The sequence below is a fragment of the Pleurodeles waltl genome, chromosome 7, assembly GCF_031143425.1.
Source record: "Pleurodeles waltl isolate 20211129_DDA chromosome 7, aPleWal1.hap1.20221129, whole genome shotgun sequence".
Taxonomy (NCBI): domain Eukaryota; kingdom Metazoa; phylum Chordata; class Amphibia; order Caudata; family Salamandridae; genus Pleurodeles; species Pleurodeles waltl.
The window spans coordinates 969506043-969627938 of NC_090446.1; the positions used below are offsets into that span (position 1 = coordinate 969506043).

The 121896-nt window shown below is 46.3% G+C and overlaps 1 long non-coding RNA gene across 1 annotated transcript; it reads right to left on the reverse strand.

Annotated features, from left to right (window-relative positions):
• Positions 1-45688: 45688 nt before the first annotated feature.
• On the reverse strand, positions 45689-119636 carry LOC138247347 (uncharacterized). Its single transcript, XR_011194457.1, has 3 exons — positions 119277-119636; positions 118872-118975; positions 45689-46443 (listed from the first exon to the last, which is right to left on the reverse strand). It is a non-coding gene; the product is annotated as an uncharacterized lncRNA (long non-coding RNA).
• Positions 119637-121896: the final 2260 nt, after the last annotated feature.

Here is a 121896-nt window from a genome sequence, read left to right on the forward strand (position 1 = left end):
GTCCATCCCACCCCCAGAACAGGCCCCCAGCGAGGACAGCAGCTCTGTCGACCTAGAACCTGATGACCAGCCCGGACCATCGGGGACCTCTGGACAGTCGGTTACCCTCAGTCAGCCACAGGCCACAGCAGACCCAACCCCCTCTGGGAACACCAGCACAGCTCCCACCCAGCGGGCCCATGCCTCTGTCTCTAGGACGCGTCAATCAGCGGTGTGTCCGCCACTACAGGGCACCCAGGCTGACCCAACACCCCAACAACAACAGGGACCTGGGGGCAGTGGTAGTGGGCACACAGTCCAGGGGACAGAGGCCCGGGGAAACAGGGCAACTGGGAGGGCTGGTGTGCGACAGGGGGGGAGGACAGGCCCAGGGAACCCACTCTCCAAGAGGCCCTCACCACCATCATGGGAGCATACCATCACTCCCAGGAGACGATGGCGACGGTACTGGCCAGGTTCACCGAGATCCAGGCACAGCAGGAGGAACGCTACATGGGGTTCAGCAATGAACTCAGGACCATCGCTACCGCTATGGGGACCATAGTCCAGGCCCTCAACCGGATAGAAACCACAATGCGGGACCATGTGGCACCACAAAGGGCCCCTGTCACTAGCCAGGAACAGCCTACCACCTCCGCCGGCGCTAGTGGTCAGGAGGCCCCTACACAACGACAGGCCACCAGAACCCCACCTCATGCTGAAGATCAACCACCCCGCAAGAGGAACCTGAGATCTCACAGGAAGACAGAGTAGGATGACAAGACCCCCGCCAGCATAATATACCCCCTGATGTCATCCCACTGTCCCACAGTGTCACCCTGTCCAACCTTGAACTGCCCCTGCTCCATCCTTCCACAGGCATATGGACAATGCACCTGTGAAACTGAGAACTGGACTCTGCCATGGACATAACTCCACCCTCACTCATCACCGTTTTAATATCATGTACCAATATCTAGCACTAAAAATAAATCACTCATTGCACTGAATTCATTCAGGAGTCAGCCTGTATTATTTACAAATGTATAACACATTACTGAGCAAAAATGTTCTGTTATTCTTGTGATGACAACATACCGATGTCAATAAGCCTTAGTCCATGGGCTAACCAAGCAGAAGTCACGCAGTGGGTCATACAGCACTGAAAAGGGAAGGGAAAATCAAACATCAGTTTAAAAGAACTGGGGGGAAATACACAAAGTAAAGATGCAGGGGGCTTTCAGTATATGTTAAATGGCGTGGGTGAATCTTACCTGTGTGCTACTGAAAATACTGTTGGATAACTCTGTCCCTGTTGTCTGTGTCGTCCTCTTCGTCTTCCTCCTCTTCACTCTCCGCAGGCTCCACAGCTGCTTCAACACCACCATCTGGACCATCCTCCTGCAGGAAAGGCACCTGACGTCGCAATGCCAGATTGTGAAGCATACAGCAGGCCACGATGATCTGGCACACCTTCTTTGGTGAGTACATCAGGGATCCCCCTGTCATATGCAGGCACCTAAACCTGGCCTTCAGGAGGCCAAAGGTTCTTTCTATGATCCTCCTAGTTCGCCCATGGGCCTCATTGTACCGTTCCTCTGCCCTGGTCCGGGGATTCCTCACTGGGGTCAATAGCCAAGGCAGGTTGGGGTAACCAGAGTCACCTATTAGCCACACACGTTGTCTCTGTAGCTGTTCCATCACATAAGGGATGCTGCTATTACGCATCACATACGCGTCATGCACTGACCCAGGGAACATGGCATTCACATGGGAGATGTACTGGTCAGCCAAACAGACCACCTGGACGTTCATAGAATGGTAACTTTTCCTGTTTCTGTACACCTGCTCATCGTCTTTTGGGGGTACTAAGGCCACATGGGTCCCATCAATGGCACCAATGATGTTGGGGATATGTCCAAGGGCATAGAAATCACCCTTCACAGTGGCCAAATCAACCTCCTCAGGGAATACAATGTAACTCCGCATGTGTTTCGTCAGGGCAGACAACACTCTAGACAAAACTTTAGAAAACATAGGCTGAGACATTCCAGATGACATGGCCACTGTTGTCTGGAATGAGCCACTTTCCAAAAAATGGAGGACTGACAGAACCTGCACTAGAGGGGGAATTCCTGTGGGTTGGCGGATGGGGGACATCAGGGCTGTCTCCAGCTGGGCACACAGTTCATGGATAGTGGCACGGTCAAGTCGGTATCGTAGTATGATGTGGCGTTCTTCCATTGTCGACAGGTCCACCAGCGGTCGGTACACGCGAGGATTCATCCTACTCCTCGCAAGTCCCAGCGGACGGTGCCTAGGAAGGACAACATGGAGCACAGAGTCAAGCAAATCACTGGTACGTTCACCACAGCTTGCATAGCACACGGTTATCTATGTATTGAAAGGCGTGTATGTGTGGCAATGCAAGGCCTAGGCCTGTGTGACGCAGTACAAATTATGCCATGTGGGCCCTTGAAATGGCGGCTGCCTGACCTGTGAAGTGGGACAATGGGATGTGAGGTCAATGCGCTGGCGGGGCACACCGTGGCGGTAGGCGGTCGAAGACCGCTATACGAAGCCGCATTGGTTAACATTGAAGCCTATGGGTTTCAGGAGCCAATGACGAGGTGCGCCGGCGGTCGCGGTACGCACCGCCGCGGTACGCACCGCCGCGGGCGTGACCGCCATTTTCTATCTGCTTAATCACTCGAGACCTGATCATCCACAGGAGAGGACCTATTCTGCAAGTGCTGCTGTGACCTCGGTCTGGAAGTGACAATGGCTGCTGCGACTGGGGAAAGGGCCCCTGCCTTCAGTTCCGAAGAGTTGGAGAAGCTTGTGGATGGGGTCCTCCCCCAGTATGCGTTACTCTACGGTCCTCCAGACCAACAGGTAAGTACACCGGGTGCACATGGAATGGGCGATGCCTGTGTGGAGTGGGATGAATGTAAGTTGGTGGGGTGGGGGGCGAATGAGGAGTGCAACGCACGACAGATGAGAGCATGTGCCATATGGCAAGGTTGGGGAGGGGGGGCCAATCACATCTAACATGCAGTACATTGATGAATGTTTCCTTCCCACCCTGTACATGTCAAATAGATCAGCGCCCATCAGAAAGTGGACATTTGGCGTGCCATCGCCAAGGAAGTCCGGGCCCTGGGGGTCCACGTCAGACGGGGCACCCACTGCCACAAGAGGTGGGAGGACATCCGCCGCGGGACCAGGAAGACCGCTGAGTCACTGCTGGGGATGGCCTCCCAACCTAGGAGGGGTGCCAGTCGTACCCTTACCCCCCTGATGTCCCGGATCCTGGCGGTGGCCTACCCTGATTTGGATGGGCGCTTGAGGACATCACAGCAGACACAAGGGGGTGAGTATCAGCACATTCTGCTATCTTTATGCGCAGTGGAGGCATCTGGGTGGGGGAGGAGGGTTGTGGGTGACATTAGGCCAGGGCGCTTTCTGTAGTGTAGTCCTCTCCTTTAGGCATGGCCCTGTGCTCCCGGACCCCACCTCTGTAGGGTGACAAGTACAACTATCGATGGTCCAGCATCACACATGTGCGCGTTTGTCGTCTCTAGACCTGTTGTCCTAGTCAGAAGTACTGAGTAGTGTACCCCGAATGCGCGGCTTAGTGCATGAGGCTCCTATGTCTGTCCTCTCCGCCAACGGTGTTGACATTGCATGCACTCAACCTGGTCTTCGTTTTTCTCCCCCCACCCTTCTTCTTCATCTTCTTGTGCATGTGTGCATTAGCATCATCAGGCGGAGGAGATTTGGCATCGGAGCACGAGGGAGCTGCAAGTCACAAGGCCCCGGTGGGCCCAGGAACAGACACCGAGGGCACCAGTGATCCGGAGGGCGAGGGGAGCACCACAACGGGGACCGGTGGTGAGACCAGCGACACCGACACGTCCTCGGATGGGAGCTCCCTAGCGGTGGCGGCAACATCCGGGCCCCCCGCCTCTACAGGTACAGCCGCCACCCAGCGCACCAGCCCCGCCCTCCCAGCAGCCCCTCAGCCTACGCTCCGTGCCCGCTCGCCCAGGAAGGCAGGCGTCTCCTTCGCCCCAGGCACCTCAGCCCCTGCCCCTGTCACCCCTGCTGCCCTCAGTGCGGAGGTCATTGACCTCCTGAGGACGCTCATTGTTGGGCAGACTACCCTTTTGAATGCCATCCAGGGGGTAGAAAGGGAGGTGCATCGGAGCAATGCCTACCTGGAGGGCATTCATTCGGGTCAGGCTGCCCATCAACGATCGTTCAATGCTCTGGCCTCAGCACTGACGGCAGCCATTGTCCCTGTTTCCAGCCTCCCTCTTCTTACTGCCTCCAGCCTGTCTCTGTCTCCTGTTCCTCAGCCTATCCCATCCACACCATCAGACCAGCCTGCACACACCTCAACACCCAAGGGCAGCTCATCCAGACACAAGCACCACAGAACCCACAAGCATTCACCCAAGCAACACCCAGATGCAGACATTCCAACAGTCACTACCACCTCTGTGTCCCCCTCCTCCTCGTCTCCCTCCTCCCTCCCTGTGACGTCTACACTCACACCTGCATGCACACCACCATCAGCCAGTGCTTCCATCACCAGCACACCCTCCAGTCCAGTCCGCACACGTGCAGTCACCACCCCCACTGCCATTTACACGTCCCCTGTGTCTTCTCCCACTGTGTCTGTCACCCCCTCTTCCAAACCACACAAACGCAGGCGGCCACCCACCCAACAGCCATCCACCTCACCACAGCCTACAGCACCAGCACCTGCACCCAAAGACAGCACACCTGACTCTCCTACAACCACATCCTCTTCCTCCACTCCCATCACCACTTCTCCTACCCTTTACCTTGGTCCTAAAAAAGTTTTCCTCGCTAATCTTAACCTCTTTCCCTCCGATGACCCACCCCCTCCATCTGCAAAGAGTCCCAAGAGCACCTCAGCCACCACCAGCCCAGCTTCGAGTGTCACTGTGGTGCATGGGTTCTGGAGTCCACCCTTTGCCAGCAGTGACACTTCATCAGCAGCAAGGACACATCCAGCCCCCCCCCAGGCAAGAGGACCAGGAAAGTAAAGGGCCGCCGTGAGAGGACTGACACGGCTGCCCCCAAGGAGCAAAGTTCGCCCACTTCACCAGCCACAACATCTAGGGGAGGCAAGGGCCCGAGAGCCCCATCTAAGGAGCGAAAGGGCAGCAGGGCGGAGAAGTCAGCCAGCAGGAGCGCGGAGCAGGTGGGCCCCACAAGCCCCATCCCGGGTGTTAGGGAGGAAACCAAAGGGCCCAGGACTCCGTCACCGAAGGGTCCAGCAACATCACGGTCGGAGGGCGACTGAGCAGGGAGTCCAGGCCAGGTCATGGCTCCTTTGACTTACTGGATGAGCACCGCTGAAGAGGGCCCCGCCATGCAGAAGAGCACCGCTGAAGAGGGCCCCGCCGTGCAGAAGAGCACCGCTGAACAGGGCCCCGCCGTGCAGAAGAGCACCGCTGAACAGGGCCCCGCCGTGAAGATAGGCACCGCTGAACAGGACCCCGCCGTGCAGAAGAGCACCGCTGAACAGGGCCCCGCCGTGAAGATAGGCACCGCTGAACAGGGCCCCGCCGTGCAGAAGAGCACCGCTGAACAGGGCCCGCCGTGAAGATAGGCACCGCTGAACAGGGCCCTGCCGTGCAGAAGAGCACCGCTGAACAGGGCCCCGCCGTGAAGATAGGCACCGCTGAACAGGGCCCGCCGTGCAGAAGAGCACCGCTGAACAGGGCCCCGCCGTGCAGAAGAGCACCGCTGAAGAGGGCCCCGCTGTGAGGATAGGCACCGCTGAACAGGGCCCCGCCGTGCAGAAGAGCACCGCTGAACAGTGCCCCGCCGTGCAGAAGAGCACCGCTGAAGAGGGCCCCGCCGTCTCAAGCACCACTCCGCTGGGCCCCGCCGTCTCAAGCACCGCTCCGCTGGGCACCGCCGTCTCAAGCACCGCTCCGCTGGGCCCCGCTGTCTCAAGCACCGCTCCGCTGGGCCCCGCCGTCTCAAGCACCGCTCCGCTGGGCCCTTCCTGTCAAGCACCGCTCCGCTGGGCCCTTCCTGTCAAGCACCGCTCCGCTGGGCACCGCCGCCTCAAGCACCGCTCCGCTGGGCCCTTCCTGTCAAGCACCGCTCCGCTGGGTCCTTCCTGTCAAGCACCGCTCCGCTGGGCACTGCCGTCTCAAGCACCGCTCCGCTGGGCCCTTCCTGTCAAGCACCGCTCCGCTGGGCACCGCCGTCTCAAGCACCGCTCCGCTGGGCCCTTCCTGTCAAGCACCGCTCCGCTGGGCACTGCCGTCTCAAGCACCGCTCCGCTGGGCCCTTCCTGTCAAGCACCACTCCGCTGGGCACCGCCGTCTCAAGCACCGCTCCGCTGGGCCCTTCCTGTCAAGCACTGTTAACGGTTCACTGTGCCCACCATGCCTCCTCCTTGACCTGTGGAGACTGTAATCCACCTGATGGACTGTGGCTTTGCACTCCCCAGGATGGCACAGTGGGCAAGCCACCCACTGTAGAGACTTGAGAGACTGTGGCTTTGCACTCCCCAGGATGGCACGGTGGGCAAGCCACCCACTGTAGAGACTTGAGAGACTGTGGCTTTGCACTCCCCAGGATGTGACAGTGGGCAAGCCACCCACTGTAGAGACTTGAGAGACTGTGGCTTTGCACTCCCCAGGATGTGACAGTGGGCAAGCCACCCACTGTAGAGACTTGAGAGACTGTGGCTTTGCACTCCCCAGGATGTGACAGTGGGCAAGCCACCCACTGTAGAGACTTGAGAGACTGTGGCTTTGCACTCCCCAGGATGTGACAGTGGGCAAGCCACTCACTGTAGAGACTTGAGAGACTGTGGCTTTGCACTCCCCAGGATGGCACAGTAGGCATGGTTGCCCCTTCGTGGATCTGGCGTCGTGGACTCATGTGGCTGTGGTGCCCCCCCCTTTCCCTTCCCCCTGAGGTGCCTGTAGTTTTGTCATCAGATGCCCCTGCAGTGTTCTCTCCAAAGGACTCAGGTCTCCTGTGTGGGCTTTGCCCTTGTGTTGTTACACTTTGGCCCACGGACACTTCGATTTTCTTTTGATGTGCAGGACTCATTGCCTCGGTTATCCATTGCACTGTATATATAATTATTTTGGTATTGTTTTTTGCCTAGTTGACCAATACTTTTCAAAGCCTTTATTGTACATAAATATTTTGGTAATTTTAATGATGTCTTTGCATTTTTCCGGGGGGTTTGGGTGGTATCACTGTGACTTGTTGCTCTGCATTGGTGTGTACATAGTTTGGGGGGGGTGGGGCTCGCATATGTGTGTGCGCGTAACCTTTCCTCCTTCCCCCTCCCGTGTGTCGTAGGTGCAGTACTCACCGTTGTCGTCTGCGCCGGAGTTCGTACTCGTGGTAGATGAGCAGGTAGACGAGAGCAGGTAGGATGTTTAATTCGGGTTCCATGCTGTCCTCCTTCCTCGTGGAGTGCGTAGAGGTGAGTTTTTTCCCGTTCGTGGTCTGTTTCCGCCGTGTTTTTATCGGCGGTGCTCCCGCCCCGGAAAAGGTGGCGGATTGGTGAGTTATGATAGTGTGGGCGGTACATTGTCTGCCGCCTGTCTGTTGGCGGTGACCGCCGCGCTGTTTGTCTGTACCGCCGTGGCGGTCGGAGTGTTAAGTTGGCGGGCTGTGTTGGCGGTTCCCGCCAGGGTCAGAATTCCATTTTTTTGACCGCCAGCCTGTTGGCGGGTTGGCCGCCGCTTTATCACCGACCGCCAGGGTTAGAATCACCCCCATAGTGTGCACAGAGTCCAGGGGTTCCCCAGAGGCTTGACAGAGACAATAATAGATAATACTAATGCTCTATTTGTGGTAGTGTGGTCGAGCAGTTAGGCTTATCAGGGGGTAGTGTTAATCATTTGTTGTACACACACAGACAATAAGAGAAACACACACTCAATTACTTAACTCCAGACCAATATGATTTTTATATAGAAAAATATTCTTTCTTAATTTATTTCTAGAACCACAAGATTCAATTAGCAGGTAAGTACATTAAATGAAAGGTACTTTGCCTTGTTATAATCAGGACTTTGGATGGAATCAACAATGTACACAGATTTTCTTATACTGGCAAAAAGCTAATTTAAAAGTGGACACTGCAATTTTCAACATTTCCTGGGGGAAGAAAGTACAGTACAGGTTTGTAGGGAAGTCATTGATTTACAGGTTCAGTCTCTGGGGCATAGGTAGCCCACCGTTGGGGGTTCAAGATAACCCCAAACACCCAGCAACACAGGGCCAGTTAGGTGCAAAGGTCAAACAGGAGCCAAAATAACGTGGGTCCCGATGGAAAAGGGGGTACTCTGGTTCCGGTCTGCTTGCAGGTAAGTACCCGCGTTGTCGGAGGGCAGACCAGGGGGATTTAGAGGAGCACTGGGGGGGCCTCAAGTAGGCACCAAAAACGCACCCTCAGCGACATGGGGCAGCCGGGTGCAGGGTACAAACAGGGCTTCAGGTTCCCAGTGGAACTCAATGGGTGGACCCCGGGGGTCACTTAGGCGCTGCAGGCCAGGCACAGGGGGCTTCTCGGGCAAGCCTCTAACTGGACAGGGAGGAGGGCCACCTGCTTGTCACTGCTGCACCGGTGGCTGGTTTCTCTGGGGGCTGCGGGTGCAGTGCTTCTCCAGGCATCGTAAATCATCGTCCCGGGCAGTGGCGGTAAGGGGGGGTCCTCGGGATTCCCTTTGCAGGCGTCGTCATGGAGGGGTGGAGAGGTCAGCCCAGGATGGACACTTGGTTGGAATCATCTGGGGATCCTCTTTGGATAGTTGGGCCTCCTGGACACGGGCCGTGGGCGTCAGGTGCAGAGTGGTTTTGGACTCGTGTTTCCTGAGTGAGGTGGAAGTCCCTTGGAAGTAGTTTCCTCCTCTTCTTGTTGGACTGGTCCGCTGTCCATGGGAGTTTCTTGGTCCTTGGTGATGCAGGCAGACCTCTGGAGGCTTTTCAGAGGTCACTGGTCCTGTAGAACGTGTCTCTTTTCTTGTGCAGGGTCTTTGAAGCAGGAGATGGGCCGGTAGGGCTGTGGCTGAGTCAGTTGTGTCTCCCTTTCTTCAATGCAGGGTTTTCAGCTCAGCAGTCCTTCTTTTCTTGAGGTAGTCAGGAATCTGGTGAGCTGGGTTCAGGGGACCCTTAAATTCCAAATTTAGGGGCGTGTTAGGGTCAGGGGGCAGTAGCCAATGGCTGCTGTCCCTGAGGGTGGCTACACCCTCCTTGTGTCCACTCCCTTTGGGTAGGGGGGCACATTCTTATCCCTACTGGTCCTAATCCTCCAAAGCAAGATGGACGATTTCTCAAGGAGGGGTCACTTCAGTCAATCAGTCAGTGCTTATACACCGCAACTACTCACCTGTTAGGATCTCAAGGCATTTGGGGGGTGGAGGGGGAGAGGGTGGGGAGTGTAGCATTCACCAGTGAGGTGGTTCTTAAAAAAGCCATGTCTACAGTTCCTTCGTGAAGCTGTGGATGGAGGTGGTTTGTCTGATGTGGAGAGGAAGGGCATTCCAGGAGGTGGCTGCGAGGTAGGGATAGGACCGTCCTCCTGTTCTGGTTTTCCTGATGCGGGGTACTTCTGCAAGAGAGAGATGGGCTGAGTGTAGGATCCTGTGGGGTACGTGGAGGTTGTCGCTGGTTCAGGTAGGCTGGTCCGAAGTTGTGGAGGGCTCTGTGGGTGAGGATCCTGAAGGTAATTCTTTTCTCTATGGGAAGCCAGTGCAGTGTACGCAGGTGTTGCGAGATGTGGCAGTGTTGAGGTAGGTCGAGGACCAGTCTGGCGGCTGCATTCTGGATGATTTGTAGTCTACGGATGAGTTTCTTGTTGATTCCGACGTAGAGTACATTGCCATAGTCCAGCCTGCTGGTGATGAGGGCGTGTGGTACTGTCTTTCTATGTTCGAAGGGGATCCATTTGAAGGACTTGCGTAGGAGGCGGAGAGTGCGGAAGCAGGTGAGTTGATTTGATGGTTCATGCAGAGATTGGAGTCCAGGATGATCCCGAGGTTGCAAGCTTGGCTGGTGGAGATGGGCGGGTTTCCGAGGGTGCGTGGCCACCAGGAGTCGTTCCACTCGTTGGGTTGAGGGCCCATGATGAGTACTTCTGTCTTGTTTGCTTTGAGTTTAAAGCAGCTGTTTCTCATCCAGTTGGCGACTGCTTCCATGCCTTTGTGGAAGTTGTGTCTGGCTTTGTTGGGTTCGTTGGAGAGGGAGAGGATGAGTTGGGTGTCGTCAGTGTAGGAGACACTTCAGCTCTGGACACCTTAGGGGTGGTCCTGGCTGAGGGGGTGACTTCTCCTTATTTTTCCTAATTTTCCCTCTGAATTCCCGCCAGAAGTGGGGCTGTGTCCGGGGGCGGGCATCTCCACTAGCTGGAGTGCCCTGGGGGCACTGTAATCAGAGGCTTGAGCCTTTGAGGCTCACTGCCAGGTGTTACAGTTCCTGCAGGGGGAGGTGTGAAGCACCTCACCCCAGGCCAGGCTTTGTTTCTGACCACTACACAAAGGCACTCACCCCATGTGGTCAGAAACTCGTCTGAAAGTGGCAGGCTGGCACAGACCAGTCAGTCTTACACAAGCAGTTGGGCTAACATACAGGGGGCATCTCTTAGATGCCCTCGGTGTGCATTTTTCAATAAATCCCACACTGGCATCAGTGTGGGTTTATTGTGCTGAGAAGTTTGATACCAAACTTCCCAGTGTTCAGTGAAGCCATTATGGTGCTGTGGAGTTCATAATGACAAACTCCCAGAGTCAGACCATATACTCAATCTGGCAACACTGCACTTACAGTGTCTAATAATAGACTTAGACACTGTAGGGGCATATTGCTCATGCAGTTATGCCCTCACCTGTGGTGTAGTGCACCCTGTCTTAGGGTTGTAAGGCCTGCTAGTGGGGTGACTTACCTATGCCACAGGTAGTGGTTTGTGGGCATGGCACCCTGAGAGGAGTGTCATGTCTGCTTAGCCTTTTCTCCCCACCAGCCCACACAAGCTACAAGGCAGTGTGCATGTGCTGAGTGAGGGGTCCCCAAGGTGGCATAATACATGCTGCAGGCCTTAGAGACCTTCCCTGGCCACAGGACCCTTGGTACCTTGGGTACCTTTTACAAGGGACTTAACTGTGTGCCAGGGCTGTGCCAAATGTGGGAACAAAGGTACAGTTTTAGGGAAAGAACACTGGTGCTGGGGCCTGGTTAGCAGGGTCCCAGCACACTTTCAGTCAAAGTTGGCATCAACACTAGGCAAAAAAGTGTGGGGGGGTAACCATGCCAACAGTGGCATTTTCCTACAAGAAGGTATCCTCTGAAATTAATAGGACAGGCACATTCATGCCTGCCAAGACAGGCGAGTCATTATCACAATTAGCTAGTTAATCAGTACAGCTGTGTAGAAAAAAGATGAAAAGGATGGGCTTCAAGACACAGCCTTCAAGTACACCCTTTTGACTGTAATCCTTTCAGTCAGCTCTCCATTTGGGCCCCACCTCACATGGACATTTTTATGTGTATGTAGCTGTCTAATTACAGCCACAAGATCAAAGAGAACTTCCATTTCAGCCAAAATCCTTCACAGCTTCTCTTTTGGGACCCTGTCAAAGGCAGCTCAAAGGTCGACAAAAGCAACATAAAAGCTGCCTCTTACAATTTCAACAGCCTTTCACCTTAGCAAAAGAAAATGAAATACCTGGTCAGTAGTACTTGTCTTGGGTCTGAACCCAGCCTGCAACTCATTAAAGATGTTATCAGTCATCCAGTCTGTAAGTTTGTCCAGTACCTGCTTGCAGAATATTTTCTGCAATTACCACACAGATTTATAGGTTGATAGTTACAGAGATCAATACAGCCGCCCTTCTTAAAGACAGTTGCATTAGAAACAGTGTTTATGTAGGGGGTCCAGATGTCCAGGTCAGAAAGAAAAAGATACAAGGGTATTTTATCCAAACCTGAGTCTTTGGCCTTATTCTGTGCTTTAATAGTCTTGGAACTACTAATTCAAGATCACGCCTATCTAGGCAAGATTTTGGTGAAGGGTTAGGGGCCACAGATACTACTGAGTCATTAAAAAGGTTATCAAAATGCTTAAACCATTTGGTTGCCTGGACATGAACCTCCGCTTTCAAAGTGTAGTTCAGGGCACTGTGGGATACTATGTTACAATAACTTTTTGGATCATTATGCCTAGTGCCATCCAGAAGTTCTTCCCACATTCTACAATCCCAGTATAGTTTGTTTAATGGGCTGCCCATATTCCACCCCTAAAATATTTTATTACCCCAATGAAACCCTGATTTTATTGCAACTACAAGCTTTAATTTCTTTGATCCACAGCTCCTATTAAACTATTCAATAGCTTTTTGTAGTTCAAGGCCCAATAAGGAATTTCTAACAAAAATCTCCTTTAGTTGATCTAAAAGTTCTTGATGCGTGTTCAATAGTAACACGGTGTTGAAACTGTTTTGTTATAGACAGACAATAATTTGTGGAGTATTAATAATTTTATCCCAATTCACTTTTTTCCTATTGTTTGTGATGACGAATCTGCTGTTTTTAGAAACAAAGCTATCTATTCTCACCCTTTAATCGGTGATCCTATAAAATCGAAAATCAAAGAATTGTGATCACTTTCATGTCTGGGGGAAACTTCCATATGAATTAGATCACCCCATCAGCAAACATCCATCAATAGATGATCCTGTATACGCCTCTTAAAAGTTGGAGCGGTCCAGGCATCTGATATTGAACGCCCGCAGCACACCTGTATTCTATATGTAAATGAGATAAACTAGTTGTAGGGTATTTCAAGAAGGTTGGAGGCAGGTCTGGGCTACTAAGCCAACGGGGTGCTGCAGGAGGCATCCTCGCCTCTAACTATCGCTTTCAGTAGCCCCAACGTTTCAAAGTGGAATTGACGTTCTCCCAAATAATTATAATAGAATCGTTCCTAATTTCCTTTCCTATTTAAAATGGTATCTAGTTGGCATAACGGTTGATTCAGAGGAATTTATTACACTTCTGTTGCATACATTAAGTAGTAAAAGTGGTCTCTTATTTTTAAATGATATTTTAAACCCAAGATATGAGTTTGTTTCAGTTTGCTTTACAGTACAACATAAAGCTGTTTCCACCCAACTGCATAAGCCACCCATTGGGAGACCATTGTTACACTTTGTAGCCAATATTTGAAAATGTGTATATCCCTTACTATGGTAATCCGTGGTAGCCCAGGTCTCTTGCATCAGACAAAAGTCAAACTTATCCATAAAGGCACCCCAGTCACTAGACCCCAGTTTCACTTTTAAGCCTGCAACATGTCAACTTAACAGAGGAACCTCTCTTGTTAGATCAGAGCCCGATCCCCTTTTTGTAAGATCACCCCCACACTTTTTGCTTCCAGTGCTGTTGGTTAGGACTCAGAAAGTGAACTGGAGCCTGCTCTCGCCCTAATCTCGACATGTATAAATTGGTATGCCCAATTGGCAAGGACTTTAACTCCCTTATAAATTCCTACCATATGATACTATATAGGTATATATACGAGTGGTATCTGGGGCATGGGCGTTAAGAGGGTCACCAGGGTTTGAAGCACGGATTGTGCCACCCTGAGTGACCCAAGTAAACAGGTGTCAGCAGGCCTGCCATTGCAGCCTGCAGGAGCAGTGTAAGCTGATCAAACTCAACATTGGACACACCATGTGTGGCAATTCCAAAGCATTACTTTTAATATATGCCAGTCACCCCTAAGGAAGGCCTCACAAGCTCAGGAGGCAGGGTCCATTATATAAAAAGTGTGGGCATATAGATGCAAGCATATTTGTCCCTAAAGTAGCCTTTTCAAGGAAAGATAAGTAATCAGCCGTCCATAGGATAACGTGGGTTGGCACCCGGGCACCCTCGAGAACGCCAACTCCATTATGGCCCCTCTGAGGTATGTCATGTTTTGTATCAAGCAACTTCTCTCATTAAACCTGACTTGAATTCAAAGTAATTTAATGTGACATGCACCCAGGTGGCTGCCTTAGACGTTACCTACCTGGTTGCCCAAGCATTAGCTGTACCCCGGCTGACTGCCTGCAGCTGCTGCCGCCATGACAGGATTCTGACCCCCTGCAAGGAGTCAGGAACAAAAGTCTGCCTGGGCGGGAGGTTTCACTTCCCTTTCTGGCATGAAGGCTAGTGAAGTGGAACATCAAGGCAGTGAGTTTCAAAGGGCACAGCACCTCTGAGATACAAGTATGCTGTCCCCCAGAGGAAGACAAAGCCACTCCACTGGCCGAGGCCCATTTGCTCCCTGACAGGTGGGAAAATTAGGTAGTCAGGATGCATACACCCTCAGAAAGCTAGCCACACCCCTAGGGTGGGGTACCTGGTCTGTACAGACGAGGATGGGTTTTGCCATCTTTGAATGTAGTAAAATAGATGGTCTGGGTAGGAAAGTTGATACCCCAGGATGTGGTCACCTCAGGGGTGGATTAGTTGCAGGGACCAGTAGCCATTGTCCACTTGTCCCCACACCCGTAAAGCCCCTAAATCTAGGATTTAAGGGGCACTCCTGTCACCAGAACCTCAGATCTGTTCTGAACTGTGACCAAAGCCAAAGAGGAGACCCATGCCTGTAACCGAAAGCTGTCACCTGGCCTCCCTTGGGAAAGAGGTACGAGTCCCCTGCAACTTACAGATAGAAATTGCATTCTTGGAACCAAGAAGTTACTGGCCATCAGGCCCGCCAAGGGATCGCTAAAAGTAAATGGTCTAGTGGCTTCTGGGAAACGTAAGCCTGACCTCCAGCAAGTTTTGGTCGACTGGCACTTTCCCCCAGACTCCTGGATGTGAAAGAAATCAAGGGATGTTTGCCGCTGCCAAGGTTTGTTGGTGGCCAGTTCGGCTACTGACCCCTTTGTTCAAAGCTGCACTAGGAGGGAATCAATCAATTAGGATTTAGAAAGTGCGCCTATACACCCAATAGGGTATCGAGGCGCTTGCAGGTCCCAGAGGCTTATTCGAACAGCCAGGTCTTGAGTGCCATTCGGAATTCTGGAAGTGAGGGGATAGTCCAGAGGTGCTTGGGGAGGCTGTTCCAGGTTTTTGCTGCGATGTGAGAGAAGGAGCATCCTCCACTTCTGCTTCGGTAGATGCTGGAAGTATGGGCAAGTGAAAGGGAGGCACAGCATAGTCTGCTCGACTATATGTGGTAGCTCAGGCGGTGTACGCGGGTCTTTAGTTGTGTAGAGCCTTGTGTGCATGGGTCAGCAGCTTGAATTGGCATCTCTTCTGTACAGGGAACCAGTGGAGTTGCCTGAGGTGGGGTGTGATGTGGGTTCATCTGGGAAGGCCAAGGATGAGTCTGGCTGCAGCATTCTGTATGGTCTGCAGTCTCTGTAGGAGGTGTGTGGCGATTCATACGTAGAGGGTATTGCCATAGTCCAGTCAGCTGATGATGAGGGCCTGTGTCACAGCGCATCTCATGTGTAGGGGTAGCAACTTGAAGATCTTATGTAGTATGCGCAAAGTGAGGAAGCAGGCAGAGGGGACAGCTTTGATCTGTAATTTCATGGTGAGCTTGTTGTCAAGGATGATTCCAAGGTTTCTTGTGTGGTCGGAGTGAGTGGGTGCAGGTCCTAGGTCTGATGGCCACCAGGAGCCGTTCCATGTGTTGCTGCTGTTACCAAAGATCAGTACTTCTCTCTTGTCTGTGTTCAGCTGCAGGCAGTTGTTCTTCATTCTGTCAGTGATGCTTGTTATGCATCTGTGGAAGTTGGTTCTGGTGATGGAGGGGTGGTCAGTGAGTGAGAGGATGAGTTGGGTGTCGTCTGTGTAGGAAATTATGTTGAGACTGTGGGATCTGACGATGTTGGCCAGCGGGGTCACGTATGCGTTGAAGAGAGTGGGGCTAAGCGATGAGCCCTGTGGGACATCGTAGGTGATCTCCTTAGGTTCGGAGGTGAAAGGTGGGCAGTGATTCAGCTGGATTCTTCCGGTGAGGAAGGAAGTGTTCCATCTGAGCGTGTCCCCTCGGATGCTGATCAGCATGTGGCGGTATATGGTGTTGAAGGCCCCCAAGAGTTTGAGGAGAATCAAAGCTGTTGTTTCTCCTTAGTCGAGGAGGGTTCGGATGTCATCAGTGGCTGTGATCAGGGCAGTTTTGGTGCTGTGATTGCTGCCGCAGCTAGATTGGGAGGTGTCAAGTAGCTGGTTCTACTCCAGGTATGTCATGAGTTGCTTGTTGATGATCTTTTCCAGTACTTTCGCTGGGAATATGAGCAGGTAGATTGGCTGGTAGTTTTTGTGTTCACTGGGGTCAGCAGAGGGCTTTTTGAGTAGTGGTCTGACTTCAGCGGGTTTCCAGGCGTCGGGAAATGTTACGATGGTGATAGAGGTGTTAAGCAGGGTGGTGAGTTCCTGGCTGATCCTTTGGTTTCCAAGGTTGAAGGTGTGGTGCAGGCATGGGTGTGTGGGAGCTTCCGAGTGGATGGATTTCATGTTGGAGGTGATGCCTGGGTGATGAGGATGTTCCAGGTGGTCAGTGTATGGTTCCTGTCTGTTACAGTGGTGGCGTATTTGTCGAGGAAGTCCATAGGTGTCAGTTGGGGGTGAAGATTCTAAATATATAGTTGCAATCTTGTTGTGGAAGAAGTGGGCGAGGTTGTTGCACAGCTCCTGTGAGGGTGTGATGTTGTTTTCACTGGCATCTGGGTTAGTGAATTCCTTAATGATGTTGAAAAGTTCCTTGGTGTTGTTGGTGCTGGTTTTGATGAGTGTGGCAAGGGCTATCTTCTTAATTGCCCTCAGCAGGTTGTGGAAGGGGTTGAGGGAGGTCTTGAAAACTGCTCTGTCAGAGGTGTCCTTGGTGATGTGCCATCTCCCCTTCAGCCATTTGCTGTCTCATTTTGCTGTTCTGGGTTCCTAAGTATCTCAGCTGACCTTTTTGAAGGATTTTCTTTGGATGTTGTTGTTGATGGGGATGATGCTGTTGGTGCAATTGGTGATCCAGGTGTTGAAGTTTTTCACTCCCTGTTCGAGGTTGGTGTTAGTAGCGGGGTTGGAGGTGATGAGAGAGTCTGCCCAGCTGGTCTCAGGGATTTTGTTCCACCTCTGGTGGAGTGCGCTGGTCATCTTGGGGATGGAGATGCTGAAATGGAAAATGGAGTGATCGGTCCATGTGAGTTCTGTGACATGGCTCTATTTCACGTGGTTGCTGGAGGTGAAAATGGGGTACAGCTTGTGTCCTGCGGTAGGGTCATGGATGATGTGGATCAATCCTAGGCTGCTCATACCATCGAGGAGGTGTGCTCTGTGATGTGTTTGGGGTGGGACTGGTTGGTGAGCCGATGTGTGCGCTCTGGCAGGTGAAGTGGCAGTGGGTGCAGGTGAAAGGTCCTTACGTGGAGCGTGGGTCAGCATGCTGGCAGGTCCGGGGTCGAGGGTGTAGAGCTTAAGCAATGGTGTATCTTCGGAGGAAGGGAGGGCCAGGGCTTGTGGCGCTGGGCACGGTCCAGTCACGAATGGTACCAGACGGGCTTGCCTTTAGTGCGCCAAATCCAGAACTCAAGATATATATATCTGACTGATTTTGTTTTGATATTTAAATTAATGTAAAAATTTGCTTTTTTTTATTTTTTTTATAAATTGGTGGCTGATTTCTTTTGAGTTGTCATTTACTTATTGTCTATGTTGGTACTCTGAAATGCACATGTTCCTCTATAAAGCCTGAGCTAGGGATTTTTCTTTCTGTGAATCCAAGGACACAGATTGGGTATTGTGAGAGTACTGCATAGTGATACTCACACAGCCTCACTACATAATACTCCACTTTCCTACAAATGGTATATTTACATTGACTCAAACTAGTGTTGTAAATGGTATTGTCTGTCAATTACAATAGCGTCTGCTTACCCATTTAGAGACATATCACTCTCAGTGCTAAGCTATAATAAGTTAGACAGTGTTGATCACAAGTACTACAACGCAGTGGGTATAAAGTCAAGTTATCATTCTTATTAGTATTAATGTCCTTTGCCACTAAGCTATTAGCTCATTGGTTTCCCATCTACCTATGACGTGGGATGTTTTTTGCCTAACTCATATGATTCAATCTCTCTCTGGGGTCTTGATGGCTGGGATTTGTTTCTTGTTGGCTGTGGGAAGGGAATGGTTTAAACTGAATTGTAAGCCTTTAAGGGACCTACCCTTGAGCCCAATATAACAAGAACCTGTGCAAGCTCAGCATTTTTGAGGGTGATACTAACACAGTTCCAATGACCTGTTGGGTCAGTAAAGTGGGGAACCTCCAGCACATCGCTACAGAATACTGAATAACACTGCTGCACTGACCTAATCCAGAGCACAGTCTTATTTTTCAATGAAGTAGTGTACTCATGCTTACCTATTAGTAAATTATAGACCTTTGTCATAAAGACTGTAACTTCTTTAAAAGAATTGTGGCCAACTCTAGGGTGTAAATGTGTACTGTTGGAATGATTACAAAATCCCAGTTAAAGGCACTCCTAGACATAGAATTAACGTTTTCACTATGCCATGGGCTTTTGCTTGTAAAGACCCTGGGTTTAGGTGCTGAGTTCTGCCCTTCCTTTCCCCCGTTATCAAGTTGATTTTTAAATTCAGATTCCGATCTTTAATACCTAAATTATTTCCTTTCAATTTCCTTGTATCCTTTGGGTGATCCCTCTTGTACAACAACTCACCTTGGTTAGTTGGGAGATTGAAAGGGGGGGCGATTGCAAATTAGATGGCAGTTTTGACAGACCTGGGGTTGGAATTGTCACAAAACGATGAGAGCACAGTTTGACCTGCAAGCTTGATCAAACAAATTTACAAGCATCTGTTTTAAATCTAGTATCTCAGATTTCCAGAGGTAACAAGGTCAACAACCTCTTTAAGGCTGGAAGAGTACCAATGGTGACCATTAGCAGCTGGCTTTATTTGTGTTCATACACACGTCCCTCCTGCTCACCCTGTTCCCCAGCATCCCTAGATTGCAGCAAATCATGTCTGTTAGAAGTCATTTTGTGAAAAGTGAAAACCTTCTTTACTTTTAGAGTTTTCTGGTTGTAAAGCAACACTGACCTTCTCAGATGGAGCAGGTGACTGAGTAGTTACAGTTACATGGGCAAAAGATGACAAAACATGCAAAATTCACAATAATAATGGAAGGACCCAACTATAGCCAAATGTATGACCAAATAAGTAATAAATTTGAATAAGCAGAACCTCGCACGGGGGGGGCTGTAGTGAGAAGGTGATTGTAGTAAGTCGTGTACCCGGGAAACAAAGCAAGAGGTTAAGCCCAGCCCAGCCTCCTACCGGCCGACGATCGGCGAAAATGGGGCCCCCTTTAGACCGTCCAATGGGAAATGTTGAAGTTCTGTAATAGTGCAGGGCAGTGACGTCCTTCCTCCTTTGCCGAGTCGTATGGTTCATGGGACTTGCAGTACCTTCCAGTGGTGCTGTAGTCACCTGAAACAGGCTCTTGCAAGAAAGATCATGTTCATGACTGAAGAAATATTAGCATGTCTGGATTTTAGAAAGGGAAGCCGACTTTTTGACACACGCAAAACCAGTCACTCCTTGTTTCTATATGCTTCCTAAAATTCACAAGAAAAAGTCTCTTCCGCCAGGACCCCCTGTTCTCTCTGGTATAGGCTCCTTCTTAGAGCCACTCTATCAATTCTGTGATTTTATTTTCCTGTCCCCATTGTCCAAAGTATACCAAGGTATTTGAAAGATACTAAGGATCTGTTCAACCCCTTGTGAAATTGGGGGTTTAATTCAGAGATGCAACTTTCCGCAGGCTTAGATATTGAATGCTTGTATACCAGCCTCCCCCAAGATACAACACAGGAGTTAATTGAAGAGATCCTATACGAAACAGCTTGAAACTATTCTACCCGAAGACATTTTGCTTAGCCCCTCTAAGGAAACTGGCCGGCAATCAGCACCATGGGAAACCCAGTTGGTTCTCATCCGATCTCCATGAATCGAAGCACACCTGCAGATGACTAGAAAGAAAGTGGAGAAACAGCAAGAGCATGACAGACCCCAAAGCCTACAAAGATGCAGTCACCTCACACCACAAGCGCATTAGATCCTTCAGAAAGTCAGCCATTCGGTAGCGCATCAACACCAGCGCACGCAACAGCAAGGAGCTCTTCACAGTCAGTCAAGTCATTTAACTTTATTTCGGTAAGTAAAAAACAAACCATTAAAGTACAATACACAACAAAAAGAAAGAGGGCTTCTTAAAAGCAGGGGGGTACTAAAAGAATAAGGTAAAAGCACAGTTAAAAAGGACAAGACAAGTTTAAAAAACAAACAAGAAATAAGCAGCCAGATAAACATCACTTAATATAATGAAAGGCTGTACTCAATAATGAGAATAGTTCCATGAATCAGCACTGGTTAAAAATATAATACACCAATATCTATATCCTGTGGAGCAATCACACATCCAATTTGATAAATATACATAAATAAGTCTAAAAATTAATTCCCCACTCTTGCTCCTCAAAATTGCCAATGTCAGAATAATACAAAAATGTTTTCCTTTTTTTTCCCCATTAATAAAACTGTCTGGGTGGATGAATTTTGTTTTAAAATTCTCACGACATAAAATGAGGGATCAGTTCCATAGGTCTATAAATAATCCATAATAAACCAAACCAAGGTCTAACAAAAACTGCAATCATACATCCAAGTTGAGTAAATATACATAGATAAAACTAAACAATAACTACACAGTTTTGTCCCTTAAACTTGCTAATCTCAACCGCCAGATAGACTCGAGAAATCTTGCCACTGGTAGAGCTATCTGGACGGACGGGTCGCATTTTAAAATTCTCTCCGCGTGGAGACAGGATCTAACCCCTAATTGTTTGCAAAGCGGGATGAGCCAAAGTGCTCTTTGTTTGTGATATGCTTGACAGTGGAAGAAAACGTGTGAAACAGTTTCTTCACTTTTACAACCCATCGGGCAACCTTTAGATCTATTAGTTGAACTAGAGCATTTGTACGTAAAGCAGCACAGAGGGAGAGACCCGATCCTAAACCTGATAAAAAGGGCACGAGCAAATGGAGATAACTTTGCATCCAAAAAGGGCTCAAATTCGTAATGACATTTAACAAGTAAAAAATTGTCGGACATAGACAATGGAATAGAACTAGCAAATTGTCCAACCTGAACATTATGCCAATAAGCATCCTTTAACAGCTGTGCAGCATTTTTAGGAATAGAAATAGGATCATGCCAATAGGAACCTAAGCCAAGTCGAGAAAAGGATTGTTCAACAAAAACGCACCATTTAGATTTAATACTAGAATCGCGGCCCACCACATTGAGAAGGCCACACCGAAAAGGGGTTAGGGCATCTGTTGTCCACAACCGAATCCAAAACAGCAGGGGCCTTAGGGCAGCAATCTGTGAGATTGAGAAAGGATTTAGGTCCAGGTGAATGGGCAAGGATGGGGTACTCGATGGAACCTTTAGCATCATTTTTAGAAACTGATTTTCCGCCCTAGCCAGATTCGCCAAATTACAATGGCCCCAAAGTTCAGCTCCATATAAGGCGGAACTAGAGGCAAATCTGACAATTCCACCCGCCCTCTGCTTCAGGCATAATAAAGATTTATGGCGCTGGGCATGCCAAAGATGTGAATCTTCCACTTTAATACCTACATAATCAAAGGTACCCACCCTTTCCAAGGGGACATCATCTAAGTATACAGGCCTCTTCATTTTTTGCCTAATATCTCCAAAAACCATGTATTTTGTTTTTGCTGAATTAATTGATAACCCATGGTCAGTGCAAAACTCCAGGAATCTGGAGAGCAGCCTAGAAAGGCCCATAGCAGTACGTGATAACAATAGGGTATCATCTGCAAACAGAAGACAGGGAATCTTCTGCCCGCCCAGGCTAGGGGCATCACTTTGACAGTCTAAAAAATATGGCAAACAGGCATTAATAAACAAGAGAAATAGGGTGGGCGCCAAGACACAGCCTTGCCTCACGCCCCGTGCAGTTGGAAAAGCAGGAGTCAAATCGCCAATAGCACCCCAGCGGACTTTAGCAGAATTATCAGAATAAAGATCCTTGATAATATTAATCATGGAACCCGGAACACCAGTGGTACTAATCACCTCCCAAAGCTTGGCACGCGGGACCAGGTCAAACGCAGACTTCAAATCAACAAAGGCCACAAATAAGTGGCCTTTGTCTGCATCTACGGTCTTCCACTTGATGGTGGTAAATCGGAAGATCTGATCGATAGTGCTGATCTTGTCCCTAAATCCTGCCTGGAGATGGCTTAAGACCTGATTTTTCGTTATCCACTGTTTTAATCTAGTTAGCAACTGGTACGAAAAAAAATTCTGCAAGTTGTCTAATAGGCCTATAATTCCCGGGGGAGCTCTTGTCTCCTTTTTTATGAACGGGGACAATAATCGCCATCTTCCACGAGAGCGGATAGGATCGAGATGCCATGGCAGTGTTTGATACCCTGTTAATATATCGGGTCCACACAGATAGGTCTGATTTGTACAGATCCGAGGGAATACCATCTTGGCCAGGGGCCCTTCCAGATCTTTGAGCGCAGATTGCCATCTCTGTTTCTTTTAGGGTGAAGGGTGGCATTTCGGGCTGGCACAGTGCATAATCTGTGGAAGTATCATAAAACTCCAGCCGAGAGCCATACAGTTCACGAAAATAAGAGAACCAGGTTCCTGGGTCGATATGACATTCAGTAGTGGATGACAGGCCTGGGTCGCTGCGCGCAACCAAAGTCCAAAAGAGCTTGGCGTCGCGAGAGCTAGCAGCCTCCGCCAGACACTCCCATAAATGCTCCTCATATTTGAGTTTTGATAGAGTGAGAGTAGACACATAGTTCTTTCTCGCATATGTAATGTCATCCCGGTTTTTTACCTTTAAGGCTTCAGATAAAAGATGCTTGGCCACCCGGCACTCTTTGTCAAACCATTTGCACCTGGGAGCAGAAGATTTTGTTTGGGGTTTGGAAGGTTTAGTAAAAAGCTCCTTAAGTTCCGCAAAAAAACCCATATGGGTGGACATCATTTCTGAAGGAGATAACGCGATGGAGTCCTCAAAAAGTTGGTGACGGGACATCATAATGCCAAGCTTATGGTTCAGTAAGTTAGATTTAAAAAATGAAGGCCACTTTACCGCAAGCTTATTAGTGGAAAGTTTCAACAGATCACTTCGACCAACCAAACCAGCGGGTAGATCAAACAGGGCTACGTTATATGCAATTTGCAGGGGGGCATGGTCGCTAGTGCGTGGAAGACCCACCTCTACATTAGTTATGAGATGCCAAACTCGCAAATCCAAGATGACATAATCCAAACAACTACTATAATTACCTCTGAAAAAAGTGGGCCTAGCAGGGTTATCATTTGGAAATTGGCCATTTCCAAAACGGAGGCCATAAGTAAGTGCAAGGTCTATTATCTGAGACACCCTAGGGGGAGGAATGAGTGGCGTAGGATGAAATTGAAGTGGGGGAATGTTCCACACTACGTCCTCATCCTGAGTGGACTCAGCAAAGGCTGAGCCAAGTTCAAGTTGGGCGTTAAGATCACCAGCAATAATGACTCGGTATTTAGAATGGAATTCTGAAAGAACATTATGCAAGCGATGAATGGTATCAGACTGTTGGTTAAGGGAGCCTGGACGGTTATAGATATTAATACACAGCACAGGGGTACTAGACCTAGGCTGTATTACTATGGCTAAAATATCACAAGAATCAACATCAATTTCCTTGACCCTAACCATCTCAGACATCTTGACCCAGATACATAGACCCCCAACCGCCCTTCCCCTGGGGGATTGAATTGCCTTTTTTATAAAAGAACGATAACCTTGCCTATACACACCACCCATTGCCCAAGTTTCCTGGAACATGCAGATAGAGTAAGATTCCACAAAAGCCCCCCACTCCGGATCAGGCAGTTTGCTCTTGATACCTGCCACATTCCAGGACAGCAAATGCCCTTCGAAAGTTGGAGTGTTACAAGTGAGTGTACCAGAATCAGTATCCGTAACTAATTTAGAGTTTACTATAGGGGTACAGAGAGAAGCACTTGAAATGGGACCACCTGGGCTGATTAAAGGTCTTTGAGACAATACAAGTGGACCACAGGATATGCAATGATTAGGGAAGCGTAGTCAGTCCACATCAGATGTATCCCCTATAGTAACGGGGTCTTGAGTACCAATATGTTTAGGATTGTGAACCAAAGCAGCCCCATCAGCAGGGAAAGGCAACAAGCCAGACTTAGGAACAAGAACTGGAGCAATGCAGGGGATTCCCTTGGGCCTAAAAGGATGGGCGGGCAAGATCTTGTGGCCAATAGCAGGCAGGCGTTCTCGGAAATGTATATCAAGGTCAGTTCTTAACATATTGCGGGCTTCCATCTGCAAAAGACCCCTAACTAGTTCGGGGTTAGTGAGGTTAATTTTAATGGTGTCACGGCCACCGGGATAACCACATACCCGAGAAGCAAAGACAATGTCAGAGTGAATAATAGAAGCACAGCCCCTGGTATGACGAATCCAATATGCCACCTTGTTAACAAGAGAGGAGGTATCTTCTCTGATATGAGATGTAAGAGGAGGAACATTGCACAAATAAATACAATTTGAATTAGACACATGAGTAGAAGGGGCCACAACTTGACCAAAGTCAGAAGAGGAAGGTGCCGAACGTACTGTCGAAGTGGCCGGTTGAATCCTATGGCCTGGCTTATTAGTGGGGCCCTTGTTATGGTCCCCACTTGATGAAGAAATAACAGGCAGTGCAACCGGGCCCAGAGGGCAAGAAGATTGTACCGGCACAGGAATCAAAGTACGGTGAGGAGGTGAGTCAATTTTTTTTAGGAGATTGAGAACCTCAAACAGTATGCCCTTTAGCTCCCCGACTTCATGTTTTAAACTAGAGACTATTGTTAGCACGTCTTCTCCTGGAGGGTCACAGGGAGTGATAGCGTGTGAAGATATTGAAGATTGGTTGGCACCACCGAGTCAGCCTGGTCTAAAGTAGAAAACCGATTAGCGCAAGGGATGCCACTGAGGATAGGATCATAAGAAGTAGCATCTAAGTTATCCATTAGACCAGGGGGAGTCAAAGATTTAGGCAAACCCAACTGGCTAGGTGATACAGAAACTTGCACAGGGGATTTCAAAGGCTGGGGATCAATAGAAAGGTTAGGGCCTGCTGTTTGGAACGGAAGTAAAGTCCCAGATTTCAGTCTCTTGCAGGCTTTGCTCTCCTTTTCCTTAAGAATAGATTCCACCTCCTCAATTAAGTTATCAATTTCTCTTGAGACGCAGTTTGAATGGACTTGCGCTACTCTATTGAGTTTTAGGTTTTTAGATTTAGCACCTGCAGCATCAGGACTGGTGCGCGCCTTGCGCTTCCCCATGCTCGGCAAGGGAAATAAGATAGATAAGGAAGGGCAAAAAAAGGCACTCACTACACTCTTGTAAGGTGCACGAACAAAGAATTTAGAAGAGAAAACCAAGGGGGGTGGCCCAGCCCAGCCTCTTCTGGGCACTGACGGGCAAAGGACAGGCCTGCCCTTGGCCCGCGAAGCGGGCGCGCTCAGTTCAAGTTTAAAGGGCTCACAGCCCCACCCCCAGGCTCCAGGGACTCCTCAGCTGACTTCCTTTGGCACAAACGTGCGACTCGCGAAGCGGGCGCGCTCATTTCAAGTTTAAAGGGCTCACAGCCCCGCCCCCAGACTCCAGGGACTCCTCAGCTGACTTCCTTCGGCAAAAACCAACTTCCTTCGGCAAAAACCACTTCCTTCGGCAAAAACCATTTCCTTTGGCAAAAACGACTTCCTTCGGCAAAAACCCCTTCCTTCGGCAAAAACCATAGTTAAGGAATTCACAAATCCCAGAAAGGACACCACAGACATTCCCACACACACACCCCAGGACCCCTGCGAGAACCTTGCCACCTTTTTTCACCATAAATCCAGGACATCTATGAAGGATTCAAGAGCCAAACCCAACCCCCGCCTATCAGCCCCCCATGAACCACTAACCCCCAGCCAAACCTGAGCCACTGGACCCTCATCACCACGTCAGACACCCAAAAAGTCATGAGCTCTATCCACTCAGGAGCACCCTCGGACCCATGCCCACACCACTTTTTTGACCAAGCCAGTACCACTATTGCCCCCAAACTGTGCCGGACAATCAACCGCTCCATCGAGATCGCCAATACCCCAGACGGCTGGAAACACGCTGAGATCAACCCTCTATTGAAGAAGCCCTCCACAGACCCAAGGGATATCGTAAAAACTACAGACCAATCTCATTGCTCCCTATTCCCGGCCAAGGCACTAGAAAAAGCTATCTACACGCAGCTCACGGAATTCCTTGAGACTAACCACATCCCAGACCCCTCCCAATCTGGATTCAGGAGCAACCATTGCACCAAAACCACTCTCCTCACAGCCACAGATGATATTCGCACCCTACTGGACCACGGAGAAACAGCTGCCCTCATCCTCCTCGACCTCTCCTCTGCCTTTGACACCGTTGCCCACACTACCTTATGCACCAGACTACATCACGCAGCCATCCGCTGCAAGGTCTTGGGGTAGATCCGCTCCTTCCTCACCGGAAGTATCTAGTGAGTCGGATTCCCATCATTCATCTCGGAACCTACAGAAACCAGCTGCGGAGTCCCGCAGGACTCCTGCCTGAGCCCCATCCTCTTTAAAATCTACATGGACCTCCTCGCCAAGATTCTCAGACACAATGGCCTCAACATCGTCTCCTACACTGATGACACACAGCTAATTCTACCCCTTACCGACAAACCTTCAACAGCCAAAAGCAGCTTCCACAATGGAATGAGAATAGTCACCGACTTGATGAAAGACAGCTGCCTCAAGCTCAACTCGGACAAGACAGAGATCCTAGTCCTGGGCACCTCTCCCATGGCTTGGGTTGACTTCTGGTGGCCAACAGCCCTTGGAACTGCCGCTGCCCCCACTGACCACGCACGCAACCTTGGCATCATCTTCAACTCTTCGCAGTCCATGGCCCACCAAGTCAACACCATCTCATAGTCGTGCTTCCACACACTTCACCTGCTCCGGAAGATATTAAAGTGGATTCCTATTGAAACAAGGACGGTCACTCACACATTTTTCAGCAGCAAACTTGACTACGGCAACACACACTATGCCACCGTCATGAAGAAACTTCAAACAAGGCTCATCCTGGACATCCCCCACCACAGCCACATCCCGCCCACCTGAGAAACTTGCACTGGCTCCCTATCAACAAACACATCACCTTCAAACTCCTGACATGTGCTTACAAAGGCCCTACACAATCTCAGACCAGCGTACCTCGACTACCACCTATCCTTCTACACCCCCTCCAGTCAACTACGCTCTGCTCAACTGGCCCTCGCCGCCACTCCTAGAATCAGGAAGAACACAGCAGGAGGTAGAGCCTTCTCCCACCTCGCTGCGCAGACCTGGAATACGCTGCTACTCCACCTCAGTCAGTACCCCTCATTGAATCAGTTCAAGAAGGACCTCAAGACCTGGCTCTTCGACTGATCAGTCACCAGCACCTTCCTTAAGACCCCACAGATGAGAAGATGCGCTATACAAATAACTGATTGAGTATGCCGGAATGGATCTAACAAGGTATTTCTTTGAATTCAAAGGTACGCTCTATTTAGAGATTCATGGGACATCCATGGAGAGTACCATCACACCAAGTATAGCTGGTCTGTATTTGTATAATTTGGAGGAAAAGTATGTACTATCTGAGACAAATCCTTTCAAAGATAGGATAAAAATATGGAAACTATACATTGAAGATGTATTGGTAATTTGGATTAGAGATGTAACACTACATATTTTCACACAATTTCAAGAACAAACTCACATTCCTGGATATTAGGATATTTCTAGACAGTGCTTAATTTGTAAATAAAAGCGTGCAGATGCCTAAAGCTCTGCTCTGAAACACGCAGCTGCTACAATTAAATGTGTAAGCAGAGAATACTGAGGCAGTTAATCCTAAAGCCATCTCAAGCCTCTTTAATCTATTTACAGCCACGGCCTGCCCCTTCAGCTCACTCTTGCAGCTTTCTGCTTTCTCCCTTTGCTATGCTTTTTAATTTTTCTCTTCCTCCATCTTTCCCATATGTGTCTTTTGCTAGCAGTAAATGCTTGAGGCATAAAAATAAGTACTGGCCCTCAAAAATAAGTGCCGGTGCCCCGCTCCAGAAACTACTGTCTCAAATTAAGCACTGTTTCCAGAACATGTGGGACTGAGTACAGAAACATATGAAAAACCCATTCCCAAAAAACACCTATTAAATTTTGATAGTTTCTATCTCAGGCCCTTAAGAAAGAATCTACCTTATGACTATTTGTTATGAATAAGGAGAAACTGTGCTAACCTCCAAGATTATAGGAAGCAAGCAGCAACCCTAGCAAAGAAGTTGAGGGACATAAAATACCCTAAAATAATTATACAAAATGCAATGAAAGGTGTAAGAAATAACAATAGAGAAGCACATTTAGACAATTCAAGACATGAAGCCAAGGACGAGCGATGACTACATACAGCATAGCTTCCAATCAGGTATAAAGCAAAATAACAACAATTGGTGAATACTCAAAACAAGCAGTCTTAAGCTTGAGAAACCCGTGTTCTGCTGTAGAAGAGGCTGAAGCCTCAGGGATATTTTGGTTAACACAAGCTCAAAATGAGAGGAATCAAAAACAGCATCCCTAACAAGTATGTGGCATCTCCTACGTGTGGTAGACCACTTTCCCTGTGGCTGTTGTCAGTGAACTGAAAAAGACACTGTATGTGGGTTGAAAAAAAAATGGATTCTGCGGAAATTCCACAATTGTAACTCAGCACAAGTCCATATATGCTCGATGGCATGTGTAGCTGCAGATACATGTGCTTTGCATAAGTCTGGCTCCCAGGGCACTCCAGGACAGATGGAGTGCCCTTACCCAGTGTTAGAAAAGAAGAGTCAGGTCACTTACTTAGTGGACCTGGGCACTAGCAGGACACCAAAGAGCGTGATCCATGTTAACCGCCTTAAACTCTACAATGACACGGCCGACATAACCATGCTGATAGTTACTGATGAGGATCAGGAATCAGAGAGTGAGCCACTCCCTGACCTCCTCTCAACTGGCCCTAAAGATGGCACAGTAGATGGAGTTGTCTACTGAGACACCCTGTCTGGCCAACAGCAAGCTGACTGCAGACAAGTCCTACAGCAGTTTGCTGAGCTCTTTTCTTCAACCCCAGGTAAGTCACACCTGTGTACCCATGATGTGGACACAGGAGACAGTTTACCTGTCAAGAATAAAATATTCAGACAGTCTAACCAAGTAAAGGAAAGCATCAAGGTGGAAGTCCACAAGATGCTAGAATTGTGAGTGATACAGCATTCTGACAGTCCCTGGTCTTGGTCCCCAAACTTCACACCAAGGATGGAAAGAGAGAGCTGAGGTTGTGTGTGGACTACAGAGGGCTCAACTCTGTCACCAAGACAGATGCTCACCCCATACCAAGGGCAGATGAATTAATTGACAAATAAGGTGCAGCCAAATTCTTAAGTACCTTTGACTTGACAGCAGGGTACTGGCAAATCAAAATGGCACCTGGAGCAAAAGAAAAGACCGCATTCGCAACACCTGATGGGCATCATCAGTTTACTGTTATACCCTTTGGCTTAAAGAATGCCCCTGCCACCTTCCAGAGGTTGGTGAATCAAGTCCTTGCTGGCTTGGAGTCCTCTAGTGCAGCATATCTAGATGATATTACTGTCTTTAGCTCCAACTGGCAGGATCACCTGGTCCACCTGAAGAAGGTTTTGCAGGCCCTGCAAGCAGCAGGCCTCTCTATCAAGGCATCTATATGTCAGATAGGGCAGGGCACAGTGTTTTACTTGAGACACCTTGTAGGTGGAGGCCAAGTGCAACCATTACAACCCAATATTCAGACAATTCTGGACTGGGAAGCTCCAAAAACCCAGACTCAAGTCAGGGCATTCCTTGGCTTGACTGGCTACTATAGGAGGTTTGTGACGGGATATGGATCCATAGTGACTCCCCTCACAGAACGTACCGCCAAGAAAATGCCCAAAAAGGTTAACTGGGCCGTGGACACCCTGAAAGAAGCTATGTGCTCAGCACTAGTTCTGAAAGCTCCAGATTATTCTAAGCAATTCATTGTGCAGACTAATGCCTCTGAACATGGGATAGGAGCAGTCCTATCCCAAACCAATGATGATGGCCTTGACCAGCCTGTTGCTTTTATTAGTAGGAGGTTACTCCCCAGGGAGCAGCGTTGGAGTGCCATTGAGATGTAGGCCTTTGCTGTGGTTTGGTCACTGAAGAAGTTGAGACCATACCTGTTTGGTACTCACTTCATAGTTCTAACTGACCACAGACCTATCAGATGCCTTATGCAGATGAAAGGAGAGAACCCTAAACTGTTGAGGTGGTCCATATCCCTTCAGGGAATTGACTTTGTAGTGGAACACAGACCTGGGACTACCCCTGCCAATGCAGATGTCCTTTCCAAGTTCTTCCACTTAGAAAATGAAGACTCTCTTGGGAAAGGTTAGTCTCATCTTCTTTGGTTTGGGTGGGGGGTAGGAAAATGCCACTGTTAGAATGGTTACCCCCTTACTTTTTGCCTTTTGTTGATGCTAGTTATGATTGAAAGTGTGCTGCTAACCAAGCCCCAGCACCAGTGTTCTTTCCCTAAAACTGTACATTTGTCTCCACATTTGGCACAGCCCTAGCATACAGATAAGTCCCTTGTAAATGGTACCCCTGGTACCAAGGGCCCTGATGCCAAGGAAGGTCTCTAAGGGCTGCAGCATGTCTTAAGCCACCCTGGGGACCCCTCACGTAGCACATGCACACTGCTTTACAGCTTGTGTGTGCTGGTGGGGAGAAAAAGACTAAGGCGACATGGCACTCCCCTCAGGGTGCCATGCCCAAAACCACTGCCTGTGGCATAGGTAAGTCACCCCCTAGCAGGCCTTACAGCCCTAAGGCAGGGTGCACTATACCACAGGTGCAGGCATAGCTGCATGAGCCAATTCTTAGACATTGTAAGTGCAGGGTAGCCATAAAGAGTATATGGTCTGGGAGTTTGTCAAACACAAACTCCACAGTTCCATAATGGCTACACTGAATACTGGGAAGTTTGGTATCAAACGTCTCAGCACAATAAATCCACACTGATGCCAGTGTGAGATTTATTGAGAAATGCACTCAGAGGGCATCTTAGAGATGCCCCCTGCATGCCAGCCCAATTGCTAGTGCTAGGCTGACCGGTCTCTGCCAGCCTGCCACTTCCAGACTAGTTTCTGGCCACATGGGGTGAGTGCCTTTGTACACTCTGTGACCAGGAACAAAGCCTGTCCTGGGTGGAGGTGCTTCACACCTCCCCCTGCAGGAACTGTAACACCTGGTGGTGAGCCTCAAAGGCTCAAGCCTGGTGTTACAATGCCCCAGGGCACTCCAGCTAGTGGAGATGCTCGCCCCCCGGACACAGCCCCCACTTTTGGCGGCATGTCCGGAGGAGAGAATGAGAAAAAAAAGGAGGAGTCACCCTCCAGCCAGGAAAGCCCCTAAGGTGTCCTGAGCTGAGGTGACCCCTTCCTTAGAAAATCCTCCATCTTGCTGTGGAGGATTTCCCCCAATAGGGGTAGGGATGTACCCCTCTCCCCAAAGGGAGGAGGCACAAGGAGGGTATAGTCACCCTTAGGGACAGTAGCCATTGGCTACTGCCCTCCAGCCCTAAACACACCCCTAAATTTAGTATTTGGGGGTGACCCTGAACCCAGGAAAACAGATTTACTGACAACCTGAACAAGAAGAAGGACTGCTGACCTGAAAGCCCCGAGAAGACGGAGACAACAACTGACTTGGCCCCAGGCCTACCGGTCAGTCTCCAGACTCAGAGAACCTGCAACAGCAACGCATCCAGCGGGACCAGCGACCTCTGCCGACTCAGAGGACTGACCTGCAACCCAAAGGACCAAGAAACTCCAGTGGACAGCGGCTCTGTCCAAACAAGAAGGAAGAAACCATCTTTAAAGGGACTCCAGCCTCACTCATGAAGCGTGAGTCCCCAACAGTCTGCACCCAATGCCCCCAGCTCGTGTCCAGAGAAACCAACACTGCAGCGAGGACCCCCAGGCGACTCCCACGATGTGGCCACCCTGAGACGACCTCCCTGCACCCCCACAGTGAAGCCTGCAGAGAGAATCCAGAGGCTCCCCCTGACCACGACTGCCCGGTAACAAAGAACCCGACGCCTGGAAGAAGCACTACACCCGCAGCCCTCAGGCCCAAGAGGGACCAGCTACCAGTGAAGAGTGACCAGCAGGCGGCCCTATCTTGGCCCAGTAGGTGGCTGGCCCGAGAAACCCCCCTGTGCCCTGCCTGCATCACCAGAGTGACCCCCGGGTCCCTCCATTGAAACCAACGTAAAACCCGACACCTACTTTGCACACTGCACCCGGCCACCCCTGTGCCACTAAGGGTGTATTTTGTGTGCATGTCTGTGACCCCCCCACTAGTGCTCTACGAACCCCCCCTGCTCTGCTCCCGAGGACGCAGGTACTTAACTGCTAGCAGACTGGAACCAGGGCACCCCTAGTCTCCATAGTCGCCTATGATATTTGGGCCCCTCTTTGACCTCTGCACCTGACCGTCCCTGTGTTGCTGGTGCTGGGTGTTTGGGGTTGACTTGAACCCCCAACGGTGGGCGGCCTATGCCCCGGAGACTGAACTTGTAAGTGCTTTACTTACCTGACAAACTAACCTTCACTTACCTCCCCCAGGAACTGTTGAATTTTGCGGTGTCTACTTTTAAAATAGCTTATTGCCGTTTTATGCAAAACTGTGTACCTTACTGTTTTCATTCAAAGTTCTATACTTACCTATGCCAAGTACCTTACAATTTATGTACTTAATTGAATTCTGAATCTTGTGGTTCTAAAATAAAAAAAGAAAATAATATTTTTCTATATAAATACCTATTGGCCTGGAGTTAAGTCTTTGAGTGTGTGTTCTCATTTATTGCCTGTGTGTGTACAGCAAATGCTAAACACTACCTTCTGATATGCCTACTGCTCGACAACACTACCACAAATAGAACATTAGTATTATCTATTATTGCCACTATCAACCTCTAAGGGGAACCCTTGGACTCTGTGCACAATATCTCTCACTTTGAGATAGTATATACAGAGCCAACTTCCTCCATCCGCCATCTAGTGTTAGGCTCGGAGTGTTACAAGTTGTTTTTCTTCGAAGAAGCTTTTTCGAGTCACAAGATCAAGTGGCTCCTCCTCTCGGTGATATTGCGCATGGGCATCAAGTCCTTTGTTAGATTGTTTTCTTTCCGCCGTCGCGTTCAGATGTGTTTCCTTTCGTTCCGGTAGATCTCGGTTCAGTACTATCTGAACTTCTCTCTTCTCGCTATAAGCGTCTGTATAGTTTTTGATCACATTTTCTCACTTATATTGGATCCGATTGTAATCATCCAGGTCGATTAAACGCCCTTTCAGGTGACCGCGCCCTTCTTGGGCCTACTTAGACTCGTGGTTGTCGAATGTTAGGCTGATGGAACGGACTCCATTTTGTTTTTGCCCTCGGTGTCACGACAAGTTCCCATATACTGATCAACACTCGGCGTGCTACCTCTGTCTTTCTCCGGATCATACAGAAGAAACCTGTGAAATGTGTTGATCCTTCAGCTCAAAGAAAACTCTTAGGGATCGAAGAGTACGTCGGTTGGAGATGGCATCCAAGTCGTCGGAACAAACGCCCGATATCTTCGGAGAAGAACATGCTCAAGCTTCAATTTCTATCGCAGACTCTGATTCGGAACGAGATTCAGATGGGGATAGCTAAATGCTTCCAGTGGCGCAGTACGTGAGTACATCAGCCCCCCCATCCATCACCCAAAGACAACCAAAAAGACTTCAGCACTGGTCTTGGGTCCACCACTGCTTGCCGGTCATGGTCAGACCCGAAAAACACATGCGGATGACCAACCTTCGGGTTTGGCACTGAAAATTAAGACCAAAGTGCATTCAGAGCCGACCGACCAGCATGCCACACCTGTTTCAGGATCGAGTCGAAAAGCAGAGCCTTCCACCTCGGAGCTGAAAAAACTGCCAACGATATCGGGGCCGACATTCTCGACCCGACTAAAACATTCAGTCTCCAGACTTTCAGAGCTGAAACCTGTGGGTGGAAAATATGCTCCAGCTACAGAGGAGTCTTCGCAAATAAGGCCCATTTTAGAAGTAATGGATGCTAAACAGCACGAAATCCAGATACACAAAGTCACTGGAAGGATTATTGCTTCTCCTCCTCCTACAACAAAGATAAAGTTAACTTTCCAAGCGAATCTTAAAGCTAGGCCTCCACCTGCTAAAATATGTAAGCATAAGGAGAAACCAAAGGCACTACAACAGCCTTCACCACCACATTCTCCTTTACTTACTGCTTCTCCACCACCAGATACTCCACCACCTTCACCTACACAATTTTTCTCCACAATCCCCTATCTCTACACATGGGGATGATTTAGGTGATACTCATTATAACGTAGATCCATGGGATTTATATGATTCAGATCTCATACCCTCCAATGATCCTGATTCATATCCAGCTAGGCCATCTCCACCTGAAGACACCACTGCCTACAATATGGTCATAGCTAGGGCAGCTGCATATCAGAACGTGCAGTTGCATACAGATCCCATTGAGGATGATTTTTTATTCAACACATTAACATCCACTCACAAGTAGTATCAATGTCTACCCATGCTCCCAGGCATGCCTAAACATGCAGACGACATCTTCAAGAAGCCAGTGAAGGCTATAGTTATCACTCCAAGTGTAGACAAGTACAAACCTGCACCTTCAGATCCACTTTTCATTACACAACAATTCCCACCTGACTCTTTAATTGTCTGTGCAGCAAGGAGAAGGGCAAATAGCCAATCCACAGGGGATGCTCCCCCTCCAGACAAGGAGAGTCATAAGTTTGATGCAGCAGGGCAAAGAGTAGCAACTCGAGCTGCTAATCACTGGATGATTGCAAATTCTCAAGCTCTGTTAGCCAGATACGATACAGCTCGTTGGGATGAAATGGAGGCGTTCTTACAATAACTTCCACCAGAACACCAGAAAAGGGCATAGCAGATAGTTACTGAGGGCCAGGCTATCTCTAATAACCAAATTAGATCTGCCTTAGATGCAGCAGACATAGCAGCAAGGGGTATCAACACCAGTGTGATTATTAAAAAGCACGCATAATTAAGAACTTCAGGGTTCAAACCTGAAATACAGGCAGTACTCAATATGCCTTTTGATAAGCAGCACTTATTTGGCCCAGAAGTAGATACCACTATAGAGAAATTGAAGAAAGACTCTGATACAGCTAAGGCTATGGGTGCCCTTCACACTACCCCTACTCGGGGAACATTTCGTAGGCCCCAGTTTAGAGGTGGTTTTAAACCATAAACCTCAGAGCTGTCCACATCCCAACAGAAACAAGGACAACAATTTTACAATAGAGGCTCTTTCACAGGCTCTTACAAAGGAAATAACTTTAGAGGTAAATCCACCACCACAAGAGGTTCCTCCACCTCAACCAAACACTGACTTTCTGCACATCTCTACATAGCATACATCTCCTGTGGGAAGAAGACTGGGAAATTTCTACCAACAATGGCACAACATTACAACAGCTCAATGGGTGCTGTCAATTTTCCAGAATGGTTATTGCCTAGAACTAATTTCTACTCCATCAAATATTCCTCCTCGCTCGCACAGGCTTTCTCTGGAGCACCTAAATGTATTAAAACTGGAGGTACAATCACTTCTGCTCAAGGGTGCAATAGAGATAGTACCTATATCCCAACAAGGGGCAAGGAGTATAGTCTCTATACTTCATCATACCGAAAACGGATGGTACTCTCAGACCAATCTTGGATCTCAGACCCCTCAATGAGTACATCCTGTCAGAGCATTTCCACATGGTCACTCTTCAGGACGTCATTCCCCTCCTACAAAAACAAGACTATATGACAGCATTAGATCTAAAAGGTGTTTACTTCCACATTCCCATACACACTGCACATCGCAAATTTCTAAGATTTGTGATAGCAGGCAAGCACTACCAGTTCAAAGTACTACCCTTTGGAGTAACAACAGCACAAAGGGTATTCACCAAATGCCTCACAGTGGATGCAGCATACCTCAGAAGGCAACATATATATGTCTTTCCTTATCTGGACGACTGTAGGAAAGTACCATCTTGCCTGGCATGTTGCCCCCATATTTCATTGTATATATGTTGTTTTAGTGTATGTGTCACTGGGACCCTGCCAGCCAGTGCCCCAGTGCTCATAAGTGTGCCCTGTATGTGTTCCCTGTGTGATGACTAACTGTCTCACTGAGGCTCTGCTAACCAGAACCTCAGTGGTTATGCTCTCTCTGCTTTCCAAATTGTCACTAACAGGCTAGTGACCAATTTCACCAATTAACATTGGCATACTGGAACACCCTTATAATTCCCTAGTATATGGTACTGAGGTACCCAGGGTAATGGGGTTCCAGGAGATCCCTATGGGCTGCAGCATTTCTTTTGCCACCCATAGGGAGCTCTGACAATTCTTACACAGGCCTGCCACTGCAGCCTGAGTGAAATAACGTCCACCTTATTTCACAGCCATTTACCACTGCACTTAAGTAACTTATAAGTCACCTGTATGTCTAAACCTTCACCTGGTGAAGGTTGGGTGCAAAGTTACTTAGTGTGTGGGCACCCTGGCACTAGCCAAGGTGCCCCCACATTGTTCAGGGCAAATTCCCCAGACTTTGTGAGTGCGGGGACACCATTACACGCGTGCAATATACACAGGTCACTACCTATGTATAGCGTCACAATGGTAACTCCGAACATGGCCATGTAACATGTCTAAGATCATGGAATTGTCATCCCAATGCCATTCTGGCATTGGGGAGACAATTCCATGATCCCCCGAGTCTCTAGCACAGACCCGGGTACTGCCAAACTACCTTTCCCGGGGTTTCACTGCAGCTGCTGCTGCTGCCAACCCCTCAGACAGTTTTCTGCCCTCCTGGGGTCCAGCCAGGCCTGGCCCAGGAAGGCAGAACAAAGGTATTCCTCAGAAAGAGAGTGTTACACCTTCTCCCTTTGGAAATAGGCGTCAGGGCTGGGGAGGAGTAGCCTCCCCCAGCCTCTGGAAATGCTTTGATGGGCACAGATGGTGCCCATCTCTGCATAAGCCAGTCTACACCGGTTCAGGGATCCCCCAGCCCTGCTCTGGTGTGAAACTGAACAAAGGAAAGGGGAGTGACCACTCCCCTGATCTGCACCTCCCAGGGGAGGTGCCCAGAGCTCCTCCAGCGTGCCCCAGACCTCTGCCATCTTGGATTCAGAGGTGTGCTGGCACACTGGACTGCTCTGAGTGGCCAGGGCCAGCAGGTGACGTCAGAGACTCCTTCTGATAGGATCTTACCTGTCTTACTAGCCTATCCTCCTTTCTAGGTAGCCAAACCTCCTTTTCTGGCTATTTAGGGTCTCTGCTCTGGGGAATTCTTCAGATACCGAATGCAAGAGCTCACCAGAGTTCCTCTGCATTTCCCTCTTCACCTTCTGCCAAAGGATCGACCGCTGACTGCTCAGGACGCCTGCAAAACCGCAACAAAGTAGCAAAGACGACTACTGCAACCTTGTCTCGCTTCATCCTGCTGGCTTTCTCACCTGTTTCCTGGTGGTGCATGCTCTGGGGGTAGCCTGCCTCCTTCTTGCACCAGGAGCTCTGAAGAAATCTCCTGTGGGTCGACGGAATCTTCCCCCTGCAACCGCAGGCAACAAAAGACTGCATCACCGGTCCTCTGGGTCCCCTCTCAGCACGATGAGCGTGGTCCCTGGAACTCAGCAACTCTGTCCAAGTGACTCCCACAGTCCAGTGACTCTTCAGTCCAAGTTTGGTGGAGGTAAGTCCTTGCCTCCCCACGCTAGACTGCATTGCTGGGTACCGAGTGATTTGCAGCTGCTCCGACTCCTGTGCACTTTTCCAGGATTTCCTTCGTGCACAGCCAAGCCTGGGTCCCGACACTCTAACCTGCAGTGCACAACCTTCTGAGTTGTCCTCCGGCGTCGTGGGACTCCCTTTTCTGACTTCAGGTGGACTCCGGTTCACTCCTCCTCTAAGTGCCTGATCCGGTACTTCTGCGGGTGCTGCCTGCTTCTGTGAGGGCTCCCTGACTTGCTGGGCGGCCCCTCTGTCTCCTCATCCAAGTGACGACATCCTGGTCCCTCCTGGGCCACAGCAGCATCCAAAAACCCTAACCGCGATCCTTGCAGCTAGCAAGGCTTGTTTGCGGTCTTTCTGCGTGGGAACACCTCTGCAAGCTTCTTCACGACGTGGCACATCCATCCTCCAAAGGGGAAGTTCCTAGTCCTCTTCGTTTTTGCAGAACACAAAGCTTCTTCCATCCAGTGGCAGCTTCCTTGCACCCTCAGCTGGCATTTCCTGGGCATCTGCCCACTCTCAACACTGTCGCGACTCTTGGACTTAGTCCCCTTGTCTTACAGGTACTCAGGTCCGGAAATCCACTGTTGTTGCATTGCTGGTGTTGGTCTTCCTTGCAGAATCCCCCTATCACGACTTCTGTGCTCTCTGGGGGTGTAGGTGCACTTTACACCTACCGTACAGGGTCTTGGGGTGGGCTATTTTTCTAACCCTCACTGTTTTCTTACAGTCCCAGCTACCCTCTACAAGCTCACCAAGGTTTGGGGTCCATTTGTGGTTCGCATTCCACTTTTGGAGTATATGGTTTGTGTTGCCCCTATACCTATGTGCTCCTATTGCAATCTATTGTAACTTTACACTGCTTGCATTACTTCCTTTTGCTATTACTGCATATTTTTGGTATTGTGTACATATATCTTGTGTATATTTGGCATCCTCATACTGAGGGTACTCACTGAGATACTTTTGGCATATTGTCATAAAAATAAAGTACCTTTATTTTTAGTATATCTGTGTATTGTGTTTTCTTATGATATTGTGCATATGACACTAGTGGTATAGTAGGAGCTTTGCATGTCTCCTAGTTCAGCCTAAGCTGCTCTGCTATAGCTACCTTCTATCAGCCTAAGCTGCTAGAAACACCTCTTCTACACTAATAAGGGATAACTGGACCTGGCACAGAGTCTAAGTACCCCTTGGTACCCACTACAAGCCAGGCCAGCCTCCTACAACGACTGGCTTATAAAAGCCAGCACCATTCAAATATGTCAACAGCACACACAGTACACAGTGGATACCCTACACAATCTAGGGTTCATAATCAATTACCAGAAATCTCATCTGCAACCAACCAAAATACAACCGTATATGGATGCATTCTGAACACTCAGTCAGCATTAGCGTACCCAAACCCACTGAGAATTCAACCTTTTCACAATCCTATATCTCAACTACAATACAATCACACTTACACAGTAAGGTTTATCATGAAATGTTTGGGAATGATGGCATTGTGCATAGCAATAGTACCCAATGCACTTCTAAACATGAGACCCCTACTGTCTCTCGCAACAGTGGTGTCAGGCACAGGGTCAACTTCACGATCTAGTGCAGTTGGACCGCCAAACTTAAAACTCTCTGCAATGGTGGAATCACACCAACTTATCAAAAGGGTGGCCACTTCAGGATCCTGTGCCACAGACCATAATCACAACCGATGCATCAATGCTAGGTTGGGGATCCCATCTCAACAACCTTACCATGCAAGGGGAACAAGACTTAATTCAACAAACTTATCACATAAACCATTTGGAATTACTAGCAGTATTCCTAGCACTCAAAGCTTTCCAACCACAGATCATGCACAAAACAGTGTTGATAAGAACAGACAGCATGACCACAATGTCTTATTTGCAAAAACAGGTGGGGGGGCACACTCATCTCAATTGTCTGTTCTAGCACAGACAATTTGAAAATGGGCACTTCACAATCACAGTCAACTACTAGCAGAGTGTATCCCAGGGATACACAACCAACTAGCGGACCTCTTAAGCAGGACGCAGCAACAAATACACGAATGTGAGATTCACCCACAAGTGATTCAACAATACTTCCACATGTGGGGCACCCCAGACATAAACCTCTTTGCAACAAGTAAAAACGCAAAATGCCCAAACGTCACATCCAGGTACCCAGACCCTTGATCCAAGGGCAATGCTCGATGGATCAATTGGTCAGGGATATTTGCTTACACTTTTACCCCTCTCCCACTAATTCAATTTCTGGTCAACAAGATCTGTCACACTTCCCTCACTATGATACTCATATCTCCCATGTGAGAATGTCAACACTGGTACACAACACTGTTGGATCTATATGTAGTTCCACATCACAAGCTTCCAAACAGACCGGACATATTGACTCAAAGCAAAGGTCAAATCAGGCATCCCAGTATGCTCAACTTGGCGATTTGGCTCCTGAGGTCATAGAGTTTGAATATCTACAGCTTCCAACAGAATGTATGGACATTCTAAAAGAAGCACGCAAACCCACAACCAGACAGTGCTATGCAGCTAAATGGAAATGTTTTGTATATTACTGTCAACCCAAAAAGATTGATCGACTTAAAGCATCAGTACAGGATATTGTTGTTATTTGCTTCATTTACAAAAAGCAAATCTTGCATACTTATCTATTAAAATACATTTAACAGCAATAGCTGCTTACCTCCAAAACAGACAGCATACTACTCTGTCTGTCATAAAAGCTTTAATGGGAGGCCTTAAAAGAATTATTCCACCTAGAGCTCTACCAGCTCCTGTCTGGAATCTTAACATCGTGCTCACAAGGCTTATGGGTCCACCATTTGAACCCATGCATTTTTGCACTCTTCAATTTCTCTCATGGAAGGTTGCTTTCCTAGTAGTAATTACTCCCTTAAGAAGTGTTAGTGAAATTCAGGCATTCACTTTAGAAGAGCCTTTCTTCCAAATTCACTAAAATAAAATAGTACTTAGGACAAACCCCAAATTCCTACCTAAAGTAGTTTCACCATTTCACATCAATCAATCAGTGGAATTGGCAGTCTTCTTTCCACAGCCAGATTCAGTTGCTGAAAGAGCTCTTAACATTCTTGATGTTAAAAGAGCTTTCATGTATTATGTAGTAAGAACAAAAGATTTCCGAAAATCTAAACAACTTTTTGTGGCTTTTCAACAACCTCATAAGGGTAATCCTATTTCAAAACAAGGATTAGCCAGATGGATATCAAAGTGATTTCAGATTTGCTGTGTTAAAGCTAAAAGACAGCCATTAGTACCTCCTAAAGTACATTCTATTGGAAAGAAAGGAGCTTCCATGACATTCTTAGGAAATATACCAATGACAGAGATATGCAAAGCAGCCACATGGTCCACACCACACACATTTACTAAACACTACTGTGTGGATGTGTTGTCTCGCCAACAAGCAAATGTTGGTCAAGCAGTGCTTGTCACGGTTTCGGGCGGGTCTGATCAGGACTCCCTTGAGGTCACTGAATATCCTAAAGCGGTAGTATACTGGGGAAGAAGAGCAGCTGAAGGCATACACAGAAAGGACAGCTATGAACAGGCACAGGAAAGTAAAAGCTGAGCAACCCTTGTGTGAACAAACAGGAAACCTTACTAATGGACAAACACGCTGGGGTTGTACACAGAGTAAGGCGCAGAACCTCCCACAGTGGCAGGGAATGTCAAGGCCTCTGTGCAGTTTGCTCTTACAGATAGTCACCCTGCCAGCCCCATAGAAAGGAGGCAGCAGAAGTGATTCTGTCTCTGGACCCTAGAGCACAGACAAGGAAAGTACTTACATACACAAGACACGCTCTTGTGGGTCCAGCTGGAAACACAGTGGCGATTCCTGAGAAAACAGCAATAGCACACTGTCACTGTTAGGCACGAAAGACAACATATAACACTGGACAAGGATGGGGGCTGGAATTGCCTTCTGGAAACCAGGAGCCAACCCCAGAACCAAGGAGGACACTTATACACTGGTGAAGACTGATAGAACACTTACCAGACACAAATAACCAAGAAGAAACAGAAACAGAATGGAATAACCTAAGAGGCAGAGGCAAGAACTAGGAACAGGCTCAGGCTGACGCAAAGGCGGGACTAGGAATTGAAAACTGGGCGCAAACATCTGGCTGGGACATACAGAGACAGGACTGGGAAACTGAGAGCAGGCTCTGGCTGGAACAGGCAAGGACAGGGCTGGAATACAGGGAGTAGGAATGAGTAGTAAACAGGACTGGGAAACAGAGCAGGTTCAGGCTGAAAGAAGGCAGGAGCAGGGCAGAGAAACAGGGAGCAGGCTCTGGAAGAAACAAACAGGTACAAGGCTAAGAGATAGGGGGCAGACTCTGGCTGGAACATTCAGGAGCAGGGCAGAGAAACAGGAAACAGGATCAAGCTGGAACAGCACAGGAACAAAACTGGAACACCATTTGACAAGGGGTCTGTAACACAAAGGAATCGAACTCCAATGCACGATGGGGAGCTTGAGGAAAGCAGTTCCAAGCTGGGCTGCACAGGAGAGGTCACAGGTGTGTGTAGTTTCAGACACTTGCAAGTCCTGGAGGAGAGGATCCAGTGAAAAGGAGCAATGGGAAACAGAATCCGGGCTTTCCTGACTACCAGGCTGTGCATTATGGGATTTGCAGTCCCAGGAAGCAAATGTAGTACTACACAAGTGTACCATGGAGAAAAGAGAAACAAACAGGAGTCAGCAAGGGACTCTAGATAAGTGTTTAAGGTGATTCCCAAGCTTCTGACAGTCCCCTTACAGTGCCCCCTAGAAATGGGACGACAGAGTCATAACAGTGCTTAAAACACTATTTCAAACTACTCCAACTCCTACAGGGTAGCCACTGCTTATTTTGGGAGGGGACTGATTTTCAGTCTATGCAAAGCTTGTGTATCTGCAGCTACACATGCCATTGAATGGAAAATGTTACTCACCCAGTGGACATCTCTTTGTGGCATGTAGTGCTGCAGATTCACATGCGCCCTCTCTCCTCACCGGAAGCCTATAGCCGTTGTAGTGCTTTCTTTATGTAAATATGTAAATACACTGCATGGACATCTTCTTTTCTTACTATATATATTTATATAGATAGATATATATAGATATATATATAAATATGTGTGTTTGTGTGTGTGTGTGTACATATAAATTTTTTCACTCTTTGCTTCACCTGCCTGCGGGAAAACAATCTAACAAAGTACTTGATGCCCATGCGCACTATCACCAAGAGGATGAGTCACTCGATCTCGTGACTCGAACAAGCTTCTTCGAAGAAAATCAACTTGTAACACTCCGAGCCCAACACTAGCTGGCTGACTTATGCACAGCATGTTAATCTGCAGCACTACATGCCACGAACAGATGTCCACTGGGTAACATTTTCCATATATATATATATATAGACAAAAAAAGAAAGGTTACAGGGACGTTATAGTTAGGTTCCCATTTTACTCACACCCAACCACCATAAAAATTCAGCTGTTATAATTACAGTTAGCTCAAGTAACTATAACTCGTGCCCTAAGGTAACTATAAAACGCCCCTGCCCTGCACAGTTTTCTTCTCAATAAAGGGTAGACTGAAAGTAAGCCCTCTCAATTTCGCCCCCCCCCCCCAAGTGGTGGACCATTGAGGGGTGGGGATACAGCATGATGCCAGGGAGGGCCACCACAATCCCCTTTTTCTTTTTTTTAAAAGTAATAATACCCTAGCATCTAGTGGGTTTTCTTCCCCTGAGGAGGGCAGATTAGGGGTAAACCCCCAATCTGCACCCATGCAGCCAGAAAGACTGTTTTTAAATGTAATTCCCTGGAGCTAGTGGGCTTTCTAGGGGTTAAATCACCTAACTGCACCCCCACCCCCAGGGGCAGAGAGATTTATTTTCTTTTTTACAGGGGGGGTCACATGCTCATGGCAGATCCTTGTGCCTAGAGGGTGGATCCCTACTTGGGGATCACTGGCAAGCAGGGATCAACTATAGAGAGGTACAGTTGGAAAGAGGACATTTTCCCCTTTCTAGCGCTACCTCTCCCACACTGATGGATGACGGGGAGCAGGGAGTTGAGATATGCTGACAAGTACTGATACAAGTGAAAGTAGTCCCCTCCTAAGGGCACTGACTGCTTCCACTTTCATTTTGTGACATTGGAAGTGAAGCTGCATGTCACTAAACAAAAGACGACGGTGCAGGACCTTTCACAAGTTCCACTGAAGTCGAGGGCAGAGATTCGCTCCCGCTTTTGAGGTCACTATAGAGAAATGTTAACTTTGTGGTCGAAGTTCTCCGATAAGTTTAAGGTCAAATGAGTGTAGCAGTTATATCACAGTTCATTGCATTCAACTGGAGACCGTGATATACCTGAGATCAGTGGTTTGTCTGAACAATACTCCCAGAGTTCTTATTCTAAGGCCTCATCATTAATAGAAACTTTAAAAAAAAAAAAAAAAAAAACATCAAGGAACGAAGCAGTCCTGAAACATCGCAGACCTGCTAAAGAACGGTCTCCAATGCCTGCTGAGAGTTACGAAATGCAATACAATTCCTTCTGAGGTACTCATGTAAACTGTAGTAACCCCCAGGGCATTAGAATTTCAAAGCAAGAGCTGACAAAACAATCTTTCTGCATACTTCCTGATATTCACATAACTTCTTAAAGCCGGAGCAGCGAACATGTGTTCACCGGCTGGCTGGCTGGCTGGCTGGCAAGCACAGGCTGAGCTGCTTTGCATTTACTGTCTTGCAAACACTTTTCTTCAGCATTTATGGTATTTGGAAAAAGTGAATTATGTCCTCACACCATTGTGTATTAAAATACTATGACACACACCCTGCCTTCTTGCTGAGTACAAGTGGGCAGCGGCAGCTGCAGTTGTGAGGTGGCCTTCTGAAAGAGCTGGTCTCCAGCAAGGCTGGTGGGGTCTGGACAGAGGCTGAACCCAGAGGTCGGGGTCAAAATGCAAATAAACAGTGTGCGTGACACCAAAGAGAAAGCTTCGAAGATGTCCGGCAATCAACAGACCTCAAGGGCAGTGGCACGAGGAGATAAGGGCCATATAAATACAAAGGCAAAGATATGAGTTGTGAAAATACATATTATACAAGAAGAGGTGGGAGCGCTGGCTTCGGTCATTCAATTTGAATTAGGAAAAATCCCGCTCGGGTGAGACACGACACCTTATCCCACCCGGATCAGAGGACAATGAACCTTTGGACTCAGTGAGAAGTGCAGTAATCATATTCTTTCAACATAAATCAGTAACATAAAATATTTCAACAATATACACACCATGGCCAAATTGGCCACAGAATCAAGACTACTACTGAATAAAATGTCAAAACTTTATTACAGTCACATAGCCAATGTAATATAAATGGTGCCCAGCACTAAATAATAAACATACATGAAAACCATGAGCTGACCAAAACGTCTAAATAGATTAAGCCTACTAAATATCAATACAATTAAACACTCCAACAAGATAACACAAATTAATGACTCAATGGCTTGTGCAACAGAAACAGATTTCAAAGGAGTTGATGGTGACATAGGTCAATAATAAAATTTCAAACTCAAAGAGTTGTACATCCTCCAACTGCTCAGTGGGCACAACAAGTGCCAGGTGTTGTTTTCTGTCCATCCAGCAATCGTTCCCAAGCTCCTATAGACGTAACACAGTAGCTTTTCACTGTATCAAGCTAACGTTATAAATTCTATGGCAGGACCGGAGGCAAGGATTAAGTTGTTCCACTCGTTCGCTTTATTAACCAGCAGCCTTTGACAAACATGGAAAAGCTCAACATTATAATGAAAACTACAAGGCCCATGAATCCACGGGGAAAACTCCTCAAATCCATGAGCATCGTCCCCTTCAAGAACCCTCTGGATGCTCCTTCCCCCTCTTTCTTCACTGCTCCTGCAGCTGTGAGGATAAGTACCTTGCCTTCTATACTTCGAGTTGTGAATGCGCACGTTTACAGTGAGTGCTTGGCAAAATGGCAGTGAATGGTACACAGAAGTGTTTGAGTACAGTTCTGGTGCGCATACTGACTATCCCTGTTGGCATGTTGCTCCTTCGTGACTGCCTTTTCTTTGATCTGTGGTACTGGGCTTGTGGGTGTGTTAACGCGTCCCTTTATGATAATTTATTACACATCAGGACTCGTTTTAGGCCAATGAATCTTTTGACCCAGTTGAGAGACACCTTAGGACGAGATAGATAATCAATATGTCAGTCAATAATGTAATCAATATTTATCACAACAATACATTTAACTTTAGTCAAAGTCATTAATCAATTCAAAGCACTACCATTACCTTGCAGTCATGAATAACCACACCAGTTTAGTAGAATTTTATGAAGTTTTATTCCCTATTGATTACAATTCTAAGAGCAGATGCGTTAATCTCAAAACCAAGAAACATAATAGCATAGTCACGATATGGCAACTTTGGTAAGATTTCATTAAGGCGAGAATCACAAACAATTAGAAAACATCTAACTATGGTCCCTGTCAAAAGTAAGCAGTTGGTACCTAGAAAAGAAAAGCAAACAGACAAATCACAAATGCATTGTCATAATTACCCTCCAAAGTTTGGGTCAGCGCACAGGTTCAGTCTTCGTCTTCAGGACATCACTCAAATCGCCATCAGTCAGAACTCAGCTTCAGGGCAGATAGGGGCACTTCCCTCATAAGGAGGTAAAGTGTAAAATGGGCAATCTAAGGATGAGGATGGTTCTAAGCGAACCAATAAGTCACCAAACAGAGTGACAACGTTTCTGGATAAAATCAATAGCATTCTCTAACCCACCTAAATGGCTCCCGTGTCATTGGTTTTTATCCCTTTTTTGTCGTACATTCCCCTAAAATGTCATTCGTCGTTGGTTATACCCCACTATCTTTATCCAATTGGAAAATGCATTAGGTCATTAATCTTTCACCCCATATTATTTTACAGACACTTCATTGGTCCACATGATTGACATCTTCAGAGGTAGCACATCCGGTATGATTTCATCCTTCTGTAATTCTTTGCACATCTTTTGGTCAGTAGCTCCATTGTCTTCACCGGTTTGAATGACCTTGTACATTACATTAATCTACACTGTTGCATTTTGTCTAATATCACCCTACAAGCAATGAAGAATTTGTCAGAACCGATCTACTATGGTTACATTTCAGCTTCTAGTTTGAAGAAAACAAGGGGTCATGTCCTTTTGCGAGTCAGCACACTGCAAGATAGGAAAAATACATTTAATATGAGAGCCAGGCAGCTAAGCTTCGGCTCTCGCTAACTTAAGGCCTACAAAGATTTTAGCACAAATTCAATAATACAATCATTAATAATTAGTATAAACCTATTCAGTATAACAATTTTAAAGCATTTTAGTCATTATTATTAGTCCACGTGTACATTGGTGGCCACTCCCCGTGGTCACATTTCAAGTGCACGTTTAAGCAAAATTCACTACATCTGTGTCTATGCAGCATTATCACACATTAATTCATAAACATTTCATGTTAATATAGATTATATAAGCTACGCTCTCTCAGTCCGTCCTATGATGACGTTCGTCATCACACAAACCTTTCCCTTTCGACCTTTCACTTTAATTTTTCACCTTGCGCATAATGCGCATTTCAACATCTTGTCCCTTGTGTGAACTTTCCCAAATTTCATTAAACATTTTCTCCCTTTCGCTTTCCTCATTCCTTTTATTTCTCTTTGTCCAATTTCTCTTAATTTTGTCATTAATTTTGCATGCTCCCCATAAACCTAATAAACAGGCCAGAACAATTAATAGACCCCCTAATATTTTTGCAAGAACCCCATTCCAGATATTGCTAAACCAGCTCCCTACTCTGGCAATTCCTTTTCCCACTTTCTCCCACATTCCTGGTTCCTCCAAATCCTTTAAATCTGCACTATCTTTAGTTAGGTTAGTAAGCATACCTCTAATCTTTTTACTATTATCTGGTATATAGGAGCAACAATGACGCTCGTTGAGCATCTTGCAGACTCCGCCGCTCTTTGCTAAAAGAATTTCTAAAGCAAGCCGATTTTGAAGAGTCATAGCTCTTTCCGCAGCAAGTTCAGTATCCATCAGGAGTATAGCCCCTGTAAAATTTGTCAGCATGTTATCCACAATAGTAGACAACTTTCAAATCTTTATGGAGTTTAAGATAACCCCTACTAAAGGAATTATGGCTCCGAATATGTCACCAACGACAGCAGCGCTCTCTCTCGTTTTTGTCTAGTATGTTGTAATTCAGACGCTTTAGGTATTTGTTTTAAGTCATCAATCTGGTAAATCTTTGGGAAAACTATTCCCAAATAGTATGTCCTATACCATCCCTTAGGGAGACGGTAATAAGCATTAAGTCCACAGATATAATAGATCCCAGGGATCGCTGGATCCTGTCCATTTAACATGAATGTCCATTTACTCTGAAACAAAAACACATGCCTGCATTCACTCGTTCCCACAAATAAAGTGTCATGTTCAAATTTTGGCCCGTATATATGAAGCCTCCCTACATGTAATGCATCTATAGCTAATTTGCCTTGCGTCTTTATTGCAGTATAAGCATAATCATTTGCATATGTGCGTTTTTCTAGCCCTTTTTCTAATCTTTCTTTCAATGCTTTGCACCTATCATCAGTGTGATCTAAGAAGCTTTTCTCTACAGGTGTTAATAAGCAAGTCAGATTGTTGCGGTGTGCATAAGCTGTTCCAAATGTAAGTGTCGGTTCAAAGAAACCTAAATAATTTTATACTATGCTCTTTAGCTAATTTGTTCAGAAACTCAATCACTGGCACAAAAGAAAACACCACATCCAAATTTGAATAAAAATATTGCAGATGCTCCTGATTATAGAATCTTGTTAGTAGCAAACTACAACTTATCCCATATGTTAACGGCAAGCTATGATAAGTGACCCCTCCTTGCACTGATGAAGGAATCTTTGTACACACATAACAGTTTCTCGCATCCATGGTTTCAACATACTCATTCAGCAAGTGGTGGAAAACATTAGTGGAGAGTTCCCCTTTTGAATTAGTTCCCTCATGCAAGTGTTTTGTATCTTGCACAAACCTTTCCCACGGTGTTAGTGTTGTAGTCTCAGGTTTTGAAGCATTGTTAGTCGCTTTCTTATCCAACCATGGCATTCCCACAATCACACCTACAATTATTATTGCACACACAATACCTAATATAAGGCTTAACCAACCTCACACTTTACCCTTCTTGCTACTACCACTATTATAAGCCATGGTCTGTAAAGAATCAGAAAGCAGAAAAACTCAAAGCAAACAATCAGCTTGAGGACAATTTAAAAGCTCTTCTTTTTTTTTTTCTTGATGCAAAGTCTCTTTTTCTCACTGCGTGTATTTACAGCGCTTCACTCACTCCAGGACCCTTTTGTCAATCAGGTTAGCAGTTTGTCATAATCGGGTTTCAAAGTCAGGTTATCAGTGTCACATCCGGTAGTTTATAAGTCTCTTTCTCAGCTTTTCAGCTTTTAATTTCAATTTTCAATCTCAGTTCTAACACAGTCTGTTTCTCTGATTGATTTCAGGTACCGTAGCATTGGCCTGGTACTTCTCGATCAAAACAGAACGCTAGAAATTCTTGTTGCCATTCAGATGTCGTTGCATATGCCCATTCAGGACCTGCGTACCTTCTGTTTGCAGTTCTCTTTCTTTTTAACCTGCGTTCACTTTGCAATTCTCCTTCACTTAGATCCTCTACTCGGGATGTATCAATTTCTTCTGCTATTGTTTCACCTGGCACAACCTTTTCTTTCGCAGCCTGTTTCACTGGCCAGTTATCACCTTTATGCGTCTTCTTCCTGCTTGTCCTTTCAGGACGTTGAACAGCACCCTCCTGTTGTGCTATGGTGTTTTCTCTTGACGGACCTGAAACTGGTTCAGGGGATGCTGGTGTGCTTTGGCCTCTCTCTACTATTTCCCCTTTTTCTTCTTCTGGGTCTGTAACAGGTTCAAGTTCTAACCCGTATCCATCTACTTCTGGGAGAACCTCTCCTTGTCTTACTTCTCCTGCTGCCTCTAATGAGATAGGCTCACTGTCACCTCTCTCGAACTCGTTTACTGTTTGAGGGACTAGGCTGTTCTCAGCGGGCTCTCCTGCAGTCTCAGTTCCTCCTTGGCTACTTTCTGGCCCTGAGACTTCCTTCTCTGGAACTACTGAGTCAGAAACTTCAAGTTCCTCATCAGTCGCACACTTTACCTTCTTTGTGTGACTAGCATGTATCCAGTTTGGAACGCCTGCACATTTCACAGCAGTGGTTGTTGTCAGTATTACTTGATATGGCCCCTTCCAGCGCGGCTCCAAACACGACTTTCTCAGGGCTTCTTGACAACCACCCAGTCACCATTCTGCAGGGTGTGACCTGGATCACTGATCGGTGGCAATGTGTTGGCTTCCACCTGGTGGGAAAAAGAGCGAACCACATCAGCCAAACCTTTGCAGTAGTCCAACACCATATCATCCGTGATATTCAGAAGAGCATTTGCAGGTACTGCGGGCAACCTCATAGCTCTGCCCATAAGGATCTCATGGGGTGATAGTCCTGTCTTCTTATCAGGTGTGTTTCTCATGGACATCAGCTCTAAAGGCAATGCATCTGGCCATTTCATATTGGTGGCTGCGCACATTTTTGCCATTCTCGACTTCAAGGTACCATTCATTTGTTCTACTAGTCCTGATGCTTCACGGCGGTAGCTACAATGCAGCTTCTGTTCAATGTCTAATGCAGCACACAAGAGCTTAATCACCTCATTGTCGAAGTGTCTGCCCCTATCTGATTCTAAAGAGACCGGAAAACCGAACCTTTGTATTAGTTCTCTAAGCAACAACTTTGCAACTGTGAGACTGTCATTTCTACGTGTGGGGTAAGCTTCAATCCAATGGCTGAAAACACACACAGTCACCAAAACGTACCTCAATCCTCCACTAACAGGCATCTCAATGAAATCCATTTGCATTCTGCTAAATGGACCAGCTCTCCCTATGTGACTCAAAGTTACCACAGTTCCTTTTCCGGCATTCATCTGTTGACTAGCCAATTTTGAATGACCTGATCATTGCATCTCTCCCAAGATGTGCCTGTCCATGATAAAGCCCTGCAAATTGTGACAAAAGACTGTTGGGCAAAACCAGTTTCCCTTCCTCTGAGACCCATAAGTCGTCAGCTCTCTGAACACATTGCATTCTCCGCCAGGAGCGTTTCTCTTCCCTGCTAGCACGATCCTGTAGTGATTTTAGCTCATCTAGTGTATCAACCACTCTTAATGCAAAGTTCAAGCATGTTTCATTTTCAGTTTGTGGTAACAATTCCCACTGGTCCTTGAACGATATACAGTTCAATGCGCAAAACCTTGCGACTTGATCTGCATAGCCGTTTCCCATGGACACAAAGTCTTGTGACTTAACATGAGCATTGCATTTCACCACGCCAATTTCAAGAGGTAACTGAATCGCATGTAACAAATCCTTAATCTGTTTGCCATTTTTCACTGGAGAACCAGAAGAGGTCACGAAACCTCTCTGTGACCACAATTGGCCAAAATCATGTACAATGCCGAATCCGTATCTGCTGTCTGTATAGATAGTGACTTTCAGGTTTTCGGTTGCGTGGCATGCCTTAGTAAGGGCAATTAGCTCTGCCACTTGTGCGGAATACACTCTCTCGAGCCAGGAAGCTTCAATAATACCAGCTATTGTACATGCAGCATAACCGGCTCTCAGTATTCCGACTGAGTCTCTCAAACAGGATCCATCAACAAACATAACGCAGTCATTTTCTTTTAACTGTGTATCTTGAATGTGAGGTCGGGGCTTGGTACATAGTTCTGTCACCTCAAGACAATCATGCTCCACTTCCTGTTCATTATTATTCTCGGTACTTTCAACAGGAAGTAGAGTTGCCGGGTTCACTACAGTACATCGCTTCAATGAGACATTAGGCGACCCCAAAATAATTATCTCATATCGGGTAAGTCAGGCATTTGTCATGTGCTGGGTTTTAGTTCAAGTCAACAGAATTTCAACTGAATGTGGAACCATTACTGTTAAGGGATGTCCCATCACTATGCCTTCACACTGTGTAAGGCTTTGACCAACTGCTGCAACTGCGCACAAACAACCCGGTAAGGCTGCTGTGACTGGGTCCAAGGTAGCTGAAAAATATGCTACAGGACGGTTTGCACCTCCATGGACCTGTGTCAAGACAGACAAAGAACAAGCATCACGTTCATGACAAAACAGTAGAAAAGGCTTTGTATAATCAGGCATACCCAAAGCTGGTGCCCTGCACATGCACTCTCTCAATTCCATGAATGACTCAAGCTCTTCCTTGGATAGGATTATGGTATACGGTTCATCCTTAGTTTCTTTGCCTGTCAGCTTTATCAATGGTTTAGAGATAATTGAAAAGTTGGGTATCCACTGGCGACAGTAGCCCACCATTCCCAAAAACATCCTGACATCTCTTTTTGTTGTCGGGGGGTTCATGTGCAAAATAGCTGTCACCCTTTCTTTTAATATTCTTCTGGACCCTTTCTCAATCAAGTGTCCTAAGTATTTCACCTCTTTCTGACAGTACTGCAGCTTCTTTGGCGACACTTTATGTCCGTTCTTTCCCAAATGGTTCAATAAGGCAATTGTGTCATACCTGCAGTCATCTCTTGTTCTGGACGCAATTAGCAAGTCATCAATGTACTGCACTAGAGTCAAACTGAAAGGCAGTACTAAGGACTCCAAATCCTTCTTCAATATCTGATTGAAGATGGAAGGTGACTAAGAAAATCCTTGAGGAATTCTGCACCAACTGTACACCTTGTCCAGGAATTTGAAACTGAATAAAAATTGGCTGTTCTCATGAAGAGGCACCGAAAAGAAGGCTTGGCACAAGTCTACAACGGTCAACCATTCTGCATCACACGGAACCTGGAACATAATCACTGCTGCGTTCGGCACTATAGGGCAACATTTTACCACAATCTTGTTTATTTTCCTCAAGTCCTGCACAATTCAAACCTTCCCACAAGGCTTTTTAAGACCCATTATTGGTGAATTACATGGGCTGCTCAACACTTCTTTCAGAACTTCTTGCTTTACAAAATTCGCAATTATTTGTGACACCTGAATGAAGACATCTTGTGCCATGTGGTACTGCGGCACCTGGGGAAACACTGCATTCGGCTTCACTTGTACTTTAACTGGTTATACTCTTTTATCAGTCCCACTTCCTTTCCTGTTAAGTCCCACACTTTCTCTGTCACTGTTCCCTGTAACTCAGCTGGTAAGTCAGTCACTGTAAGCATTGGGAATAAGGTTATCAAAGGGTAATCTTCAGTTGCGGTCTCTGTCTCTAACTCTGAGAACTGACCATCATTCCCTTCATCATCACTGTTTGTCTGCACCTCAATTCCATTGTTGGACCAGGTAATCGAACATTTCGTCTTGCACAGCAAGTCTCTTCCCAGTAGGGACACGGGACTTGAATCGCAGGCTACAAATTTATGTAGTCCTTGAAAGTTGCCAATCTCAACCTGAACCGAATCAGTAATCGGATTTGTCAAATACTGGTTTGCTACTCCTACCACTCTTATGGTACGCCCTGAAAGTGGCAGTTTTGGAACCGCTGCACTCCCGACTGTAGAGCGTGTAGCTCCGGTGTCAACCAAGAATGAAACCTTGTGACCCATCACCTTTCCTTCTACATAGGGTCCCCTCTGATCTACTTCTAAGGATGCTGCAAGCCTGCACTCTTCACTGTCTGAACTGTCATCCGACCATTCCTCATTCATTCCATCTTCACCATGTAATGGGAATTGCTGTACTGTATTATTATGGCTCACTACTTGACCTGTGACCTGCTGAGGAAGCATCACCTGTTGCTGTCCCATTGGAGCTAATGGTAATTGCATTTGCTGTCTAGGTACCATAGGAACCTGCTGTTGTACTTGGTGCATTTGTACTGGTTGAACACGCGGCATTTGCATTTGCTGCATGGGCTGTAGCCCCTGCATCTGAACCATGTTATTTTGGAAGTTCTGAATTTGACTTCTCATTTTTGGACCTCTCACATTTTGTAATGTACCGACATTTGTGCTTTGTTGAACGACACCATCCTGCACCGCATTCAGACATTCCCGCTTCCAATGCCCCACGCCTCCGCACGCGTGACATGGTGACATCCTTTTCATTCCTTGTACGTCATTTTGAACTAGAACAGTGTTTAAATCTGGACCGCGATTCACAAAACCTCGACCTCAGCCTCTTGGTTGTGCCTGAAACACGCCATTCCCTTGTGGCTGTTGTACCATCTGCTGGATTCCATTCCCTTGCATACCAGCTTGCGCTGCCCTTATCTGCATCACCATCACTTTCTCCTTCAACTTTCTCTGCTACAGCTCAATCTCGTCACTACAGTATTTCGCATACTGTAACACCTCATCAATCGGCTTCGCTTGCCAACAGATCAAAGGATTCTTAATCAGCTGTGTCAGAAACCATTCAGCATTTACATCAAACCCAGAAACTGATTCAACAGCATTTAGAAAAAAGCCAAACAAAAATATGAAAGGCATTATGACAAGAAACATTGTGAGGGACCGCAATATCAACCAGGTGACAAAGTGTGGCTTTCCACAAAACATATAGACTTCAAGAAGAAGCACATGTTTAACCCCAAATTCATAGGTCCTTATACTGTCCTTCAGCAAATCAATCCTGTGACCTATAAACTACAATTGCCCAAATCCTTACGGATTCATCCAGTGTTCCACACTTCCCTCTTGAAAAAGGCAGTCCAAAAGGTCCACCCTCATCCAGCTCCTGCTCTAGTACAAGGGGAAGAAAAATACGAAGTCAAGAAAGTGTTGGATTCTAAACTGAGAGGGCGTAATCTATGGTACTTAATCTCATGGAAAGGTTATGGTCCTGAAAGTAACTCATGGGCAAGTCTCTTCCCAGTAGGGACACAGGACTTTAATCGCAGACTACAAATTTATGTAGTCCTTGAAAGTTGCCAATCTCAACCTGAACCGAATCAGTAATCGGATTTGTCAAATACTAGTTTGCTACTCCTACCACTCTTATGGTACGCCCTGAAAGTCGCAGTTTTGGAACCTCTGCACTCCTGACTGTAGAGTGTGTAGCTCCGGTGTCAACCAAGAATGAAACCTTGTGACCCATCACCTTTCCTTCTACATAGGGTCCCCTCTGATCTACTTCTAAGGATGCTGCAAGCCTGCACTCTTCACTGTCTGAATTGTCATCTGACCATTCTTCATTCATTCCATCTTCACCACGTAATGGGAATTGCTGTACTGTATTATTTTGGCTCACTACTTGACCTGTGACCTGCTGAGGAAGCATCACCTGTTGCTGTCCCATTGGAGCTAATGGTAATTGCATTTGCTGTCTAGGCACCATAGGAACCTGCTGTTGTACTTGCTGCATTTGTACTGGTTGAACACGCGGCATTTGCTGCATGGGCTGTAGCCCCTGCATCTGAACCATGTTATTTTGGAAGTTCTGACTTTGACTTCTCATTTTTGGACCGCTCACATTTTGTAATGTACCGACATTTGTGATTTGTTGAACGACACCATCCTGCACCGCATTCGGACATTCCCACTTCCAATGCCCCACGCCCCGCACGCGTGACATGGTGACATCCTTTTCATTCCTTATACGTCATTTTGAACTACAACAGTGTTCAAATTTGGACCGCGATTCACAAAACCTCGACCTCAGCCTCTTGGTTGTGCCTGAAACACGCCATTCGCTTGTGGCTGCTGCTGTACCATCTGCTGGATTCCATTCCCTTGCATACCAGCCTGCGCTGCCCTTATCTGCATCACCATCACTTTCTCCTTCAACTTTCTCTGCTTCAGCTCAATCTCGTCACTACAGTATTTCGCATACTGTAACACCTCATCAATCAGCTTCGCTTGCCAACAGATCAAATGATTCTTAATCATCTGGCTAACCTCTGGTCTCAGCCCTTCCACAAATCTAAACACGAGATGGTTCATGTCTTTCGGCTCAATAGTCTCAGTACCGCTGTAGTGTTTGAACGCTTTCAAAAACCTCTCATAGTAAGCATGTATCGATTCTTTAACCTCCTGTGAGGTCCGGTCGATTTTCTGCCAATCAGTCACTTTCGGCGACACTTTCTGCTTCAAAAACTCAATCACTTTATGATAGTACTTCATCACCTCCTCAGAGGGTGCTCCGGTCGCCTTATCCCTTGCCGGCTCCTGTGTTGGCCAGTCCACACCTCTCTTGCACTCAAGCCATAAGTTGGGCGGAACAATGATCTCAAACAAAGTATTTAAGTCTTCCCAGAGACACTTTGCAAGCTTCACAAACCTATGTGTCTGCTGATACCACTCTATCGGCTTCTCCCTCAACCGCGGATAATCATTTGTGAATGACAGAATGTCTCCCCTGGACCACGGTACACGGACTAAAACCCCACCAGCTGTTTCTCTCATCGGTATCATCTTTACTGATCCTGTATCTGGTGAAGCTTTAGCCTGACTTGATCCCGGACTGTCACTTTTCTCCTTATCTCCTTTCTTTGCCCATCTGCCTTCCTATTTTTCTAAAGCTCCCCAGATATGAGCACTTTGCAGTATTTCCTTTAGATGTGCTTTCATTCCGGCAGACCTCATGTGCTTGAAGTCCTTTGAGTCAAAGTCTAGTCTGTAGCTTCTTTTCAAATGTTTAGTATTCTCAATATCGATATTGTATTTGTCTGCAAGGCTCGCCAATCTCTGATGTACTTTACCTACTTCTTTAGTGATTTTAGGGCACAGATATCTCAATTCTGCTTCTATATATGACTCTAATCTGTTTACCCCCATTGTTCCCTCCACTAATTCAGCAGCCTCTACTCCCAGTCTCACAAAGTTCAGGTACTCATCTTTCTCAGACCTTTCTAACCTCTCTACAGTTGCTGCGGTTTTCGGAGCGTAAGTTTTTTCTAACCACTCATTCACTTGTTGTACCGTAAAACCTTGCAGTGAAATATTCATTGGCAAATGTGAAGCATTTGTACTTATTGACTGCGGGGTTGGAATACCTAGCCCTGCCTGTCTCATTGCCTCCAACAGGGTTTCAACCGTGCTAAGGTCTAACAAAGACCTTGGTCTTTCGACTGATTGCTCACCCGGGGCCATTAACTGGGGAGTTCCTATGGACCCTCCTCTTATTGCATATTGGGTCATTAATCCCTGATCACACACACCAGGCTTACCTTGCGCATACAATGGCACCGGTGGACCAACAGTAATAGGTAATGACATGGCAGCTGGTGTCTGACCTGGTCCCAAACCCCGTGGAGCAGCAACTCCAAAGGTTTGATTCTCTGAAGTCTGGGCAGGTGCTAATGGAGGTGCTGTTGCTGGATTATACCCTGGTATCAGCTGCTGCTGCGGCTGGGGCAGCAATTGTGGAGTTGGCTCAATCTGTATTAACCTCGATTTTGTATATATCGGGTCTGACGGCACTATCAGATTTGTAGTAGTCTCTAGTACTGGGACGTCTCGATAGATTCTCTGTATCTGCGGTGGAGGTTGCAACTGTATTTGCATGTCTGGTGCAGGGGGTACACTGACACCATTCTGTATCAAACCCGTATCACTAGTCTGTACTGTATCAGTAACTCCCTTCTCCTGCGTCTGGTTCCCAGGACCCGGATTAGTGCTCGGGACACTGTCGCTTACTGCATAAGGTGGTGAGCGATCATGCAATAACTGATTTAGGAATTCTTCATCGTCTGAATCATCTTCTTCTATCCAAGATCTCTTAGTCTCTTTAGGCTTACTAGAGTCTTTGTCTGTTTTACATGTGGCTTTCTTCCCCTGGGACTTGTCTCCCTGTGCTATTGCTGGGAACAATTTGAGTCTGTCAACTATTCCTCGTCTCCACATTTAGCTCTCATTGTCCCATCTAGCCTCAGCTAAAGTCTTTTCTGCTCTTTTTATTCTCCTTTCAAATTTCTGCTGTCTTTGTTTAATAGCCATTAAATCCCAGACTGCTAATGCCTTGTACTGTGCTGGCCTCGAGGCGGCTTTTTTACACTTAACATCCACCTCAAATTCTCTAGAAGTCTCATATTGAATGTTCCGTGCTCCAGGAACGCCAAACATCCCTCTTTTTCTGTCAGTTTGCACCACTGCTTCATCCACAAACAAGGCGCGGCACCCTTTTCCCCCATGACTATATAAGCTGGAGTACCCTCAGGCGGTGTAGGCTCCCCTTCACTCGCCATAATGTATGCGTCTCCCTTCAGAGTGCTCTTAAAAGCTTTGATAAAATTCGTCTTTGCGTCTTTTCTTTTGCTGTATTTAATCAGAAAGTGACTTTAATTCCTAGGACACTCTTCACCCACCTTTCTCAACCTATTGCCTCTCACGGACGGCAGCCAATCCGTGCGCGACCCCTCTCGGCAACTGACCTATCTCAGCGCGGCACCACTGACGTCACACTCACACACACTGCAGCTGACAAAGTCTTGCGGCTCGTCCGCCCCTCACTAGATTCACACCAAACTAATGCAAAATTACTGCGAGCACCTTTAACAACAACAACAACAACTCAAATTTGCCGGTTTACTACAGGAAGGGTACACATTCGCTTCAGAACTTTACAGAGATTTCACTTGAAGCCTCGGCCGCTACTTTGTCCTTCTCAGTTCCCGCACCCGCAAGCAGAATTCGACCCGCAAATCCTACTCTCAACTTGTCAATGGTTCGTTCTAGTGCACTTTAGAACTTGCCAAATCTCCATCGAAGGTTTCACACACACAATTGACTCAAACTCGACTTGTCAACCACGCCCGATTAACCTAATTAAACTGCACAAATTACAACATAAACCCAAGTGTCTCCTACACTTGTCAATATACTCCGGAGTCTTAGACCACGACGGGTCGGTACATTAACAACCAACCACGTGGATAATTTTGAGCACAAAGCTCCACACTCATATGAAGTACGCCGACTTCCCTACTCTCATACTGCAGAGTACGCCCACTCCACCCAAAACAACATTACCTGGCCTAAATATACACAAACTTCACAAATCACCTGCAAAATGCATAAGCTGAGCAAGCGCAAATCCTACACCACACATGCTAAAACGCCACGAACATTCCCAACTCAATTAGGCAGGCTCCGAGATCCCAGGAAAGTCGTGGTGAATTTAGAAACGCATCATATCTCCAATTTGTATTATCTCAGAAAAACAATCTAAACAATAATTTTCCGTCCTAGGGCCCCAAAGGGCCAAACCATCCTCTGCTACCAGAACTGTTAACGCATCACTTTATGATAATTAATTACACATCCGGACTCGTTTTAGGCCAATTAATCTTTTGACCCATTTGAGAGACACCTTAGGACGAGATAGCTAATCAATATGTCAATCAATACGTCAATAATGTCATCAATATTTATCACAACAATACATTTCACTTTAGTCAAAGTCATTAATCAATTCGAAGCACTACCATGACCTTGCAGTCATGAATAACCACACCAGTTTAGCAGAATTTTATGAAGTTTTATTCCCTATTGATTACAATTCTAAGAGCAGATGCGTTAATCTCAAAACCAAGAAACATAATAGCATAGTCACGATATGGCAACTTTGGTAAGATTTCATTAAGGCGAGAATCACAAACATCAGAACATAACACGGCGTGAACATAGATCAATTTAGCAGAGTGTCAATAACGCGTCAGTTCAACAAAGCATTGATTCAGTCGATTTTCTATTTGCGTCAGTTTAGTGAACACCTGCCCTAACCACTGATTAGCTTTGGCATGTTGGGCTTCATGCTAAATAATTTAGAACACCAATTTGGAAAACATCTAACTATGGTCCCTGTCAAAAGTAAGCAGTTGGTACCTAGAAAGGAAAAGCAAACAGACAAATCACAAATGAATTGTCATAATTACCCTCCAAAGTTTGGGTCAGCGCACAGGTTCAGACTTCGTCTTCAGGACATCAGTCAAATCGCCATCAGTCAGAACTCAGCTCCAGGGCAGATAGGGGCACTTCCCTCATAAGGAGGTTAAATGTAAAATGGGCAATCTAAGGATGAGGATGGTTCTAAGCGAACCAATAAGTCACCAAACAGAGTGACAAAGTTTCTGGATAAAATCAATAGCATTCTCTAACCCACCTAAATGGCACCCGTGTCATGGGTTTTTATCCCTTTTTTGTCGTACATTCCCCTAAAATGTCATTGGTCGTTGGTTATATCCCACTATCTTTATCCAATTGGAAAATGCATTAGGTCATTAATCTTTCACCCCATATTATTTTACAGACACTTCATTGGTCCACATGATTGACATCTTCAGAGGTAGCACGTCCGGTATGATTTCATCCTTCTGTAATTCTTTGCACATCTTTTGGTCAGTAGCTCCATTGTCTTCACCGGTTTGAATGACCTTGTACATTACATTAATCTACACTGTTGCATTTTGTCTAATAACACCCTACAAGCAATGAAGAATTTGTGAGAACGGATCTACTATGGTTACATTTCAGCTTCTAGTTTGAAGAAAACAAGGGGTCATGTCCTTTTGCGAGTCAGCACACTGCAAGATAGGAAAAATACATTTAATATGAGAGCCAGGCAGCTAAGCTTCGGCTCATGCTAACTTAAGGCCTACAAAGATTTCAGCACAAATTCAATAATACAATTGTTAATAATTAGTATAAACTTATTCAGTATAACAATTTAAAAGCATTTTAGTCATTATTATTAGTCCACGTATGCATTGGTGGCCACTCCCCGTGGTCACATTTCAAGTGCACGATTAAGCAAAATTCACTACATCTTTTTCTATGCAGCATTATCACACATTAATTTATAAACATTTCATGTTAATATAGATTATATAAGCTACGCTCTCTCAGTGCAACGTAGACAGCCAACCGCTGGAGGGCCGTGCACCAAACTGCTTCGCGCTAAGCACGCTCTACCCACCCCGGCGTCAGTTTCACTTGTCAGTTTCATATTGAAACTCACCTGCCACGCTCCAATTACCGGCGGGGGATGTATTCTTGGTATTATTGTATTTAGATCCCCTCCTGGAAGTCACAACACCTGTTTGTTGACGGGTATGACTCACAAATGATTGGCTTGTTTCTGGGACTCGACCCAGGCAAATATTTACCCTTTCAAACATACGGGGTGCTTGTGGGTACCAAGGGCGTTTAAACCAGAAAGTGTTGATACATATTTAACCTTATAGTTAATACCTGGTCACATACCATCCCACATTGCCCTCTAAATAATTGCTGCCACTTGCCTGTCCAAACTACAATAGAGGATTCTGCTGATTACCTAGGTGAGGAATCCCATGAGTACCTGGAGGAGGAATACATCACCTACCTCTCTATTGATAGTGAGTTCTGCCAATTCATGGATATGTCCACTTTCAAGGCAGTCTCACAAGCTGTGGCACCCTTGCAGAAGAAATTACTGCACCTATCAACTGAATGCCTACAACCCCTCTCTGGAAAGGAAGATTTAGCCTTGCCTTTGGCCCCAACACCTCCAGGGCAGCCCCAGGCACCATCAGAAACGACATGCAAATGCACACTCAAGCCTGGGGTAGACCTGGATGCCTTCTCAAGGCTAAAGAAACTCTTCATGCAGTCCCATCCTCCACCTAGGTCTCCCTCATCCATTCCCAGTATCTCCAAGGGTATCCTACAACCAGGGGACGGATCTGACTCCCAGTCAGCCACTGATGGAGAGGACAATAGGGACAACCTTAGGCCTTGGTGTCCATCAGGCTTCTTCGTCCTCCTTTTAAGAGGAGCATAAGTTGGACCAGGGTCCTCTAACCACACACTCTGACATACCTTGGCATATTCAGGGACCCGGATGAGTTGTTGCACCCATGCTCCACGCAATGGTCCCTGGCTCCAAAAGTCGCATCACATGTAGTGAGCAGTCTCAGGAAGGCCTTGAATAAGGAGGTGCGTAACTGCCTAAGGGCTGAATGCCCCAGGTCCTCACTGGAAAGTAAGGTCGCCAGATATCGATGCTAAGATGGACACCTTTTTGGCAAAAATTGTGAGGGATTCCAAAAAGAGATCGACCGGTCTAGGTGTTTATGCCAAGATAACTTGCTGGACATTGGACATTGCGGAGGATGCAAAGGCATCGGATACCCTTATATCTCTGGAAGCCTTGTCTGGTCTTGTCCAGCTGGGCTCAACGAGCCATAATTATTTAGAGGAACGCGAATTGCGCTATCCCCTCAGAAGGGCACCGTTCCCTCCTAATCAAGATCGACCCCAAATTGGGAAATTGTCAACATCGGAAACCGGACCAATTGCCCAAAGGGGCCTCTTTGGGGAAATTTTTATCTGGGAGTTAGGGAAGTTTGTCAACACAGTCACCCCTCTTGATAAGGCCCAGACATCTGTTAAATGAGTCTTCACGCCTCGTGTTTTTGCCAATGCCGGTCGTGGTAGGGGGCGCGCGACTTGTCAGTGCACTTATCAAGCCTCCAATGGAGCAGGAGCCCGACGGGGACAGTGGCAGGATTTGTCCTGCTTCGGGACCTTTTACCCTATCAGAGGCTATCCACCCCAGAAGGGCTTCAGATGAGGCTTCGGGAATGGTGCCTCCAACACCTCTTCCCAAGGTGACTGTTCAACCCCCTTCGGGGCTCAGCTGGGGGGCAGACTGACTATCTTCACAATTGGGAGGCTCTTACCTCAGATGTATGGGTTCTGCATCCTGTACAAGGGTTCCACATAGAATTCAATGGCTCCAGTGTTCAGACTCTGAGACCAACCTCCCTACAATTTTCTTTCCCACAGATGGCACTGGTGGACACCGAGGTTTCCCAACTTCTGGAGAAATGGGCGATCGGCCCAGCTCAGTTACATCCCTTCAGATTCCTCAGAAATCTCTTTCTAGTAGAAAAGAGGGACAGAGGACAACGACCAGTAATAAACCTCAAGGAATTCAACGAGTGGCTGGTTTTCCACCATTTCAAAATGGAGGGAATTCACCTACTCAGGGATCTCCTGTAAGTGAACAACTGGATGGTGTTCCTGGACTTAAAGGACACCTATTTCACAATCCTCATATTCTGGCCCCACAGGAGTTTCCTCCAATTTCAGTGGAGGGGTTGGAATTTCAAGTTCACCTCTCTCCTTTTCGGTCTATCCTCCGCGCCGTGGTGTTTCACCAAGGTCTTAAAGCCAGTGGTGGAACATCTCCAGGCTTGAGGGATCAGGATGCCCATTTATCTAGACAACATCCTGATATTGGGTCAATGCCAAAAGGGGCTATTGGGATACCTCCAACAGACCATCTCCCTTCTGGAATCCCTTAGGTTTTTGGTCTTCTACAGTTCTAGACAATCCAATTTCTGGTTTTGTGGTGGACTCCATCAAGGCCATGTTGAGTCTCCCCTCTCGCAAGCAAGCCAAAACCAAGCACGAGCTGAAGGGGACTTCGGCCAAACCCAATACGCCCCTGTGGCAGATTGCTCAGATAGTAGGCCTCCTGTCCTCTTCTATCCAGGCCATATTTCCGGGCCTGTTGCATTACCACGCCTTCCAAAGGCTCAAGATTAGCCATCTTCAGAGGGGTCTCACCTACTCTCAACTGGCCCCCCTCTTGGAGGGGGCCAAAGAGGAACTAATACGGGGATATCACACATTGATGCCTGGAACAGATGGGCCATTTTCGGCTCCCAAACGGACTTGATCATTGAGTAGGACGCCAGCGGCTCATGCTGTGGGGCCCACTGCAGCAACTTTTCCACAGGAGGAAACTGGTCATCTGCAGAAAATCTCTCCATATCAACTGCCTAGAGCTCAAGGCAGGGTCTTTTGCAGTGAAATGCTGGATAAAGCCCAGTGCTGTGTTCTCCCAAAGATGGACAATGTAGCGGCAGTCCATTACATAAACCACCTCAGGGGAATGAAATCGAAGACTCTATCAGATCTGGCACGAGATTTTTGGTCGTATTGCCTGGACAACCAGATCTCAGTGACAGTGGAACATCTTCCGGGGAGGTCAAATCAAGTGACGGATTGGAACTCTCACCATTGGCGAGATGTCAGCCTGTGGCAACTACATCTGCAGGTGTTTCAGGGGATACAATCCCATTAGTGCCCTTTCACAATAGACCTGTTGGCCTCACAACTAGGCCATCAGCTGGACAGATTTTGCAGCTGTAAACCGGATCCCCTGGCTACAGATGCATTTCTCTAGGATTGGAACCTGGAGAAGGGGGACGCTTTTCCCCCATTCGCTATGATCATGAGACTGTCCACTCAAGCTCTGAGGAAGATGACGGGCTTCGTGGTAGTAATCCCATTTTGCTTCTTGAATAGTATAAATGTATAGTTTATTTTGATAGTTAAGCTCAACCCGCTTTAGGAACCAAGCACCAGTATTCGGGGGCATGTGCCTCCGTTCATGGTGTAATGTTGGACGGTAAATTTCGACCCCAGAAAGCTCACACAAAGTCCTTAGGCAATTTTACTGCACAGTCAACTGAATTAAAAACTTTGATTTTAACATTAGAAAATACAGATCCTGAATTCCCCACACTGACTGTGTGTGATTCGTATTCGTATTATTGTGTCCACTCCTTTAATAACAATGTGCATTACTGGTGTCAGAATGGTTTCAGAGACTATAAAGGTAACACTATCAAGAACTGGCGGACCTCATAGATAGGTTCCCACAGACTCATGTTGTACATACATTGGGTCATCAATGTGTGGGAACACATGCTGTAGGGAATTCATTGGCTGATGAAGCAGCCAAATCAGTAGTTGCGACTGCTACCGTAGCTGCAATTAAACGTTCACAAAAACGCATTGGCAAAGATATACTGATATAAGATGTAAATGCTACAAACAACTGCATTATCTTACCTAAAGCTTTCCAGCTAACTATACATACCATTTAAGTGAACATAATATAGCTCATACACTGCCTGGAGTTGGTGATCGACTGATTGCCAACTTAGACTGCAGACTGACTTTAGTGACAGTTGCACATGAAGGTGTTACTTCTGCTCATGCTGGTGTGACGGCTACAGCTTCACTGCTACAGCAGAGTTATTGGTGGCATGGCTTGTACACACAGACCAAGAAATATATCCTTAAATGTGACATATGTCAACGAATTAAATGCTCCACAGTAGCACGCCCACTACACACACATCGGTTCATTTCGAACAAACCTTTTGGCTGCATTTATTTGGACCACGCAGGTCTTGTTAATTCGGATGGTGCATTTAAATTTATCCTTCTTGCAGTTGATTCTTGCTCCTGATTCCTGTGGGTGTGGCCACAGCATTTGGCTGACGCTCGTACTGTCATTAAAGATCTGCAAGTCTTTGTCTGGACTTATGCATGCAGTATTTTCCTCTCAGACAAGGGCCCTGCTTTCACTTCCAAAGCATACAGGGACTCCATGTCTTTGTTAGGAGTACAGGGGCATTATTCTTCCCCATACAGGCCTGAGGGCAACTCTGTTGTGGAAAGAATGAACCATGACTTAAAGCAGACCATGACAGCTAGAGTATTAGGCTCAGGATGTAGTTGGATCCACCACCTCGATAGGGTTCAACATGCTCCTAATAATCCCTTGGGGGCAAATTCCATACCAGGTCTTCTCTGGCATAGGTATGTATGTTCCAGCCCTTGATGGTCCAGACAATGTGGCAGCTGTCACGCCTTTTGACGTAAAGGATTGTTGTGCTGTCCTACAGGCATTGCAACACTTCTGTGACTCACGCGCAAGCGACCAGTTGAAGAGGTCTGCCCCTGCTGTAATCAAGGTGAAACCAAAGCCTTACGGCTGGATCCCACAAGTCTGGCAACTCGTCAGAGAGACGGTTGCAGTGAAGAAGAAGTTTGTCCCAGAATACCATTATCCTGTGCCAGTCCTTGGCATACAATGTACAAGAACTGTAATTTTGCCACCACTTGCTGGTTCCAAAGACAATCGTTTTGTCTCCATTGAACATGTTAAATCACATCATGTGACAGATACTGAATAGTAGGCCACAAAGAGTCCTTGGTAATTCCCTAACTTCTCTCGCTACGATACAGGAAATTCCTCTACAGCGTGTGAGCACCACCAAAACTGTTTCTCCACAGCTAGGGGGGGATCCCAGAATCAGATTCGTTACTTCCAATTTCCTCTGCAAATACCAGCCATAATACAGTCATGAGTACTGTTCTTTCTGCAAAATCTTATGTTGATAATTTGGTTCCTACAGATCCATCCCTCTGTGACTCTGCCAGTTCTCTATTACTACCTGTAGGCCCAATTTTTCGGCAGACTAGTTCTGGTTATTTTGTGGGTATTGATGGCTTTTCATCACACTCTTTTGACTCTTCCACAGACTTAGAGACTCCACCTATGAAAGTTTGCGTTTTTGTTTCATGGCTAAAACACACTTATTTGGTTCCACCTTGGATATAAATTTGGATTATTCTAGCCTTGATTATTTTTTTTTCTTTGGATTGGATTTGTGACTGCCTTTTACTTGTTAATCAATGCCCACTATTTTCCAGAATGATCAGCCACAGAACTGGTCGAGGAGATGCTGATGCCTCATTCTTCTTCCTATAAACAGACAAGAGACTTTCCCTATGTGAACATTTCAGCTATACCGGTAATGGATAAAATAGTCTGGGATAAAGTTGCCTTCAATCTTTGCAGATTCCATATGTATTCAAAATAGCCATGGATGACGTCATTGTACTTGAGTTACATTCTGATGAATATGATATTGATACTAATAATGCAACGTTGTCTGAGTTAGAATACTATACTGTCTTTGAATATGAGGATCTTTATTTAAATGCATCCAGTTACAGAGACATGTTCTCTTACCAACAATATGGACATCACTATTGATATAGAGCCAACATTAAAGTGTACAATTTTCAATTTTACACAGTAGGAACATTTTCCAACTCTCCCACAGGGCAGTTCTCCAAAATACAAAGCTAAATTGACATATTTTTCCAGTCACAATATAATGACAGGACATCCTTTTATTTTAAATTAGCCCCCACAAAAGCAAAGAAATACATGTAGACACAAACTAATCTCATGTATACAGACTCCTTTGTTAACACATTAAGGCACTCATTATGATCCTGGTGGTCTTAAGACCGCCAGGGTCACGGCCGGGCTGCTGCCAATGTGAGTGACAGCCACTTTACGACCATGGCGGTAGCGCGGTGTTCGGACCACCAGCACTGCCACTTTTCCGCCACTTTCGGACTGGTGGTGCTCATCCACCAGGGCAGCGCTATCCTGGGGATTATGACGCCCCTCTCCGTGAGCGGTTTCATGGCAGTATCACTGCCATGAAACGGCTAGCAGAGAAGTGGTGCAGGGGGGGCCCAGGGTGGGCCCCTGCACTGCCCATGCACTTGGTATCAGCAGTGCAGGGGCCCTCCTGGCCAGCCCCATTGCGATGTTCACTGTCTGCTTTGCAAAGCAGACAGTGAACATCGCAACGGGTACTGGTGCACCCTACACACTGCTGCCGGCTCTATTATGAGTCGGAGAAAGTGCTGTAGGCTGTTTCCTGCTGGGCGGGCAGGCAGAAACTCTGTTTCCGCCGACTGACCCAGCGGGAAACTGGTCATGGGGCCCGCAGGGGGGGTTCCGCACTGGTGGCAACCTGCCCGTTGGGACTTCAGTGGACAGGCTTTTCCATCCGCCGGAGTCATAATCAACTCCTAACTGTAGAAAGCTATAAGTACTGGAAAGAAACCATAGATAAACAGACACTTTGTTTAGAGCCTGTTTAATCCCTGCACCAATTATTTTTCTGAATGATACAGTTCAACAGACTACATGTCTGGGATTCACAAACATGAATGGCCCCAATATTCCCTCTATTGCGCATTTCGACAACTGGCAGAATATAATATAATAGAATAAATTATACTGAAGAACAGCTAAATGAAATAGTCCAAAACTGCACATTTAACTCTACACTTGCAAGTCGAAATGGGTGGGTATTGTGGCCACAGGACACAAATGGTTGTCGTGCTCATTTTTTAAATTCCTCACAGGGGTCCAAGGCAAGAAGGCCGGACCCCGTTATTCCCCGTCTCAACACTCAGACGTAGTCATGACATATTCAGTGGGGAAGTTATGTCAACAATGGTTAGAACATTCTACACTGTCTGCAGTAAAACAATATGTTTCTCTCCTGTCTGAGATCATGGACCTCTCTGATTTCTTGTTGGGTCCTAGGTCTCCATGTTCAAAAAGATTTATTTATGCTACCTATAATTAAATTTGGAAATAGTCAAAAATGGAAGCCGCAGCATGTTTAAGATAAATTGATCAACATAATTTGGATAAATTACTTGCTGTTGTTGGTAATAGCATTAACACATTTTCTTCTCGAATGTACAGATTAAATAATATTGTGTCATCAGGGGCAGTTCCTTCCTTAGAGCGTTAGGGTGTTGCCCCCGATATGTTTGGCCCCCCTAGTCCTAATTAAATGTAATATAATATATTCAGCCCACAGTAGTCAGCTGTCATATGGGGGCTGTTTCCTTTACTCCTTTCGAGCCCCTGCGTGTGGCAGGCCTGGGTGTGGTGCTTAAGAATATGATTGACAACAGCACAGCAGACAGTGCTTTTCTGCGTCAGCCAGTCAATAAACAACAAATTGCTCATATTTGGTTGGACTGGTGCCTTTCCCTGGCCAACTGGACATTGTCACTCTGAAGGAGTCTCACCTGCACAGTTAGAGAGTTGGGCTGTCCAGGCCGCTCCTGGTGCTGCTCTCATACTGTGTTGACAGCAAGGGAGCAGAGTCTGGATTGGCTCAAAGGCACAAGTTTACAAGCCCAGATATGAAAGCCAGGCTCCTTCACATGCCTGGAGGTGGATGAATGACATTCTTCACATTGTCTGTCCCAGGCCTCCACCTTTCCTATTGTTTCCTTCTCCATCCCCCACACACACACCTGTCCTTCTCCGTCTGTCCCCAGAGCCCTGCCTCCCACCACTGCCTGCCTTGAGGAGTAGAAGGATGGAAGGAAGAGCAAGGAAACAAAGAAGGGAGGCCTCATACTGGAGACCGGGCGCCTGACCTGAGACACACCTGGGCAGGGCCTCGGGCAGCATGGGGAAGGTGGTGCTCTGCCTCAGCTTGCTCTGGGCTTCCTGTTTGACAGGAAGGGAGGGCAGGGAGTAAGTAAAGAGTGCTTGCCATGGCTGCTAACAACCCCTGCCTTTAAATGTAGGGTGTGATGGAATCAAATGTGATAGCTTAGTGGGTCAGTGTATGTGGAGCAAAAGTCTACCACAATTTGGAATCAGGGAAGGATGCATGGATTAAATGTTTTCTTTTTTTGAGGGCTCTAAACCCAGCACCCCAGAATGATAATAAGTCCTGTTATAGCTGAGCTCTCATGTTACCCAGTTCCCTGCGCTTGCAACAGATCCAGACCAGTTTATTTGTATACTGTAACTTGTACTTTTGATTTGTAATGACATAACAAAGAGTTCAAGCTTCTAAATGGAAAGAAAAAAATGTAGTCTCGATCACGCACTCACAAATGGAACAGGAGAACATGTGGAATATTTTCTATTTTAACTTGCCCCCTAATTGACATGTATGAAGCATCATGCAACAAGATCGCTTGGTTGTGAGAGGAAGCCTCTTTTTGCATGGGTTAGCCCCCACTTGTTGCCTGATGTTGATGTGTCCTAGAAGTTGTAGTGCCCAGGGCCCCTGCTAACCAGGTTCCCTGGGCCAGAGCGCTTTCCCTAAATCTGTTGTGATGCTTGGCACAGTTGAATACCCTCCTACATATCACTGAAAGACCTTAGTAAATGGGTACCCCAGTACCCAGGGCATGAGATAGTATGAGTAGGACCTTGAGGGCAGCAGCACTGATTGTGCCACCCTCTAGGGCCCGGCACCCAGCACTGCCAGTGCAGGCTGAGTGTACCGGGGCAAACCTAAAAAGGCAAAGTCAGCATGGCACACTCCCTGTGTGCCCTGTCTACCCTACACTGCATATGTTATAGGTAAGTCACCCCTCTGGTAGGCCTTACAGCCCTAAGGCCGGGTGCACCATACTATATGTGAGGGCATAAGTTCATGAGCAATATGCCCCACTGCGTCCTTGCCAAACCAGGGACATAGTGAGTAAACAGAACAGCCATTTAAAGTGCATGTACTGGGCACTGCTCAAACACGAGTTCTCCAGCTACATGATGGCCACTCTGCACCATGAGTTGTTTGGTATCAAACAGCTCAGGATGACAAATCCAAACTGGTACCAGTATTGGATTTAACCCCAAACATACCCAGGGGTCACATTAGTGATGCTCCCTGCAAAAGCTAACCTACCTGGCATAGCTGTTGAATGGTTCCATCCAGCCTGCCACTTCCAGACAGCCAATATACTAACCTGGGGGAGAGCCATGGCTCTCTGGTTTGTAAATCAGTGCCCTTCCTGGGTGGAGGGGCTAACATGCCCACCCTCAGGAATGTGCACTTTCCTGGCGGTGAGCTTCAAAGGGCTAACGCTCTTAAAACTTAAGCCCCCAGGCCTGCTGCTAGCAGCAGATGGCTTCCCCCTTTGTCAATCCCCACTTTTGGCGGGAGCAAAGGCGGGTAAACATACAAAGGGTAGGAGGAGGGGTCTCACTGAGCATGCACCACCCCTAGGGACCCCCCATTTCATTTTCCTCCATGTTGGACGGCAGGAAAAAACCCAGTGAGGTTTAGGGAAGTGATCTTCCCACCAGGGAGTGGTCACTGTAGTGGATGCAGCGACCCAAGGATACGTGTCCAATTGGACCCTACCAGGTTCCCCCTAAAATGCCCACTAAATTCAGTATTCGGTGGGCTCCCCTAGACCAAATATTTACATTCATCTGGAAGAAAAGAAGACAGCACCAAAGAACCCAAAGAGAGGATGAGAACAGAGGACCTGCTGCACCGGAAGAGGCTCCAAGACCCCTGCTTGCTGCACCAGAGTTCCGACAATCGCCACTGAGGAGGTGCTGACCACTAGACCAACTTCAAAAGACCTGGAGGACCTCCAGGCTTCGCAAATAGCCCGAGATTTTCCTCCTGAGTGGAGGCATCACTCAAGAAACCTGAAAGGAACCAGCAAACCAGTGAGGGCCACTTCACCAACTGGATGATATCTCCGCAACCGTAAGTTGCAGCCGGACCCAGCGACACACCAATGACAGCCCGGACGAGACCTGCAAATGTGCCAACTTTGGTGGCACAGAACCCCCCTTGGCCGAGTTGTGCCAATACCCAAGGTACTGATCAGTGCATGTGGGTCAACCCCAAAAACAGCTCACCCAGAGCTGCAACTGGACCAAGAGGAAGCCCCAGTCAAGGGACTTCAGTGACACCCCAGCCCTTCCGCCAGAGCACCCACGACGTCTTGCAAGACCCGCGGAAGAAAACTTACCTCCAGCTCCAAAGGGTCCCTTTGCTCACAGCATTCAAGGCCTTTGCATCCGGCCGCCCTGAGCCCTGCATCGTGGGATCTGCTTTATGCCCCGGGTCCCCAACCCCTTGTGACCTCAACAGCCCAAGGGGACCCCAAGGCACCACCTTGAAATCTGCAAACCAGCTCCAGTTCTAAGTGGCCCCTCCAGGTGGCCCTCTGCCAAGAGACTTTCCAATGCTGCTCCTGCTGGAACCGGGAGCCACCCGTGGCTCTCCAGCTGGCACAGTGTGCCCACCGACTACTTCGACCACCTTGCAAAAGAAGAGACTGCTAACTCAACTGTACGAATTTTTATGCATTTTTAAAGTGACTGCCTATTGATTCCTATTGTGTGTAATTACGCACAGAAAGACTAACTTTATTGAAACTTTGAAAAGTCATATCTCAAAAAGTACTTAATGTATCTTAAAGATCTTGGTCTTAAAATGTATATAAAAGTCTGAAGTATTTTTATAAATTCTAGTTTCGAGTTATTTATTGAGTGTGTGTGGTGCATGATTGGGTTTGTGAGTACAGCAAATACTTAGCACATCTCCTGGATTAGCCTAACTGCTCGACCAGCTACCTTAAAAATTGGAGCATTAGGTGGTCTAATTCTTACCTCTGGAAACCAATGTGTGGTTGCTTGGACCCCCTGCACAGTGTGCCTAGTTTTGCACACTACATAGAGGGCCAGCCTCCTACATCGGTAGACTAATGTACTTGGTGCATGTAAAAAGTAATAAGTTCCTCCTGGAAACAATGGATGTTGGACCGCATAAAAAGGGTATTATTGCTGTAGTAACTGTGCATTGCAGTTTGCCCAGAAACACCACACATTGCATCTTTCGATAGTTGGCTTTTTTGTTTGTTTTTTTGCACGAGTCACTAAAGGTCCCAAGTTCTAAACGTGACAGACAGACTCAGCCTTACTTGATAACAGTAAAATAACGGTGTGTACAGAATACACCCCAAACACACATGCTATTTTGCGATGTGTGTAAACAAGGTCTGTGAGTATAAGCATATCCACGATTTTCAGTGTGACGTGTATCCCTGCACTCATTCTTTCCTTATTTCTGAGTACGTTCGTTGTTTACTTATTTATTTTTCTGCCAGTATCTCTCGGAATAATATCCACTGCCCCTTTATAACGGTGAGCTGGTCTATCCAGCCAGGAGTTATTTTTTGGGGTCTCCCACATCAACCTCTGTGGTGTCACTCCTTGATAGCAAACCTCTGGGAGTTTCCAATCTGAAAGGCAGTGTGGCGAGGTTCATTGTGGTTCACTAAAAAATGTAAACTGAATAATATGTGAGCAAGTACCTACAGTATTAAAACTAAATTCCAACCCTGGCTCCCCTACTTAATATTTGTCATTGTACGCAAACACTTTTTTTCTGATTCAGATCTAAGTTAGGCCCAGTTAAAAAACAAATAAGCCCTACTATTAAATACTATGGGCCAGATGTATCATCAAGGCCTTTTGCGATTCGGAAATATAAATTTTTAAGAAATCGCTATTTCCGACTTGCAAAATGCCATGTATCACATTTGCGAATCGGTAATAGCGATTTCTTAAAAATCGCAAATGCTATTACCGAATCGCAAATTGCGATACCAGCCCCGTTCGCACCTATGGGCCTGTTGCCCCATATCTGCGAATTTTTTGCATTTACAAAATTGCGATTTCTTAACTAGAAATCGCAATTTTGGAAATGCAAAACCCCAGGGTGCTGGGGGCCTAAGGCCCCCTCTGCTGCACCCCAAAAAAAATTGGGGGGACATGTAAGGTGCACACATGCCAAGAGGGCATGTGTGCTTCACCTGTACATTTAAAAAATGCATTTTAAATGCATTTTTTAATTTTGCACATGGTTACCACCAGGTTCAACCTGGTGGTAAATAGCGATTCCTAAATGCCCACATCGCATTTAGGAATGGCTTCATACATGTGCTAAGAAATCGGAAATAAGGAATCCTTATTTGCGATTTCTTATTTAGAGAGTCGCAATTTGCGACACTCTAAACAGGGTCGCAATTTTAAGGAATTGCTATTTCTGCGATTCCTTAAAATTGCATTCAGAATGTCTTTCATACATTCTGAACTGGCTTTTTGCATTCGCAAACGGGCATTCGCACCGTTTGCGAATGCAAAAAACCTTGATACATCTGGCCCTTTGTTTTATATTCTGTTATAATCATGGCCTCCCTACTTAATCTAACTTCACTGCGGGATGTCCCCAGAGTGTGCTGCAGGCAGAGCTGGACATTCGGCACACTGCAAAGGCCCCTGATGGAGTACATAACAAAAAGATGATCTGGGACTCTGAGGAGTCTGGAATCGGAGCTGGTTTGGGGACCAAAGCAAGTTGTGATTGTCATGTTTCAGCACCTTATGCTGGAAGGGAGTCTTGCAGTCCCAGACCTGGAGCTATACTTTGCAACAGCTCATTTGCAGTGGCCTATGCAGTGGCCAGCCTGCAATAAGAAATTGGAAGGAGATCTAATTCAAGCAGATTTGAGGGCCATTGACATATTGGAATGGTTGTTCACACCAGAAAGGCCGGGTTGGAGATTTGGGCAGGCTTGCCCGAGTAGACAAGTTAGTCTAAAACCGCTATCTCCAACCGAGACGTGCACTGACTTCCTACGTGCCGCTGTAGCCCCTGTGGTGCGTACCAACCATGAGGGATTTACTAATCGCTCATCATACTTTTCACTGGGAGGACGCTGGACTCTCCCAAATGGGCAATCTCTACTGTGATGGGAGCCTGATATCCTTCCAGGGATTACAGGAACTCTGAGATTGGTGTAGCCCTTGTTCTGACATACATCCTCCATACCACAGGAAAGACAGGAGTGGGTTCCCAAGAAAGTGGTGACGTTTTCCGATACTTCTGAATCTGAAGGGGAGGGTAGTTCATATCAATTCGATGAATATGGCAATAGACTGAATCATTCGGAACAGTACCAACAGAATCCCCGTTTTTTAGGTCAATGCAGATTCAATCACAGACCAAGATTCAGACAAAATCGGAGAAATCGTCCCCCGAACTCCGAACAATCTCACCACACATTACAAACAAGACGCAATCAGTATTGGAGGGACTGAAGGAGATTCCGATCTTTAATCTGAGTCAAATTACCTTGGATGACCATTGCATCAGATTGTTATCGAAAGGCTTGTCCTTTGTACCGAATTCAGACATAAATAAATTTGAATTGATGAGAAACCTTCAGGCATTCTTCAGACGAGTGAGACTAAAAAGTTTTTTTTCATCGTCTCCCCCTACTACCACTGTTAGCAGATCAGGACTCAAATTGCCATCTACGTTTACTCCCCCGTTAGAAGCTTTGGGTCCTGAAATAGCTATATTTGAGAGGACAGTGACTAGTAAAATTAAGAAAATGCTTCTACATGCCCCAAGATCCAGGTACAATCTTAGCAAAGATGAAAGCATGGCCCTAAAAAGTCTTAAAAATACCAGGACTATCACTGTTAAACCATGTGATAAATGGGGTGGTATAGCTATTCTAGACACCAATTTGTATATGGACAATATGGAAAACATGCTACAGTGTCCGGTCTTTTATAAATCTATACCAGGCCACCCTGAAATCAAATTGAAGAGATCAATCAAAACTATGAATCTAGAAGCCTTAGAAGCGGGCCTTATTTGTAAGAAAGAATTAGATTTTTTGACTCCAGTCCATACTAGAATCCCGATTATCTATGGTCTACCTAAGATTCACAAGGACGCCATTAATCCACCTATGCGTCCGATTGTATCCACCATAGGCTCTGCCATTGAGCCATTGTCAAAGTACGTTGATACCTTTCTGAAACCAATGGTAGCCCTTTTACCATCCTACATCAGAGACACTGGCCACTTCATTTCTAAGATCGAGGGCCTGCAACATAGACCTGATGGGGAATATCTGGTGACCATTGACCTGGAGTCTTTATATACGAATATACCCCAGCAAGAAGCCATTGATGTTGTAGCACTATATCTTAACAGACGGGGAGATGATCCAGCATTGAGTTTCATTCTGAAATGTTTGGAAACTGTACTATTTAATAACTACTTTGATTTTAATGGTAAAATGTATCATCAAATTAAAGGAGTCAGTATGGGTGCTGCCTGTGCACCTAGTGTGGCGAACCTATATGTGGGAGCATTCGAGGACAAGTTAATTTACAACGAAATGGCCCCTTTCTATGAGAATGTGCAGGCCTGGAGTAGATTTATTGATGATGTTTTCTTCATTTGGAAAGGCAGTGAAGACCAACTACTAGAATTTTACAGTTGGCTCAATCTGTGTGACAGCAACCTCAGATTTACGATTAAATATGACCATCATTTGGTTGAATTCCTGGATGTGTATATCAAACACTACCAAGGGCACTTGCTTATGACCCTATACACTAAACCCACGGCTAGGAACACGCTGCTTCACTTTGATAGTTTTCATCCTCGTAACCAGAAGCAGTCTATTCCCTTTTCACAATTCCTGAGACTCAGGAGAAATTGCACCAGCATGGCAGACTTTTTGAAACATGCCGCAGATCTTACGTGCAAATTTGAACAGAGAGGTTATCCGATTAGAACCATCAAAGATTCCTTAAAAAGAGCCAAGTTTTACAACCGTGAGGCCCTGTTTTCAAAACAACGATGCAAGACCAGTGACCGGCTAGCCTGTGTGATTCACCATTCTACCCTGAATAATCAAATCAGGGATATTATTAACAAAGAATGGCACATTTTGAATTCCAATACTGAAGCGGATAAACTTGAAAAACCATTGTTCGCTTTCAGGAGGAACAAAAACCTATGGAACCATTTGGTGAAATCAGCTACCAATTTTATATCTACTTTTGGCCAAAAGTCACTAACAGGATCTAATCCAGTTACGGGCAATTACAAATGTGGCCAATGCCACGCCTGTGACTCAGCCATTGTTGCAAAAGAGTTTACATTCAATGACAAGACTATCCCATTTATGGACATGACTAATTGTAGATCTAAAAATGTAATTTACTTGATTATTTGCCCCTGTAACCTGGGATATATAGGTGAGACCTCCAGGTAATTTAGAACTAGGCTATCGGAACATAAATCTGCGATTAGGACACAAAAGATTAACGCCCCCCAAGTTGCTCATTGGTTATCTTTAAACCACAAGGAGGTAGATATCAGGTGGATTATTCTTGAGAAAGTACTGACAAGAAAAGATGTGGACCCCGAAAAACAAAGGAAAAAGAAAGAAGTGTTTTGGATTTTTTCTTTAAACACATATGAGAATGGCCTGAACGAAGATCTCCCTTGGAGCAATGCCACCTGAGTACGTATGTACAGGATTGCCTGAGGGGTCAATATTCCTCCAGGTGCCTACCACAGGGCTGCTTTGTGCTCTCCTGTGGTGGCCCTTTATCTTACTTTGAAGTGAATTCTTCACTTTATACGATAAAACTGTTTTCGGTTCCTTCTTATAAAACCTTATGTTATTGATCTGTATTATATACACGATACGTATTGTATTTTACTAACCCATTTTGTGCCTATCCTTGGGACATTGAGTACCCTGTACTTTGACGTTCCAAGATGGCGCCCACTGTTTTGGGCGTGCTGGTAAGTGATATCTACTCTTTGGCTTGATTTAGAACTGGCCATTATTTTTTATTTTTTATTTTTGGTTATTTCCTTTTGCCACTACTATATGGCTATGACTCTACAGTTTGATTGTACCTCTTATTCTCTGTAGATTTGGGCATATTTCATGCTGTTTTGACGGTTCTAAGATGGCGCATGTTTGACCCTTTCTTTAGATGGCACATACGGGCCTGTTTCTATGTTCATCACATCACCTGTGGTGATTTGGTTTAAATAGGAGGCAGCTGGGGAAGTACGGGTTATTGCTCCTCGAGAGATCATCGTGCTGGTCATAGGTCCTGGATCCTGCTGGTACTGGTAGGCTAGCTTTGCTGAACCTATGTGGATTGAATTATTTTATATCGTCTGGATTGTGTCATTTCTATCTGGCTCATGACTCCCCCCTGTTCCCTTGCAGTTAGCAAGCTGTTCCCTACAAGTTTGGTATCCTTGTGGGTTTCCCCTGTGGATTACGTTTTTTAAACAATGTGAACTTGTAGGTAAGTCTGTAGTTAGCGATTGTACATATGAGCAGATTTCTTCTTTTCTATCCTGTAGACTTTCCTGCCCTGCGCAAGCTAATGATTTCATTATGTTTGCTTTTAGAGTGAGAAAGCATAGCTTCATTTAGCTATATCCATGTGTTAGTCCCTCATTTTGGACTACAAATTTGAAGTTGGAGAGTGTTTAATCCAGCCTGTAAGGGATATCTGAGTTCTTTCATTTCTAAGGTATTTTATCTTATGTTAATATAAACAAACTAGTCTTTTACTATTCTTGACTAGATTCTCTCGGTGGTAATCCAACACTTTTATGCTATAGGTGATTCTATTTCTGCACTTTATCTAGTATTTTGCTGGACACTAATGGTGCTTTCCCTGGATTTTTTAGATTTTATTTACCTTTATTAAGCATTGGTTTTATAGATTTTGATCTTGGGCACTTTATCAGTGTTTTTTCTCAATTAAGTCACTTGAGTTGGTCTGGTTGCAAATCTGACATGATTCGAGCCTTCCCCCTATGCAAAGAATTGTAATGAATAATTTTGATGTTTCTTTGATAGGCAGATTACAAGATGTACGTATGCCAATTATACTGAATCATAAAGTCCTGATGAAGGTGTATTTATATTTTTCTTCACTCACCGAAACGCGCGTCGGCTTGTAAATTGGCATGTCTTGAACATTGGCATGAAGTGTTTGAAATTGGCAAATTTGAAGCCCTGACCAGGATTGGCTACCATCAGGCCTGTAACACGAGAATTTGAATCAAGAAATTATAACCTAGAATTGGCTGTTATTATGTTGAATTTTATACAATCTAAACTACAACGCATAATTGTAGCATCAAAGCAGTAACTTTATTGTGCTGTTCAAATATCCTCTCATGTATGAGGCGGTTGTAAATTTGTATGTATACTATTTTGTGATTTTGTTGGTTCTGTGTTATTTGTTTATTTTTGCGTATTTACTGGTATGTTATTTATGTTTTCATATATGTATGTTACATTTAGGTTAGGGGGTTGTATTATATTTTTTTGGTTGATTCTATGTTGATTATATTATGTGCGAACTGAATGTTTAATTAGCTACAATAAATATCTAAATTGAAATATATTGTATGTTGTATATTTGAATTTAAGATTTCCATTCCTATGTTTGCTATGTTAATGGAGAGTAAACTACGTTATACTTATAGTATTGCTTCCCTGTGTGTTACTCTCTGTATCTAGCTCAGGGACCCTGCTTAGACACGAGGATTTACTGACATACACTATACTCAGGGCAGTGATTGGGACAACATGGGCATCAGGACAGACTGAGCCACCGGTACACCTATGTTTGCAATGATCTCTAACACATAAGATGGGCCGACGAGCAGTCTCAGTCCTATATGCGGCATCGCAAGGGAAAGGCTATGATTTTTCGACTCAAAGCAAGGGCAAATGGGACACTTTCCTGAATGCTAAACTGGCTGCCAAGCAGTGAACTATGGCATTGGTCCAAGTGAAATGGAGCTCACGAAACACCTGCTTAAAATTCACCCAATTTAATTTCATCCACCAAACCTACTTTACACTGCATCGCCTATGCAAGATGTTTCCGATGACCTCCCTAGCATGCCTAGATGTGGCCACGCACATGCTACATTTCTTCATATGGTCTGGGAGTGCCCGCCGTTAATGCATGTGTGGACCCAGGTGCAAGAGCACGTATCGGAAATAACTGATGTCCAGCTGCCTTTGGACCCTCTTTTCAAATGTGCTTGCTCTTTCTCAATATTTTCCTGGGGGGAGAACCTGACTTCCCTCCCCGAACCCTCCTTATGACAGCACACCACAGAGCACTCATCCCGAACTTTTACGCCCCACCACTTTCAAATGTCACCAGTCACCCCTGTGTGTCATCTCTTGAGATTATGCAAAATGATATGACTGTATTGTACTATGAGCAAAGTCAGCTTTAGGTCAATTATGCAATTTAGCTGGACACTACAGGTCCTTTAAAAGGTCTGCATACCTAGGCAGTACCTTAATTTGAGTCACCTATTTCTGCCATTTAATCTGACCCATGAACAATGACTCCTGGCTCAAAAAGACCTTATATAAACAATGTTACATATTGAGAAGCTAGACAAACTACCCTTTACCATTACAGAAACACCATCCGCAGTTTGACGTATACGTATTTATATTGCTCCCCATTTCAACATTCCAGTTCACTTCTTGCATGAAACATTTCCCCATAGGTAGATATGAGGCCCTGGGAAGGAGCTTTAGCCATGAGATATGGTCACTCCACTTTGAATATCGTTGTGAACGGCTTGGTCGGGAGGTGTTCCCTACTGGAAAGGAGTGTGACTCTGTTGGCCACTCACTTGTGTGCAAACTCGTTACCATTCATGGCTCCTGTAATGCGTTCCAAATTTGCCCTGTTTTTTTTTTAGGAATTCCAGTTCACACAATTTTACCCACTCTTTTTGTTCTGTCCAATGGCAGTTATTTAATTTTAAATGGTCAGGGCTGTTGTGGAAGGAAATATGGGATCCCCTATATTCTTTCCATATCCCAACTTGAGAAATGTTGTATTAACGTCCTTTTTCCTCCCACACATGCGTTTCTTGATAGTTCGTTATGGACTTTCATTCCAAATTTCAATAAGCTGAGCAGACTCAAAGCTTTGTTTCAAAAAGAGGTAGTATTAACTTTGGCTAGAAAAATTTGGCTAGAGAAACGTTTGAACTCCAAGGCTCAAGCACTCGAGCAAAATAGTCATTCTTATCTACACACCTCCCATTATATTTCAGCGAGTTAGTAAAACGCATCTTTAATGCATTAATGCATCTAATAGTGCTGGCATAACAGATTTCTTTAAAACTATGGGCACTGGCTTGGCCAGTACCTTCCAGCATATTTTTGGAATTGGACTGGTTTTTATTTATTCATTATTTTCCGATAATATTGGAGGTATTCCTTTGGTGGTGTTTCTTATCTATGGCATTTTGGTCCTATTTTTATTACTCTGCAATGGGTGTGCCTGCCCAACGCCTGCTAATGCTGGACCTGCCAATAATCCAGCAGTATTATGGGTGCATGATCCAGTGGCTTGGAGCCCCATTACTCCAGGAGCTAGACTTTGACTGGTGACTGTCTTTCCGACCGGCCTGGTTTACCTGCGTTCAACCTGTGTTCTGCTGCCTATGCTGTCTCTTTAAATGGGCGCTGAATAGCTGCCTTGCTTTGCAACCTCCTGTTCCCATGGACATAAATTGGTGGATGAGTCCAATAAAGACCCATGTGCGGAGCCGTCAAATGAACTTGCACTTGCTTCAAGATGCTTGGTAGGAGTTTCTTCTCAGTGGGGAGATGGGTGCATTGGCACCAGGATTACTCACCTCAGACTTGCATAACACAGAGGCAGCACAACCAGCCATTCCCTCATCATCGTTTGAAAATGAGAATCATATCTGTTCTCTTGAGCTATAGAATGAGGCTGTTCAGCAATCATCTGCAGAGATGTAATCCATCCTGGATTCACTTACCATTGACTTGGTGGAAGAGATCTTCAGTGCCTCCAACCCCAACTAATTTGGCCTGTCTTTCGAAATTCTCACCAGTTCTTTTATAAATAGTTTTTATATTACACTTTTATTATTGAGTTGAGTTTGCTTGGCTTATAAATTTGTTTTTATTTTCTTCTTGTATTATATTGCTGTCCTGTTGTAAGGAAATGCCTCCTTGGCGTGGTTACCCCCTGACTTTTTGCCTTTTGTTGATGCCAGTTATGATTGAAAGTGTGCTGGGACCCTGCTAACCAGGCCCCAGCACAAGTGTTCTTCCCCTAAACTGTAGCCATAAAGAGTATTTGGTCTGGGAGTTTGTCAAACACGAACTCCAGAGATCCATAATGGCTACACTGAAATCTGGGAAGTTTGATATCAAACTTCTCAGCGCAATAAATGCACACTGATGCCAGTGTGGGATTTATTGTAAAATGCACCCAGAGGGCATCTTAGAGATGCCCCCTGAATACCAGTCTGACTCCTAGTGCTAGGCTGACCAGTTTTTGCCAGCCTGCCACAACCAGACGAGTTTCTGGCCACATGGGGAGAGTGCCTTTGTCACTCTGTGGCCAAGAACAAAGCATGTACTCGGTGGAGGTGCTTCTGACCTCCCCCTGCAGGAACTGTAACACCTGGTGGTGAGCCTCAAAGGCTCATGCCTTTTGTTACAGCACCCCAGGGCATCCTAGCTAGTGGAGATGCCCGCCCCTCCAGCCACTGCCCCCACTTTTGGCGGCAAGGCTGGAGGAGATAAGGAGAAAAACAAGGAGGAGTCACCCACCAGTCAGGACTGCCCCTAAAGTGCCCTGAGCTGAGGTGACCCCTGCCTGTAGAAATCTTCCATCTTGTGATTGGAGGATTCCCCCAATAGGATTAGGGATGTGCCCCCCTCCCCTCAGGGAGGAGGCACAAAGAGGGTGTAGCCACCCTCCAGGACAGTAGCCATTGGCTACTTCCCTCCTGACCTAAACACACCCCTAAATTTAGTATTTAGGGGCGACCCAGAACCCAGGAAATCAGATTCCTTCAACCTACACAAAGAAGAAGGACTGCTGACCTGAAAGCCCCGCAGAGACGATGGAGACGACAAATGATTTGGCCCCAGCCCTACCGGCCTGTCTCCAGACTCAAAGAACCTGTACAGCGACACATCCGACAGGGACCATCGACCTCTGAGGACTCAGAGGACTGCCCTGAACCAGAAGGACCAAGAAACTCCAGAAAACAGCTGCACTGTTTAAAAACAGCAACAACTTTGCAACTTTTTAACAACTTCCAAAGAACTCATTCTTCCCGCCAGAAGCGTGAGACTTCACACTCTGCAACTGACGGCCCCGGCTTGAGCTCCAGAGAACCAACACTGCAGAGAGGACTCTAGGCGACTGCGACCTCGTGAGTAACCTGAGACGACACCCCTGCACCCCCACAGCAACGCATGCAGAGAGGATCCAGACACTCCCTCTGACCGCGACTGCCTGGAACAAAGAACCCGACGACTGGACCCAGCACAGCCCCCCAGGACCAAATGGAACCGAACTCCAGTGCAGGAGTGACCATCAGGAGACCCTCTGCCTAGCCCAGTCGGTGGCTGGCCCGAGAAGCCCCCCCTGTGCCCTGCCTGCACCGCTAGAGTGACCCCTGGGTCCCTCCATTGATTTCTACAAAAAAGCTGACGCCTGCTAAGCACACTACACCGGGCCGCCCCTATGCTGCTGAGGGTGTGTTTTGTGTGCCTACCTGTGTCCCCCCCAGTGCTCTACAAAACCCCCCTGGTTTGCCTCCTGAAGACACAGGTACTTACCTATTGGCAGACTGGAACCAGGTCACCCCTGTTCTCCACAGGCGCCTATGTGTTTTGGGCCCTCCTTTGACCTCTGCACCTGACCAGCCCTGTGTTGCTGGTGCGGTAACTTTGGGGTTGCCTTGAACCCCCAACGGTGGGCTGCCTATGCCCAGGAAACTGAATGTGTAAGTGTCATATTTACCTGAGAAAGTAACCAATACTTACCTCCCCCAGGAACTGTTGATTTTTGCACTGTGTCCACTTTTAAAATAGCTTATTGCCATTTTAACCTATACTGTGTATGTTACTGCTCTAATTCAAAGTTCCTTACTTACCTGTGTGGAGGACCTTGCATTTTATGTATTTACTTCAAATCTTGAATCTTGTGGGTCTAAAATAGATTAAGAAAATATATTTTTCCATATAAACACTATTGGCCTGGAGTTACGTCTTTGAGTGTGTGTTCCTCATTTATTGCCTGTGTGTACAACAAATGCTTAACACTACCCTCTGATAAGCTAGCTGCTAGACCACACTACCACAAAATAGAGCATTAGAATTATCTAATTTTGCCACTATCAACCTATAAGGGGAACCCTTGGACTCTGTGCACAATATCTCTCACTTTGAGATAGTATATACAGAGCCAACTTCCTACATTGGTGGATCAGCGTTGTGGTCTAAGACTTTTGCATTTGCTGGACTACTCAGCCAATACCTGATCACACGACTAAATTCCCAAAATTGTCATTAGAAACTGATTTTTGAAATCTGAGCTATTTTTCTAAATTTTTAAAAGTCCTCCTAGGGCCTTGTGTAAGTCCCTGTTAGCATTTCTTTTACAGTTTAAAAGTTTGTAAAAGTTTGGATTTGACATTCTAGAAGTAGTTTTTAGATTTGTAAAAAGTTATCCCAACTTTTAGAGAGATAGGGCCATATGTACAAACACATTTTCCCATAGACACAAAATGGGTAAAACCCTTTGCTATATCTGGCCCATAATGTCTAGCCCAGATGAGATGGTGGTGGAACTCAACCTAGCCCCTTACCTGCATCTAGGGCTGTCAGAGTTAAGGACTCTCTGTAAGCTAACAAATATAAAGACTGGGTCTAACCCTACCAAAGTAAAGCTCCAGACGCTTTTGGCAGAGTTTGCAAGGGACCACCCCTCTGAGGATAATCCTACAGATGGGGAAGTTAGTGAACAGGAGGATGATTTCCCCCCTCCTGTCCTAACCAGGGAGAACATGGTTTCTCAAACCCTTACTCCACAAATCATAGTCAGAGAGACTGGTTCTTCCACAGGGGAGACCAGTAACTCTGGAAGCATTGAGGGCAGCCTCAATGAAGATGACCTCTTACTAACCAGGATGGCTAAAAGATTGGCTTTGTAGAGACAGCTCCTAGCCATAGAAAGGGAAAGACATGAGATGGATTTAGCTCCCATCAATGGTGGCAGCAACATTAATAGGGTAAGAGAGTACACTGACATCCTAAAAATCCCCAAAGGGATTGTAACAAAATATGAAGATGGTGATGATATCACCAAATAGTTCACGGCTTTTGAGAGGGCTTGTGCAACCAGAAAAGTAAACAAATCTCACTGGGGTGCTCTCCTTTGGAAAATCTTCACTGGAAAGTGTAGGGATAGACTCCTCACACTCTCTGGTAAAGATGCAGAATCCTATGACCTCATGAAGGCTACCCTGATTGAGGGCTTTGGATCATAAACTGAGGAGTGCAGGATTAGGTCCAGGGGGGCTCAAAAATCCTCGAGCCAGACCTGGGTTGATTTTGTTGACTTCTCAGTCAAAACACTAGATGGTTGTATAACTGGCAGTGGTGTAAATGATTATGATGGGCTGTATAACTTGTTTATGAAAGAACATCTGTTAAGTAATTGTTTCAATGACAAACTGCATCAACATCTGGTAGACCTAGGTCCAATTTCTCCCTAAGAATTGGAAAAGAAGGCAGACCATTGGGTCAAGACTAGGGTGACCAAGCCTTCCACAGGGGGTGACCAAAAGAAAGGGGTCACAAAGCCTCCCCAGGGGAAGAGTGTTGAGACATCCAAGGGAAAAAGTACAGAGTCTTCTACAGGGCCCCAAAAACCTGCTCAAGAGGGTGGGCCCCGAGGCTCTTCACAGTCCTCAAATGGGTATAAGGGCAAAAACTTTGATCCCAAGAAGGCCTGGTGTTGCATCTGTACTCAGCATGGACGCCAAACTAGAGACAAGGCCTGTCCCAAGAAAAGTCCCACAACAAGTGCTACTCCAGTTAGCACTGGAATAGCCAGTCTCCAGGTAGGATCAACAGTGTGCCCAAAGGATATCAGGGTTCACACTGAAGCTACATTAGTCTCTGAGGGTGTGGTGGACCTAGCCACACTTGCTGCCTGGCCGCCTAACATGCAAAAATACAGGCAGCAGCTCTTAATCAATGGGATTAGAGTAGAAGCCCTGAGGGTTACAGGTGTCAGTGTCACAATGGTGACAGACAAACTGGTTTCCCCTGACAGTACCTGGCTGGACAGACATATCCAGTCACTAATGCTGACAATCAAACTAAAGTCCATCCCATGGCAATGGTAACTTTAGAATGGGGAGGGGTCACTGGCCTGAAACAGGTGGTAATCTCCACTGCAATTCCAGTAGAATGTCTGCTAGGAAATGATCTGCAGTCCTCAGCATGGGCTGAGGTAGAGCTCAAGACCCATGCAGCCATGCTGGTAATCCCTGAACTGGTGTGTGGTAAGACAAGGGCACAGTGCAGGTCCACCTGAAGAAGGTTTTGCAGGCCCTGCAAGCAGCAGGCCTAGCTATCAAGGCATCTAAATGTCAGATAGGGCAGGGTACTGTGGTTTACTTGGGACACCTTGTAGGTGGAGGCCAAGTTCGGCCACTTCACCCCAAGATCCAGACTATTCTGGACAGGGTAGCTCCAAAAACCCAGACTCAAGTCAGGGCATTCATTGGCTTGACTGGGTACTATAGGAGGTTTGTGAAGGGATATGGATCAATAGTGACACCCGTCACAGAACTGACCTCCAAGAAAAGGCCCAAGAAAGTGAACTGGACCGTGGACTGTCAAAAGGCCTTTGACACCCTGAAGCAAGCTATGTGTACAGCACCAGTTTTGAAAGCTCCAGATTATTCTGAGCAGTTCATTGTGCAGACAGATGCCTCTGAGCATGGGATATAAGCAGTCCTGTCCCAAACAACTGATGATGGCCTTGACCAAATATAAAGAAAGGTACACTGTTCCATAAGGCATCCAACCTATTCGGGGTGCAGTAGAGTAGGGCGTATGAAAGTCAGAGATCCAGAGGAGTATCAGGAGAGCCCTCAAGCACCCGCTGAGGTGACCTGTTTCATCATTGGGCAATCTCCACGCCAGACCGGTACTGCAATATCTGGCGGGCTGCCCCCCAATGGGGGTGGTACTCTACCGAAGGCAACTTGCAAGGTGAAGGTCTGGAATAAGAACTGACTATAGAAGTAAAAAGGAAGTGTATGTGAAGGAGAGTGAAGATACAAATGGCTCTGAGCCTAAAACATCATTTTAATGTATCCGAAAAGGTTCAGGCCAAGATTAAAAACATTAAGAGTATTGGCGGGAATAATGTCCTGCTATGCTCTATAAAGAAGGAAGGGTAGTATACCTAATCCTTTCCATCATCTGGTCAACATGTTTCGCGTCTCTTTGGGTCAAAAAATGATCCCACGACGCTTCGTAAGGACCCGGAAACTACTTCTCCTATTCATTCAAAAATAAAACATGAAGTGCTGAGGAGTCACTTACAAGTTGAAGACAATTTGTCAAAGTCAGTAGGTCAATCTGTCACCCTGCATGAAAGTAAAAAATAAATACAAATTAGTGCCAACGTGAAAATAGGTACCTTGAAGGGTGTACTCGCAAAACACAGCAAACATGCCCCAAAAAGAGAGTGCCACATAAAAATGGAAAACAAAGGCTCCCTAGGCACGCGATAGCCTCGACCAAAGAGGTGATACTACATGTAAACACAACATAGTGAGAGAACAATGCATGTCAATATGTCATAAGCTGGATTGTAAACACGGGAGCTGATCAGTGTAGCAGTAGGGAAAGATGCGGAAGACATTGTAACGCGAAGGGTTAATTAGCTTGAACAGTGTAGATGAGCGTGATGCCTGCCGAAGCCAGAACAACGTGAAAGAAATTCACGATGTTCGCTTTCAAGCTTGTTTTCTTTTGACATTCCGTAGATAAACTTATTCGCAGCTGCATGTGTGAGAAACAGGCTGTAAAGGAGAGTCAGTCTCAACCTTGAGAACGAGACCACAGTAAAAGTTGGAATGAAAACAATGGCCAGGGAATGGCAAGGCAGCCAAGAGACATGTACTGATAACATAGCTGGAAAATACTGGAAGGGGGTAGAATCCAAGCTTCAGGTTACTTAAACACTGAAAGGTGGGTGAGGGAATGTTGAAGCTCGCAGATGGAGTTATGAAACTGTCATCTTCAGACCCAGAGCTGCCTCCCTGTTTTGCTGTTCCAAGACCGTGACGCTCGAGGGGGAGAGAGGTCCAAGCGGGCGGTAGAGGGCTTCCCAGCACTCGTGGACTAAGTGACTAAGTTAAGTTCCACCCAGGGATGAAAGGCTTTTTGTTTCTCTGCTCTATTATTATGATTGATTATTATATTTGCACTGTGTTTATAATCTGAGAAATTCAGCTCATTTATAGTTTTTTCCTGCCTTACTGAACATCGTAGTATGGGTCTGCCACAGTAATTGAAATTTGCATTTTAGTGTGCAGTAAATCAAAGCTTATCTGAAGTATTCAACTCGTTAATATTCTGCTCCCTGAACATTATAGTGTATCGCATGTTGGTATACAGTTATTCCAAGTTTATATCTGTCAATGAACTCTTTACTCAGATGTATGCATAGATGCTCTTTGTAGTGTACTTATATATAAACATTTATATAGATATTTTTTTTATTTACTATTCTTACTCTGTCAATGAACTCTTTGCTCATTCGTATACATAGATACTATCTGTAGTGTACATATATATGAATAGATGCTTTTCATTGCCATTCTTATTTCACTATTGTTAATGTGCTAAATGCCTGCATTTATCTGAAATTATAGTAAAGCTAAATTTATTCATAATTGGCGTGTGGTCCTTCATTGAGCGTCCTTATTGACTTATACCGAACAGGTGTCAACCAGCCACCTGGATAGAACAGGAGCACACCAGGCAAAATCAAATGGTCGCCGTGTTAATGGAAAAGTCAGAAGTATAACACTTGTTAAACATCAGTCATACACAACTGGTAACTGAGACGGTAACTCAATTCCTGTACAAGTTAAGAAAGAGAGAAATACCTATGTGCACATAACTAGCTTGTATAGACTCACAAATAAAATTATGCAAACGTATACAGGATGGACTCCAAGTAAAAAAGTCAAAAGGTTATTCAAATCCATGGATGCTTTTACAGTTCCAAAAAACAGTTTTGTTCATGTGAAACTGAGTTGTCACTTTAAACTATTGTATTGTGAACAGGAACAATTGTATAATCAGTTTAAACACAGTCAAGAATAGGGCTCACCCCACTGAGCGGGAGCCAGATAGCAATGTAAGAAGAGGTGGGGGCGGATGGCAGAGCCCCCACGTCTCTAAAATAACTTACTTCTCATATCCTCCGTGGTTATGGTACACCTGCCCTGAGGACGCGCACCCGTAGACGCTCGAGCGGCGTCCTCAGGGCTTCTTATGTTGCCTGGGAAACGCCTCAAGCGTACAGATCCGGAACCAACCAGCTGGTTGTTCCGGGTCGTACAAATCAAGAAAGGACTACTATGCTGGCCTCGCGACCATCTTGAAACACGCTCCGAAAGACAAACTGAAGGGTCCTGGGGCCTAATAAAACGATATCGGCCATCTTGTAACAGAGCTCAAAAATGTAAGAACCAGGGCCCGATGCATAATGATGCAAAATCGGAGGCCCTGCACTGTCGGACCCATCTTTGACGAAAGACCAAGGATGTACAAGAACCAGTAACAAAACAAGCAAAGCCGAATGTGTAAAAATAAGAAAAAATATATATATTAGCCATCAACATGGATGTAGTCACATGGTTGTTATCATCCAGAAATGCCTAAGGTGGCTATATGGAGTCAGTGTGCAGTAACCCACCTAAAGAAATAGTATACGTATATCCATCCATCTAAGTAAATGATGTCAAGAGGACATGAACCCTCAGAGATGCTTGAGTCAACTGTCTGTACTCAGTGAATTTACATAATCAGGTGGACGGTAAAAGGTGGTTACGACTAGAGATATGATGAAAAAAAACAAAAAGGCTTATAAAGGCTAACATGTGCTAGGTAGATATAGAGTTCCAAGGAATCTCGTTGTTAAGACCCTCCCTATGGGTTTTGAGTCTGAACACCCAACGTTGTTCTGTTCTGAATAAAAGATTGGGATCATTACCGTTGTTTTTTGGCACCTGTAAAACAATCCACCACATATCATCAGGGCCGTGTTTGGCTTCTAAAAAATGTGAGCTGAGTTTAGTAGTGATGTATGAGCATCTAACGTTGTTCCGGTGCTCATTGATACGTTGTTTAACAGGACGGGTAGTCATCCCAATATATTTCAGATCACAGGGACAAGAAATCAAATAGATACACTGGCGGGTGTTACAGTTTGTATGTTTGTTCAAATGCCAGGTGCCAAAATGATCAAGGTCTATTCTATCAATGCGTTTAGTAAGAGGACAGACATTACAGGAACCGCATGGATAAAGCCCCATCACCGGAGGTAAGTTCCATAGAGTAGACTGTTTTTCCACATCGGGATATGCCCGAGGGCGAGTGTGGACAACCAAGGGCCAGATGTAGCAAACGTTTTGCGACTCGCAAGCGGCAAAATTTGCTGTTTGCGAGTCGCAAAACGCGTATCCCAATGCAGAAATGCATTTTGCGAGTCGTTACCGACTCGCAAAATGCATTTCAGACTCGCAAATAGGAAGGGGTGTTCCCTTCCTATTTGCGAGTCGCATTGGGATGCAATACCATTTGCGACCGCATATGCGGTCGCAAATGGCATCGCAGTTACCATCCACTTCAAGTGGATGGTAACCCAATCGCAAATTGGAAGGGGTCCCCATGGGACCTCTTCCAGTTTGTGACTGGAGCCCAAAATATTTTTTCAGGGCAGGGAGTGGTCGAAAGGACCCTGCCCTGAAAAAAAACCGAAAGTAAAGGTTTCGTTTTTTTTTAAAGTGCACCTCGTTTTCCCTTAGGGAAAACGGGCTACACTTCAAAAAAAAAAAACTGCTTTATTTAAAAGCAGGTCGCTAACATGGAGGTCTGCTGACGTCAGCAGGCCTCCATGTTAGCGAGTGCCTATACTCGCAATGGGGCCGCAATTTGCGACCCACCTCATGAATATTCATGAGGTGGGTCATTGCGACCCCATTGCGAGTTGCAGTCGGTGTCTGAGACACCGTACTGCATAGCAATTTGCGACTTGCAAATTGCGAGTCGCAGGGACTCGCAATTTGCAAGTCGCAAATTGCTTTTCTCCTATATCTGGCCCCAAATCTCATATGTTAGGAGATCTTTTAAAAGCAAAGAGGGGCCTCGGGATCTGAACGCCACCCGAGGATGTTCCAACGTTTATTGATAAGTTTCTTAATAGAGTTGGACAGCGTGGTAAAGGTAGAGACGCATGTCAAACGTATACCTGTTTCTCTGAGTACAGGTGTCAGGAGAGCATCTCAATGGTTATTCCGAGCTCTTTTATAAGCAGGGTTAATGACATTTTTAGGATAATGTCGGTCAAGGAGTTTCTGTTTGAGGTCTTGGGACTGGATGTCAAAGGTATGAATGGAGCTACAATTCCGACGTAACCTAAGGAATTGTCCAAAAGGTAAGTTGTCACGCAGCGCCTTAGGATGGTGGCTATCATATAAGAGTAAACTGTTGCGATCGGTGCTCTTGTGAAATGTACTGGTGGTAAGTATACCATTATCTATCTTGATGACAAGGTCCAAAAAGGAAACCTGAGTAGATGAATGGTGTGCAGTAAATCTCAAGAAGGGGTCCAGAGTATTAACCCATTGGGTAAAATTGTTTATAGTTTCATATGGCCCTTTCCACACAATCAGAATATTGTCAATGTATCTTCGCCACAAGGAGATGTAATCATGAAAGGGATTGGATGGATGTAATATGAACAATTTCTCAAAATTGAACCTATACAAACAAGCCAAACTGGGTGCAAATGTACTGCCCATAGATGTCCCTTGAATCTGATGGAATAGGGCTTCAATTTCTTCAAATTGAAAGAAATTCCTTTTCATAGCTAGATTTGCACATTGCATCACGAAGTGAATCGGAGTCGGAGATGACCAAGAGGTAGCTAGGAGAGCTGACTCCACCACTTGTAGAGTTGCCTCCTGGGGAATATTGGTATATAAAGCCTCTTCATCCAAGGTGATGAGGGCTTGAACTTTGGTGTAAGAATTGATGTTTTCTATGAGGTTCAGAACGTGTGTCGTGTCCTTGAGAAAAGTGCTTGATTCTTTAACTAAAGGTTGAAGAAATAAATCACAGAAAACAGACAGCGGTTCTAACACTGAGCCGATGCCTGATACAATAGGACGTCCCGGAGGGGGTAAAGTACCTTTGTGTATTTTTGGTAAACAATAGAAGTATGGAACACGAGGATGTGTTGTGTCGAGGAACTCCGCTTCTTTGGGGGAGATCCATGAATTATTACGGGCCTCCTCGATCATACTCCTGATGTTGATTTGAAGTTCATTGGTAGGGTCACGGACGAGGGGGGCATAGTGAGTCGTATCACTTAGAAGACGTAGGCATTCCTGCCTATAATCAAAGGTGTTCATAATAACAATCGCACCTCCCTTGTCTGCCTGTTTTATAACTATTGATCGATCCTGGGATAGATCTTGTAAGGCTTTTCTCTCTGAGGTTGATAAATTCAAAAGCCAGTACTTCAATTGGGATGGAGTGTGGTGGAGGAATGAAAGTCGATGGTTTTCTTAAACCGGTATCATTGCTCCTAGGTGTCATAGGGCGTTCCAGGAAGAAAAAGCGTAAGTGTATTTTCCTAAAGAACTGAGAAATTTCGCAGTTCAACCGGAAAGGATCTTCGGAGGGAGTAGGAACAAAACCTAAGCCCTTATTCAGGGCTGTAGATTCATCTACTGTGAGTCCTCTGTCAGATAAATTGACCACTAGGTCCTCGGTGGGGGGTTCTTGCCCTGACTCCGAGTGACCATTTGTGGTTCTTCTCTGTTCCAGTGAACCCGTCTGCTTCTGCCTCTCCTTCTTCCTCTTCCTCTGCCCTGGCCGCGGCCTAAAAAAGGCCCATAAGGTAACATGGGGCGAGGTTGAAAGAAGGGATATGGTGGTTGCCAAAAGAAGGGTTGATTAGGGGGGTATTGGGGTTGGTTATAAGGGTGGTTGCATGCTGTCATCAGTGCTCCATCCGTCGGATGAAGAACTGGTGCTGTAGTTGCGAGTTTTTTTGTTGGACACAGAAGAATCATCAGATGACCGGGATTGTGCATCCGCATCATAATCGTCCTTAATGTAAGGGTATACCTTTTCTCGATCAAACCTCCTGATGTCTTTTTGTAATTTTGAGATCTTCTGTTGAGTTAAGAACTCTTTTGTCTCATTGAGTTCTGTATTGATCTCAAGGAGGCGGCTCTTGAATGATGATAATGTAATGGTCATTTTTATGGTGCTCTTTATGCAATTAATTTGTACCATAATAGACTCCGCTAGGCGTTTTGAGGAATTAATGACAGAATATTGCTCCCGATGGCCTCCTGGTATCCAATATGCCTAGGATTTTCCCACACGATCTGGCGTTCAGAAAGGACTGGGCACAGATTGCATGGAAGTGTACCAGAGATTGGTTGGTTTTGATTATTAATTCCTCAAAACGCCTACATTAAGGATGATTATGATGCGGATGCACAATCCCGGTCATCTGATGATTCTCACAGTAGATGAATCTACAGCCCTGAATAACGGCTTAGGTTTTGTTCCTACTCCCTCCGAAGATCCTTTCCGGTTGAACTGCGAAATTTCTCAGTTCTTTAGGAAAATACACTTACACTTTTTCTTCCTGGAACGCCCTATGACACCTGGGAGCAATGATACCGGTTTAAGAAAACCATCGACTTTCATTCCTCCACCACACTCCATCCCAATTGAAGTACTGGCTTTTGAAAAAGCTGTTATGGCAGACCTGGGGACCCTTCCCCCCCCAAACAACCATTTGTGAATTTATCAACCTCAGAGAGAAAAGCCTTACAAGATCTATCCCAGGATCGATCAATAGTTATAAAACCGGCAGACAAGGGAGGTGCGATTGTTATTATGAACGCCTTTGATTATAGACAGGAATGCCTACGTCCTCTAAGTGATACGACTCACTATGCCCCCCTCGTCCGTGACTCTACCAATGAACTTCAAATCAACATCAGGAGTATGATCGAGGAGGCCCGTAATAATTCATGGATCTCCCCCAAAGAAGCGGAGTTCCTCGACACGACACATCCTCGTGTTCCATACTTCTATTGTTTACCAAAAATACACAAAGGTACTTTACCCCCTCCGGGACGTCCTATTATATCAGGCATCGGCTCAGTGTTAGAACCGCTGTCTGTTTTCTGTGATTCCTTTCTTCAACCTTTAGTTAAAGAATCAAGCACTTTTCTCAAGGACACGACACACGTTCTGAACCTCATAGAAAACATCAATTCTTACACCCAAGTTCAAGCCCTCATCACCTTGGATGTAGAGGCTTTATATACCAATATTCCCCAGGAGGAAACGCTACAAGTGGTGGAGTCAGCTCACCTAGCTACCTCTTGGTCATCTCCGACTCCGAATCACTTTGTGATGCAATGTGCAAATCTAGCTATGAAAAGGAATTTCTTTCAATTTGAAGATGCCCTATTCCATCAGATTCAAGGGACATCTATGGGTAGTACATTTGCACCCAGTTTGGCTTGTTTGTATATGTTCAATTTTGAGAAATTGTTCATATTACATCCATCCAATCCCTTTCATGATTACATCTCCTTGTGGCGAAGATACATTGACGATATTCTGATTGTGTGGAAAGGGCCATATGAAACTATAAACAATTTTACCCAATGGGTTAATACTCTGGACCCCTTCTTGAGATTTACTGCTCACCATTCATCTACTCAGGTTTCCTTTTTGGACCTTGTCATCAAGATAGATAATGGTATACTTACCACCAGTACATTTCACAAGAGCACCGATCGCAACAGTTTACTCCTATATGATAGCCACCATCCTAAGGCCCTGTGAGACAACTTACCTTTTGGACAATTCCTTAGGTTACGTTGGAATTGTAGCTCCATTCATACCTTTGACATCCAGTCCCAAGACCTCAAACAGAAACTCCTTGACCGACATTATCCTAAAAATTTCATTAACCCTGCTTATAAAAGAGCTCGGAATAACCATTGAGATGCTCTCCTGACACCTGTACTCAGAGAAACAGGTAGACGTTTGACATGCGTCTCTACCTTTACCCCACTGTCCAACTCTATTAAGAAACTTATCAATAAACGTTGGAACATCCTACAGAGCGGTGGCGTTCAGATCCTGAGGCCCCTCTTTGCTTTTAAAAGATCTAACATACGAGATTTGGTTGTCCACACTCGCCCTCGGGCATATCCCGATGTGGAAAAACAGACTACTCTATGGAACTTACCTCCGGTGATGGGGCATTATCCATGCGGTTCCTGTAATGTCTGTCCTCTTACTAAACGCATTGATAGAATAGACCTTGATCATTTTGGCACCTGGCATTTGAACAAACATACAAACTGTAACACCGGCCAGTGTATCTATTTGATTTCTTGTCCCTGTGATCTGAAATATATTGGGATGACTACCCGTCCTGTTAAACAACGTATCAATGAGCACCGGAGCAACGTTAGAATCTCACGCATCACTACTAAACTCAGCTCACATTTTTTAGAAGCCAAACACGGCCCTGATGATATGTGGTGGATTGTTTTACAGGTGCCAAAAAACAACGGTAATGATCCCAATCTTTTATTCAGAACAGAACAATGTTGGGTGTTCAGACTCAAAACCCATAGTGAGGGTCTTAACGACGAGATTCCTTGGAACTCTATATCTACCTAGCACATGTTAGCCTTTATAAGCCTTTTTGTTTTTTTTCATCATATCTCTAGTCGTAACCACCTTTTACCGTCCACCTGATTATGTAAATTACTGAGTACAGACAGTTGACTCAGGCATCTCTGAGGGTTCATGTCCTGTTGACATCATTTACTTAGATGGATGGATGGATATACGTATACTATTTCTTTAGGTGGGTTACTGCACACTGACTCCATATAGCCACCTTAGGCATTTCTGGATGATAACAACCATGTGACTGCATCCATGTTGATGGCTAATATATATATTTTTTCTTATTTTTACACATTCGGCTTGCTTGTTTTGTTACTGGTTCTTGTACATCCTTGGTCTTTCGTCAAAGACGGGTCCGACAGTGCAGGGCCTCAGATTTTGCATCATTATGCATCGGGACCCTGGTTCTAACATTTTTGAACTCCGTTACAAGATGGCCGATATCATTTTATTAGGCCCCAGGACCCTCCAGTTTGTCTTTCGGAGCGTGTTTCAAGATGGCCACGAGGCCAAGATAGTAGTCCTTTCTTGATTTGTACGACCCGGAACAACCAGCTGGTTGGTTCCGGATCAGTACGCTTGAGGCGTTTCCCAGGCAACATAAAAAGCGCCCGAGGAAGCCGCTCGAGCGTCTACGGGCGCGCGTCCTCAGGGCAGGTGTACCATAACCACGGAGGATATGAGAAGTAAGTTATTTTAGAGACGTGGGGGCTCTGCCATCCACCCCCACCTCTTCTCACATTGCTATCTGGTTCCCGCTCAGTGTGGGTGAGCCCTATTCTTGACTGTGTTTATACTGATTATACAATTGTTCCAGTTCACTATACAATAGTTTAAAGGGACAACTCAGTTTCACATGAACAAAACTGGTTTTTGGAACTGTAAAAGCATCCATGGATTTGAATAACCTTTTGACTTTTTTACTTGGAGTCCATCCTGTATACGTTTGCATAATTTTATTTGTGTGTCTATACAAGCTAGTTATGTGCACATAGGTATTTCTCTCTTTCTTAACTTGTACAGGAATTGAGTTACCGTCTCAGTTACCAGTTGTGTATGACTGATGTTTAACAAGTGTTATACTTCTGACTTTTCCATTAACACGGCGACCATTTGATTTTGCCTGGTGTGCTCCCGTGTTTACAATCCAGCTTATGACATATTGACATGCATTGTTCTCTCACTATGTTGTGTTTACATGTAGTATTACCTCTTTGGTCGAGGCTATTGCGTGCCTAGGGAGCTCTATCTCGAATGTGGGATGGTAACCCTTTGTTTTCCCTTTTTATGTGGCACTCTCTTTTTGGGGCATGTTTGCTGTGTTTTGCGAGTACACCCTTCAAGGTACCTATTTTCAAGTTGGCACTAATTTGTATTTGTTTTTTTACTTTCATGCAGGGCGACAGATTGACCTACTGACTTTGACAAATTGTCTTCAACTTGTAAGTGACTCCTCAGCACTTCATGTTTTGTTTTTGAATAGGAGAAGTAGTTTCCGGGTCCTGACGAAGCGTCGTGGGATAATTTTTTGACCCAAAGAGAGGCGAAACATGTTGACCAGACGATAGATAGGATTAGGTATACCACCCTTCCTTCTTTATAGAGCATAGCAGGACATTATTCCCGCCAATACTCTTAATGTTTTTAATCTTGGCCTGAACCTTTTCGGATACATTAAAATGATGTTTTAGGCTCAGAGCCATTTTTATCTTCACTCTCCTTCACATACACTTCCTTTTTACTTCTTTAGTCAGTTCTTATTCCAGACCTTCAACTGGCAAGTTGCCTTCGGTACAGTACCACCCCCATTGGGGGGCAGCCCGCCAGATATTGCAGTACCGGTCTGGCGTGGAGATTGCCCAATGATGAAACAGGTCACCTCAGCGGGTGCTTGAGGGCTCTCCTGATACTCCTCTGGATCTCTGACTTTCATACATCCTACTCTACTGCACCCCGAATAGGTTGGATGCCTTATGGAACAGTGTACCTTTCTTTATATTAGGTTACATGGGAGACTGTACACTGGACCATTAATCTCCCCGTCCCTCTTCTGTATTTAGATGGCCTTGACCAGCCTGTTGCTTTTATTAGCAGGAGGTTGCTCCCCAGGAAGCAGCGTTAGAGTGCCATTGAGAGGGAGGCCTTTGCTGTGGTGTGGTCCCTGAAGAAGTTGAGATCATACCTTTTTGGTACTCACTTGACAGTTCAAACTGACCACAGACCTCTCAGGTGGCTGATGCAAATGAAAGGAGAAACCCGTAAACTGTTGAGGTGGTCCATATCCCTACAGGGAATGGACTTTATAGTGGAACACAGACCTGGGACTGCCCATGCTAATGCTGATGGCCTTTCCAGGTTCTTCCACCTTGAAAATGAAGACTCTCTTGGGAAAGGTTAGTCTCATCCTCTTTCGTTTGGGGGGGGGGGTGTAAGGAAATGCCTCCTTGGCATGGTTACCCCCTGACTTTTTGCCTTTTGTTGATGCCAGTTATGATTGAAAGTGTGCTGGGAACCCTGCTAACCAGGCCCCAGCACCAGTGTTCTTTCCCTAAACTGTACCTTTGTTCCCACAATTGGCACAGCCCTGGCACCCAGATAAGTCCCTTGTAAATGGTACCCCTGGAATCAAGGGCCCTAATGCCAGGGAAGGTCTCTAAGGGCTCCAGCATGTCTTCTGCCACCCTGGGGACCCCTCACTCAGCACATGCACACTGCCTCACTGCTTGTGTGTGCTGGTGGGGAGAAAATGACTAAGTCGACATGGCACTCCCCTCAGAGTGCCATGCCCACCTCACACTGCCTGTGGCATAGGTAAGTCACCCCTCTAGCAAGCCTTACAGCCCTAAGGCAGGGTGCACTATACCACAGGTGAGGGCATATGTGCATGAGCACTATGCCCCTACAGTGTCTAAGCAAAACCTTAGGCATTGTAAGTGCAGGGTAGCCATAAAGAGTATATGGTCTGGGAGTTTGTCATACATGAACTCCACAGTTCCATAATCGCTACACTGAAATCTGGGAAGTTTGGTATCAAACTTCTCAGCACAATAAATGCACACTGATGCCAGTGTGGGATTTATTGTAAAATGCACCCAGAGGGCATCTTAGAGATGCCCCCTGAATACCAGTTCGACTCCTAGTGCTAGGCTGTCCAGTTTCTGCCAGCCTGCCACAATCAGACGAGTTTCTGGCCACATGGGGAGAGTGCCTTTGTCACTCTGCAGCCAGGAACAAAGCCTGTACTGGGTGGAGGTGCTTCTCACCTCCCCCTGCAGGAACTTTAACACCTGGCGGTGCACCTCAAAGGCTCATGCCTTTTGTTACAGCACCCAGGGCATCCCAGCTCGTGGAGATGCCCGCCCCTCCGGCCACTGCCCCCACTTTTCGCAGCAAGGCTGGAGGAGATGAGAAAAACAAGGAGTCACCCACCAGTCAGGACTGCCCGTAAGGTGCCCTGAGCTGAGGTGACCCTGCCTTTAGAAATCCTCCATCTTGAGATTGGAGGATTCCCCCAAAAGGATTAGGGTTGTGCCCCCTTCCCCTCAGGGAGGAGGCACAAAGAGGGTGTAGCCACCCTCCAGGACAGTAGCCATTGGCTACTGCCCTCCTGACCTAAACACACCTCTAAATTTAGTATTTAGGGGCGACACAGAACCCAGGAAATCAGGTTCCTGCAACCTACACAAAGAAGAAGGACTGCTGACCTGAAATCCCCGCAGAGATGACGGAGATGACAACTGATTTGGCACCAGCCCTACCGGCCTGTCTCCAGACTCAAAGAACCTGAACAGCGACGCATCCGACAGGGACCATCGACCTCTGAGGACTCAGAGGACTGCCCTGAACCCAAAGGACCAAGAAACTCCTGAAAACAGCGGCACTGTTCAAAAACAGCAACAACTTTGCAACCTTTTAACAACTTCCAAAGAACTCACTCTTCCCGGTGGAAGCGTGAGAGTTCACACTCTGCAAACGACTCCCCCGGCTCGCGCTCCAGGGAACCAACTCTGCAGAGAGGACTCCCAGGCGACTGCGACCTCGTGAGTAACCTGAGACAACGCCCCTTCAATCCCACAGCGATGCATGCAGAGAGGATCCAGAGGCTCCCCCTGACCGCGACTGCCTGGAACAAAGAACCTGACGGCTGGACCAAGCACTGCACCCGCAGCCCCCAGGACCAAAAGGAACTGAACTCCAGTGCAGGAGTGAACATCAGAGGACCCTTTGCCTAGCCCAGTCAGTGGCTGGCCCGAGAAGCCCCCCTGTGCCCTGCTTGCACCGCTAGAGTGACCCCCGGGTCCCTACATTGATTTCTACACAAAACCCGACACCTGCTAAGCACACTGCACCCGGCCCCCCTTGTGCCGCTGAGGGTGTGTTTTGTGTGCCTACCTGTGTCCCCCCAGTGCTTTACAAAACCCCCCTGGTCTTCCCCCTGAAGACGCAGGTACTTACCTGTTGGCAGACTGGAACCGGAGCACCCCTGTTCTCCATAGGTGCCTATGGGTTTTGGGCCCTCCTTTGACCTCTGCACTGGACCGTCCCTGTGTTGCTGGTGAGGTAACTTTGGGGTTGCCTTGAACCCCCAACGGTGGGCTGCCTATGCCCAGGAAATGGAACTTGTAAGTGTCTTCTTCACCTGAGAAACTAACCAATACTTACCTCCCCCAGGAACTGTTGATTTTTACACTGTGTTCACTTTTAAAATAGCTTATTGCGATTTTAACCTATACTGTGTATGTTACTGCTCCAATTCAAAGTTCCTTACTTACCTGTGTGGAGTACCTTGCAATTTATGTATTTACTTAAAATCTTGAATTTTGTGGTTCTAAAATAAATTAAGAAAATATATTTTTCTATTGGCCTGGAGTTAAGTCTTTGAGTGTGTATTCCTCATTTATTGCCTGTGTGTGTACAACAAATGCTTAACACTACCCTCTGATAAACCTACTGCTCGACCACACTACCACAAAATAGAGCATTAGAATTATCTAATTAATTTTGCCACTATCAACCTCTAAGGGGAACCCTTGGACTCTGTGCACACTATCTCTAACTTTGAGATAGTATATACAGAGCCAACTTCCTACACCTATCCATAGGGGAGGGGTGTCATGAGGCCTATTTATGGACTCAGTATAGTTATGCTTCATTTCTTAGCACTCTAGAAATCACAATGTCTTTGCTTTGCACTGTTGAAAATTGCACATTTTTAATTTTGTGCCATTGTTTTGCAACACACTGTAATGTCACTTGTTGTGCAGCCACCTGCCTGTGATTCTGTCTCTACATTCTCTGAATGCTCAGTGGGCATAACAAGTGGCAAATGTTGTTTATTTGTCCCCCCAGCAATCATTCCCAGGCTTCAATACACAAATCACAGTAGCTTTTCACTGTATCAAGCTAACGTTATAAATTAGGTCCCGTAGTGTTTAATTTTAGAGAGGAGGATTCTAGCAGAATTGAGATATTTGTGGAACAGATGCCCTCGGGGCAGAAAAGCCTACCTAAACTGGATTTACACTCCCATCTGAGGACTGCTTGACTACGCAAACAGAGGTATGGGGTGCTCCCACAGATCACCAGGAAGAAAACCGACATAGCAAAACACCTAAATGGTTTACGGCAGACCTATAAAAATCCAAACGCTGCTGTAGACGCTCCTTCCAAACCGAAGACCGCACAGCCGACAGGAATGCAGTCACCACGCACCACCAGAAGATCTGAACTGCCAAAAAAGCCTCCATCCAAGAATGCCTCAGCACCAGCCCTCACAACAGTCAAGAGCTCTTCGCCATTGTCAAAGAGTTTACGAACGCCAGGACAGACACCTCATCCATACTTCCTTCCCAATACCTCTGCAACGACCTCGCCACCTTCTTTCATGGAAAAATCCAGGACATTTACAAAGGTTTCAGGAACCAAAACCCGCCCGCACCGCCTACCACCACGGACCCAGCACCTCACCAGATCCTGAACTCCTGGACCCCCATCACCAAAGAGGACACCCAAAGACTCACAAACTCCATCCACTCAGGAGCACATTCGGATCTGTGCCCTCATCATATCTTCAACCTGGCCAACGCCATCATAGCTCTGATGAACTATCAACCGATCCTTTGAGACCGCCACCTTCCCATCAGACTGGAAACAGGCCGAGATCAACCCGCTGCTCAAGAAACCCACTACCAACCCATCTCTCTGCTCCCCTTCCCAGCCAAAGTAACAGAAAAGTCTGTCAACCAGCAGCTCACCAAATTCCTCAAGACACACTAAATCCTAGACCCATCCCAATCCAGATTCAGAAGCAACCACAGCACTGAAACCGCACTTCTAGCAGCCACCGACGACATACGCTTCGTACTAGACCATGGAGGCACAGCTGCACTCATCCTCCTCAACCTCTCTGCTGCGTTTGACACCGTCTCCCACTCACCTTCTGAGCCAGCCTACACGACGCTGGCATCCGAGATAAAGCACTGGATTGGATCAGGTCCACCCTCACCGGAAGATCACAGAGTGTCAGACTGCCGCCGTTCACATCAGCACCCAAAGACACATGCTGCGGAGTGCCCCAAGGATCATCACTCAGCCGGACTGTAGGAAATTGGCTCTTTATACACTATTTCAAAGTAAGAAATAGTGTGCACAGAGTCCAAGGGTTCCCCTTAGACGTAAGATAGTGGCAAAATTAGATAATTCTAATGCTCTATTTTGTGGTAGTGTGGTCGAGCAGTAGACGTATCAGAGGGTAGTGTTAAGCAGTTGTTGCACACACACAGGCAATAAATGAGGAACACACACTCAAAGACTTACTTCTGGCCAATAGGTTTTTATATAGAAAAATATATTTTCTTAGCTTATTTTAAGAACCACAGGTTCAAGATTTGCAGTAAACACTTTAAATGCAAGGTACTTCACTTAGATACTTTAGGAACTTTGAATAAAAGTAATATCATATACAGTCTTTGTAAAAATGGTAATAAGCTATTTTCAAAGTGGACACAGTGCAAAAATCAATAGTTCCTGGGGCTGGTAAGTAAAGGTTAGTTTGTGAGGTAAGTAAAACACTTACAAGTCTCAGTACTGGGGCATGGGCAGCCCACGGTTGGGGGGTTAGAGGCAATCCCAAAGTTGCCACACCAGCAGCTCAGGGTCGGTCAGGTGCAGAGGTCAAAGAGGTGCCCAAAACACATAGGCGGCTATGGAGAACAGGGGTGCTCCGTTCCAGTCTGCCAGCAGGTAAGTACCTGCGTCCTCGGGGGCAGACCAGGGGGGTTTTGTAGAGCACTGGGGGTGAAACAAGTAGGCACACAAAACACACCCTCAGCGGCACAGGGGCAGGCGGGTGCAGTGTGCAAAGCAGGCGTCGGGTTTCAGTTAGAAAACAATGGAGGGACTCGGGGGTAACTCTAGCGGTGCAGGCAGACACAGGGGGGAGCTTCTCGGGATAGCCACCACCTGGGCTAGACAGAGGGTCACCTGGGGGTCACTCCTACACTGAGGTTCGGTTCCTTGAGGTCCTGGGGGCTGCGGGTGCAGTGTTGGTTTCAGGCGTTGGGTCCCTTGTTACAGGCAGTCGTGGTCAGGGGGAGCCTCTGGATTATATCTGCAGGAGTCACTGTGGGGGCTCAGGAGGGTCTTCTCTGGTTACTCACAGGCTTGCAGTTGTCGGGGAGTCCTCCCTGAGGGGCTGGTTCTCTGAATCTCGAGCTGGGGGCGTCGGGTGCAGAGTGAGAAGTCTTGCGCTTCCGGCGGGAAACGTGCAGTCTTTGGAAGTTGCTTCTTTGTTGCAAAGAAGTAGCTGGTTTTGAGCAGGGCCGCTTCTCACAGGAGTTTCTTTGTCCTTTAGTCCAGGGCAGTCCTCTGAGGCTCCAGAGGGCGCTGGTCCCTGTCGGATGCGTCGCTGGTTGCAGGTTTTCGAAGTTGGAGACAGGCCGGTAGGGCTGGGGCCAAAGCAGTTGTCGTCTTCCTCCTTCTCTGCAGGCTTGTAGGTCAGCAGTCCTTCTTCTTTCTTCAGGTTGCAGGAATCTAGTTTCCTAGGTTCTGGGGTGCCCCTAAATACTGAATTTAGGGATGTGTTTAGGTCTGGGAGGGCAGTAGCCAATGGCTACTGTCCTTGAGGGTGGCTACACCCTTTTTGTGCCTCCTCCCTGTGGGGAGGGGGGCACACCCCTAATCCTATTGGGGGAATCCTCCAAATTTAAGATGGAGGATTTCTCAAGGCAGGGGTCACCTCAGCTCAGGACACCTTAGGGGCTGTCCTGACTGGTGGGTGACTCCTCCTTGTTTTCCTAATCATCTCTTCCAGCCTTGCCACCAAAAGTGGGGGCGGTGGCCGGAGGGGCGGGCATCTCCACTAGCTGGAGTGCCCTGGGGGATTGTAACACGAAGCTTGAGCCTTTGAGGCTCACTGCTAGGTGTTACAGTTCCTGCAGGGAGGAGGTGTTAAGCATCTCCGCCCAGTGCAGGGTTTGTTTCTGGCCTCAGAGAGCACAACGGCTCTCACCCCAGGGGTTCAGGAACTCGTCTCTCAGCAGCAGGCTGGCACAGACCAGTCAGTCCTGCACTGAAGGACTGGGTAAAATACAGGGGGCATCTCTAAGATGCACTCTGTGTGCATTTTTAAAGAAATCCAACATTGGCATGAGTGTGGGTTTATTATTCTGAGAAGTTTGATACCAAACTTCCCAGTATTCAGTGTTGCCATTATGGATCTGTGGAGTTCGTTTTTGACAAACTCTCAGACCATATACTTAATATGGCCACACTGTACTTACTATGTCTAAGAATAGACTTAGACACTGTAGGGGCATATTGCTCATGCAGCTATGCCCTCACCTTTGGTATAGTGCACCCTGCCTTAGGGCTGTAAGGCCTGCTAGAGGGGTGGCTTACCTATGCTGCAGGCAGTATTTTGTGGGCATGGCATCCTATGGGGGATGCCATGTCGACTTTGCCTTTTTCTCCCCACCAACACACACAATCTGCAATGGCAGTGTGCATGTGTTAGGTGAGGGGTCCCTTAGGGTGGCACAGCACATGCTGCAGCACCTTAGAGACCTTCCCTGGTCACAGGGCCCTTGGTACAACTGGTACCTTTTACAAGGGACTTATCTGTGTGACAGGGGTGTGCCAGTTGTGGAAACAATGGTACATTTTTAGTGAAAGAACACTGGTGCTGGTCCCAGCACACTTCTCAGTCAAGTCAGCATCAATATCAGGCAGAAAGTGGGGGGTAACTGCAACAGGGAGCCATTTTCCTATACTGACGCTTTTCAACATCTGCATGGCCCCGCATACCAAGATCATCAAACAACACGGGCTAAACATAGTCTCCTATGCCGAAGATACCCATCTGATCATCTCCCTGTCTGAGGACTTGGCAAAGGCCAAGAGAAATTTCCACAACGGGATGAGAGCAGTCGCCGCCTGGGTGCAAGCCAGCTGCTTCAAACTCAACTCGGACAAGACAGAAATCCTTGTAATTGGCTCCACTCTTTCCACCTGGACCGACTCCTGGTGGCCCACCACATTGGGAAATGCTCCCGCCCCCCACAGACCACCACGCCATCTGGGCATCACCCTGGACTCCTCTCTATCCATGACCCACCAAGTCAACCCCGTCTCATCATCATGCTTCGACACCCTCTGACTCCTGCAAAAGATTTTTAAGTGGATATCCTCCGACACAAGGAAGTCACCCACGCACTCATCACCAGCAAACTCTACTACGGCAACACACTCTATGCTGGCATCACCAAGAAACTACAATCAAGACTACAAAGAATCCAGAATGCAGCAGCCAGCCTCATCCTGAACATCCCCTGACACAGCCACATCTCCTCCCACCTCAGGGACCTACACTGGCTCCCAGTCAACAAGTGCATCACATACAATCTCCTGATCCACATCTACAAGGCACTGAACAACATAGGGCCTGCATACCTGAACCACCGCCTCACCTTCTACATACGCAACAGACATCTCCGCTCTTCCCAGCTCGCCCTTGCAGCCTTTCCCAAGATCTGGAAAAGCACAGCAGGAGGAAGATCATTCTCCTACCCAGCTGCCCGGACATGGAACACACTACCTCTCAAGCTCAGGCAGATCACATCACTCAAGCAGTTCAGGAAGGACCTCAAGGCCTGGCCCTTCCAATGAGCAGCACGCCCACAAACAGAGCCTTGAGAACCTACGGGTGGTTAGCAGTGCTTTATAAATCACTGATTGACTGATCACAAATAATAATAATAATAGTTTTCCGGCACATACAATTACAGGGTAGGCTAAAAGCCCTAGCTTTGCATTATGATGGCACTATTTGTCTTATACAGTTTTCTATCTGATATTATGATTTTTATAATTATTGCCATTATTATAATCACACCTAATTTGCTTCATAATAAACTATGTTAGTTGCAATAAATATATTGTGTACTTTCATTATGTCTTTCTTAATATTCCAACGGATGTGTATGATTGAGATAATGTACCAAAAGGACTGACCTGTTTTTCCACTGTTCCTTGAGAGAGGGCTAGAGTGTCGTGCCTTTTGCGTTGCCAGGATTACTTGTCACTCTGTAAGGTTAGGAGGGCAAGTAAGGCACTGTGAGCTAGTCAGGTACTTTGGTATGACAGTACTGATTTGGCAGAAGTGACGCAGCCCCTGCATTCTGACGTTCTGTAATACCATGGAACAGTTCTGTAAAAGCAGACTCCATGCACCACATGTCAAACATTTCTAGGATCAGTTCATGCATGGGTTCTTGGAGCCAAACCAGGCACCTCTCTCTCTCTCTGTTGACTTGTTGGTGCTTCTACCCCTCGTATATGTTGCTTTCACTCATCTGTTGCCCCATGTGCATGTTGGCTGAAAAGATTGCTTCGCAATGAAGTATGGTTCTACAAAAAAGCACTTTGTTGTTGATTAGACAAATCTGCTATGGGTCATGTTAAGCACCTAGTACTGTACCAGTCCCCAGCAATAAGTCACCAATCACCAACTGAAGAGATTTGCCAGATGCTGCTGGCCAATGGAGGACTTTAATTTAGTCCAGCACAGCAGGTCCTAACACGCTACATACCATGACCATTTCTTGATATCTCACAGTCCATCAGAACAGATTGCTCCACCATCTCTTCCTACAAGCTATGCCTGCTCGGGGCGATAAACTTTAAACAAAATATCTCTGAGCTTCCCAAAGCTACCAGTATATTGAAAACTATCACTGCGGCCTCTCGCTCATCCATTAAGATGATAACCTCACCTTTGTGGTCATCACACATGACATGGGAACGATTCACAGACAGGATCAAAACAAGGACAACACACTTGAAAACACACACTGTAGGAAGTTGGCTCTGTATATACTATCTCAAAGTGAGAGATAGTGTGCACAGAGTCCAAGGGTTCCCCTTAGAGGTTGATAATGGCAAAATTAGATAATACTAATGCTCTATTTTGTAGTAGTGCGGTTGAGCAGTATGCTTATCAGAGGGTAGTGTTAAGCATTTGTTGTACACACACAGGCTATAAATGAGGATCACACACTCAAAGACTTAACTCCAGGCCAATAGTTTTTATATAGAAAAATATATTTTCTTAATTTATTTTAGCACCACAAGATTCAAGATTTGAAGTAAATACATAAAATGCAAGGTACTCCACACAGGTAAGTAAGGAACATTGAATTAGAACAGTAACATACACTGTTTTAGGTAAACTGGCAATAAGCTATTTTATGGATCAAATCTGTTTATTATTTTAAACACTGAAACATGCAAATACAAAATATAAAATGTAAGCACAGTATATCACAGTACAATACATGGTATATATCTCCGCTGCAAAAGCTCTAAATCCACTTACAAAAGTCTTCTAGACTGGCTCTAGTTCTGGCTCAAAGGAGCCTCGCTACTAGTCTCTTCTTGGTAATAGAATTAGCATGCGGAGCCCGACTAAAGATCCTCCAGACTGCGAGTCCCGTATATAAGAACCAAACAGACATACAAATAAAATAAAACACTTTAACAATGCTCCCCCTCAGCGACCGTGTCATCCTCCTATCTCTCCTCCACTCTATCCCTCCTCCCACCAAATCGCAGCCCTCTGAAATCTCTCAATCAAGCATTCTAGTCAGGGTTCAGGTCAGCCTCAGGACTCTCAAATAAGCTGGGCATGTCAACTCCGTAAATTCTGCAGATAGAATCTGCAGAAATGGCTTCCATAATTCACTCAATTCACCCATCCGCTGCTGCGAGGCCAGTGTGGGTTTCTCCATGGCAAAGATAAACCAAAGCTTCTGGAGCCGTGCATTATGCGTCGGGACCCTATCCGTACCCCACATGGTCAGGATCAGCTGTAAGGCTGATTTAAGTGCCAGAGCCATCTGTCTCCCCCTCAATGACCTCAAGGGAAAGGTAAGGGGATTAGGCCGCCCCAGCAAGATGTATGATGGAAATCTGGGGATCTTAGTGTGGAACGCTGTGTCAATCTCATCAATAATGCCCTCCCAATAGCGATGAAGTTTGGGACAATGCCAAAGCAGATGCACAAGTGTACCCGTGCCTCCACACCCCCTCCAGCATAGGTCAGATTTAACAGGGTCCCAAGTGTGTGTACGCGCCGGAGTGTAATACCAATAGGAGGCCACCTTGTATGACGTCTCCGTCCCTCTGCGTTATAGGCTGTGTGATGTATTCTGTAAAAAATACTGTCCCATTCCTCATCCGAGAACTCCCTCTCCCAACGCACCTGTCCTCTAGTCCTAGGCGGGTGCTGTTCCCCCTGCAAAAGCCGATAAAGTTCTGAGATGACTCCTTTATCATCTCTCTTTAACAGGAGCCATTTCTCGAATGGCGTAAGAGGTCTATCTATTAACGCTCTGTTCACCTGCTGCAAAGCCCAGTGCCGTATCTGATAAAACATCAATCTATCTGCCTCCGTCAAGCCATACGCTTCCCTCATCTGTTCAAAAGACAGGACCCCTTGTTCGTCAAAGAGACCTTCCACCCTTTTACAGCCCCCCTCGTACCAGCGTCGCAGACCCTCCAGCCGAAGTCCAGGCTCAAAGTCAGGATTTGCGCCTATGGGGGTCATCGGGGATGGAAAGGACGTCAACCCGGATCTACAGGCCACTGTGTCCCATGTGCGCAGCGTAACCCCCGTAACTGGGGAGGAATAAAGTCCGGCTGCCCTATGCCGGCGTCGGAGCCAAGGCTCCTTCCATATATGCAAGCATGCTACTGCCTGGTCCATGAAGCACCAGTGTTTCTCAGTGAGCGGGCGATTCCACTCCAAAAGACAGCGCACCTGAGTCACCTGAAAGTATCGCTGAAGGCAAGGGATCGCTAAACCTCCCCCACTCTTAGGACGGTACAGAACCCGTCGCGATAGCCGCACCGGCCGCCCCTCCCATATAAACTTCAGAATCGCCGATTGGAGAGTGGCTATCTGTGGCGGGCTCAATGGTACAGAGGACTCGGACTCGGATTTCAGGGGGCCCTATTAGGGCATAGCACAATTTGTTTATTAAAACAAGGAGATGTTTCCAGGTAAGTGGGACGAATTTGGGTATCTCTAGGAGGGGTTAGTATAGATGTGGGAGGGCGAGGAAAGGAACTAGAGGGGCCAGTATATTAGCGTAGGTTGGCAACCAAAAGGGGATATGGATTGTTACAGTGCCTAGATTAGGTTGGTGACAGGCTGGGGGTGGGATCAGTGCTCCCCCGGTCCCCGGCACCCAGAACAACCCGCCCCGTTCCCTTTAAGTCCTCCCTGGTGCCCTTACTTCCCCCTGCCGCTCCCTTATTTCCCTTATGACGGTTTCCCTGGAGAAAAGACCGTACCTTGCTCAGCCACGACCCTCCTGGGTCGTGGCAGGGTTCGTCTCCTCCTCAGGGCTTTTCCGACGCTCCACTGTTGATGCTGGGTTTCCTCTCCTCGTCGCGTGTTCCGCTGGTTTTCCCTCCGTCTGGCTTTTCTTCCTCGGGGCCTTCCTCCTTTTCCACCTCCTCGGTTCCGCGCTCCCCTTGCCTCTCTCCTCTCGCGTTTTTCTCCGTCTCCCTGGCGGCGACCCAGAAATCCTGCGTCGGCCGGCTGCTCCACCCCCATGCGTCACCTAGGTGACGCTGAACGGGGCCGGAGGAGGTGCGTGCTCGGCACCATTCCAGCGCTGCGGTAGGCGAGTGTCCTGCCTATTGGCTTAATTTTGTTTGACCAATGAGATTGTGTTTCACCACTGCGCATATTAGTTGCTCAATGTTCACCAGTAGCACATGGTATGTTTTGTTCAGTCTAGCCGCCTATTGGCTTTGACATTGCATTAGCCATTACATTCTGTATTCTGCCTATTGGCTTTGACATGCTGTATCCAGTCTAGCCGCCTATTGGCTTTGACATTGCATTCCTATTGGCTTTGACATGATGTATTCAGTTTAGCTGCCTATTGACTTTGACATGCTATTAGATATTCTGCCTATTGGCTTTGACATGATATTATACATTGCATTTTGTATTCAGCTTAACTGCCTATTGGCTTTGACATGATATTATACATTGCATTTTGTATTCAGCTTAGCTGCCTATTGGCTTTGACATGATATTATACATTGCATTTTATATTCCGCTCAGCTGCCTATTGGCTTCGACATGACATTAGACATTGCATTTGATATTTAGGTTAGCTGCCTATTGCCTTTAAAGTGGAGTTAGACATTGCAGTTGAGAATCCAAGCTGTATTTTTCCAAGCTGTGTTTTTGCACAAGATGAACCAAGATGTTTTTCTCACAGTAGACTAGACATGATAAGAGAGGGTACACTGGTTGTTTTTCTCTCCGCTTGAGCCTGGGAAGAGGAGAAGTCTCGGAGACCTGGCCAGTCTCCAGAGACTTGCGTAGTTTTCCCGCGTCTGAGAGGAGGGGGCATACCTTTGTAACGAATGTCACAGGCTGCAGAGATTCAGATTCGAATCTGCCTGACTTCGTGCTGGAAGGAGGCGCCCGTTGCCAGTATCCCGTGTGGGTAGATGAATCTCTTTCTTGCAGCTGACAAGGAGTCATCAGCTTGCAGACCCTAGAAAGATGAAGCTGTAAATAGTTTCCCACACGGTGAAGTATTTGTTTTGCTATGCATTCAATATCTTATAAATATAACCTGCTGTGTATATTGCAAACTGTGCATTAACGTGTGCTTGAAAGCTACTAATTCGTCATTCATAAATATTGTGGTTGGGGCAGAATTAACAACAATAAAAGTCTTCTTTGACCTCAGAAGTGCATTTCTGGTGTGTTATGTTGGTGCTTAAAAACTAGATAAGAGGAAAGCACTACAATTGGTACCAGAAGTGGGGCCGATTAAGGGAAGAGGTCATTAAGAGTTGATTAAGGGGTATTGACGAATTAGTAGATTTCTACGTGCACACTTTAAAAGTGTAATTGTTTTTGTTGTTTGGAGAATTACAGGAATTGTTTTTTGTTGTTTGGAGCATCACAGAGGCACGGCAGACCATGTTTGAGAATGCATGTGTTGTTAAACTGCCCGATGGTGCTATGAAAAACTGTGAATTGTTTTCTGTTTGGAGAATTACAGAAGCACGGCAGACCATGTTTGAAAAGGCATGTGTAGCTAAACTGCCTGATAGTGCTTTGAGAAATAATTTCTGTTGTACATATGTAGAAAATGTGTCTTTTGGAAGTAATGATGACAGAAAGGTCTGGATACCTTTATCTGCTTACAGAGAAATGCAGGAGAAATGTATGCAGTTGGAACATGAAAATAGGAATTTACGTGAGCAAATTAGCCAGACTGAAAGTTATAAAAATGCTGTTTTAGAAGAATCTTTCTTGTCCCATTCCAGTAATGAGGGGGTTAAGACAGCTCCGAGCTGCTTTGAGCCTTCCTGGGAGCCAGGGTTTTTGGCAGTGAAAGCGCATTCCTTAACTGATAACACGGAGAGAGCTCAGGATGTGATTTACGAGTTACCGTTGCAGAATGAAGTAAAACAAAGATTTTAGAGCAAGACATTAGCTTGTTTGATTTTTGGAAACAGAATAGCCCTCATTTGAGTGAAATCCTAACACTTTTTTATATGGTCACTGTGAAAAATAATATGCAGCTGCGCACTTGTGATTTGGCAAATGAAATAATGCAGACTTTAGGTTTCTGCGCAGTGCAAGAAGGAAATACTTATGTACATGTAATTCAGGAACAGGGAAAAATAGTGCCCCTAGCTAGAATCATACACTGGATCTGGTACTTGCAAGACAGGGCTAGAGTACCACAGATAAAAGAGTCACGAGTGAAGTTGAGTGCACCATTTGAACTCGTGTCCACTGAAGATAAAAAGCATGTTTGTTTTACTAATGATTCATTGACTGAAATGTTGTTTGATGGCACAGTAGAAGGAACAGCGTTGTATAATGTGTGGCAGATTTTAAAGCAAGAGCTACTTGAGATGTGTCATTTTTATGCTGATTTTTGGTTCATTGCTAATGTTTTAGCTGTTTGTTTTTCCACATGGCTTACACCTAACTGTTTCAATTACCTTGCAGATGTTAATGAGAAAAATTCAGAGAGAAAAGTGTACACCCAGAATTCTGCCTTAGTGGGGATGGCTAAGTGGGTGCCCCAGAAATGTGAACAGCTGAGAGAAAAAGCCACTTACAGGTGGGCAGAGAGGAGAGAGATGCACATTCCCCTAGATTTGATAAAAAATGTGCAGCACGCACAAAAGCAATTTGTCATGCAAGCAGTCACAGAGCAGTTGGGGAGAGGAAAGTTACCAGAACAGAAATGGCAAATGGATCAGGTTTTAGGGAGAGTGATTGCTGCAAATTACCAAGGAAAAATCGATATTATGCTGATACCTAGAAAAGAATCTGATTCATTCATACAAATTGGAGACAGAATGGCCCAAATTGACAAAAGTGCAGTGAATGGAGGTTTAGTAAAGAAGGAGTCTGCCCCAGCCCTTCTGACAGTGCAAGAAAAGGGAAGCTGTGGTGCAGCAGATAAAAACCTCAGTGCTGGTGTGTGGGCTGAAGCCCCAAGTGACCCTCCAGAACCTGCAGAGAATATAACAAAGGGCCCCAAAAACGTCCTGCTGATTATAAAACAGGGAAAGAAAGAGGAAGGGTGCAGTTTAAATGACAAATGTTATTTGCAAGAAAAGTCATACTTGTTTCTTTTGCAGATCCTACCACGTTTTGCCACTGTCCCTGAGTGTGCTGCGTGGTCCCCCTTTCGGTGTGTGCGTGTGGGGTCGGGGAAGGGACCGAACCCCCAACTTGAACCTGGCTGAGTAAAGTGCCAGCACCATGGATCCATTTTGCGCAAACTGCGCCTTCAGTTCAAGTTCAACTTGTTTGATTGAATTCTTCCACTGGAACTAAGCTGTGTTTTTTTTTTTTTCCCTTCTCGTATGGAACTTTGACTTTTGCTTACCTTCCAGCAAACCTTTCAGGTGGACCGTGCACCTTTACATGAGTAGAACTCATGCCACATCAAATTGCTAACACTGTTGAATTAGAGACTCATTCAGAGTACAAATTGCTCAGTCTTTTCTATGTAGATGTATCTGATGTGAAAGGTTATGAAATCAATGTGTTAATCCACTTCTATTGCTTTACAGGGATTGCTTTGATCATTCAAATGTGACTTGCTGATAATGTTTTTTTTTTGTGCTGATGTTTTTTGTTTTTTGTTTGAAACAAGAGATATGTGAAACAAAAATTAATTGGTCAAAGGGCGGAATGTCCTGCCTATTGGCTTAATTTTGTTTGACCAATGACTTTGTGTTTCACCACTGCGCATATTAGTTGCTCAATGTTCACCAGTAGCACATGGTATGTTTTGTTCAGTCTAGCCGCCTATTGGCTTTGACATTGCATTAGCCATTACATTCTGTATTCTGCCTATTGGCTTTGACATGCTGTATCCAGTCTAGCCGCCTATTGGCTTTGACATTGCATTCCTATTGGCTTTGACATGATGTATTCAGTTTAGCTGCCTATTGACTTTGACATGCTATTAGATATTCTGCCTATTGGCTTTGACATGATATTATACATTGCATTTTGTATTCAGCTTAACTGCCTATTGGCTTTGACATGATATTATACATTGCATTTTGTATTCAGCTTAGCTGCCTATTGGCTTTGACATGATATTATACATTGCATTTTATATTCAGCTCAGCTGCCTATTGGCTTTGACATGACATTAGACATTGCATTTGATATTTAGGTTAGCTGCCTATTGCCTTTAAAGTGGAGTTAGACATTGCAGTTGAGAATCCAAGCTGTATTTTTCCAAGCTGTGTTTTTGCACAAGATGAACCAAGATGTTTTTCTCACAGTAGACTAGACATGATAAGAGAGGGTACACTGGTTGTTTTTCTCTCCGCTTGAGCCTGGGAAGAGGAGAAGTCTCGGAGACCTGGCCAGTCTCCAGAGACTTGCGTAGTTTTCCCGCGTCTGAGAGGAGGGGGCACACCTTTGTAACGAATGTCACAGGCTGCAGAGATTCAGATTCGAATCTGCCTGACTTCGTGCTGGAACGAGGCGCCCGTTGCCAGTATCCCGTGTGGGTAGATGAATCACTTTCTTGCAGCTGACAAGGAGTCATCAGCTTGCAGACCCTAGAAAGATGAAGCTGTAAATAGTTTCCCACACGGTGAAGTATTTGTTTTGCTTTGCATTCAATATCTTATAAATATAACCTGCTGTGTATATTGCAAACTGTGCATTAACGTGTGCTTGAAAGCTACTAATTTGTCATTCATAAATATTGTGGTTGGGGAAGAATTAACAACAATAAAAGTCTTCTTTGACCTCAGAAGTGCATTTCTGGTGTGTTATGTTAGTGCTTAAAAACTAGATAAGAGGAAAGCACTACAGCGAGGTGGCTGACACCCGCCTACACACCCCATCACAGGAACGGGACTGGTAGAGGACCGTAGAATCCGGGCAGCGGGAAAGAAAATCAGCGGGGCACTGTCTGGACCCAGAGATGTGACGAACCTGAAAAATAAAGGGCTGGAGTTCAAGGAACCAGAGCAACACCCTGGCGTTAGTGTCCTTATGGGAGGCCAACCAAGTCAATGGGGCATGATCAGTATAAAGGATAAAAGGCCGACCTAAGAGATAATATTGGAGACACTCAATCGCCCATTTTATGGCAAGGCATTCCTTCTCAATATTGGGATAGGAGGTTTCTCTTGGTAACAGCTTACGACTAATATATACGATGGGATGGTCATGCCCCTGATCGTCGGGTTGGGCTAGAACTGCTCCCAGGCCGACGTTGGAAGCATCGGTGAATAGGTGGAAGGGTCTGGAAAAATCAGGACATCTCAATACTGGTTCGGTTGAGAGTGCCTCCTTGAGACATTGAAAGCCTTGAAGTTGAGAGGGAGAAAAGGGAGGAAGGGTGGCAGGATATTGTTTCTTTAATAAATCTGTGAGGGGAGCAGTAATGGTGGAATATTGTGGAATGAATCTACGATAATATCCTACCAACCCTAGAAAAGAACGAAGCTCCTTTTTGGTTCTGGGGAGTGGTATTCGTCTAATGGCGTCTACTTTATCTTTCTGGGGACGTAAAACTCCCATACCAATAACATACCCGAGATATGCTATTTGGGTTTGCCCTAGGACACACTTTGTAGGATTGGCGGTAAGACCTGCTCTTGCTAGTGTGGAGAACACTTTCTCTAGGTGTTGGAGGTGTTCTGTCCAAGTTGCACTAAAAATGACAATATAATCTAGATAGGCTGCAGTGAACTCTTGGAAGGGCCGTAGGAGTCGGTCCATCAAACGTTGGAATGTAGCGGGTGCACCGTGAAGCCCAAATGGAAGGACGGTGAAATGGTACAGGCCAGAAGGGGTAGCGAACGCTGTTTTTTCTTTGTCTTTTGGGGCTAAAGGAATCTGCCAATAGCCTTTTGTTAGATCGATGGTGGACATAAACCGCGCATTTCCTATTTTTTCTAGAACCTCATCTACCCGGGGAATAGGATAGGTATCGAAGAGCGATATCTCATTGAGCTTCCTGAAGTCGATACAAAACCTGACAGAGCCATCCGGTTTCGGAACCAAGACAACTGGGGAACACCACGGGCTCGAGGAGGGTTCGATTACGTTTAAAGATAAAAAATTTGTGATCTCCCCTTCTATAAGAATCTTCCTCACTTCGGGAATTCGATAGGGTCGTAGGCGTACGGTTCGACCCTCGGGGGTCCGAATATGATGTTGAACTAGGGACGTTCGGCCGGGAAGTTCGGAAAAAAACTCAGAATGTTTTTGTATTAACTCAAGTAATTGACGTTTCTCAGTGTTAGATAGGGAATCATTGACACAAGGCCTTAATTGGTTTTCTGGTTGGAGGGTGGGAAATAGGTCTATCTCTAATGAGTTGGTTGGTGTCAAGAGTTAGCCCGAAGCAGGAATACTACTATTGTTCTCAGGACTTTCCCATTTTTTTAAACAAATTTATATGATAGATTTGGACCATTTGGGGTGATCGTTTAATTCGATGAGGTATGTAACAGGGGTGACTGCTTTTATTACTCGGTATGGGCCTTGCCATTTTGCCAGCAACTTATGTTCAGAGGTAGGTCGCATGATCAGTACCTGATCGTTGGGTTGAAAAACTCGTAGTTGGGTACCCTGATCGTAATAGTTTTTTTGAGAATCTTGGGCTTTCTCTAAGTGGTGTCGTACATCCTCCTAGACCCTCTGGAGTTGTGCTTTTAACTTGTGGATATACTCTAGGATGGGTCTCTCTTCATTATTCTCCTCCTCCCACATCTCTGCCGCCATATCTAGTAAATTACGGGGCTGTCTCCCGAATACTAGTTCAAACGGACTATGTCCAGTAGAGGACTGTTCATGTGTCCGTATTGCATAAAGCACTAGGGGTAGTTTCTGATCCCAGTCTTTACCTGAGTCACTTACTATCTTCCGCAAGAGAGTTTTAATGGTGCGGTTATAGCGCTCTACCAAACCATCCGTTTGTGGATGATATACCGCTGTTTTTATTTGGGTAATTCCTAGGGTTTTACATATCTGTTTCATGAGCCCGGATATGAATGGCGTCCCTTGATCGTTAAGAATTTCTTCTGGGAAGCCAACCCGTGAAAAAAACGTTATCATGGCTTGTGCAACGGCTTTGGTAGTGGTACTAGTAAGAGGGATCGCCTCAGGATATCTACTGGCGTAATCTCCTAGAACGAGGATATGGGTATGGCCCTTAGCAGATGGTAAAAGAGGTCCGACCAAGTCCATGCCTACTCTTCTGAAAGGAGTGTCGATAATTGGTAGGGGATGCAACGGGGCTCTCCTAACTGCTCCGGGTTCAACTAGTTGACATTTTGGGCATTGAGTACAATATTTTCGAATATGGGCATAGACCCCTGGCCAGTAAAAACGTCTCAATAAATATTCCTCTGTTTTTTCTCGCCCATAGTGTCCTCCTCCTGGTTGATTATGGGCTAAGAATAATACCTGAGTTCGGTACGGCTCAGGGACTACTAGTTGTTTCTTCTCGCCGTTTACTCTTTTGGAAATTCTATATAGGAGGTCATTCTGGACTATAAAGTGTGGACCTACCTCTCCGGTAGAGTCACTTTTGACACTTCTCCAAGCGTGTTCAAGGGTGGGATCCTCGCGTTGACTTATTCTAAATGAAACTGGGGCGTCGGTTATATTGGCCACTGTTTTCTCGGGGTTCTCCTGTCTTTGCTTTAAGGCATATTTTTGTTTTTCTGCTCTCTTTTCTTTTCGGGATAGTTTTCTCCGTTCTGGGGGACCGTAAATGGGGGTATTACCAAACGGAGCGTCTACCCACCAACCATCTATAGGATCGGGTTTCCGTATTTGCTCTAGGAGGTCATGGAATCTAGGATAATCAGTCCCAATGACGCAGTCTTCAATCAAATTATCCATGAGTCCCATGGGGAGGAAGTCATGATTGGTGCCCCACTCCACTTCCACCAACTCAAGGGGATACTTGGCTCGGTCCCCATGGATACAACATATCGTCACCCACTGCGTTGTCTCTGGTTTTACGGATTTGACTACATCTCGGCGTATCACTGATTGACTACATCCAGAGTCAATCAAGGCCGTGACCAATTGCCATTTATTCGCAGGGTATATTTAAAGGACTTATCTCCCTTCCCTATACACAGCACTCTTCCTCGAGTAATCCCTATTTCCATTGGTTCCACTCCCTCTTGTTTCTTTGGACATCCTCGTGCTATGTGGCCCCACTCACCACAACTGAAACACTGGAGTTGTTGCATGGGGCTTCGTTCAGTACTCCGGGAGGGACCGGGCTCCTCAAGGGTTCGTCTGGTTGTATATTGAGGAGGAGTCATGGGCATTTTGCTCAGGGGTCTGGGAGCTGGATTTTTAATGTCCATCGACCTGTGATATGCACAAGCTAAGTCGACGGCTAGTTCGGTGTCGATTTTAGGATGCTGCCTAATCCAATTCCGGGTGCTCCCAGGAAGGGAATCCAGATATTGCTCCAAGATAATGGCTTTAATAACGTCTTCGCTGTTAGTCCCCAAGGGCCCCAACCACTTTAGTCCTAAGTCCTTCACCCGGTAGTAAAATGTACGTGGATCTTCATTCTGACTCCATTTTACTTTGCGGAACTTCATCCGGTAATATTCTGTATCATGCCCCACTCTCTCCAGAATGGCCTTCTTAATGTCGGAATAAGGGGTGGTGCCACCGGGATTGGCAGCCTGATAGGCAGACTGGAGGGTGCCTGTTAGGAGGGGGGCGATGTATTGGCCCCAACGGTTTTCAGGCCATTGGGCTGACGAGGCTACTCTTTCAAAGTTCGTAAAAAAGGAGTCCGGATCCTCACCCTCTTGATATTTCTGTAGTACCGAGCTAGGTACATTCGGATGTACCTTGCTGGCAGCAATAGTATCGGTCAATTTTTGAGGGGCGGTTTCGTGGACCAGTTGATTATTGGCCATTATAGTGGCCTGACTTTTCAGGGCGGCCTGGAGAGCCTCTCGATCTTCTCTGGCCTCCCTTTGTTGTGCCTCCCACACCAATTGGAGGTGACGTTGACCCTCTGCCAGTTGTTTTATCATGTCTTCGAGAGTAGGTTTCTCCTCCATGCTCATAACACCTCTGTACCGCCCGGGGACAAGATCCCACTTCTGACACCACTGTGGCGGGCTCAATGGTACAGAGGACTCAGACTCGGATTTCAGGGGGCCCTATAAGGGCATAGCAAAATTTGTTTATTATAGTAAGACTTATACAGTTATAATGGCTGTAAGTCTTCTCAATTTACCTGGGGTGAAACCTTGCTTGTCATTTATCAGTCTTTCATCCTCTTTCTCTTTCCTTTGTAGGCGACGTTTTCCCGACTGCTTCCTCCTGATTCCCGTTGACTCTCTGAAAAAACAAGGAGATGTTTCCAGGTAAGTGGGACGAATTTGGGTATCTCTAGGAGAGGTTAGTACAGATGTGGGAGGGCGAGGGAAGGAACTAGAGGGGCCAGTGTATTAGCGTAGGTTGGCAACCAAAAGGGGATACTGATTGTTACAGTGCCTAGATTAGGTTGGTGACAGGCTGGGGGTGGGATCAGTGCTCCCCCAGTCCCTGGCACCCAGAACAACCCGCCCCGTTCCCTTTAAGTCCTCCCTGCCGCTCCCTTATTCCCCTTATGACGGTTTCCCTGGAGAAAAGCCCGTACCTTGCTCAGCCACGACCCTCCTGGGTTGTGGCAGGGTTCGTCTCCTCCTCGGGGCTTTTCCGACGCTCCACTGTTGATGCTGGGTTTCCTCTCCTCGTCGCGTGTTCCACTGGTTTTCCCTCCATCTGGCTTTTCTTCCTCTGGGCCTTCCTCCTTTTCCGCCTCCTTGGTTCCGCGCTCCCCTTGCCTCTCTCCTCTCGCGTTTTTCTCCGTCTCCCTGGCGGCGACCCGGAAATCCTGCGTCGGCCGGCTGCTCCGCCCCCACGCGTCTCCTAGGTGATGCTGAACGGGGCCGGAGGAGGTGCGTGCTCGGCGCCATTCCAGCGCTGCAGTAGGCGAGGTGGCTGACACCCGCCTACACTATCGTTCTCGGAGGCGGATTCAGAAGAAGCACCTGAAACACATAAAGGATGCGCAGCAAGATTGTCATCTTCACCGCCGCCACTCTACCCAGCCAAGACAGTTTATGCCTCCCCATGATTCCAAGTCCTGCTGAACTTCACGAACTAGCGTCATATAATTCAAGCTCGATGTCTTAGCGGCCGAGGTCGCTAGCTCAACTCCTAAATAAGGGAGACTCGAGGACGACCAGATAAAGGGGTAGCTAGCTCTCAGATCTGCCTCATGATCCGGTCTCACTGACAAACCGAGAACCTGAGGCTTCTGCATATTAACCCCAAATCCCGAGACCCGACCAAACTCGGCTATTATCTCCATAAGCGCTGGCAGTGAGGTCGCGGGATGCGCCAAAGTAAGGATCACATCATCTGCGTAGAGGGTGATGAGATGTGGTCTCCGCCAAACTTCACACCTGAGACCAAGGGACTGTCCCGCAACCTCTGCGCAAAGGGCTCCATATATAGCGCAAATAAAAGGGGAGAAAGCGGGCATCCCTGTATGGTCCCATGTCCCACCGGGAAGGGCAGGGAGAGCACTCCATTAACTCGAACCGCCGCCTTGGGAGACCGATAAACACAACTGATCCAGGACCTGAAAACGGGGCCCAGACCAAATCGCTCCAACACCTTAAAGAGATAGGGCCAATGAACCCTATCAAACGCTTTTTCAGCATCGATAGAGAGGAAAAGCGCCTCTCTGCGGGAGCGGTCCGTTTTATCCAACAGGTGCAGGAGCCGCTTCGTATTGTCACCGCATTGTCGGTTTGGTATAAGACCTGATTGATCCGGATCAATAAGACCCGGCATATAGAAATTAAGGCGGGTAGCAAGAATGCCAGTGAACAACTTGGCATGTATATTCAGGTGTGAGATCGGCCTATATGAGGCACACTCCTCTGGGTCCTTATCCGGTTTATGTATAACTACAATAGTAGCGTCCAACATACTAGGTGTCAGAGCTCCTGTCGTCCGAAAGGAGTTGAAAAGGCGCACCAGAAGCGGAGCGAGTTCCACGCAGAAAGTCTTATAGAATAAGGCCGTGAACCCATCAGGACCAGGGGACTTCCCAACTTTTAGTCGAGAAATTGCCGATATAACCTCTTCCAACCTTATCGGCTGGTCCAACAGACACACCTCCTTCTCACCAAGAGGCGTAATTGCTATGCCATCTAAAAATGAATCCAATGGCGCGGCATATCCCTCAGCAGCCGCGTATAAGCCCCGGTAAAACTCTGCAAAAGCCTCTGCAATCTGATCGCTCGTACCCGCCTCCATTCCAGAAGGGGAATGGATCAGTTTTATTCCAGACGCTGCACGCTGTGCTCGCAACCGGTGTGCCATTAGCTTTCCGCACCTATTGCTCCCAACATAGAATTTGTGCTTAAGTCTCGCTATCGCATACTCCGCTCTATCCCAGTCCAGCCTCTTCAGCTGTTGCCTCACCTTCTCTGATTCCCGCCAGAAATCGAGGCGCACCAAATAAGCTATTTTAAAAGTGGACACAGTGCAAAAATCAACAGTTCCTGGGGGAGGTAAGTATTGGTTAATTTCTCAGGTAAGTAAAGCACTTACAAGTTCAGTTTCCTGAGCATAGGCAGCCCACAAGAACAGTTTGCCTCAGTACATCAGGTTAAATTACTACATTGAGGCATTTTTAAAAGTGATCGTTTTTAAACATTAACCCCCCACCACCACCACGGCAATGCAATTCATGAACTAAGAAGCAAGCCAGATCCCATGTGCTCCCTATTTGCAGGGCCACTGGATTTATGCAATTCTGCAGCTATGGCGTTTTTTCCATATATTTGCTGAATATGCAACATAATCTGTAATCTGCGGCATAACCTGCAGATGTTAACTAAAAAAATATTTCTACCTCAGAAGGATCACAAGTTAATAAAAATGTGGCAAGGTGGGTTCACATACAGAGGAAGACCATTGGCAAAGGTTAACTGGCAATCTTTCAGTTATTTTTTTTCCGTATTTGGTTGTTAACCTGGTGTTGGAGTGTAGTTATTAGAATCAAAATGAACATGAAATGTTTGCAAATTAATGCCTAATGATGCTGCATAGAAATTGTATTGCTGTGTTTTACTAAACGTGTGTTTCAAATGTGCCCACGGGGAGTGGCCACCAATGTATAGGATGGTAAATGAAATTGACTAACGATGAATTATTAATGTACTAATGTATGATTCTGTATTAGCATTTAGAGTTATAAG